This window comes from Watersipora subatra, chromosome 7, assembly GCF_963576615.1.
Source record: "Watersipora subatra chromosome 7, tzWatSuba1.1, whole genome shotgun sequence".
Taxonomy (NCBI): domain Eukaryota; kingdom Metazoa; phylum Bryozoa; class Gymnolaemata; order Cheilostomatida; family Watersiporidae; genus Watersipora; species Watersipora subatra.
This window is the reverse complement of record NC_088714.1, coordinates 57,826,924-57,946,992: the sequence shown is the minus strand read 5'-3', so window position 1 is coordinate 57,946,992 and position 120,069 is coordinate 57,826,924. Positions and strand designations below refer to the sequence as shown.

Below are 120,069 nucleotides of genomic sequence, written 5' to 3'. Positions count from 1 at the left end.
AGCTCATTGAAGACGACATATAGTAGATACAGTATTCACTAAGAATATGTAGCCCGAGTTTATTTGAGTGGTTATTTATTTGCTTTTGTGCGTCGGCTGCACGCAAAATCGTAAAAACTATCATAGATATACTAAAATATATAATAGATATAATAAAAGTTATATATATATGAAAAAAATTGTTTTTTCACTTCTATTAACTTAAGTAGGGTAGTAATGTCTACTCAAACTCAGCTCTCCTATCCGAGACCTGAGAGTCTCAGCACTCTTTTCACGATCTTAGTCATTACCACTAGCGCACTTTTCTGTAACTGACTTGTGTTGGTCGTTGTTGATATTTGGGCAAGCAACATTTGATGTACAGATGTTATTGCCCTTTGTGCTCCAATGGCTACTGGAACTACTGTTGCTCCTACCTGTCAGCACATTTCAATTTCCTCTCTGAGTGAGAGATTTTGCATTTTCTTTGCTGGGTTTCTTGTGGTCATTTAGTACTAGTATATCTATTTTTATACTAGGTATGACAGAAGAAGAAGATGAGGAACCTGGTTGATTTTATTTCCAGGTTTTTATTATCGTGAAGTAACACTTTCACGTTAAGTGAAAGGACTTTCACTGTTGCAGTCTTATATATGGCGCACTTGGTACTCGAGTTGTTTGTTTGATACTTTATTTTTAGATAGGCTCTTTGAAAATGCTGTTTCCTTTGAGTGTCTTCTTACTTGTCTCATTACCTTTACCCCAAGCTGTTCAGGGTATGTATGCAATTTCAGTACACAATTGCTGTCATGTTATTAGGTAGAATACACGCCTATTACTTTCATAAGCAAGTAAAAATTTTGTAAAGCAGATTAGCGATTGTAAAAATTCAAACTTCTTTTTACATGATGAAATTTAGCCTGTCTTGACAAACTGTTGTTTTTGCGGAGTTGTCCTCGGCGAGCGGAGCGAGCAAAACAACAGCTTGTCACAATACACACTGTAACTGATGCATCAGCTGCGCTGAAAGGGAGTTGATCTCTTCCGTCTATGCGGCTTGGCTGCGATGTTATGTCAGTCGCTCCATTGGTAATCATAATGGATTTAGCCCAAAAATTCATGTAGAAAAAAATAAGATACAACCGTTTAACCAGAGAATAACTTCACAAAAACAACAGTTTGTCAAGATAAGCTAGACGAAATCATGACATGGTGAACTGGATTCATTCATCTGATTGGCGGCAACTACATGTAGTTTACTAACACAGTGGTAAAGTAAGTCTCATGAAATAGGTCAGCGTATCACTTGACTTTGTTTTGCTTAGATAAAGTTGGCTGTCAATTTGCCTTCTCAATCACCTAATGTAAATATTTCTAGAAATGTGCCATTGGTTGTTATTTGCCATTTTCAGCCTGTGTCAAATCTGTATTTAGTAGCCAAAGTTTTGGGTGCCGACTGTATACAGCTAGAACTCTTTGAGATGTTGTGCTATAAAGCTACTGAAGCCCTTGAGGCTGAAACTAGGGCTTGCATGGTATCTCATAATGTTGTGGAACCCAACATGCAACACCAAAGTTACTTTAGGAATTATGGCTATTTTGAATGAAAAGCTCGATATTGCTTGCTATCTTGCTTAAATGCATTCCGCTAAATGAAATTTATTCTATCTTTAGCAAACGATGCAGCAGCAGCTGGTGGTGTTTTCTTTTTTCTACTGTACATTCCCTATCTCCTCGCTATGGCACCTTCTGTCTGCAGACTGAGTTTGGTAGCGGCATTGATTTTACTTTTGCCATGCGCTATGGAGTTTCGCAGCTTTGCTCAGCGTATTTTTTCTTCTTTCATGCTGAACCAGGGCTTTCAACATTTCAAGAAAACTATGTCGGATGTCTGCGTAGTCTAAATGGAACTGACTTTCCCATTGCAATGAACTGGACAGAGAATCCTGAGACATGCTTCTACAAGTGCACTATGAGAGGTAAGTATGGTTCAATTGAGAAGATTGAAATTACAATTGTAAACATTTCAGTGTTTTAATAGAAGCGTGGATAGTTTTGCCTAAGCTGGCGTGTACGATGGCACATGACAACAGAATCGGTTAGATTCTGTTGCCAGTAGATAAATGCATGTGTGGCGATGCATCATCGAAACACATGGCCTAGACTTATATATTCATTCTTTTGTTTTTAAAGATGAACTTACACAAAGATCCAGTTATTTTGTAAGAAAGTATCAGTATTGTTCTGGCATTTGTCATTGTTTGAGTATCATATGGTAGCATCATAGTTATCATATGGGTCACATATCTCTGAAATGACATATAGAGGATAACTCCAAGATTAAAAATCTCTACTATAATAAGAGAGGTTTCTGTTCTTCTGTCTGTTCAACCATCTGTTCTTCCATCTGTCCTTACGTTTGTCTTTCCGTCTGTCCTTCTGTCTGTCCTTCTGTCTGTCCTTCCGTCTGCCCTTTCGTCTGTCCTTCCGTCTGTCCTTCCGGCTATCCTTCCGTCTGTGCTTCTGTCTGTCATTCCATCTGTCCTTCCGTTTGTCTTTCCGCCTGTCCTTCCGTCAGTCTTTCTGACTGTCCTTCTGTCTGTCCAAAGCCACTGTTACAAGTTGGAAAAAACTTTGCATCGTACAAGATTTGTACCCACTACATTTGGCTTACCAGAGAGACACTTTTAGACTTGGGATAATCGTATTTCACCGTTTCAGAAGAGTTGTGCACATTTTACTCTTTGTGCTTTATTAGCACACTTGATGAACACTGAGGCACCCAAGACTGTTAGAGTACTAGTGGACATAAAACTAAGTAAATGCTTATCTGATACTCAATTCCAACCAAAATTTGAATTTTAAATTTTGTCTCAGTAACCCTTTTTGGTCTGCATAAAAATTTTAGAATGACCTAATTGTTAAAAACAATCACCTGACTGAGCTTGTCATCACAATTACAGTACGTTGAAATGTGAGCAAACTGCCATCGTAAGATTATTTGTCCATTAGTCTGTGAGGTGAGATTTACAACTTACCTTTGTACATATACGGTACCTACACTAGAGCTTCGCTATATGGCAATTTAGCTGTTTGGTGGCAATTTTGAAGTTATATCGTTTGAAAATTGCCATCATTTACAGAAATATTGCTAATCGTATAAACGATATAATAATATAATGACGATTTATCTCGCAACTGACGATTTTTAGAGCGAGTGATACTGGAACTATAATGCATGGGTCTTCTAGTCTTATAATAAGCTCATTCCATGGCCATCCACACACACGAGCATTCATGAAATAAATATTTCTAATTATCACGAACATAAAGCAGCTTCTTCTTATGCCAAAATAGGTATACAAATTAATCTTAACAAAAATTTACAATTTTTTTCGCATAATAATAATATCGTGATATATCATAAACCGTATATCGCGATTCCATGTTGTAAATTTTTAATATTGAATTGTCTGGTGATATTTGGGAATCTCGAAGCTCTAACCTACACCCGAATAAAAAAAACTTTAAAGCTTTGCTCCTTTACAACTTATTGTGTTGCTAGGTGACTGTTACGCGTTCAGATAGCAAACCAACACATTTTGCTAACAGGTTACAGATACGCTGGATTGAACTCGGATGGAAAATGTTATTGCAGTTACGTGTACAACAACCAGTGGGTACATGGTCTGCCCTCAGCTTGCTCATTGACTGGCTATTGGAGTATATACGCTACATTTGACTTGCCAAAAAGGGAACAAGGTTTGTTTTCTACTACACAGCCTTTGTTTTGATAGTTTAATTTTATTAAACATAGAATACACATGTATATACGCTATGGGTGAAAGAAAAAATGTTTTCCTGATGTCATGACACTCAATCGGGCCCTTCATGTGACATGTGCTGACATGTGATGTGACATGTGACTAATGATGCCGTGTGATGTGACATAAGATGACATGTGTTGTGACATGTGATGTGACATGTGATGACATGTGATGGCATGTGATGTGACATGTGATGAAATGAGGTGACATGTGACAAATGATGAATAACATGTGACATAACCTTATGACGTAAGTGGTGAATAACCTTGTCACCTGGAAAGCGTAGTTGCTAAAAACAGATTCTCCGTAACTTTTAGCAAAGCATTTTTTTTCTAACCCATTTTATTATTTTACTCCATGAAAGTTCTGCTTTCAATGTAGAGTTTTTTTAGTTAATATTTTAGTAATACTAACTTTATGAGTTTATATTTATATGTATATATCCATATGCATATCTATGGTATGTATTTACATGTTTATCTATATATGCACGCATGCACACACTCACACATGCACACACGCACGCCTTTGAAGAAGTATATATATATTTATATATATATATATACATATATATATATACATATATATATATATATATACATATATATACATATATATACATATATATACATATATATACATACATATATATATACCTCTTCAAAGGCATGCGTGTGCGTTTATGTCACTTGTTCTTGAATATAGACCTGTAACATTTGGTAGATAATTATTATGTAACTTATAAACTTGCAGGCTTATAGCATATTATTTGATAGCATCATGGTTTTTTTTATCTAAACTCGGCTTACAGTGGATCGAGGCTCATAACTCCTTTTTTAATGCACATAAAAAGTCAGTTTTGGTTGCAAACTGTAGCAAACATTTCAATGAGTGCAATGAGCTTTTATGCAACTTTTATGCAAGCTTTTATGCTTTTATGTTAAATATAGCTATAAAATAAAAATTTGCTGTAAAAGTTAAAATAAAAAAAAAATTAAAAGCTCCAACAAATTGCAATGCAGGCTATAAGATCATCGTAGGTTAATTGCAAGCAATAGATATCAACTGATAGAGATATTTCTCAGTTTCTCGAGGCATTCTTATTTAGAGATCTAAAACAAGTTGGAGGTAAATGTGAGTTATAGTAGATTTACTGCACTCAAAAGAGTTAATGCTGAGTTAATGCTCTGCTCAAAGAAGAGGGCAAAATTTAAGTGACATTATCTTTACTTGTAAAAGGGATAGATTTAGTTTCCCAAAATTCTAGTGAGCTATTTGAAAATACAATGCCACCCTCCATTTGAACGTTACTTTTAATAAATTGCCACTACAGACAAAGGGTTGAAAAATAGAGAGCTATGGCGTTTAAATAAGTGCTTCACGGTATATCTATATACAGTATATATATGGTATACATACCATATATAGACTGTATATATACACCATATATTTGTATGTATGGTATATACACTGTATATTTGTATGTATGGTATATATATTTGTATGTATGATATATACACTGTATATTTGTATGTATGGTATATATATTTGTATGTAGGGTATATATATTTGTACGTATGGTATATACATTTGTATGTATGGTATATATATTTGTATGTATGGTATATATATTTGTATGTATGGTATATATATTAATACGTCATTCCGCTAACATGCTTTTTCTTTTACAGTTTGAATTATATCCATTACTTTTGTTTGTGATCAAACCCACTCCTTTATTTTCTTTTTACCTTTGTATAATTACTTTTAGCCTCTTCACCAAATGGTATGTCTTCTGGGAAAGAATTTGAGCTTAGTGACAGGTTTTTGGATGTTCCTGCCATAACCAATGCTCGAGTTATAAGAACGCACCCAACCAAAGAAGACAATTTTATCATACTAACACTTACACAGATGGTTGAGGTCAATAATGAAGGCTGCTTAGTTATTGCCGGAACGAACTCGCTTGATATGTGCGGTTATCAAGCTAACAACTTCAGCTTTGAACAAATGACCGACATGGCTGCCGTTGACATGAATCAAGCTCCAAATTGGGCAACACAATTTTTTTCGAAAACTGCAATTTTAGCCGTTGACCGAAACGGGAAATGCCTTTGGTTGATAGATATCAATGACATTAATGCAAGCTCCACAACTTGTGGGACTGATGACTTTTTTAATACAATTGGAGTTTTCACAGAGTTTGCATACCCTGAAAGACTGTTTCCATTTAACAGCCGCAACTATCGAAATATTGAAACCATAGTTTTTAGTGACTCCATAGTGCTTGCATTATCGAAAGCTTCTCATCTGTTCATCATGACACTACAGACTTTTGGGCTCTCTTCTATTCAGTATAAAGAACCCTTGCCATACATGTTTGTTCACCAGATATGGAGTGCGTATGGAGCGTTTCTTCACAATAGAATCCAAGCCGAGACCTGTCACTTAACAAAGATGGTAGACAACTCTGGTCAGTTTACCCAACCTGTTAGCTATTCCTGCAGGTTTGCTTTAGAAATAGAACCCATTATGTTTCAAGGAAGAACCTTGGTAGTAGAAGACGGACAACTGAATGAAATCGTTTGGCCAACACACCATTCTCTTCAGGCAGCCATCTTACCAGTACCAATAAATCACATAGAGAATGAGTTTCTTAGAGGCGCCATTGCAAATGAAAATGGCATTTGGCTGTTGTATCAATCTGGGAGATTTCAGTTCATTGAAACCAGTGAGAGAACAGAAAAGCGAAACCAAAGGCGAAATTGGCAGCGTTTTGTGAAGTTAGGTGAAGGCCTTTGCGATGGAGCAAACTCACATGGACCAGTATTTAATGGCACTCGAGAAGCATGCGCTAGGAAATGCTTAAAAGTAACGACGTGCTATTCATTTACGTACTTCATATCTCATGAAAAAAACCGCTGTCAGATGCAAGAGAAGACGACTGATATCCTAGTAGATGAGTCACAGTTAGCCGAGTGCTATAGTATTACATATACATAACAATGAAGTTAACTTGGAACAATCCAGTCGATACTGTAACTGCTGTCAAATCGAGGATGCACCATCTGTTAGTAGTAGTCAAATCTACCATCATAATAATTTAACCTATGACTTACTTGCTATAGAGTTTACCGGCTTACTAAAGATCTCTCTATAATGATCTTTCTTTGTGCCTTTCTTATTATTATAGAAATAAGTTGATTTTCTCAGCGTCAGCTGGTTTTTGTTGGCATCTCATTCAAGCCCCTAACCGAAGGTGTCCAACACCTTTTTCAGTATGGTGGCTTATTCTATTAAAACAGAGAGCTCGGCTGTCTACCTTCTTCTTGACGCCCAAGTATTCATCCAGTTTTGTTACAGCTCGTTGTGCTCCCACCACCACAGGTAATACTGTTGCAGACGTTTTCCAAGGATTTCTTTTAATGTTATTATTAAAGATTTTAAACTCCTTTGTACTGTGTCACCTCGATTTTTAACCAAATCTGTTTCAACAAATTGTTTGCAAAAACAAATGATTTGATTTCCGTAATGAATACTTCATTAAAATTATTTTTTAATGAAAAGTACTATGAAAAAATGAGAATATTATAGATTGAAACACTTGTAGCATATTTCCTGCCATAAACCAGATATTAAAAGAACAGAAAATATATAAGGTACACAATGTCTCTTGAACACTCTGTCATTAGAAATGGCAAAGCCCATGAATTTATTGCTGCATTCGCAGCAACCCATATCTCAGTCAAGTTTCATAAAATTAGGTGTAAACTTTATTAGTGTAATAACAGTTTGTGTATTTTATTATAATAGAATATAAAAAATAAAATAATGCATTTCTCTACTATGCAAAACACAAATCGCAGTCGGTTTCATCAACCCCAATGAATGTAACTGCAAACAAGAGTTGAATTTTACAAATAACAGAAAAGAGGGAGAGTAGGAGAGAAAGAGCTAGAGCAGAGAAAAGAGGGAGAGTAGGAGAGAAAGAGCTAGAGTGGAGAAAAGAGGGAGAGTAGGAGAGAAAGAGCTAGAGTGGAGAAAAGGAGGAAAAAATAAAAAGAGAGGAGGGGGGGGGTTGGGGGAGAGTGAGGAAGAATGGGAGAGAGAGAGAGAGAATAAAGGTGAGGGAGAGAGGAAAAAAAGGGAAACAAGGGGTGAAAAAGGAAATCAGAAAAAATGGAAAAGAAAAAAGAATTTCAGTTTCAACCGACACGCTCTGCGGATTTTTTCGGTTTAATTTGAACGGTGAACTTGTGTTAAGCACTTATATAAACAAAGCTTAGAATTTTTATTCCAACTACAATTTGTCTGAAATTGAAGACTTTCAGAACTTGAGGTTGCACTGTACTTCCAATATGTACTCCTATTAAAAACCTCAACAGCTATGAGGTTCTTTTCTTTTTCTTGTTTCGATGTTGTTTCTATAAAATAATAAAAAAATACCAACAATCCAAATTCCTTTTCAAAAGTATAGCCAACTTATCACTCCTTCTTTTGCACAAAGACTGAAGACCAGTTCTGGTATGTATTAGTTATGGAGTCTAAAGTAATAACTCTTTCAAAAATGGCTCTCATTTCTATAAATAGCTTACTATGTGCACCGAAGATATAGTGGAGAAATGTTCATGTTATATAATTCTAAAGTTATAAAATAAAAATCTAAAAATTCCTGGGTCAAAAGGTTTGTCCACCCCTGAACTATAACCCATTAAAATATTCAAAGTATCCACAATTTTGCCATTTCAACTAAAATTGTACTCTGGTGATTGTACTTGAAAATTATCTTATCATTGTAATATTGTGACGAAATGGCAAAAAATATTTGTTTGCCTAGTTTTTATGCTGTTATATTTATTCAATTTGCAAATGAGTGATAGTTAAACAGCAGAGACATTATAGACATGTTCAATGAACACTCAAGCTAAGCAGCCATAAGAGTATAATCATGAGTAGACACTTGGTGGGTTAAGCTACAAGTAGAACAAGCTACAGTAGAACATTTTGTAAGGAGTTATCTACCATTTTTCTGATGAATGGGGAAAATAAAAAGAAAAACAACTCTTAAGGCTATGCACTACAAAATAATTGTATTGAAGCTTGTGATATATTGAATTTTTTTACAAATTTGCAGCTTAAAAATTTAGATTCAAGAAAGAAAGACTAGAAGAAACGCTAAAATAAAGACATAAATTAATATAACTGTGATATAAAAGGGGATAAATCTAATCTTGTACTCATCTTAAATTTAGGTAAACAATTGTGTAATTACACAAGTGATAAAGGAATGTATAACTGCTTATGGCTGGTATTCAAAGAGAAAACACCTCATTGGCCAGATATAGTATATATGCTTTATTGGTTTCTTTTGGTTGAAGGTCATGTTTTTTCTATATAATACAGCATAAGTTTGTGTATATAATTGTAAATGCTATAATACATTGATACATATTGCAATCAACAAGTTATGATTTAACTATTCTTAGATATAAAAATCAGATATTATATTTAATTTTTTTAAATTTTGTTTAATTTTTGTGTACTATATTAATATATTATACATGATATAATATGCAAAACTTTGTATAATATTTATTATATACTAAAATATGTATTAGGGCTTATATGTTATTCATAAAATGTTAATTTAATATATTAATATCATATAGGCCCATCATATATATTAATATAATATTAATAATATAATTATTATATTATATAATACATGTTAAATATTATAAATCATAATCACGCGAAAAATGAATGTGGGCTGCTCTCCAAGGTATTCCTACACTGAATTTATGGAATATAATTGCTGCATCAAAGATGTTTTGAGCAAAATATATTATAATGAATTTGTATAAAAATTTTGCTCTTCAAAACACTTTGTTACTTTAATTATAACCTTATGAATTAGTCTATTATTAATAACTGCGTACAGCTCTGCTTTCTGTTAGCACAAGTCAGCATGACAATAAGTAGGTTATCAATGCTTTAATCACATAAGAATGAATTTCTGAGACAGCTGTAAACAAAACCTTGTAATGAATACTTTTGAACTAAAATGATAAATTTGTTTAGAATTTGTAAGCAAGATCATATCAAATAGTTCTAATTTTTGTTTTCCTATCAGATAATTCTTGATCTAGGTAATTGCTCTAAAGGTACTAATGTTTATTTTAGAACGATATATAGCTTTCATTACTATCGGTTCACTCAGTTAGATTGTTGGCCATAGCTACAAAGCATAAATTTCTGTAGGTAATCGATGGAAGAAGTGTAAGTTCAACCCTTACTCATGGTATTTATTTTTCATTGACCTAAGCAACTCCTCATGCTTGCAACTTTAGAGCACAGTTTGCAGAAGTTGTTTCTCCTATACTACCACTAGAAATTCCCCTGTCATACAGCCCACGACCAATGTGATATTGGAAAAAAGAAAGGGTACTGATGGTTGAGAAATGCAATTTTAGCAGTCAAATGGCACTGCAGTGCAATAGGATAACTGCAATGGTATGTACTGTAATGTACTGGGTGTGGGTGTTATTATGTACAACAAACAGCAATAATGAAAGGAAAAGATTATATGTTTATATCTTTCTCCCTGCAATAGGAGAAATGCAATATTAGAAGTAAAATGCACTGATATTATTAGAATATCCAATATTATTAATATAGTAAGACAGTAATAATAGAAAACCAATGCACAATTTTGTTTACATTTCAAAACGTCATAGCTAACAATATCAAGAAGTTGTGATATTTATATAGATTTAAAAAAAATCTATTTAAGAAAACTATTTAGAAAAAATAATAACAGTAACATATTGCCCAACATCGATCACTATATACTTCGATCTTGTAAATTCGAATGCTTATTCTTATAATTAAATCTTATAAAATTAAATAAATATTCTTATAATTAAATCTTATAAAATCGAATAATTATTCTTATAATTAAATATTGTAATAATGACATAAAAATCGTTAGAAAAAATATCATCGACATTTACTTTACTTTCACTGCTTTGGACATCAGTTAGAATACCAAAGTACTCACAAGTGTCCAAAATGTCTGTTACTTTGAAATCGGCAAAAATGAAGCGATTATGTTTCAGTATTTCTACGTTAATTACAGAAACCTTCGGCAATTCGACAATACTATAGACTGGTGAAATGTGCACGTTCTTTTTTCGTGAAATGCGCACGACTTAATGGTTCTATTCTCTGTCGCTCGGCGTTTCGTTCGCCAGTCCTAATTTTGATAAACATAGGGCTTGGTAAGTTTTAATAACGATTTAGGCCGAATTAATCTGTCTATTTATGTATAATCCGATCAGATGGGTAAGGTTTAGGATATTGTCTACACTTTTCAAAGACTTGGTAACATATTTAAATAGGTTTATATGTGTTTTGTATCGTTATTATACTTAAACGACTCCATTGAAAAATGGTTAAATTTGTTGATGAGAGTTTGGTACAAGGGTTTGCAACGTCCGTTTATGAATAATTTTTGTGAGTTGTGTGCACATGCATTTATCATTAAACTCCCAACCAATCGCTTTGCTCATGTTTGGTCGTGGGATTATCACATGTGACTTCTCAGATCAAACTAATTTTTTTGTTCAATAAAATTTGGAAATTCATCTTCTTTTGAACTAGGCAGCAGTGAGATTATATGCATCAATAAAAAACAACAACAACAACAACAGCGCCGATAGACAACAACAACAACAACAACAGCGCCGATAGACAACAACAACAACAACAACACTGATAAACAACAACAACAACAGCATGAAGATATTGTTTTCTGTATTTAGTCTCTTTTTGTCTGATAATTTTCTTCGAGTTAGTTACAAAATATTACGATGTTTTACTTTTACTACGCTTAATACGTGATAACTTGAGTTTGAAGGGATTTGAAGAAGACTTGCTCAATAACCGTTTCGTATACTCGTGTGAGTGAGAGATGCTAGCAGGGAGTATAATGTCTTCTACTTGACCCGCGTCTCTATAGTTGAATGTAATGACAGCGGAAGGGCAAGTGTCTAGCAAGCGTATGTATGCTCCGGACACCTGCAGAGAGCTGTCTGTGATATGCTCCTGCTCTGTCTCTACTTTGTGAATGATCAAGGCAAACTCGTTTCCTAAAAAACAAAATGACAATAACATTGCATCTTAACCTTTTTGGTGTTAATATCATATTTTTGCTCCTTCCAAATACGTGCAAACTTATGTAAATGTAAATTATGCACATATTTTTGATTTTATTTTCGAGTATACCCTATTAAGTTGGAAAACAGGAATGTACTTATTTCACTAGAAAAAGCTCATAACTTAAGCATTGCATTGACATATACTTTTGTTTGCATATAAAAGTATAAAGTAATAGACTTTACTAAAATATTCTGAAGCTGAGAATATTAGCGTTGGTTAATATTCTGTTATGTTGATCACTAGTTAGCATGTCCGTGTTTTGACAAATAAAATTGTTACCTATTTTAAATTTATTTAATGTAATCTAAAGAAACTGCATAGAAATACAATTCTGAAGAAATGGTCATGACACTTCTACTGATCTAATAAATAGATTCCAAAATGGTGAAATTTTACTTTCTTGTACATGTACAAAATTATGAAAATTTCACTTCGATATAATTTCTTTGTGTAAAACAATTGAAAAGTTGATTGACTTTTACAAATAATTTAAACTGTATTTAATCACTATAAGCTATTTATTTTTTAAACTAAATGATCTCAGGTTTCTAGCTATAGCTATAGCCTATAGCTATAGTCTATAGACTATAGCTATAGGCTATAGTCTATAGTCTATAGACTATAGCTATAGTCTATAGACTATAGCTATAGTCTATAGCTATAGTCTATAGCTAGGCAGACAAACTAAATGAAGCTATTTTCTATTACTAAATAATGATACAATAAATTTGTGCATTAAATAACACATGAAAACACTGCCTCATAATAGTTAACATAACATTCAGTTTACTTTACAAATGTGTACAACTGTTGTTCCAGTATTGCGTTTACCGGAGAGCTGGACGTGTTAACCTTTACTATCATTTCCAGGACTGTACTTTGGTTTTTCAGATAAAGTTGGCTGTCAGACAGGCTCACCTTCCTGTCGTCATATTATATACATTTATAACTATTTATCTATTTAATTCTATCTATTTATTTTTATTAATTTATCTTTATCTTTATTATTTACCATATAAATATAGATTATTAAAAACTTATTAATAAGAACTTAATCCTTACATAGCCGCTAAATCAAATTCAAGATGGCCGCTATGTTTTTTTCTTAAGAAGAGAGAAAAAACTCTCATGAACCTGAATATGATAAAACTTGGGAGCAGTAGGCAAATGAACGGCCAATAGATATTTTCAATTGTATTCTTGAACAGCTTACATTAGCCCAACAAGAGCAGAGCACATAACAGTTAATATTTTTAATATACTATCAGTATTATTAGTATATATTAGTAATTCATAATAAATGAATATGTTTATTGATGTAGTATGACATATTGAATTTAAATTCTTGGCACTCTCTTCATTCTATTTAAAATTAGAGTTCTATGAATTAGAAAGCTATACGATCTAATTGGTTCATATGGAAAATAAATGCATTAGTCTAGCCCAATTATCTTGCACTTTCTGCAGCTAACATGGTTATGCTAAAGTTAAAGGAGATTTTTTTTAGTTTTCTGAAAGTATTCACTTTTTTATAGCTCATTTTTAATTTTTCTATAAACTTGAGCAAAAACTTCTGCTTCTTATCGAATCAACTGTTTTTTGAAACTACTTCTTTGAAAAAGAAAACCTTCACTACAGGAAATATCCACAACATAGTACAATGCACTACCATTCACTCTGCCCAGCACATTTACTCTAACTGATGACTCACTTGACCTTTATCTAAACTCACCAATGATAGCCATGTTGTTGTGCTGGTCAAATAAAACTCTTTCGACTTTCATCTCTCGCATGCGCATCGGTCGACGACCGGTACGAACGTTGCGATGATGCTCATAAATTTGGAACTTGAGTTGCGATGGTTGGCCACCATCTCCCACTATGCTGACCTTTAGCAAAAGCTTTGTTATGCATTTTATGATGACATCATGCTCTACAAGAGATAAGCACATGTTTAACACTGCTTAGTAATTATTTTGACTTCTGTGGGTTACCTGAGTTTAGGATATCTATGCCTAGACATTCCTTTCCTTGTAAAAATGGGTTAAAAAGCAAATTTTACCTCACTGCAAAAATCTAAAAGATTCATTTAAAAGTAATCAGTTTTATGAAAACTTTTAACACTTTTGATATGAATTAAATAGTCCTGCTTTTGTCAACTGCTAAGATTAGTTACAAAGAGATGATAATTCCTATAAGAACTTATTTTTGACAATTCTAATCATAAGTATCGTGACACAAAAAACAGATTATATATAAAAAATTGAAAAATAACAAAGGTATGATGTTAAATAAAAATATTAATAATTTTTCAGATACGACTCACAGCATTAAAATACACTATCTGTATTAATAAATTTCACACTCTCATTGTGTCTGTCTGTTAGTTTAAGTAAATGCTATACATTTTCAATGTTTTTTATCAATTTGACACAAACCTCATGCACACAGGCTCCATGGCTTTAGCCAGGTCACTAAAAATATTTGGTGTCAAAACTTAATCTGGTTCCTGAGAACCAGCCATTTAAACATCTACCTGCTGCCTATCTGATTGAAAATAAAAGGAATCTCTGGCATCGCAGAGATTGTGGCTGGTTGTAGCAATACATATGCAGTTTGATCATGTATTTATTCTCCTTTAAAGTAGATGTATTATTCTTTTAAAACAGATCATATAAATGGAATCATTGTATTTAAAGTCTAGTACAAAAGGTTTATTACTCTTTTTTTAGCTACTGAGATTTTTCTCTTTGAATTCAAATTCTTAACTCACCCGGATAAAGTTCCTGCTTCAATTCAGAAATGGAGCTCTTTTTGTATTTCAAAATGAGTCGTAATGTTTTGTTGACATGGCAGTGGAGATTATTGGGCAGTTTTGGTGGACAGGGCATAGTCGCTTTGTCAGCCTTTATCATCAAGTACTCCTAAATTTAACAGATGTTACATAATTTTAAAATAAACAAATAAAACATTTTACATATGCATTCCTAATGTATTTTCCTATATATAGAAACAAATGTCATTTATTTTTTAGTTTTCATTTATCTATCATAGTATAATTTATCTTATTTGACTCAAAAATTTTCTATGAAACAAAAATTTAGTGCTAACATTGAAAGCAGAAAATTTACCTTTAAATTTAGCAAAAATCTTTCTCAATGCTTTCAGTACCTTTGTTACTACAAACGTAATTTCATTTTTAAATAAAATTTCATTGACAAAATTATGAGCTCAGCTAAACATACCATGACACGTATTTGTCAAATAGCTCATATATTGAGGTTTTCACTGTTATAGATAGTGGTATGATCAGTGCCCATAGACGTAACCATAAACTTAATGCCCATAGGCTTAACAATAACCTATTACAGGAATATTTAGCAAATTTGGTTTCAAAGGTTTGAAAATTTTATGAATTATTCATTTGAATGAATATAAAGTTCATTGTTTTCTATGTAGCACACATTATACAAGTACGTAAGTGTGCATTGGTCAAAAATACAGAAGTTGCTGGGCATAAATTATGTATAAAATTAACTTCTGTAGCACAAATTTTATGGAGGTTCCCCTCCCATCACCTCATTATGTAGTTCGTAATATTCTGATAACAAGTAATGAACAATACAGTTTGCTTTATGATTTATTCGAAGACTATTTTATGAATCATTCCTTCAAAATTAGAATGTCATTTTTCTATATATAAATATACAAAATTATAAATCTATTAATATATAGATATAGAAATATATACTATATATTTCTCAAAGTATGTGTGCATGTGGATCTGTGTCATTCCAGCTATAGCTATTATTAGAATAGCTGTAGCTGAACAATGCTGATGCAATGTCATGGAAGTACAGCCATTAGAAGTCTAGCGCTTATTAACTAGCTTAGTGGAATTTTCCATTTACAATATGCCAGGCTAATAGCAAGTGGCAGACAACTCTCATCACTTCTTATTGTTTATAAGTGATTTTTGGTACCCGGGCAGAGCCGGGAGGCACAGCTAATCTATATATATATATTTCTCAAAGTATGCGGATCTGTGGGTAATTACGGCTATAGCTATAGCTATAGATATAGCTATAGCTATAGCTATAGCTATAGCACAGGTTGATTATTTTATTGATGCGGCCACGCATTATGATGCCCCTGTTAAAATATTTTTTGTAAGGTTCAGTTACTATATCTGGAGTAAAGGCCAATTCTTCTCACACAGACAATTATATGGTCTCTGTTGGAAAAGCCTCTACATTATTTCTCCATTCGGTCAGAGAAATACAGTACGGTATCTCATTTTTACACTTGTACTAGTATAGAGAGGTACCAGTATCGTCGTATTCTAAGTTTTGATGGATAATTTCTGGTGGAACAGTAACTTTTTTTTATACACACCTCTTTCTATGCAAGAATTGTTATTATTAATTCTACAATACATATTCAGGATTTTTTTTTTATTTTCTCAGTTCGTGTTAATTGTGTATCATTACCGAATCATCTTTCATTGTAATCGTATCAAAACCCACTTAATTTAGCTATTACTCGCTAATTAGTTTACATTTACATCTAAAAAATTTATAGTCGTTTTATTTATTTAAATTTATTGGACCTGCACAAAACATTTTTCTCGTGGTATAAAGTTTGAAAGTTACAGTTGCTGACAGCATTTAAAAACCTTTACAGTTGTTTTTATTTTTTCTCCTGATTTATTTCAACTACACAAAACACTTTCTCATAATACGCAGTTTGAAATTTAGAACGGCAAACGTTGTTATATGTTAAATACAAATCAATTTTCTGTTCAAAGACTTTTTTATTACCCAGTCAACTCCGGGTAGCACAGCTAGTACATAAATATAAGCCAAGTCAGTTCTGCATTGCCTGAGGAAGAGATCATTGAATAAAGAGAAGTGATGCATAGTTAAATATAATCTGCATTTTTAATAAAGGACCATTAATATTAAGTAATTAATTTGATATAATTATACTAATGGTAACAATAGTTATAGACAATTACATAACTTTAAATAAAATAAATCATTTTTGGAGACATAAAACTAATAATGAGTTAGCTGCTTTTACAGAATCATAATAATTATATATATTTGAGTAAAATATATCCTTTTGGTGAGATCAAATCATTTTTTTATCACTCAAGCGATGTCATACAGTTAGTCTACATTCTTAAGATAATATTATATAATATATATATATATATATATATAATTTTATATATATATAATAATTTTATATTATTATAATAATATAAAATTATTATATATTCTATTTTATATAATATATAATAATTTTATATTGTATAATATATATATATATATACAATATAAAATTATTCCAAATCGAGTGAGAAATATTATTACAACTAATTACTGTTATAACTATCTTTCGATATTATTTTAGCTGGAGGCCAACTGCATAAACCCTGTAATTACAGAAGTGATTTTAACACGCTAGAATGACGAAATCTAAGCTCGCGTTCAATTGCATCTTTATTGGATAGCGCTAGATCTAGGTCAATTACAAGAGAGCATGTACTTATACTAATGTTGGTTCCAGTGAAGGATACAGCTCACATTATCATTGGTTAAATGGGAGAGACCGATCAGACATAACTAACTACACACATAACATATCTGTAAGGTTCTGCTTGTCTCTGTTAAATTTCTAATTTGATAGTGCACTTCACAATCTAGACACCCTATAGACCTATTGATTCACTGCTCCTGCCAAGAATGAATGCCAGTAGATCTGTTGATTTTTGGTGGTCTGTGGGTCTTGTGTGGTCTGTCTGACTTGCCATAGCGTTATACATTTGACTAGGTGTGCTTGAAGTCATTGTTCTGTTAGCCTTTGAGCCAACAACATACAGTTTTTCAGCTCTGTTTTTCAAAGCTGATACTGTATTTTGTTTGTATTAAGTTTCATCATTTTGTCAATGTCATATACATATATAAAGAAGAAATAACCAGAAGGGGAATCACATACTATTTAGCAATCTCCTGCATGTGTTATTAAGGTAAATATTATATCTTTCATTTGATGCGTTTTATTTGATATGTTACCAATGGTGTCGCAGATGACCAACTGTATAACTAACATACTTTCAATAACCTTTTATTGACTATAAAATTATTGTTTTGTTGTAGTTTCACGGTGTTGACAGAATAAATAACAAATTTGAATAGAATATACACTATTCCTCATCACCCGTTTGTGACAACATAACTACGAACCAGGGGATTCGCTGCAATATCATATTAACTGTTTTAATGAATTTATTATAACACTATATAAATATATATACGTTTATTCCATATTACGTTTCAATATGAAAAGTAAGAAGAAATACCTAATGAAACTTTAAAGTGTAAGATTAAATGCTAATTTAAATTCTACAAATGATTTATCACTATTAATATTTTATTTATGTCAGTTAGCTGAGTATACTACTATTGCAACGGTTTGTATTTTAATGTATAGTATTGCAGTTTCATTTCAAATGGAAATTTCGTATGAAAAAATCCGAGAAGTAATTTATGCTTGACAAAATGTTTAGATTATGTACCCAGTGTTATGCTGTGAGTTTTATTAAAAAGTTTTGTGAGCCAAATTACAAAGAAAGTGTCTTTTCGAAAACTTAGCAGAAGTTATTAAAATAATATACTTTATTAATACTAGATCAATAGTAGTTGTAAGACCTTATTGCAGTAAGCTTACAGCCGTATTAATTATGGTGTAATTTTTGGATTAGCTTTTACTTTTCTGTGTATAAAGTTCAACAAGCACAAAGTGATTTCAGAACCTTATAGTTTTAAATTTGTTTAAGAATCGAGGCTTTAAATAAAAGCACCTTTGCTTAGTAACTTGAACACAAAATAATTATTTATTTGGAATGAAAATAAAGCTTTACGATTTCTTTGTTGCGGGTACTCTCTCGCTTTAGTGCAGACTTGCTGATCCAGAACGGGTACTTGTCCACTTGTCCTTTGATGTCAAGCCTCAAGTGCCCAGCACTTGGGTTACTCTTTGTCAGCAGCTTTTTCACTTGCGACTGGAACTCTTGTCTCGCTGACTTGGCATCGAAAGTGCTTGCTGACTAATATCGGAGAAAAATAAATTATTTATTATTTGCTGTATTCAGTTCAAACTTTGGAAAGACTGCAAAGTATAGATTTCTGTTGCAAATAGAGAGTGAGATTGGAGTTCAAATCATATGCATGATATTTCTTTTTGAAGGCATAGGTAGTTATTTGCATTTTCTAACTTTGGTAAGATATCCTAATTATCGTACACGTGGAGCATTTAAACAACAGCAACTCATGAAAGACATGAAGAAGAAACTAATCAAGGATGTATCAGCTAACGTAACGCTCAAAGAAAATAACGAATATTAGTGATAAAACATCACAAACTTTTTTAACATCTACAAAAGGGAACAGCATCTGGTTGAAGTAGGACTTTTAACAACGATAAAAGGTTGTAGTCATAGATATATAAACCTAAATTGGCCCATAATAGCTATTCCTATCGGTTGCCTTGTCAGACTTGAATAGCATGACGTAACGTCATTGTATTGTACCTCACGCTTGACTGCACTGCTGGTAACAATGAAGCTTATAAGGAGAATTTGACAAAATCACATTTATTTTCACATAAAAACCTTCTTGGATACATAATCTAGTAAACTAATGCAATTATGTGATAATATCTGATAACCACCTTAGATTCAAACTATAAAAGGTATGAATTGTTGCACACAAATCATGAGCCATCAGGGCTTTATTTGCCACCCTCTCCTATCCCTATTCTCCCTTTTCCCCTTCTCCAAAGAAGAAGTGAGAAGGGGAAAAGAGAGAAGGGGGAAAGGAGAGGGGGGCAAATAGCCCACCCACTCAAAGAGCCAGACCCTGGCTAGGTAAATAGACTAAAATATTGCTGAACTAAACATGACTAAATATGGTGAGTATGCAAGTATGTCTTAAGTCAAAAATGAGACAGAATGATTATTTTACAGCTGGCTAGGTCACCAAAGCTGAAATGTAATGATTGCGTCACTAGCATCGAAGATGTTACCAACTATGATGTAAACCAAGCAACAAATTCCTTAATCACAGTTAAGAATTGTGGTGGCTTGACTTTGTCTTCGCCTGTGGTGATTGAGGTTTGCAACAACAGTGAGAAAGCGACGAGAGTGTTGCTTAGTAGTGCTGGATTGGTGAAAAACTTTCCCAGGCTAGCACTAAGTGCTACCATGGAGAAGTTGCTGAGGTTCAATATCATGCTATTGTTTAAAGGTTGACTTGCAATAAAATTCACATTACAGTTATTTGGTATCAAAAGATTCACCATGTCTTACTCTGTTGTGTTGTAGGTGCCAAATATGTGGAAATGTGATTACAAGCTCTTAAAAGTTAAAAAACGAACAGTTAATCGCAGCCACACGAGACCGCCGTAGTTTGGATTCGCTTTCCCAAACGGCTCAAATAGGACGTAGTTGTTACAGGATGGTTTCTGTTTACACTTTCATGCAACCTCATTCGTCAAAATATTTTCACAAATATACTTCACACATTCAATAAAACCATGTCTATTGTTCTTACGCGTCTGTTTTATCATCATTGTAATGCTGTCACTTTTAGCACTGATATCTTATAACTTACCGTACAAATTGTTAAACTTTTTAACCTTAGCTCGAAGGAGTACATATCATTGTCTGATAATCATGACGAGCCTGTTGGTCACCTGTGATAATCGAAAAATGCTGCAAAAATTATTTTCGAAATATTGGGTCACGCGATCAGATGACGTCTTGACAATTGAATAATGCCGAAACAAAACTGTAAAGTAGCGAGCATCTATATTTGATACGGGGTATTTGGTGAAACCCGAAGTGTTTGTCATAAACTAGTGCTACGATAAGTTTTATATTTAGCTTTTTATTGGCTTTTCAATTCACGTGAGAACATCACGTGACAAGACGATAACCAAACTGTAATGTCTACGTCATCGAAATAAAGAGATTCCAATCTATGGCGGCTTTTCGTTTTTGAGCTTTTAAATGCTTGTAATCATCTTTCCACATATTTGGTACCTACAACACAACAGAGTAAAACATGGTGAATATTTTGATACCAAATAACTGAAATGTGGATTTTGTTGCAAGTCAGCCTTTAAGCTACAAAGAACGGTACACCTCAATACTATTGAGGCATTTACAACGAGGGCATCCTGAGGAATTTAAAAGCGTGTCTAAGAACCTTCAATCCAGCAAATTTATTTTATTTTTAGTTTCTTTCACTAATACCAGAAGTTTTAGGGAAGTGATAGATTTTTGTTTTCCACTATGCTGGGTTATCTATTTCTATATTTGTAAAGTATTTCTTAACTAATCTCTTGTTGAATATAATAGAAGTTGAAAATAAAATCTGTAATAAAAACACTAGCCAAATCATGCCACTAATCTATCACCCATTGAATTGCATTGATCCACCAATATCTAGCCATAAATTGTAGATTGCATCTATAAACCAAGCTACAAAATATAATGATTGGTGTGATATGGGTTCCTTCTATCTCAGTTTGATGTAACAACATTAGGCTGTAATAGAACTATTTCTTAACCTTAAATGAATAAAAAGTCGTGCTGACCCGGTCCGACCCGATCTTGGCCCTCATTGCTGACCCCGAGTCTGGTCCGACCCTGCATTCCTTGGTCTCGTTCCAGCTCTAGCTAAGAAAGCCGTTGGTTCCATTTCCCTGATCAGATCAAAACTTCACAGGCTCATCATATTTCGTCATGTTTAGTTCAACATGATATTAGTCTATTCACCTAGCCAGGGTCTGGATCTTTGAGTGGGTGGGCTATTTGCCCCCCTCTCTTTTCTCCCTTCTCTCTTTTCCCCTTCTCACTTCTTCTTTGGAGAAGGGGAAAAGAGAGAATGGGGATAGGAGAGGGTGGCAAATAAAGCCCTGATGGCTCATGACTTGTTCACAACAATTCATAACTTTTATAGTTTTAATCTAAGGTGGTTATCAGATATTATTACATAAGTGCTTTAGTTTACTGGATTATGTATCCAAGAAGGTTTTTATGTGAAAATAAATGTGATTTTGTCAAATTCTCCTCATAAGCTTCATTGTTACCAGCAGTGCAGTCAAGCGTGAGGTACAATACAATGGCGTTACGTCATGCTATTTAAGTCTGACAGGCTTTTTCCCTATTGGCCAATCTAGGTATATATATCTATGGTTGTAGTAGAAATAAAGTAGTCCAACTCAAATTTTCCAGAAATGTTTACAAATCATAAGATGTAGAAGCAACTGAAGACCACAGGTAAATCATTAATACAGACAGTGTAGCATTATCTATGGGCTTTTTAAACAACATTTCACCAAGTAGAGATTGGTTGATTCATGAATATTTAAAAGAAAGATTGATACGATTTGACAAACAAGATCAAACGCGATCTTTGTCTGTCTGACATGAGTGCAGTACGTTTACTAAGTTACTAAATCAAGCAGCTAGATAAGTCCATGTAATTCATAGATGCATGAATATTACATAGGAAGTTTTGTTGGCAAATAGAGGGTAAAATTGGAGTTCAAATCCTATGCATGGTATTTATTTTTCAAAAGCGTAAGCAGCTCTTCCTGCTTGCTACATATAATAAGCATGTTGTTTACAGTGGTTCGTGATTTGATCTTAACGTTATGTGAGCAGCCAATGCCAATGGTTATCTCTCATATGTCATTATCACAGCTACAGCCAACTACTGGTTGTTATAGCAGTCACACTTTAGCACTTTTTATGTTTTGCTCTGACATATAGTAGCATCTCAAACATCCTAAGATGATCTCTACTTAAAGCACATCAATTACATAAGTACTTTTGTCATATATTTCAGTACTTCAGAGTCTTGGCTTTCGAATGAGCCTATATTCAATACACAAAGAATAATAGAACTATGAAAAACAGGGTGTCAAAAGTATGTCCTGCAATAAAAAACCACTTGGTTGTGGTTTCCACAATGTGTTGTCATAATTATCACTTAGCCTTAGGTCGCCGATGCCTTTCGCTGCCATCGAGGCTGCGCTTTTCTGTGACAATCGGTGCTTTTAAACCCAAAGAGCTCTAATAGTAAATTAACATTCTAAATAATCAACAATGCTCGGAGATTGTGCTAACGCCCGACCAATACAAACACATGTCCTGGGTTAATAGATTTCGGGTGATTGTTAGAGTTTGCTTTTTTCATCCTTTCATTCATTTTAAACATTTTATAGTAATTATTATCACATCGTTTTATATGATGGCATTGTTTGTCCCATACAGAAATGATTAATAACTTGATTAATAAATAACTTGATTAAAAAAAATTAAAATATTTATATTATATTCGAATAAATTACAGTGTATGGAAAATAGAAAACAGGTGTATTGGACAGTTAAATTAATCACTTTGTGTATGATACTAGGTTATAGGCAGATTAAGTTATTTACTGTAGGCTTGTCTACTTTGAACAATCACAGAGTGCAGTGAGTCAACCCCAACGGTTGATTTAATTCAATTGACTTCTACAACAAAATTAAACAAAAAAAGAAATGACTACTAACAACGTATCTGGTTGTTAACTACCCATTGTGGTAAAGGTAATGAAATAACATCGATTAAATTGTGACCTGCAGTGGCGTGGCTCTAGGACTATATGCAGATTGCACTCTTGCGAGATCATGCAATTCGCACAATGCTTGAAATTAATTAGCCTCAGTTGTGCCCCTCAACACCACAATAAAAAGAGATGGCTGGTGCAAAATATGATCGGGAAAATATAGTATGGTGCTTGGAATCTGAGTTATTTATCGTAAAAATAATCTGTACATGGAGAGCTAATGACACTGACTCCTTTGTCATCTTCATTGGTTCTCTGGAGTTGTCCTACCTTCACCTGCCACTAGCGTCATTATCGTAATTGATAAATATAAGCGGTAAGCGATAAAAATAAGCAGTAAGAGCACATAACAACAAATATGAAAATTGTGACGTCACAATTTCCGCGCCCACACCATTGAACATTTCTGCGGTAGAGCTCCGGGAAAATCCTATAAACGCCAACCAATGTCTGTCTCACCATTTTAAACAATGGCTTATTTGAAGGCCAAGATATTGAAGAACCTGAATAAGCTGAAACAGTACTTATGTAATTGGTATGCTTTAATTCGTTTTACAATTAGTTATATTATCCAGATTTGTATTCTCTTATTAAATCCAAGGAAGACAACTCTCATTTTCAACAACTTGTTTTTTTTTCAGGAAGATGGATATGACAGGCGAGAACCTTTTTTTAGCATTCAAGAAATTAAATTAACCTATTTGTACAACTAGTTTGAATTCTGGTAAGACTTTTCAACAACTTTTCGTTAAGGTAGCGACAAAATACATTCTGGTTTCTGCAATATATTTATGTAGCATTACGCAAATATTATCATACATGAATGCAAAAGCAGTGGTTACAACAAGGAATATTTTATAATAACGCTGAGATGTACATGTACATGTACATATCCTATTATTTTATTAAAAAAACACAAATAGAAATACTTTAATGTGAACGATTTAGTTACTTTAGTACTGGTAGATTAGCTGGAACAAATATAAGACAATAGTGTGGTAGAATCCGCCTTGTTTAGAGTTTTTGCTTCTGACAGAGCTTTGAAATTTTCTTGGAAATATCTAGTTGGGGACCATAACTCGGTCATTGAAATCAGATATTAGCTAAAAGGCCTCAACCTCAATCAGCTAACCACTGCTTGTTTGTTTACTATTCATGTAGTCTGATATTCCTTTAATTATCTCTCTATGTTGGTTTTTAGCTTTAGTCGAGCACCTCTCAAAGCTGGACTGGGTCGTCGACAAGTTCTAAACGTATGACCGCAAATTTTAAACTTTTCTGTTGCATTAAAATTTGCAAACTATTCACTAAGTTTTTGGTTCAAACTACAAATTACTTACACTTCATTTGGTCTCATGCATCATCAAAACCTTTAATGACAACTGCTCAAACTTATTACTTTCTGTGTATCTACATCAACGCACTTAAATAGCAAAACAACTTAAACAATAAAATAACATAATTTTTTCTTTTTTGATCATAAGTTTTACAAATTGTTAATACAGTATCTTCTGCTGACAAATTGTACAGCTGGCTGAGTATGGAAATAAGCTTTAGTGAGCAATAATTTCTTCTTATCGCAATTAGCAATTTCCCTAAGGTCTAGCATTTAGAAATCTTGTTAGTTGATTGTATTCTCACATCATAATGTATTGAAACAGAGTCACCCCTTAGATGCTAGCTATGTATTGTATATTCTTTACCTTGTTGGCATTTTCAGTGTCACGGCTTGGTGCAGAGCTGCGATGACTAATACGTGAACCCATTGCGGCCTCAGCTGTCTTTAAATATTTTAAAATCACAAGATAGTTTTCATACTGCACCAAGCATACTTTCCTGAAACCAGCACTGGGTCGACCTAAATATAATTGCTTTTAGTTGGTGTTCCAATCGCACAGTAAAATTTTAGAAATTTCATTTATTTAACAATGCTGATTACTTTTATTACAAATTAAGTTCTTCATAAACTCAATTTGTTTACCGCAAAATTTTGTTTATGTTAGCAGTTTTTCATTTTATACCAAATATTTTATGTATTTAAACTTTTCATGAACTACTTAGAGTATGTTTGCCACCATCAGATTGTTGAAGGAAAGCATAAGGACAGGCTTGACCTTTAAATAAATTCAACTGATTGACTGACTGGGGATTTAATTTTGCAAAAATTTCTTGTTAAAATTTGTAGTGCAAAAAGTAAAAAAGAGGAAATTGGAAGTTTTTTTAAAAAGTTTTGAAAGATTTATTAAGTGATGTGAGTTTATAACACCTGACTACCTGTCAACATTGTAGCGTATCAGTTATCAACATGTATAGAAGTTCCTGTTGGTAATTTTAGCACAGGATAAAATACGTTTACATTTTTGATGAAATACTATTGAAGTTATATATAAAAATAAACAAATATCTTCATTTATAAATTAGATAGTAAATAAATGTTGATTTTCTGTGCAAAAACTACTAATTACTAAAATTACTAAAAGATTATTTTTAAATTCTTTTCTGGGTCTTCAAAATGCCAATTTAAAACTTGCGGAAACCAATAACCTAGCTTATAGCAGCCCTGATGAAGGATAACATTATCATATGTTCCTTACTTTGTCAACTCTCAAACAGCTTACAATGTGATAAGAATTTTATCAAAAAATGAAACAATCTATAAACTCAGTCTGTTACAACACTTCAAGCCTAGTGTTGCAAAATTACTAAAATTGGTTGTTTAAAACCCTGTTGCTAAATTTGCTCAAACTCATGTTGCTCATTTGCCAAACTAAAACATTACAGAAATTGAATGTACCCTGAAGCTTTTAAGCATAATACTTAAAGGTTGCTAAGTAATCTTGGTTTGTGGTGCAGATAACTATCATCTAGGTAAATTAACTAAAATTAAAGGATTGCTTTTCAAATAAATTTTTATTTGTTATATATAAATGTTACTTCTAGTTAGTTAATAAATAATAATACTAAAATAATTTTTATTGGTTAACTTTACAGAAGAAACTACGATGAAGGTGAGTTTTTTTTTCTATAATTCAAACAAACTTGATGGATATAATTGAACCGTTTAGAGTTATCTTCTCATGAGTGTTCACGCCTTTAAGTTGTGCTTCAAGTAAAGTCTTATGGCCAAAATTTTTTGTTTACCTTTGGTGTAGGACTCCAAAATCACTGAAAGTATGTTATTAGCTATGACAAAATGAGAGGACAACTCTTGCAGTTATTGCTAGCCAGCTCCATGACTGTTTAAATGCCGATTATAGGTGACGTTTTTAATACTCCAAGCTTATGAAAGAGCTTGATCCACTATTCCATATAGTTCACAGCAATAGATCTATTTATTTGAACCACTTTTACATAAGATGGGTGTAGCCGTGGCTCAGTGGTTAGTGCGCAGGCATATGATCAGTAGGTCAGCGGTTCGAACCGCAGAGTGACCAATGGTGTTGTTATCAAGTCCATCCAGTCGCAATCGCTCCTGTGCAAAATCCAAAGCACAGATGGTCACATTTTATTGAGTTCCAAGGATAAATATAAGTTCGGAATAAAGTTCTGTACATGCAGCAAAGAGGGAATAAATCTTGATAATTAAACTAAATTAAACTAAAAACATTTTAGCAAAAAGTTGAACCACGGAAAGATTATGCTAATGAAGTATGATTAAAATGACTTCTTGTGTCACTAAAACTGTTATTTGCTGCTAAACTAGTTGTCAGTAAAGTTTATTTGCATTTGTTTCTATTAGCAATCTCCAAAAAGATACCCATAGTACACATTACTAAAAATGTATATTTTTTACAACTTTTAGGAAATTTTGTTTTAGAAATTTTGAGATCTTTTAACAGTTTTTGAGTTTTTGTCAAAGAAATATGTAAAATGTTGGATGAATTGTGAGCAAGTGGTCCATCGCATCCAAGTCGGCTACAGTTTCCCAAAAGGCTGCTGCTGATGACAAAATGGACATCCAATCTTAAATTACTTTTTGGCTTAATCAATTCAGGTAGATCAATCTGCACTCAATGGAGTTTTGTGAGTGAACAGTACCGTAGTTGAGAAATGCTATGAACAAACGTACTAAAAAATAACCATATTGGTTAACATTATATATGCACAATCCTACTTTGCAACCTCTCAAATTTCAGATATAATCTTGACTAGCAGTCGTTAATGTATTCTCAGATGGCTTGCGAGTCCGATATGAGATCAATTTTCTCACATAGAGGATGGTGGTTGCTCCGTATTTTAGTGCCAGAGGAGTTATCACTTGCTTGCATATGCACAATACAGTAGACGCTCCTACAACATATACCTACTATAACATATACCTTCTATAACGTATACCTCCTATAACGTATACCTCCTATAACGTATACCTCCTATAACGTATACCTCCTATAACGTATACCTCCTATAACGTATACCTCCTATAACGTATACCTCCTATAACGTATACCTCCTATAACGTATACCGCCTATAACGTATACCTCCTATAACGTATACCTCCTATAACGTATACCTTCTATAACATATACCTCCTTTCACGTAAATTTCGCATAGCGAAAAGAGTCTATGTAAAGTTTTTGCTTTGTATTATATTCACAAATAATAAATTTATATAAATTTGTATTACATAATAAATTATAAAGAATGTAAAAGTGCAAGTTCTCAAATTTAATTGGAATAACGAGAGCCCCATAATTTGCCATAAAACTATCATTTTCTCTTTATGTGCACTTTTTAGAGAAAGTGATGTATGTACTGCCATTCCAGAGACAACCTGTGTTATTTTTTTAAGACTATAACAAACCTCTATGTTGTTTGCAAAAAACTTTTTAGCTGCTTTTTGCAAATAGACCCAACAAATAAAATGTATTGACTTATTCTGAAAGCAGTATTTGCTTTAACACTAACTTTTAACATCTATAAAGTCATGTTTTGCTCTCTTCCTTTACCCTACTATTTTCTTATCTTATCTGGTTGTATATTATTTGCGTTTTTCAGGTATCTCTTTGACAGAAGTATCCAGTACTGGCTGTCTGCCTAGTAATTACACGTGCTACAGGCCTATCTCATTACGCTGCTGCATAGCAGACTGGCAGATCCTTCTCAACCCGAGACTACTGAGGAGCTGACGCAAAATTAGACTCATTAACCAATTAGGAAAAAGTAGGCCGTCATCGCTAATGTCCGTTGATACAATACACGGCTGTGTCTTTTTCACCAATTATCAGCCAGTTGATAAATTACTATTGACATCGACTATGTATTTCAACTCTTTCTGATAAGAAACTATGTGCGGAACAAACATTGCGCATTCTCAAACACTTATTTCGTAAATCATGAGCTAGTCATTGGGTTATTTGGTTTACAAGTTAAAAGAAACTTTGTGTTATAGCGTGACACATAAGTATGTCTGCTGTAGAGCTTTCCACAAACCGTCACAACTTTTGGGGTCATTCACAATTGCTGTAACGCTTGAGAGAGTCTGGAGCACGACGCTCGCTATTATGTGAGAATGCTCCTAATCGGTTACTATGGCAACATCTCTTTGATTGGCAAGCGTAAGTAGGTATTCAAAACCGTTGAATGCTTATTGGCTGAAGCTCTGCACAGCTAAAAAGGCGAATCCTGTACAATAATGATATATATGCTATAGGAAAGACTATGCACTCTGTCCGGAGGCATATAGTGTTCAAGCATCTCAAATGTAGCTAATAAACAAAACATAATAAGCACAATCATTCTTTTGACATATCTTACCGTTTGCTCTCTTCTGCGCAGCTTTGGATTTGCGTAGAAGGGACATCACGTTTGGATTAACAACCGCCATTGACAACTAACTACTGCCTTTTTCTGATTACGCCTGTCCAAAAGAAAGGTAAAGCGAGAGATATGGACAACCATCAGCAGGTTAGTTTTTCTACAGCGGGTTCAGTAAGTAAAACTGACCTCCTGATAGCTAGCGCCATCTATCAAATGAATCTTTTATAGAGCATAGAGATAAATTAATTAAAGACTTACGGTTATAAACACGTCGATTAGGTGGCATATATGTCATATTGCATATTTTTCCAAGCTGTCATATATCTCCAACCTGTCATATCTTGTTGACATCCCATGTCATTAAGTGTTAGAGTAAACATGACAGCCATGTTTGATGATTGCAATGCTAGCCATCCAACTTGACAAGCCATGAGTAGTGCCCACACCATCATAGCTCCTCTGTGTGGTCATGATTTAGACAGCTAGTGATGCTTTCATCTCACTTGTTCTCACTAGTCAGTCTGACTGGTTGAACCTGTCTGCTTCGTCCACTTGGCTAGCATGTCAAGCTCCATTTCGATGGAATGGCAGCTCTTAGCAGGTAGGTAAAATGACTTCTACTGGGAAAATTGCAAAAATAATAAAACTTTTGTGGCTGTTTAATTATTTTTATGGCGTGTTTACTCATTTGCTACGAATTGGTTACGAAGCATTGCACTTACTAGAAATGACAAGCTAGATTATTACAATAATAGCAAGATCACTGTTGCGTGAAAACCCATCTCGAGCTCTTCAACAAAAATTTGGTGAATCAAATAATTTCAAGACATTACCGAGAGGTTTAATGTACATTACGAAATCTTCATTATGCGAGCCTCCAAAAATAGTCAAACAAGGCATGAACTTAATATGTACTTGTTGACTATATACAGTTTTTATATTAAAAAACCATGACAAATGCATTCCATACAATAGCTTACATACAATATATTCCATACAATAGCTTACATACAATATATTCTATACAATAGCTTACATACAATATATTCCATACAATATATTCCATACAATAGCTTACATACGTAAAAAAGTCTCTTGTTCGATGCTGACACAGTTTTACAGGCATCCATCTGGCTGCCAAATAATGTTCTACCATCAGTGTAACAAATTATGTCTTAGTTGATTCACCAGTTTGTGTCATGAAAATACGATTTAGCAAGGAACTTCTCAACCACTGCCAAATCTATATCTCATGGAGAGAGCTGATAAACACTTAGAGACTCTGGGATACGCATCAGTATTATCTAAGGGACATGAATTGTATGCACGGCTCTAAATAATGATTGCGTTTTGTGGCATTTTCCGACCTCAATAATACATGCTTTCAATCAACTGGTCTAGGAATGGCAAGTTCCTGCTCGACCATAATTGAGTGTTAGATGTATAGCAATTAGCGAATCTGAGCTTAAATTTAATTTTTATACAAGTAATATCAAAGATGGCCACACAGCAACCGCAAGTCCAATTTTATGCACAGATATGTAAACATGTGAATAGAGATTGGCGACGCCCGAGTTATGAAGCAGGCATCTCCCACACTGAGACCAATTAGTCAGCAGCCATAACCTCCCCCCAGTGTCTATCTAGCCCATCTGGCAGTATGTTCTGTGCCGCAACACAAATTAATTTTGGAGTGAACTATATTGTTTCTACAGACCCATCTATAGAAAAGACGAAGTTGTTTATGTTTGACTCTAGAACAAGCACTGCACATAACTTGTCAATAGGCCGACATGATTAAAACTTTTATGAAATTTACAATTTATATCACATCTTAATTTTTACGAGTTTAAATTATAAAAGTACTCTATTTAAATGCATAAAAATAAAGTAGTGCCTTGTTCTACCGAGTTTAAAATATAAAGGTACTCCAGTTAAACGCATAGAAATAAAGTAGTGCCTTGTTCTACCTTGAAATCACAGGTTTGCATCATTTTTAAATTTTTAAGATAGGTTTATTCTATGTTTAATAATTTTGTAATGAATGCAGCGAGTTAAAACACATTAACTTTGAAACATTCCCCCTACAAGTATATTCGCTGCTTCAATAAGCTGAATCCCGCTCAAAATTGTGCTATGGGACGATGCTGAAACGAACTAAACCAGCTTAGTTTAGATAAAAATAACTCTCTGATATGAACCAGTTTATTTTCCATAGAACATAATCAATCAATAGAGCTATCCCATTGACAAAAGCATGAATTAGTAATCTGAATCTCTGTAATACTGAAATGTCTGTTGCAGTATGGAGCTGAGGCAGCATACCAACATTACGGAGGCCCAGCCCCTACCACCCAACCTTCTCTCGACTCTTCTGTCATCCAGGGAACTAGCAGACAAACTTACCACGAACTTTCACGTTCATTCAACCCTCCAAATCTGTCTAGTCCTGACAGCATACAGCAGGTAGAGTTTTATAAACATGTCACAGTTAAGACTCTGTTTTGCTACGGTGCATAGTTCTAGTGCATGCTAATGATGCTTGTAATTTTTAATACCTAACAACTTCTGTACCTGCATAAAGTATTGAACATAACGATTCTTTGAAATCACAGACAGCAAAAAATTCTATCAAATCATAAACCTATTATTTTTCAAACTGATTTTTTAAAAATTGTCTTGATTTAAGATGAGTTTAAATGGTTTTGCCTAAACTTTTATTTGAAGCTTTCAGCCTGCGACTAAAGGTTCACAGGTTGATGCAATCATATCTGAGCACAGATTAATACAATTTTCAAGTTCTGCGTTCTTTTGACAAGCCCATATATGCAATTCCTTTTAGACTCAAAATCAAATTCTCAGACAGTTTGAACTGAAACATAAGCAAGCTGTTGGGACAGAAAGTCTAATCTTTTCCATCAAACCTTTCCTTTTTTCCTACTGATTTACAAACTTAGATATTTTGTTCAACTAGCTATAGAAACTGCTAGTTATTACTAGTGATCACTACAATTGCCATTAACATAGCTCTGCCATTAACATAGCTCTGCCATTTTTAAATTTGAGCAGATTAACTGTCAACAATATTTCAACATTTCTGATTTATCTCTCGATATCAAATCAAATATTTCTAAGCATAAACACGCTCTCTTGCACAAATGGAAGATACCCAATGTCATTTGTATGTCATTTATCACAATAGAAAAACTAGCGACGATAAATCAGTGGCATTTGTCTATCGATAGGTAATATATCTTCATCGTCTTTCTCATAGCTTGACACATTCCGAGTCCTTTGCCTATATCCTGCTTCGATTTCGACTTATTTCTGTGTGACATCACGGACTGTTTTTTGCTTAATATGCAAGCTTTAGGAAAACATGTATTATTCACAAAGACTAGCTACTACCACCGCTAGCGGGATTGGCCGATGAAATCACTAAGCAGTTTTCATCAAGCAGTTGACTCGACTGAGAGTAGGATGAAAATATCAAGTGTATTAAATAACATTAGAGTACTAAAGTTCATCAAATATGTCTCGTAGATTGGTTCAGCATTTGGTTCTAGTGGCATTTAAAATGTACTGACTTGTTCACTCAGTGATACAGATTTTGTTTATAAGTTTTGATTGTAGTTAAAAAGTTCTTGCTATTAGCTTTCATCAAAATATATGTGGTTTATAGCAGGGAGCAGCCATGGTGTAGTGGTATGCACTTGAGACCTCTTAGCAGTGGGGTAGTAGTTCAATCCTTGCTGCAGGATAGTAAAGGATGTTTAGCCTTCAATGGTAATTCAGTTTTTTTATATGCTAGTTGTGTTGTCAATGCCACCACCGCACTAAAAACTATTCTCCAAGCGTGTAATGATCATACTGCATTAGTCTCACAGGCATTCAAAGTTCATCGACAATAATTGTCATTCCATATTCATTAGACAAGGGGTAGCTAACAAAGTTTTAACAAAAATTGCTTTAAGCAAATATTTTGCTATTTGAAAAACTTTTTTTTAATTCACTTTGTAATATTTGAAATTCAAACTTGCACCTTTACGATCTGAAGGAATTCATTGAGTTGCATGCCATTATATACCATATACATTGTTGTTATGGGAATATCCAGACAACAACCAACTAGTTGGCTCCAGCGCAAGGCATCAATAAGGTGAGCTGTACATAAGTATGGTGCGCTATAATTGACATAGAGATGTTCTCTGTAGAAATATCAAACATTGCGGGTCTCTATAGGTTAGCTTGTTATCTATATAAATGGAATAAGATCACCATTTTATTAAACAAAAACCTGTCTTTTCAGCTGTGACCATTGCCAGAAGTTCTTTTCAATCCAATAAGTCAAAGTGTGTGTGTCTTTTTTTCTTTCCATGTTATTTCTGGCTCGTCGCACTCGTTCTGGCACAAACTAGATCGCTAGGTGTGCATTGTGTCGCAGAGATGAGCTCGCACCAGTAAATGGGATGTTTTCATACAAATACACAAGGAAGTGTTTCCGAGCTTTTTATAAATTGGCTTTTTGTCTCGCTTTTCTTTCAAGAACATTGCCTTGAATCATTGATGAGGATTACATGGGCCGCTATAGGATATCTGCCTCAACAGAATTACCTGTATATGTTCTATTATAAAACGAAACCAATGGTTCCTTGAGAAGAGCTTTTGTGTTGGTCCTGTAACTTTGCTGCTAGCATATAACAATTGACTTGAACCACTCTACACATGCTATTTTGCTTCTGACCTAAACTGGATCAGATGACATTTAGTTTTAGTTTAGAAAAAGTTTTAAAAATAAAAAAACTGATTAAATCTTTGGTCAGTATTTGATAGCAATAGCTATAACAATTCTTATAACCTGGTTGCAAATAACTTATGCAATCCTGTCACTATCATTTGTAGGATGTCACTTCTTCTCAATAGATAACTCTAAGCAAACCTGTCACTATCATTTGTAGGATGTCCCTTCTTCTCAATAGATAACTCTATGCAATCCTGTCACTATCATTTGTAGGATGTCACTTCTTCTCAATAGATAACTCTATGCAATCCTGTCACTATCATTTGTAGGATGTCACTTCTTCTCAATAGATAACTCTATGCAAACCTGTCACTATCATTTGTAGGATGTCACTTCTTCTCAATAGATAACTCTATGCAATCCTGTCACTATCATTTGTAGGATGTCACTTCTTCTCAATAGATAACTCTATGCAAACCTGTCACTATCATTTGTAGGATGTCCCTTCTTCTCAATAGATAACTCTATGCAATCCTGTCACTATCATTTGTAGGATGTCACTTCTTCTCAATAGATAACTCTATGCAATCCTGTCACTATCATTTGTAGGATGTCACTTCTTCTCAATAGATAACTCTATGCAAACCTGTCACTATCATTTGTAGGATGTCCCTTCTTCTCAATAGATAACTCTATGCAATCCTGTCACTATCATTTGTAGGATGTCACTTCTTCTCAATAGATAACTCTATGCAATCCTGTCACTATCATTTGTAGGATGTCACTTCTTCTCAATAGATATCTCTATAAAATCATTTGATTATTTTACAGGAAATGATGAGCTATGCGAATGCTGTCAGAGCAGCACCCACTGGTCCACCACCAGAAGTCAGCGAGCAACAAATAGAACTCGATAAAAAACAAATATACAGGTAAAATAATTACTATGTTTCCCTGCTCTCAGGTTATGTATGCCTGGGAACCTAGGTTAGGCCTATGTTATGACAGTCACCCGTGTTTGTAGTCGCTAATATTTGGAATCATGAATTAGTCAAGGATGAGCTGCAAAACAGACTTTTAGAACATTTTATCAACATAACTTTTGGTTGAGTTTCTTACCAAAAGTGTAAGAGTTGAGCGTAAAAGTGTGAGTGGTTTGAGAACAACACGCAAAGTGTTGTTCTCAAATCAGCTTTGCATTAAATTTTTCACTAGGTTTGAAGATTACACTAGAGTAGAGATTCGATAGTTAAGAGAAAGTCTATCTGAAGAAAAGAAACATGGCTTAGTTTACTCATGCTTCAAGAGCAGGCCAATATTCACTTAGCAGAGATGGCAATATCTAATCAAATAGCAGACTGCTCTAAAATATATGACACTAAAAAGCAGGTCCCTCAAATATGTGACATGATATAGCAGGTCTCAAAAGTATGCTCTCTCCATGCTATTTACCAGTAGTTGCATGACATTGGATATCACAGCTGATTGCCTGTTTATAAACAGCAACTGCAGTGATGCTGGTAACAGTTGCTCACCTTAATCTGCTCAACTCGGAGTACAATACGCTCTGCTCATAGTACCTGCTTGCAGTTTGAAAATTACGTGTGGGTGTAAGCCATGTGCAGTGTGGTGTGTGCAGTATAGCATGGTCTATGCCATACAGTGTAATTTGTGTAGTGCAGTGTGGCGTGTGCGGTACAGTGTGGTGTGTATTACAGTGTGGTGTGTACCACAGTGTGTTATGCGCCATACAGTGTAGTATGTGCTATGCAGTGCAATGTGTGCAGTACAGTGTGGTGTGTGCAGTACAGTGTGGTGTGTGCAGTACAGTGTGGTGTGTGCAGTACAGTGTGGTGTGTGCAGTACAGTGTAGAGCTGGTGGTTAGATATGAAACAACATCTAAAAGATTCTTAAGTAGTTTATCTTTTCCTACTAGCAAATCTAAATATTTAAAACTGGTTTTCTGGTTGAACAGTATTGTCTACAGATGTCTATTCAACACCATGCTGAAAGCTGTTAATAATCTTTATCGCATTAACTGTAGATGAAAACTAAAAGGACATTGTCTGCACAGATAACTGAGTTAGCTTGCAAAAAACACATCTCCTGGAAAAGATATGTTTTTGCAAAACATATCTTTTCCGGACATTCTTGAAAAAATATGTTTTCATCATACCTTTTCTAGAGTTTTTCTAGCGGATGATGAGGTATTCTCTTTGTTTTACAGTGTTGCTAGTGGTTTATTCGTTTTAGCAGCTGTTAAATTTCACCTTCAAAATTTTTAAACCGCCATTTTATGCAGCAGAATTTCAAAGTTACTGCATATCTTTCCGTCAAAAATTACTATTTAAAATGAAGCTGCTACCTCTTACCGTTAAAATATATGAGTTCGAATCTCATACAAAGCAATCATTTTTTCACAACCATCTGCCCGTGACTTCAGAAAGCCGCACAGACATGACTCTTACCATAGTAAATATTGGGTTAAGTCTAACAGTTTGCTTGAAGTAATAGAGAACAGATAGGAATGCCATCAAATAGTGGATGAAAAGAACGGAAACTTCAAAAATCGATGAACCGTAGCAAAAATGCTTCACTTTAACAAAGTTACGGTGCGACTATCAACACGAGTTTATGCAAGTTTAAGAAAGTGTTGTAAGTTTGCCTCATCATTGTCTAGAGTTTTATGACAAGCTGCTGTCTGCTAATTGCCGTCTCCATACATGCTAACACAGCTTTGTTAGTTCTATGTTTAGATTACAGCGAAATTTGTTATTATTTTCGAAGAGTTTATTGCTGCCAGCTCTTCTTTTGCCACATGTTTCCAGTCAGCACTCGATGTATCTCTTTTTCCGCTGACTTCAACAAATTGCTTTCTCACAAAGTGCTTTTAGGATACTCTTGGCATAATGTAAAAAAGTGGAATACGGTACGCGAAAAGTATTCCTTAATTTGAAGTTATCTTATATGTGCCACTTTCATCAATATGTTCCAGCATAGTAATTACTCTATCAATGATTCGTAAATGAATCTAGCAAACAGTTTTAGAATACACTAAATGTATGTGTTTTTAGCCTGAAAACCTTCACAATATCTATAAAGACCGGGAATCATGCCTTTTGCGGATGCATCACCAATTTGCGTTTCTCTTCTGCCAATGAACCCATTTGTCTACCATGGTGTAGACAAACGATAAAACTAAAGCTATTATATTTCTCTTAAAATTGTGAGGTGTATGTCTGATGTGAACCCAGTTGCGTACCCCGTATGTGTAGCAAACTAAAATCACGCTAGAGTTCAACTCACACAACTTTTCAGACCAGGGATATTTCTACCAGCACACGTTGCGTGCCGATGCTATCTTCTCTTACAGCTGAATTTAGCCAAAGTTAAAAAGCTTTTGGAATGACTTAATTGTCTTGAACACAACAAAGTATCGGCCTCATTGAATTGCGGAACATTATTGCTATCAAAGGCTAATCTCTAGAAGTCCTGAGTCTAGTGAAATAGACCGAGTGTTCCCTGCTTATCTCTTGCTATCATATTGCCTTGATTTGATGTGAAGAAGCTTAACTTAAAACGCCGCCACGAAATAAATACTGATAGAGTTGCATTGCTCGTTCACCTGCGATAACCTTTCACCTTTGTACTGAACAACCCATAGGCATTGACTGAAAGCCTTTTTATTGGCTAGCAAGAAAACCTTAAAAAAAGACATGCACAAACATAGTTGTGCATATTGTTTATAAATGGTAAATATATGGTCTCATCAGCCTCGGGTACGCGTATATTTATACAGCATGTACAGGAAAACAATGGGACAAATTCTAACCAACCTATTTTTAAATCATGTGAAAATCAAACTTTTGCTATCGATTTTTGTCGCTATTAATCTTGAAACATCCTGGCAGTCAGAGCACCTAAAACAGCAAACAAATTTCAAATGATAAAAAATATCTTTACTTCCTAATAGAATCTTTCAAGATTAGATGTGAGTGATCTTTTAAATATGTGACTACAAGAATTGTCATCTAGTAACTTTAATGTGCCACTGAGACTATTCGTAGAGTTGAACAAAACCAGAAAACTTCAAAAACATTTTCATTTAATAAATTTAATATTTATGGCTTGAAGTCTTCGATATACCTTTATCTACCCGATAGTAAAACATTGTTGAGAAAATAAAAACCTTACTTGCATTTGCCAATCCCTTTGAGCTGTAAACCGAATGGCATGACTTCTACCTCTGACAGAGAGATAAAAGAAAGATTAATAGGTCTAGGTAGTGTAAGGCCATTTGACAGTGCTCCCTTTTGGTTGTATAATAGCTTCCAGTAGGCTTACCACACGCCTGTAAGCGGATAGAGGGAGAGATAACCACACTGATTCACCGTTACCATGACCTAACTACTACTAGCTCATCTGAATGTCTCCGTTTCTTTTCATGTCGTCTTATCAAGTTCCTCAAGCTTAATCTAAAACAAAAAATCCATTTGCAACGATCGGCGATTTTCATTACTCACAGCATTATTTTACGAAGGAGGAACTTTGAGTTGCCAATTCATCGTTTTTTTGACGTCATCAAGTCGTTTGCGCATGGACACGTTCATGAAAAAACCACCATTTTTGTAGAAAACGATCGTTTTTCTTTGCTTTATTTGTACTTTTAAATGTTGTTTTGATACTATAATAAAAAATTGCAAACAAAAACATCGTTTTCAAATTATCATTGCAAAAGCTTCATGTTTCTAACGAAAAAATTGTCTATAAAGATGGCCGACAACGATAAAATGATGTCACGAAAAAACGAAGGATTGTGAAATTCCATTGTACGTAGTCTGTTTAGTCATTGACATTAAGTTGCTAAATGCTAATTGCTAATTGCTAATTGTCTATTAGCATTGTAAAGTGTTTGTTTATGCCATTCTTTTTCTTCACTATTCATACTAATATTCAGAAAATACGCAATTGCAAATTGTCGATTACAGTTGCCATTGCCAATTATTTTTTTGTAGTCATCCTCTTTTCTCACTACTTACAATAATACTTAATAAATGCGAAATTGCGACTTCGACGAGTCGGGATTCAAGCAATAAAAACGATGTCTGCTCTTCGGAATCTTTCAATGAGGATATTGCTGACTATGCCAAGCAGGTGAGAAGAATAATAATAATAAGAATAATAGTCTATCAACTTCAAATGCAAACAAATATTGATATTTGAAGTTTTGTAATCAGAAGGCTGTAGAGTACAGTAAATATAGAAAAGAGTCTAGCAATTGTTCCTTTGCAGGCTCAAACTATCAAGTATGTTTTGATTTTAGGATAAAAGTAGTTCTTCTAGCTCATTAAATAAGATGTCTAAAAAATATTTGGTAGTATCAATTCAGACCCAAAACTTTCATGATGGATAATTCTTGTAACCAAATGACACCCACAACCGGTAACACTTTGGCAGCATCTGGCAGCGTCACTTTTTAGCAACATTTTCTTTGTTTTGTTAAATGAAGTATTGGTCACATTTTCAACAATTTAAATATCCATGTTTAGAGACGTTTTTAGGTCTTTCTACAAGCGCTGACAACATTGATAGATTCTAATACTGGAAGCCTGTAGAAGTGATCAAGTGCAGGGTCACATGACTTAAAAAGATAGCATTGTTCTTAGTCACGCAAGACAATAATTTAATGGTCAATGACAAGACTACTTGAGAATTCCTTGAATGACCTCAAAACAGAGAAATAGCTCAGCTTGGATAATTTTATTTTTGTAATAATTAGGTCAGGTTTTAGGCAAATGACTCCACAAGTTAACGTCAAAAAGTTTTAAGACTTTTAACTTAACGTATAAAACATTTAGCAACGCCTTGTATGCGCCACAGATATTTTGCTTGCTTTAGTAACCTAGTAGTCTAGTGATCTAAAAGGCTGTACCTGCAAGCAATGGGCTGGGGTTCAACTTCCAAAAGGGCACCATTAGTCACAGGAATGACAACTCCTGTGACCAATTTCTGTTAAATGGCTCTTTGCAACTGGGCATGTCTCTAGTCACCGAGGTTCCTTGACACTAAACTCATATATGTCCAGCTAAGAGCACAGAGATATTGTTTGTACAACAACAGCTCTTAAAACACACACAGCCTCTGCTCAGCAGACATTATACTCCATATTCTAGGGATTGCTCACGTACATGTACATGTATATAAAACTGAATTAAATGTAGGAAATTGTGTGTCGTCAGCTCATTCACATTTAAATTGCAGACATTTATATGTATCATTTATAAAAGTATTATCAGTTGAGGCAAAATTTTGCGGTGGTAATCTGCAGTGTTGATCGAAAGCAGTCTAAGAATACTGTTTATAGAAAAAACTTTGACACACTCTCAAGTGTATAGATATCATTAGACATGGGTCTTAAATCTAGCTATAAATATTAATTTTTTTGTTCATTTTTAGATAAAAACATGAAACTTGACCAAACATGAAACAAATATAAAGCTTGACCATTTGATCTTCACATACATGTAGTACTGAGAAAAACTGATGAAATAATTCCAATTTATTGTCAGATGTAACACTTGAAAGCTGTTTTTTTTCTGAAGGATACTTTTAAATGAGTATAAGGGTTACCATATCCGCAACGAAATCAAATTTGAATTGTGAAAAAGAATGGCCACCCTTGTCTACTGTTGTATTCACAATAGTAGACAATAATGAATGGTCAGATAATCTTTTGCAAAAACTCATCACTAAAGAACCTATTGTTCCTTTCTGTTTTAGGCAAGGTCAGACAAGCCATACTTCACTGCTAATCATATGATAGACACCTTGGTGAGTGGAACATTGTTTTAGTTTTTAATCCTTTACCAGTCTATGACCTCCCGAAGTTAATAGCAACGTTACATCAACCAGTTAAGCCTCTCCATATTTTAATATAGAATTTATTGAAGCTACTGAACATCCTTTTGTAACTTCTAGCTTCAATGTAATTATCTCTTCCATTACGGAGGTCTTTTGTCAAATCTTGACAGTGCTGTAGTTTTTTTGTCATGCATCACTTTTTTTAACATGACGGCCATGATGGATAGTTCTTATACCCAAGAAGAGTAACACTTTGGCAGCATTTAGCAATACTACGCTCTAGCAACACTTTCTTTAGTTTTTTAAACCAAGGGATAACTATGTTTTCAACAGTTTCTTTCTGGAAGTGTTGATGAACAGTATACTAATTTTGATCAACTCAGCAAATTACTGGTTGAGTCTTTGTTGAAATATGACTAATTATTTCAAAAAACCTCCAATATGTTTAGCAAAATGCACCAGAAAGCGCATGGTCAAGCAACACACTAACACCAATCCTCACAAGTTAGTTTTGAGTCAGACAGTTAGCCGCGCTCATGAGAAAACAAGCTAAAAACATTTTCAAAAGACAATCTTTCAACATGTAAAAATCCAAAACATAAAATCTTTTTTGTAAAAAGAGCATTAGAATACATTGTTATGGTAGTCTAATGTTTACATGTATAATAAACTTTAGGTTACCGCACGAGCATCTCTTGTACCGAAGTCTTGTCAACTTTTTACTTACTCCTTTCAATTTTCAAATGGTTTCTAACGCTATCAGAACTTATAATAACAATTCATAAGAAAACAAACTGTACTGATAGCTTTTATATTTTAGTAGCGTATATCTTGAGTTCCGGTACAGAAACATAAACATGAACTTAAGTAAGCTATACCCTTGCTTAAACATACTGCTGCTTATACCTATACTCACAGTATATTGTTCATATTGCTGATATGGCCAGGACTGAATGCATAATGAGGCATTGCATATTTATAAGCGTTGAGCATGCAGGGCTAATAATCAATTTATAGCATTTATGTTTTTAATGTTTCTAGATGTTGACCTTCATAAATTGCTAGAAATATACAGTTTTACAATTTTAGGAAATACCACTGTGGTGTAAAACTGTTCTAGACTGATTTGGTGTCTTTTAAACTGAATGTCACAAACCCTGTCTATAGAAGCACGCTCTTGAAGAATTGTAACAACCTTGGAGAGTAGCATCAGCCCAGAATATCAAACTAAAACTAAAATATGTGCAATATAACGAATGTGTAGACAGTTTGACGAAGGTGAAATTACTTGATGGAGGGTGCACCGATATCTCATAGAGTTAGCAATAAAGAAGATGCCATTTACCAGGACAGATTTAAAGATGACAGCTTCTTTGTTTTTAATGACAACTGTTCGTAACCATGGCAACATATAATACCCTCTTAATGATATTAGCTAACATTATTATTTAGTGCATTTTAGCATTTTTGCTGCAATTAACGCTTATTTTAAGTAGTTATAGAAGGAAAATTACAGCTAATCCATCAAGTCATAAAACCAAAAGGTCTGTTTCTTGTTGAATCACTTGAAATAAATAATAAAGTTTACATGAAGCCAACTCGTGAAACTTAAAGATGAACTTAAAATTTTAATAGACTTTATCAGAAAATACCGATATTGTTCTATTATTTGCGATTGTTGTTGATGTTAGAGGTGATCCGACTGCCAGGATGTTTAAAAAATAAAGTCGATAAAAATTGATGACGGTTAAACGGTCGGATCAAATGGAACTGTGATTATGACAACTATAGTTGCAAAAAAATCGACAGAATAGAGAATAGAACAACTTGATTGGGTTAAAACACTCAGAAGTAAAACACGTGTGAAATGCTGTCACTACTAGTTATAGTTGATATCAGCTGTTGTGTTAGATTTGCAGCGTTACGTGACTCTATTCTGTCACTTTGCAGCTATAAACCCCATAATCGCACTTTCACTTGATCTGAGCGTTTCAACGGAAATCGAGTTTTGTTGATTTTAATCTTGAAATATCCTCGCACTTAAACTTATCTCAAACTTCAAAAACAATTTCACATGATAGAAAAATGCCGATACTTTCTCATAAAATTTACTAAAAAATTGTGCAATTTCATCTCTAAGCACTTCAATTATCAACCTGAACTTTTGTATTTTCAAAGCCGGAAGCTGATTTTTAGTTATTGGCATGGGTTAAAAACTAGGGCCAATTATCTGGCAGCCGTTTTCCAAGCTATCTTCTCCCCTCTCACAGCTCTTATCAGATGCCTGCCGACCAAACATATGTATAGTTTTTCAAAACTAATTAGACAAAGGTAAGGTTGCTAAAAATACAATTGATTTTTATTATAAATGATTGAGTGTAGTTGTAATGAAAACAAATTAGAACAAAACCAAAACAAAAGATTAGATTGTGGCTTTACATAAATACAAATACATTGCAAAGCTGAGTTGTTGTGACATGTGCTCCTCTATTATGTGTCTTAGAAGCTGCATCTAGTATTTAAAACTTGGTTACAGGTATTGTGACATATCTCTGTCAGGTCAAATCTTGATAATCATTCTCACCAACTTGCGATGAGGACTAGCTTTTTGTCTATTGATTTCCGGAGAAATTAGAACAGAAAAAATTGACACCTTTATTTGTAATAAATAAGAGACTTCACTTAGTTCATTAGCTTCATTAATATATAGGGAAATACATGTACTTGAAATTTGACAGACATTTGAAATCAGTATACAATAAAAGATTATGGCTGAAACATTTTAACAGCAAAACTTCTAATAATATAATACAGTATAATAAGAAATAATATTATATAACATACTATAATATATATATTTATATGTATTATAAAAGATTAGTATTAGTATGTTAGCATAATTTTTTATTATGTTATAATATATTATAATATAATTTAAGTATAATATGATATGATACAATAGAATGTAGTATAATATATTTAATACAATTATAGATGGTTCAAGCAATACAAGTCCTCCGACTTCACTTGCTGGAAATCGAAAAGGTAAGCCACTACTTCATCAACATAATAAATATCGTCAAAACCGGAAGTTTTTTTGAACGAGTAAATTTGATTTCATTTATATATTTTGCAAAAGGACACCTTATTCACTACATAACCTTTGTTGTTCACTAAAAGTAACCGGCTGCACTTGCGACATGTAGCAGATCTGATTAGCCAATAGCAAACAACATACTTAATCTCAAAATTGTCCGGTGGTTTAAACAGGTCATCTAAATTTCAATGTGTTTTAGCTCATCGGCTAAAAATATGTCCGGTGTAACTGAGCCTTAGCAGATCTCTCAGAGTAATACAGTCAGTTGGAATGTATATGATTTATAGAAGATACAGTATCATAACTCTACTACTGGTCCTGTTGTTACAACAGAGAAAGAATAATTATTCTGTAATGAGTGGAAGTAAGATAATTAGCAAGTAATTGGATTAGCAATGGCCGCCAACCGAACAATCAGACATCAAAAGATCTCTGATTGAGCCACTCACAGCAGCTCTTCCTGAAATATTTAAGCGATTGCTAAACTACTTGGCTCCAAAGTTTATTAGCTATTGTAGGCAAGCGGGTTAAAAGTCAAAGGTGAAAAATGTCATTTTGATATACTCTACCTATCATTTACCTATTTTTAAAGATGAAAATTTTTGACCCTTATTTTTCTTCTGTGCGCTTCAACTGCAATCAAGGTTTATTGATTTTAATCTTAAAATACTCTGGCAGTCAGATCACCTCAAACATAAAAAAAATCGCAAATGATAGAAAAATACAGATACTTTTTGATAGAATCTACTAGAGTTTTGTGTAAGTTTACCTTTAAATAAACCCCATTAGCTATGCTTCAACCAAAATCAAACATGTTTATCAGCATAAGGTTTATGTTATAAAATTTTTTTGTTCTTGGAATATTTAGTTTTGCAAGTAGGACCTGTATTTAAAAGATGTCAAGTAATGTTTGATAAATGAAATCCGAAAAGTGACAATATGTCACATTTTTAACAGATATATTTGCATAACATGATACATCTATTAAAAGCACCGATAAAAGGGAAAAAAATCAAAATATAAAAATCCAAGCATGCTAAAAATGACAAAAAGAATATTTTTAATAATACAGTACATGTAATGCATACTTTATAAAGTCATTAACCAAATGCCTGGTATTGCACAGGTGATAGAATAATTACTTAATGAATTTGAGTAACTTTCCTTGGGAAGCTAGTTCTTTACTAAAATCTTTACGAGAACAATACCCTAGTTCTGGCCAGCTTAACAACCATTATGCGTAACGGTCAACAGTGTTAGCTATTAACCTAAAACAAGTGCTTAATGCGTGAGTATCTTAACCAATGTAATGACTATTTGCCCGTTGAAACTATAGTCTTCTGTGTAAATTAATGGTTAAGTTTGCTGCTTCTAGATCTGGAGGTTTCAAGATCAAATCCTGTGCCGAGTAGACTTTTTATTGCTAAAATTTACTTGCTATAACTGTACACATGGTTTAACAAAAAAAAAACAAACACTGAAATCTCTATATACAGATACGTTTATTGAGAATACAATTTTTCTGTAACTCATTAAAGTTAAGCTCTTATATTTTAGTTTATTCTTATCTGTCTAGTGTTTCCTCAAATCTATCAACTCAGCAGACAACATACAAAAATCAATATTTTGCAAACACGGGTCTTTACTATAAATGGAGCCAATTATTTATATTACGATCCTTTTCCTAAGCAAACTGATCACTGCCCCATGCAACAGAGAAGTTTAACACTGATATTGATGAAACCCAGAATAATATATCATGGAAATGTTTGTCGTTGCTAAATGTTATGCTGCTAATTCCATTTTCGGTAATTTCATGCTTATACTTTTATATTTAGCTGACATGAAATATTTGTGCTAAATTTAATTAAATATCTCTCTGAATCACCTTCATAGCCTACTAATGCAGATGGACTGTGTTACACGAGTTCGAAACCTGTACGGTGCAATCTTTTTTCCAACTCTGACCGTGAATTCAGATGGACACAGCTCTTATTACAGTAAAAACTAGTAACCAGGCAGCCTTGTATACTGGGAAAGATCGTCGGACGAGCCGATAAAGACGCAGAGAATCAAAAGTTTCACAATTACTCGGCTTATTTCAAGGTGGTTGGTATAGGTGATTAAAGTATCCCACTTTACCAGCTTTGCCGTCGGTGAAGTTAGGAATGTTACCAATTGGAGTAGTTAATAAAGCGTTAGTCTACTAAGACGAAAGTTGGAATCGTGAATTGTTTTGTAGTAAAAATAGTAATTCAATCTATCTTTTTTCCTAATGCTCCAACTGTGGCTTTGGACAAACGGACAGACAAACGAACAGACAGACAAATGCACGGATGTACAGACAGACAGATGAACGCATTTCTTATTATGTCAGAGATTACCCTACTCAAACAAAATTTTTTGCTGATGTTAAAGTAAACCATCTGGCCTCGTGAACTGCAGGCAGTGATGATATATAGAAAATAGATTTAACAATGCTAGAATGCGAGAAATAACTAAGAGTCATTTCTGTGGTATCTGTTTGCGGTATTTTTTCTCTTAGTTTAGATTAGCTTTCTCCAACAGGATTTGAAACTTATTACGAAGTTGACAGTTATGGCCAATATTTCATCTGACACGGCCATAGAATTGCCTTATATTACCTTTATATTAGAGTCATCCAACCCTACTAGGGTGGTACAATGCAAACTCAGTTTTGATGTTTTGTCTGTAAAAATTTTCAAAAACTTAAACTTTAGATCAAATGAACATGAAATATCAGTACTTTTCTAGCAATCACGCAATAGAGGCTGCTTGTTCAAGCAGGCACTCAATAGAGACGATGTACAGCAGCTGCTGAAAACTCCTTGCATAAGGGCTTTCAGTTAGACACAAAAGTTTTATATTGCTTCTCCATAACTGTCCCAGGCAAACTTTAGAAAATCAAAAATACTTTATTCTGACTGATTATTATAGATGATGAAATGGTAATATTTTATTAACAGGCCAACCATGAATGTTATATCTGCTTTCAGTAAGGCACTTGTCATTGGTGTTGGTTCTGGCTCCCTGCTCACAAAGAGTTTGGGCCTTTCAAAGCTCTTACAAACAATTTTTGATAAGGTTGTTACATGATTGTAGGCTTGTGGGTGTATGTTTAGGTTTTCTTAACATAGTGGTGTAAGCAAAAAGAAAAAAATGATTTAGACATTTAGAATACAAAATGGTAATCATAGTTGACAGCCGATCAAGCGCCAAATGCAATCAGTTTTAAAACATTCGGCAAATCAGAAGAGTTGAGCCCAAGTTGTATTCAAATAAAAAATGTTTTATTTTTATCTGAATACAACAAAGATGTGAATCTTTGCTGTATTCAGATAAAATGTGAATGTGCTAAGGATCGTAGAAAACTCATGCAATAAACTGTTCTCTGTGCACCCCACCAATTTAAGCTATAGTTTTTTATTTATGCGCTTTAAAAATGGTGGTTGTGGAATATTACCAAACAAATCATGACTTTGTGTCAACCGAACTCTGGCTATCAGTCTGATGAGGTAGATATAACTTCTCTCATAATAAAAAAAGTAAGTGATAAACTTGCCTAAGCAATATGCTACCTGTATTCCAAGTAACGCTGCCAGGTCTGTCAGAGAACTGCGATTATCACTATTACCATTATTAGTACTATTTTCAATTTTGAAATTATTATAGTATTTAGTTAACGTATAATTCAGTTATCTGTTTTTGAAACAACAAATTTCGACGATGCTGGAATATTTGCAGCCATTTTGGATTGCATGATTAGCTTAATTGGAAGCTGCCATTGTAAGCAGAATATAAAGAAATTCCACCTGCCATAACTGTAAACGCCAGCGTTTCAACCAAATTGCAAAACCACCGCTAATAGATTCACCTAAAGGAAAATCCAAAACATTAAACAACGAATTAATAATAATGTATAAACGTTTAAGTCTTTGGCACATTGACGTGTCTCTGACACTTCTGTGACACCTTCGTGTCATGAGATGGAAAAGTTGCTTTCTGATATGCAAGAGCCAGAGCTATAACAACGGTCAGATTAGATAAGTAATTTATGCAAATTCCAAACCACAGCAAGGTAGAGCGGGTTCCTGGCACTGGCTGTCAGATTCTGACGAGGCCTTCATCTCATCTCACGCATTTTCTATTACTTAACTTTAAACATTCAATTTACTCTGTCTCGCGTTTCTCATCATCCTGCTCTACTCAAGACAATTCTACGGGCAACTAATTACAACAGTCAGATGGTTCTTGGCTCTCCCTCGACTGATTTGTATCGGCCCGGAATCCCATAATTAATAATTGGCAGGAGAAGGCGACCGTGGGGTTTATGTAAAGGATAGTATTGTGTTTAGAGATGATTATAGGTAAAATATCAAATTTGACAGCTCCTGACAAGAAAGATGTAATCAGACAAACTACGGCGCAGCTACAAATATACATGACAAGACCGTATCGTGCCTGCAAGGCTAGCGGTTGTTAGATTATGCAGCACAATACATTCAGTGTACTCTGATTAGAGTCTTGGCCTGCGTGATAATAAAGAATTCTCGTAAATACTCTCACGCAAATAAAAATAAAGAACAGAACTAAACTAACTCTAAACTAACTAACTCTAAACTTACCCGTCTAGAATCAAAGACATTTTTAACAAATAGAAAAATGAATATGAAATGTTTACTATGCTTTTATTGTGCAATTCGAGAATTGCACAATTAGTAACAATTACTATTTGAGAAATATAATGAAAAAAAAGGAAATTAGCCTCATTAAAATAGGTTTTGCCATAAGATAGTGAGGTGTTATTTAGATAAATTCTTAAAACAGCATCAAGACAAGGTCAGGTACATGTTTTATAAAACCAACGATATTTTATTTTTGCTTTTATTAAAAAAGGTTTATCAGTATGCCCCTGAACCGGTCACCTAATGCTTGGTACAATAATAATAGTAATAATATTAATAATAATAATAATAATAAACATGCATTATTCTTATATTATTATTAGTATTAATACTAATGCTAGTATTATTATTACTACTGTGTTTATTCCAATGCTGCCAGGACAAACACCTCGTAGCAGATTCTTGACCATACCATTTCTTATAGAATTTTATATTGCTGGAGGCCACTATTAAATTTTAACTGAGATGCATTGATGTCTTAAAGCTATAGTTGCTAAAGATTTGGACATTGTGTTCTGGTATGCCTTATCTTGTTTTTTTTATTACAATTTTTTTTTATAATTTCTTTTGATTGCGAAAACCTGAAGTTTTAATAGTGATTACCATCAAAACTGTCATGGTATCATCGATTAGGTTCTCTTAGGACTGTTACTAAAGTTTAACGGCGTCGATAACTACTTTTTGACAAGCAGTGAGTCACTTGTGATGCGCCCTTCTGATGACCTTCAGAAAATCGAAGAGCTTCAAAAGCCTTCTGAAAAAAAATTATCCCAAGGTGTGCTCAATAGTTCATAGTTCCTAGTTCATATTTCATAGTTGATACCCACTTGACAGTTCTAAGCGGTTCATGTACTAGCAATGAACAGTTGTTATTCTTTGTGCATTTAACTGTTCAGTTATAATTGAAATATGAGCAAAAATTGGAAAGTTGCATGTAGCTCGTAAGTAAAAAAAGATTTTTATGTGAGCACACTCATGCATTGCAGTCACACAAATATGTTACATCAGCAAAAGGAGAAACAAAGTAACCTTTCAAGTACATAGGAACTTTGTGACATATTTATGAAAGGTTAGCTTTTTTCTATTGCATCTAAATCTTTGGATTAACTACCTAACTAGTTTGCTTTTGAGTAGATGAACGCTGAACGTTACCTAATAAGAGCGAATTAAAGTTTTTGCTGTAGTAAGTCTGCTTTAAAATGCAACTTGGCTCCTGTTAAGCTCAAAATAGCTTGATAGGAATTCCATTTACGGAGGCTCTGGCAAAAGAACCTCTTTGGCATCTGAAACACGACAGCGTTGCATCTAGAAATCTTTTGTTCCTTTGTCCCACGAGGTGCCTCAACAACGCTGTAACAAGAAGGCAGCTAATGCTGTCTAAAAGAACTAGACACAGAATTAGGTATTTTAGACTACCAAACATGAATCTGAGAGCCGGAGACACAAATAACATTTTTAGTTTGTGCACCTCTACTTGTTAAGCAATTTATCTATGTCGAGTCTTTTTATAGGTTCACGAACTATGCGACAATTTCTGTGCCAAATATATTGGATGTTTAAAAGGCAAGATGCCAATAGACATAATGATGGAAGAGCAAGATTCTGAGGGTGGAGATGGTCGACGCCCGAGTACAGCTTCAATAGAATCATTGCTAGAACCTAGGAGTCCTCACATTGACCCGGTAAAATATAGCGTCTTTATTAATATGCAAATAAATATATAATTCTATGTTTTTCTATGCAGATCATGAGTTGAGCCAATTATAGGTATTTATCAATTATAGGTATGTATCAATTATAGGTATTTATCAAGCACGTAATGATCACATATGCAAAAACAAATTGTACCGTGTATCTATTTTAATATATATATATATATATATATATATATATATATATATATATATATATATATATATATATATATATATATATATATATATATGTTTCTGCAGTGGTCAAAAAATTTTTTCAAAACAAAAGAACACTAAAGGCTAAAGCAGAAAATATAAACAATAAGATGCAACATATTGTATATATGTTGCATCATATTATTGTAATATTATATAATGTGAGATAATTTAATACAATATTATATATTGTAAGATAATAATATAAATTAATATAGCATTATATATTGTGAGATAATATAATTTGATATAATTATAAAATAGTTATAATATGATAATACTGTATAATGTAGTACAATATTATGTAATAATGTAAATAATGAAAAAATATGAAATATATTTAAAAAGAGACATAACAAGCAATAGACAAGAAGACAAGATAAACCCAGCAGTATGGAGCTATAATTGTAAAAGGTAGAAGATGATTATACAATGCCACCATTTGCTGATGATCTGATAACATTGTAGTCTATGCCACCTGGCTAGCTGGTGTGAGTGGTACTACTATTTATCCCCTGAAAGTACAGCTTTATATCGCACCAAGTCTAATAATTTAGTTTGGGTAACAGATATAAATTGCATGCTTTTATCATAGAATGACAAATAGTTCATCAATAACCCATCATTAACCACAGAGAGCATCCTGTTCTGGTGCTATATTATAGAGGCAGTTGCCACCAAAACTAGCCTGTCATAACTGCACATATTGGAAGTTATGGTACGGTAAGCCGTTGTTTAGTTTGCACTATTGGAATTACTGCAAAGATAAAAGAATTCTTTCTTTACCTAAAAAATAATCTTGGTGAGGCGCTAACCATTAATATTTCATATCACGGTGATTGACTCTGGCAATTTTGATGAGACAAGAATGATGAGGTGGTTGATACATTCAATACCAACTCAGGTATTTGTATTGATTGATGAAATTATGTAGTGTCAGAGAATTCTTTGGAAAAATGTAACTCGCTGAAACTCTAAACAACTTTGAACAAGATTGTTAAAAAAATTAAATAAAAATATAGAGCGCTGTAAATTCAAGATGAATTATAAAAAAATGTAAAACTTGGTATGTGTGGGAAGAAAACACAACAGTTGTGAATATATATTTCCATAAGGAGAGAAAAGAGCCCATACCAATTATGACAAGCAAGGCAGGTTGTCAAGATACAGCATAGCTTTCTGTCAGGTCATTGACAGAATTAATGCTAATATTGACACGTACACGTATAATTTTTCTAACTGATTTATTCGTCACTTTTTTAAAATTCGCCGGCAAATTCCTAAGATGTTTAATTTAGATTCAAATCAATGAATGTATTGCTGCATAACTTGGATATGAAGAGGATATAACCTTTCTCAAAATGTTTTTAAATCATTGCGATAGGTTGTGATATGTTGTTCACCGGTATTAAATGTAATTATTTGCTCAGGTGCTAGCTTATAGAGCTTCGCAGTGTCTGACATGGGGGTTTATTACATAACCATAATTATTTAATTGAGCAGGTTCAAAGCTTAATGTGGAATTGATGAGAGAGGGTTCCTTCGAATTTCTTTCGTAAAACCAAATCTTTTGTGAGGAGAAATAAGCTAAATTAATGTCATTTTATTAAGGCATGAGATCACGCATGTTCTCATGCTCCTTCTACATTTTCCCTGATGAGATGTAAAGATGTTTTGGAAATTGTGCAAATTATGCCTAAACATTCCTCAGATTAGCAAATCATAACAATGCTAAAGAGCGAGGCTGGAGTTGTTCTTGATAAGCCGTTAGTTGCCTAAACATTGTTGTGACAGCCCGTAGCCTCTAATGGCGGGCTGACACGCTAGGTTGGTCATATTTTCAGCCGTTCGAATGATAATAGAAAATGAGGTGTTTTAAAGTAGCATAGAGGTATGTCACCCAGTTTGAGTACTTTTCTACCTTAGAGATGAACTTGCGAAGTTTCAGTAGCTTTATCAGCACTTTGCGATCAATTGTTTTCGATGCTTGAAGGGACCTGACTGCTAAGATATTTCAAGTTTACAAGTGACAAAACTTAATCGTGTTTAAAATGCTCCCAAGAAAAATACTTGAAAAATAATTATTCTAGATGCTATCCTTGCTATAGTTAATACAAGCTATTGACATTTTCACAACTATAGATGTCAAAATCATATTTTCACTTGATCTGAGCGTTTTAATCGCGATGAAGTTTTGTTGATTTTAATCTATGAATATTCTGGTAATCAGGTTACCTCAAAAATTAAAAGCAATTTGCAAATGATAGAAAACTACGAATACTTTCTGTTAATTTGTACTAAAATTCTGTGCAAGTCCATCATTAACCAATATTCTTGCAGCTGGTTTGATTTTATGGCGTGACTTTGATTACTGTGTAACGCAATTCAGTTTAGAAATTGTAACTAAATAGCTACTTTTGTTAAATATTCATAAAAATTTTAATTAAATGCCTTTTCTGGTAATAGATACTGGCGTATTTTAGCCTTAAGAACTTTTTTATTAAATTTGAGTTTTGTTAAAGAATAAAGCAAACCTTTTAGCTAACAGAAAGCGATATGCTCTAGTGTAAGGGTGTGCAAGCCAGAGTGAGGTGTGAATCAAATTTGGAGCATAGAACTTGCAGAGAAGTCTTGGCAATGGCCACTATCTCCTTCATCAGATACCAAACCCAGCTTTTAATCTTTGCCTTTGTTGGCAACAAAAAGGCAAGGGCTTAGATACATTCCTTTAATCCAGTTTTTGAAAAATTTGGGTCAAAATCACAGATAAAAATATGATTCATCTTTGAGTGAAACATCTTCTAAGCTATGTTGAGTTCAAATAATCACTGATGGCTTTAAGCCGGCGCATAGAGAAGTAACTTTAAGTTACTTTGGTTCCAGGTTCGACCACCATCATTACACAGTGGTCTTTCCCAGTATCAACCACCGTCTCACACAGCCACCTCACCTACGACAATGATGCCATCAGTAGGCCAACAGAACAAAATGCTTGGCGGCCGAGTCGAAGACCTAACTCCTACACAACAACCTTCACAGAACCTCCATGAGATGCCCACACGACCTCCCGGTTCAACTCCATTGCACCATCCTGACAGCGTTGAAGAGGAGGAAAGTGAAACAGGTAGGATGTTCCCCTTTGTATCAGTCTAACTAGTAGGCTGTACTACGAAAGCCTTGAATCCACATAATGTCTATTTGGAGGTATTGTTTGCCAGCCAGTTGCCATAGTTTCAACAAGTTCATTTTTTTGAGTATAATTAGAAAGGATCCGTTCTAGTACAGACAATCGCTAATACGAGAAATATATTCATTAAGATGTTCTCTTTGCCACTCATCTTCGAGATTCAAGGCTTTATCTCTGCCAAGGTCATTGACAACATCCGCTTCTACGAAACTCCTCAGGCAATGGTGGAATACTTAGCAAGAAGCCAATATTAAAATTTAATTTGGATAGTTGGCTGACCGGGTGGTCTCTATTAACAGCTCAGTGAGCTGTATGGCCAGTCTGTTTATTGGACCACCCGCAAACACAAGAATCATAGATGCCATTCTAAATTACATCCTCCAATTATGACCATCTCTCCTTTAAAAAAATTATTGCGTGATGGAATTTCATACCGAAAGTAGTTGACCACCTGATCAGCTGCACGATCAACTACAGAACTGACCAATTAAATTGATTGTTTAGTAGAATACAAGCAGCAAACATTGATAAGCTATGTAAGAAGATTTTCAACAAGAGCCTCTAGTTTTAACAAAGTTTATGAAGACCAGTGGCTACCAATTCAGCAACATTTTCCATTTATAGTTTGCTTAAATAACATTAGATCCACAGCAATACCTACCATAAAAGAAGTATGTCTTTCAAACCTCTAAGTGAGCTCACTCTTTATACACTTAGGGAGTTGTTTGTGCAAAGTCTTTGTAACGTGTCACACAAAGTGACAAATCTCCTTATATGTTGACAGCTCAGTTCTTGTAGCAAACCCATCTTAACCAAGCAGCTTTAAATTTATTTAGGTTTTCATCGAGCAGCGCATGAACATCTAAAAATAGACGAATATTGAGTTTTATGCAGACGTATATCAACAAAAGCGTTGTGTATTCCAATACAGCTAAAACGATAACGATATGTTTTCGTAAACACATATAAAAACTGGTGTAGTCAATCACAGAGACAGCAAGCAAATCGCTGCCAATGGTGGTGTTATGACTATTCTACCTTTGCAAGACTAAACTGAAAATGCTAAAATGTAGATTAGAAACCAAATGATTACCGTTCTATTTAACGAATATATCTGCATACCTAATGTGTGACTAGCATTTTTATGAATGTTTATATTGGTTAAAGTGTTATATTTGAGTTTCTTGCCTTACAAATGAAAGATATTATATATAATATGTAATATATTATATATAATATGAAATATATTATATATAATATGTAATATATTATATATAATATGGAATATATTATATATAATATGTAATATATTATATATAATATGTAATATATTATATATAATATGTAATATATTATATATAATATGTAATATATTATATATAATATGAAATATATTATATTCAATAGTCTTTTTCTTTTGGCTCAAACTAAAATAGCTTATTTTCAAGCCAGAGTTAAGAACATGGGCATAATAAAAACCGCTTTAATAAAATTGGACATTGTTTTTTTTATTTATGATGCTTGAGCTGTATGGTTTCTGAAACCTAAATTACTTTACCAATATTTCACATAAATTCTATATAATATGCACTCAAAACTGATAGTATCGACTGCTCGTTGTTTAGCAATTAAAATAATTATAATTACTCATGACTGTATCTTGTACTTGTAACAGTCTGAACTATTTCCTGTTAAGTTGAGTGAGCGATACTAGATGATGAGGAAAATTTCAGATGACTGAACTTATGTACCTTTTTCTGTCAAACATCTGGCAGTGATGTCACCAGTGTCACAGAGCTTTGGCAGGCCATCAAATGAGTTATTGAATATTAATGTAAACGTTATTTATGCGTATTCTATTTAATTTAAGAAACTCCTAAATATTAGTGTCTGGACGGGCTCAGTGTTCAACCATCATGTTACGGTATAAAAATATCTGAGTGTAAAGACGACATCCATAGAAATAGAAACGTGTCACTTCCATTGCCAATTCAATGAATGTATTTGGTGTCTGCGAAAGAGCGATGAAATGCATTCTTTCTTCCCTAGCTTTTTCTTTAAACTTCACCAGAAATAAGGGCTAGTAAACTGTCTGTAATAACTCCTCTACTAGTTGGTACACTAGTATGAAACCTACATTTTTCATTCTTTGAAGTTAGGAGACAATTTAACAAAATAAAGCATCATATTAACTGACATTTTTGGTATCAAGCCTAAACAAATTTATTGCAGTTGCTGACAGTAAATTGTCTATAATTAACTGTTTTTTAAAGTTGAAAATACTTATTCTGCTGCTTATTACAAAACTTAATTTTTATAGAGCTACTAGTAAATTCAAAACTTGAAGTTTGCCGACTTTGGTGATTTGTAGCTATTATCATTATGTTCAAACTTTTACTTTGGGCTGCTGACCGGTGAGCGAGTATACTTTGTATTCTGAGAAGAGTGCTTCATATTTGCTGCCCATCTGTCTTTTGGTTCTTTAAGTTTATGTTAACTTTTGAACAATAATAATAATAGAATAATTATTTGAATAATTCCAACTTATTAGGATATGTTGAAGATGTAGCTGTGGGAGATTAAAAGGTTGTATTAATATAGTGACTAACAGATTGTAACTGCGGTTAAATGAGACAAACTAAACCACTCAGAGAATTAAATTCTTTCCGTATTTTATACACTCTATTTGTGTCGAGCTCCTGATCAACCTGTCAACAAAAGGCTTTTCCAATCTAAATAGGGCATAATATATGTCTATCGCTCGGGGCAATCCCTGTCAACCTTTCAAGCTAACTTGACAGCACATTTATAACGATATTGTAAATGGAGTGTTAATAAAGCTTTATCAAAACTTGAGTTATTTTAACAACCTGCTCGATATTTGTTTGAGTCAATTGATTTGACACATACGCTACTTGGCACAAACCGCACAAATGATTCATTCAATGAACGAGAACTTCAGAATCTCAACAGATCTCAGCCTCGACCAAAGGCTCTTGGTCATCAGCCAACCTGACAGGCCGTGTAGATAGGCTGTCACTTTGCTGTGTCATCACTTCTTTATATCCATAAATGGATTGCATACGCTCAACATTGTTAGTTGTCATTTTCATCTGTCAATACTTCACAACTAGCGAGTAATTCCTTCCAGACTCGAGTTTGTCATAAAGTTGAAGAATGTGACTAAAATAACTAAAAGTTTGTGCCGGCTATAGGGAGAAGAGCTCTTTAAAATAAACTGGTGGCGGTTCCACAGGCTAAGTCGCCGCATCTGGCCAGGAAATCAAGGTTGAAAAGTCTTAAAAATATTTTGCTCACCGCAAATCTTCTCTTGCGACCGAGGAAAACCTGTTTATGACACGTGATTAGCATATTCAAAGCTGCTAGTTATGTGGGAATTAAAGCTGAATATGAAACTGCCTAAGCTCTGTTGCCATGGCAACCGATGGCATTATTGTTGTATTATTATACGGTTTTATTCATCAACCCAATCTATTTCTAGTTCTCCTGTCTGCTTCCAAAGGATTACATTGTTAGAATATTTTTCTAATACTCGGCGAGTGTTTTCAAATATTAACCTGGTGTTGCAAATCACCTGAATATGCTTCTGCCTTTCATCCAGTTTTTCATGTGAGGTTTGCTATGAACAAAAAACTATTCTGCCAATTATTCTGTTTTACATCTGGCTGATCTAAACTCCGTGTTTCTATGGCAACGAGATAGTTTATGTATTTCCACCCCAATCGTTTGGTCATTTGGGTGTTGCAAAAGCTCTTTTATCCTTCAATGGAAATATTATGCACAAAGTTGTGGTTTTCATTAAATGCTAAACTAAGAACAATTGCAGCTCCAAAGACCTGACCTGAATAATGGTCCAACCATGCTTATAGGCACTAGATTTGCATAACTTGGCGTCTGCATGTGATTCCTCACGGTGAACTGTCCTATAGAAGCTGTCTGAGGCTAACACAAGTCTAGGATTGATTGCCGACTCACCAGCCAGAAGCAATTTGTTTGCCAGCTTCAAAATTTACCTGCAGCGACAATAAATACACTGCACTCGTGATATGAATTTACCATAAAAAGATTTTATCAAAAGTATCGATATCTTTTTATCATTAGTATTTGTTTTTGATGTTTGAGGTGATCTGATCGCCGGATGCTTCAAGATTGATATCGACAAAACTTGATCGCGATTAAAACGCTCAGATCAAGTGAAAGTGCCATTATGGCGTCGATAGTTGCAAAGAGACCAACAGAATAGAGACTCGTAACACTGCAACACGCAATAGTCGATTTCAGCTATAGCAACGATAGCAACTAGTGATGTCGCTTCGCACATTTTTTCTTCTTAGTATTTTACCCGGGGTCCAGTTTTGGTAATTTAACTTTTTTTTAAAGAACAATTGCAAATGATAGAAAAATACCGATACTTTCTGACAAAATCTACAAAAGTTGCACGAGTCCATTTTTGACAGATAGACCGTATGGCCGTCTCTATTGAAACTAGAGTACTAATGCTAGTGGAAAGTTAAGCAGCCAAACCTTTTACAAACGATTTTACTAAAGCTTCAAGCGGTGTGGCTGCTATTTTTGGTTTTACACTCCTACGCTACGTATACATCGCGCGGAGTTATGTGTATTTGAAGTTGTGCTCATGTTGAGTTACAGTGCGACAAGTGTTTCATTGAACCTTCGCATGCTGCGGATTAATGCTGGTGCTTTGCTAAAAAAGATGAGGATTTCTATACCAGAGATCATAGTAACGCATCTTGTCTCGTAGAACTACCCAACTCGATTCAGGAATGACTGAAGCGAAGAAAATGTTAGAAGCAGAGGCATCATTTGTAAATGCCGTTTCTAGTTTTTGCAAGATGAAACAATCGATAAAAATTAGTGATTTTCAAACTTCGCCTAACTGTCGGGTTTTTTCTATTTCTGTTTTGCAGATGCCACGAAACTCACATTTAGTCGATAATCTACAATTAATTCCGTTAAACTTCCCTCCTAGTGCTACTTGAGTTCGAACAAGCTGATAGTTGAAAAATAAATGCATCGTAGACTAAATGTAAAATGGAAAAGTTACTGACTAACTAAATTTATGTGACTTTTGTTTCCACCTTCTCACACCATCTGTGTCAGTGGTGATTCAACTGAGCAGTGTAATATTTGAAATTCTGAAGTTGACAAATAATTTTGAAATTGAAGTCTGACTAACGTGTAACCTGATACTGGATGACAATAACTTGTAACAGGTTGTCAATTAGTGCTAAGAGAGAGGATGCGCAAGCAATCATCAAATTACTAACCATTACGTAAAATATTATTGGTGAATTTTCTTACCAGTCTCTTCTCAAACTTTACTTGCTCAATGAGAATTTTGGTGTTAGGTATCTGCTTTTCTGACAATAGTATTGTTTGTCCGCAAGCATGTTAAAGTTATACAAGTGCGCTGATAGAAACAAAATCTTTGGTTAATTTGAAGACTTCTTATTTTCAGCAGTTAAACTACATTGTTAAAACCATTGCCCCGGATTTCAGTTTGATAAACAAATAACCATAGTTGAAATTAAAATGTAGAAATATAATCACCAACTGATAGTGTAGTTGCAAAGATCTGTAAGAATTGATACAACTTTAAAAACTTTCTCATAGAAGGAAGTTTGTCTAAATATTGCCAAAATTTATTCCCATCGTCGTGAGGCATAAATAATGATCGAGAATCCTGATTATAAAAATAATAAAATAAATACCAAACCGCCTGTTTGCAGCATTCTAAAATCAATGCCACCGACCTTGACCCAACTACAGCAAGGCCGCTAAAGTAATAACTTTAGCATTGTTATGAAGCCAAATATGACAAAACTATTTTATGACATACCATAGATAAACCGACAAGTGTGGCCATTTACCTTTTAGCATGAAAGCTCTTACACTTTTATCAGGAAGAGTGTCAAGATCTACTAAAATTATGGTGGTATGAAAGGGTTTTTAGGTTTCTAAAAGATAATTAAAATAATAAAACTGGTAAAAATTTTTATTTCTGGAATTAAGAAAACGCTCTCACACATTTTGCAGTAGTTTGTAAGTATCATGAGTATCCTAAATCGATTCCAGTCAATGATGTTTTTCTTAAACAGTAATGACACTTTCATATAGAATCTTTGCCTCATTGCATTTAGTATTTGCAGGCAGACTATTTTTTATAGTACCATTTAGTAAGTTTTAATTTATGTAAAGGCTTCTGTTTATGGGAGGTTCACTTTACATCCCTTAAACAGTGTAAATGAACATAAGGCTAGCAAAACTTTTTTTATAAAATTTTTTATTGGTTTCCTATATAACCTCATTATCAAGCTTACACGGACTACTGTATTTAATTGCTACACAGTTGCAGTAGCCCTGCCATGTGCCAGTTCCCCAAAGATTTTTGGACACTTCACTGCTTTTTCGTTTCAGGAGGCCATATACCTATCTCACATCTCATATACTTTGGAAACATTTTTTGGCTTGAATATCAATCAGTTGTGCCAAAAATAATGTTATCAATTTCTACATCGTGCATAATTTTATTCTAAGCATTGCATCTGTTCTAAGCTAATCTCTCTAGTATTAGATTAAGTGGTAGGTTACAGCTTTAAGGGTAAATTTATTGAGTACAAAGCTATGGCTATAGCAAAAATACACCCACAAAATATCTGATGAAAACAATAGCATTTGTTTGTCTTTAATATGCCTTTTGAAAGCCAAAATTTCGCATTTCAGCTCCAATTCTGTTTACCTAAAATATATTATGTGTTAAAATTGATAATTGAATTTTTTTAATGGTGTATGCTACCAAATAATTTTAACAAATTTTAACTACAATAAAAAATCACTTTGTTGTAACCTTTTAATGCTTTAATGTTTTAAAAGGAGGCTGAAATTTTAAGAAAGGTTGTATACTTGTCTCGTGCTTAAAGATTAGCAGCTAAATGTATATACATGTATATATATATATATATACTTTACTGTAGTATGAGCTGTGTCTGTCTGACTTTTTATTTGTCTGTCTGTTTGTCTTTTTATCTTTTTGAAATCAGGGTTGGAGATTGGAAAAAGATTGCATCGTACGGGGTTTGAACTTGAACATATAAAGACATTCATCAACGAAACTTGCAGGCAAAATACTACTTCTGAATTAAACAATGCTTTCATATTGTACAATAAAAACACCGCTCTGCCATCCGTGTTAGGCTCGGCCATTGCAATATTAGCAACTATTCCGGTGTAGCTAATATTAGAGGGCTTATTGGGAGCAATTGAGAGGAGTACAAATGCCTGATTGTCATTTCTGGGTCAAGGCAATCCAAATACATTAAACTTGGAGCTCCCTGTTGACAGATTAAAAAAAATCTTTTACACTACTATGATGAATTGTTTTTAGTAAAAAAGGAAAACTTCACACATTATGGAAAAGACGGCCTTCTAGAATTGGTGAATCAATTAAACCTATGGACAATAATCATTCGGCGCATGGCTTCAGCTGGTTTAATAGATCAAATCATACAAAACAGTCAAAGCAATGGGAGTGTTTTCTAACAACAGCCAATAAAGCGAGTTTATTTACTTCCATTCGTAACAAACATGCGTTTACGAAAAAATCTTGGACTTATTCTGATTGCAACCTTAGTTCATTCGATGCTGAAAGCTAGTCTCTATAATGCTAAATTGCTAATGGTTTGGCTATCACTACATCGACCAAAAGCAATAAATCGCCAATGAGCTATTGCTTCCGATTGGCTGACAAAAAGTTCAAGTAGCTAGGTAAGCTATGAATGATGTCAGCTACAATGACATAGATACTTGTCGCTTCCTTCAAAGAAAAATTGACAAAATATCAAGGGAGCTGCTGTAACTAGCAACAACTGGTGTGTCTTGTGAAACCACTACTGACCAACCCTCCATTACACTCCTAGTTGTCACTCAACAAGGAAATCTGCTTTTGCTCTTGCTACAAGTGTCATTTGTAGGCTGGTATCACTGCTCCTCTGAAATCGCCCACTTGCTAATGAAAATGGTGAAAGTACTTCCACTTATTTCACTTATTATTTTTCATGCTAATCATCAATTGCGAGTAATAACACTAACAAAGTAGTCATATGGTGTAGTCTCTCAACAACTGAAGAAGTATGTACATCTCAAAGTAGATTAAGATAATAAGTAAGTAACGCCATATGCGTTTGAGAGAATAATATAACCAAACTAACAATAAAAAGATCTAAATTCAAATTATCGAGAATTCAAAAATGAACTTGTTTCAACCGTGGAAACGCTCATTAAAATTTTCGCGATGAACTAGTGTAATGGTGGTTATCGCTGTGGATCCCCAAGTGGCTGGTCAGTGGGCCAAGCCACAACACAGGATGTCAGGAAAGACATCTGGTCTTAAATTAAACCTGAGCCTCAACATAACACGGAATTGGAGTCCCCATATTTGTCCCTCTCATCATTAAAATTAGCTATTCTGCTCAAAAGGTTGTGTTACAGGTATTTATTGACATATATTTTATTCTGTATTTGCTCATGATTGTTGGAGTAAAACTTCAAGTATAGCCTCAGATACATCGCTATAAATGTATCAAATGATTTAAAGATTGGTTGGTTAGAATTGGTCCCATTGTGTTCCTCTAAATGCTGTGTAGACGTATAGGTACCCAACGCTGATGCCATACATTTATCCATTATAAATGATATGGCGGATTATAGACATCATTTTGGAGAAAGTCTGAGCAGGTTCTTTTCCTCCGAATGTTTAACTGCGTTAAAGTGTTTTAATTCTGAAACATCTAGACAGTCAGAGTACCTAAAACAGACCGAATTTCAAATGATAGACAAAGATCTATACTTTCTGATACTTTCCAACTTGTTTGAAATCATGACATGTAGGTTTTCATCTAAAATGAAAATCACTTTTCTGCTGATAAACATGCAAAATACATGTAGTTCATATTTGCAGTGAACTTGTCACCTTTTTATATCTACTGCCTGTGGTTTAAAGTTAGTTTGAACTAAAATTCTAGTAGGAGAATGCTTTGCGCAGTGCGTAACTTAGCCTGTTTAAGGTGGCCTGGATATGACAGACTCCCAGATGTTGTTGCGCAACCGCTTTAGTAGTCCGTTAGTGGTGATACAGTTATAGAATGTAGAAAAAACTACTGCGCAGTCAAAAAGCTAGAGCTCTCATAAATAACTTACCAAACAAATTGGTTCTCCAAATTTTAAACCTCTACAATGTTGGCTGCGTGTTAGCAATGATATGCTGCCATATGTGAATAGGCTTTACTGTAAAAGACTTATTGTAAACTGAGCTGTTAAACGACCTTTGGTTTCGCAGGTGTCAACTCGCTGAGTAGAATGGAATAAACGGCTGAGGCAAAGATATGTCACTAATTTTATGCAAACAGTTGAATAATTTATGGTTAAAGGCAAAAAATAAAGTCGGCATTCAAGTTGAATATCTAACGAGCTATGTACCAAAAGGTTTACAGAAACTGATGTGCTCGATGTAGCGCTATTGGTATATAAACACAAGCAACCCTTTACAAAACTTGAATTCACAACAAAAAACTAAAAATGCTATCATAGCTATTATGACGGCACGCGGATCATTGATTATGCAGTTTATGCGTTTTAGTTAAAACTTGTCAGACTCGTTCTGGTAATTAATGTGAGGAGAGGAGACTTTGCAGAACTATTAGCGGTAAAACATAATCACTAACAGCCTCAGTGGCTAATTAAACTTAGCCAACGGCGTATATAATCTATACTCTAATTCTTTCACATGACATCGCGACATCGGCAGCACAACACTATCAGTTTCCAGCTGGTGATTCAAATTACAGACCGTGTTAAGATAAGCATACTTGTTCCTTCTGGAAATTCCTTTGACAATGCTGAACGTCTCCCATTTGCTGCTTCTCATGTTAGTTTACTAGCTACTATGACAGTGGATTATGTATATGAATCACCATAGCAAGAAAGATAGCTTGAAATTTGCTTTAATTGGATCAGTTTTTTAACCAATAGCGTCATATTACATGATTAATTTTCTGTGCAACAAAACTCATAGCAAGACATGCTCTGTTAATTTGAAGCCACAAAACTTCCTGCTGACGTATATATAACTACATGTTGGTTTTGAAGTGTGAACGACTTCTTTATAGCTAAGTTGATGGTAGTTTAAATACTGTTATTTAGGAGATTAGAGGATATTTTTAAAACAACTCTCGCTATAATTTTAAATATGGTGTCTTGAATTATTTTTGGAAGTCTAGTTTTTTGGTTGTATTTCTTGCTTGTATCAACTCTTCACAACAATTGAACAAATTCAGCACCAGATACAGTGCTGTGAATGCTATTTTGGAAGCTGTATAGATAGATTCCTTTTTGCCATTATGTTAAAATTAAACAAACAGTAAGCATATTTCTTTAACACTATAGTAACTTTTCTCACACCACAGCCGGTAACTTTAACCCACTGGTAATTAGTTACTTGCTCAGTTGAAAATCAAGTATGATGTGTGCTTATCTCACTGTAAGCATAGGCTGTGCATGTTTTTAAGACCATTGATGTACAAACAATGTCTCTGTGATCTTGGCTGGACATATTTGAGTCCAGTGGCAATGGAACCTCGATGACTAGAGACATGCCCAGTTGCAGAAAGCAATTTAAGGTGGGATGCCATTCCTGTGACCACCAGTGACCTTTTTGAGAAATTGACCCACCCTTGCTGTTTGCAGTTCAGGGATTCTAGACCACTACGGCTAATAAAAAACAGCACACACTGTTTAGATAGTTGACTCACACAGACAGAAAATACTACTTTGATGAAAAACTGCTAAAATAAATATTAATTAGTTTTAGCTCACCTTCTAGCAGGGAGTTAATCAAATGCAAAAGAGCTTTATCAACACCCTAAACCAATTGCGCTAGCTTTTCATATTTTTACCTTCATTTCAGGTGGTAGCCATGTGACCTTGCCGTAACTTCTTTAGCCAGACAGTTTAATATATACTATTGGTTTGTGTAATCCAGTCACCCAAGTCGAAACTATTCCATTGTATAAATATTTGAGTGTATTGAAGGGCCATTTGTTGTTCTTATGTTCCCTGCATGACGCGCCAGGCCACGGATGTAACTTTTTAGCCCTCAGTGTTCTAGCTTACTGATATTTCGGCTACCTCTCATCAATCATGGCTGTCATCTTGTGGGTTTGACTCGTTGCTGCGGTGGTACAGGATCCTGTATTATGACTAATAATAGAGAGATTTTGGGTTTTGAATAGATGTGTCCGCTAGACTGATCATCAAGCATGAAAGACAGTGTTGGGATGACTTCATGATTTAAAGATATTGAAATGATTCTAAAGAAAGAAAGAGAAAAAAGGAGAAGAGAGAATGATTAATCTGCCATATTGACTTCTCTGAAGATGTCCTTGTTATTCATTGAAAAAATACTTAAAAGCTCATTTTACACAATTTGAGGAAATTGTACATTACATTTATGCACCTCAAATTTCTTAAGACAGATGTGATTGCTTTCCTAATTTGACATGCAGTTCAGGATGAAATACCTGCTGAGCACATACTACTTTTTTGTTGAAATCTGCAACAATTAACACTTTTATTGTTATGTAATATTGATCAGTTGTTATTATTTCATTTCTAAATTAGATTTATGTTAGATTTATGATGAATTCTATTATAATAAATCGATACGAGCGTCTGTTACAACAAGTACCAAATGTGGTTTTGAATGCAAATTTTTAACAAACTGAATACTCTAGTATTCTACATTCAATTTTTAATGGTTTTTCCTTGAAGACCGTTCATATATAAAAAGTTTCTTTAAAGATTTGAATATTTAAGTTTGCATAGTCTCTTCATATGAATACTGCAAAAGCCGATTTACGAAGTATAGTTTCTATGTTTAATTTATGCAGATTCAATCAATTTTATTTGCATTAAAACTTTAACCAAGTTGTGGCTTCAAAGTTTTGCAGAAACCATTTACTAGGGATTTTGCAAGTCAAAAGTCTGCTTTTTCACTTTTAGTGGCACAGATTGTAAATTGTGTAACGAAAACTGGGTTACTCTGTCATGTTTTTCTGGTAAAGATATATTACTTCTGTCAAAATTTTTACCAGACATTTAGCTTTACTAGTTGTAAGTACTTGTTAGATGGTTTAGAGACTCAAGTGATAGTTCAAATACAAGCAATTCGAGTAGTCCCAATTAATCTTTCAATAAACCAAAGATTTGTAGAGCAAAAATGATACTAAACATTATCATACACCCGTAGAGATCCTTTAATAATGCTACAGCATGTACATAACTCTCATTGGTGCAGTTTATTTATATCTGCTAGCAAATTTTATTTACTATAATAAGAGCCGTGTCTGTCAGTCTGCTCGAGGCCTCGGTTGGAGGCTAGAAAAAAAGATCATAATTTATGGTATGGAATTCAAACTTAAGTCTCTCAGATTCATGATGCTTGTGACAATTGACCCTTGCGCAGCCTTTCATGCGGATAGTTATCCTCTATACTTTATCAGCACACCTGACAATCTCTCACAGCACACTAAACAGAGTACTGAATAATATAATAGAAAGACTAGAAAAAAACCTAGTCAATATTTTGTAGCATCTACAGCAGGTTTTCAAACTTCTTTCATAGCATTCTTATAAGATGTTTCTTTAGTATATCAAGTTACTAAAAAGAACATTTATCAACCTCCATTTCTCGTCAGCTCTGTTTCATGAATTCACCATAGGAAAAAACTTCCAAAAAAGCAACTTTTATGACAAAGTTAATCTCTATTTATAATAAGAATGTATGTTTGATAGTCTGATCAACATACCTGTATAGCATCAAGTACGGACTCTGAGTACATCAAGTACTGACTCTGAGTACATCAAGTACTGACTCTGATTACATCAAGTACTAACTCGTAAATGTTACTTTTTAGCAATTTTATTTCACATTGCTTTTAGTTTACTGGTATTTTTGACAAAAAGAAAACTTTCTTGGAATTTTGAAAGTTCAGTGGAAAAAGCAATCAAATCAAAATTCTTGGTTGCTTGACATTTTGAATTCAGGTTTTTTCTTATATTTCTATGAAATCTGGTTGTTGCGGCTAATAAATGACAGTTGTGTTATTAATTGTTTTGATGTGTTGCACTGAGCAATATATAAAAGGTAAAAGTTTTATTTGAAACACCATTTTTGAGATAGTAAAGAGGCAGCAAATAAAAACTTCTATATCTATAACTTGTGTTTCTAGTTCTTTTGCTGTTTACAGCTTTACAAATGAAGAAACCAAGTGGAGGACAATGAACCAACAAAGCTGTTTTATAATATTTATTGAAAAACTACCCGCACAACTTTGTCACTTTAAATGCATGTTGTTTAGGCTACAGTAGTTAGCAGTAAAAGCTATGATCAGATCATACCACTCGATGAGGCAAGAAGGTTGAGATAACAGAAAGCCTTAAGCGAAGTAGGCAGATAGCAGGATTGTGACAGATTGTGACAAGTTCCTTATTGTTCACAGCTAGCAATACAATTAACCATCAAACAAACCATGGAATCAATAAAGCATTTTTTATTTTCTCCACATCCTGGTTTGGCACTATTGTAATCACGGTCTTCCATAGAGGCGACATTCTAGCCAATATGTAGAGTCTGGAGGGGTAATGAACAACTGTTCCAGAAAATAATATGAAATCTATTGAAAGTTGTATTGATTCATAAAGTTATTGGTGCATTTTAGGAGATGGTATTGACAACAGCATAGGATCTGGAGACGGAACAAATGACGAAGATGGGGATGATAGAAATTCTGGAAAACAACGACAAAAGAAAAGAGGAATATTTCCAAAACAGGCAACTACAGCTATGCGCCATTGGCTCTTTCAACACCTCAATGTAGGTCAATTCCCAATTTTTTTTTTAAATTTACAATAACCGCTAAAATATTTTCTTTTTTTACCATTTACAAAAGTTCAAAAGTTTAAAAAGATTTCACAATAGCCAGAGTAAAGCTCACGATATTTGACAAAAAGAATTGTTTATAACCTCATGGGAAATGTCCAATTCAGACCCCAATTACTATTTCCTTACAAGTAGACTGCGGTATTAATAGCTGACTCCATGAATGATTGTAAATAAAACCAATAGTTTAAATAAAGGTACGGCGAGCAGCAGTAGATATTGTTTAAAATAGCATTTGGGTTATTACTGAAGAGGCAGCAGTGTTTCATATTGCTGCCGATAATTAAGCAGACAAGCAGACAGGTTAGCTAGCTGACAGCAGTGCGCAGCTGTTCAAATCAACTGTCATTTAGCATTTTGCCAACTGTCTGTGTTATCCAATAGTTTTAGCTAATTGAAAGCAATGTTTATGCATTTCAAAGTGCACTGAAGGTAGCATATGTCTTCTCGCAGGCTCGCATTACCTAGCTCTACTCCATCTGCTCACTGAGCGATCCAGCATGAAACCTTCCTGTTTTTAACGCTTTCCCTAACAACAGTATGTAGTTGAAGAAGTTTGCACTCCACAAAAATGTGCTTAATGTATTTGGAAATATAAATATTTGCTGAAACTTTATGTAACGTTTTAAAAAATTTGCATGACAGGGGTATCATAAATAGGGGTTGGAATGTTTAGGTTGCAATGAGTATATAATTTATATAATATTCACATATATCTATATACTGTGTAATATTTTATCACTTCGATATAAATACCAAAATAGTGTCAAACAGCTTTGATACTAAAAGTGTATATAAATTATATATATGCACCAACATGCAAAAGTCTTAGTTTGTGTTGAATTCTCATTAATGGAAGTAAAGCAAAAATCACCTGTTCAGGTTGGTCACAAAGCCTACAGCTTTAGGCTTTAAAGATAAGCAGCTGAATGATTTGATGGGTAAAGATCTGCCAATCAAAATATGTTACAGTTTTCAATTTTTTAAATATGATAATAAAGATAACAGAATTTATTTGACGGAGTCAAATAAATCAATAAATAAATCAATATATCAATCTGCTGGAAACTCTTAGAGTAGTCAATTTGAGTAAAATGGAATGTCAAAGAAATAGTCTAGTTATTTATTTAGCTTTCTAATTTCAGTTTATTTAAAATTTATTTTTTTCTTTTGACTGCATTTATTTTCTATACTTTTATGAAAAAAATCATACTAAAGCAAAGTTTTTAAAATCAACATTTTGTAAAAAATACCTCTAGAAATAACTAATCAAAAATGTTTTTGTGATAACCATTGACATAGACATAAGCATGGACATAGGCACCTGTACATGCTTAAACAAGCATAGGCATCGGTGTAAACATGGTTACATCTCCTGCAATGAGAAAGCGGAGCAGTTCATAGAGTGTATGAAATGAAAGAGGCCGTGAGTCTCAGCTGCTGTAGTTTTGACAAAGAACTGTCTCTCAAAAAAGCTAAAGTAAAAGGTTGCCTGAATTCATGGGCATCCTTATTTAGCACAAGCAATATTGTGGGCAAAATTACTTTTTCGCTGCACCGACAGAACACGATTAATCAATAAACCGCTTTGCTCTTCACTATTGTATGAAACCTGTTCAATCTTACCATCACAATGGTAAGTGGTGCCTTCAAGCATGACATCACTGCGTTGTTACAGCGGTACACAGCTATGCTACTGCTTAGCCACATCATTATGCCAATTTATTATTATTATTATTGTTAATAGCATCCATACCCTTCGGAGGAGCAAAAGAAGACCCTATCAGACAGCACAGGACTGACTATACTTCAAGTAAACAACTGGTAAGACACCCGCTGCCTCTTACCTAGTCCTTTTTACTAATTTTCCAACTGATAGCTGGTGTCACTCTACACCCAAATACAAACTACTTGAAACTAATATTTTATGCCAAGCAGAACGATATGGTTAAGTATATTCAATCTACTTAAAGACAAGATCACTGTGCTGATATTTGAGACACCGTGAAAAGCTGCGTTTTGATTATAATCAGTTTACTACTTGATATTTTTCAAGAGATCACTAACTTGAACGTACACCTTATACACATATAGAGGGACCTTGCTAATGATCACGAAATAAAATGTAGCCATATTAAATGAGGTCACTACTAACCATGAAACCAAAATACTGACAATGAAACTATTTTGACAAATATAAGAATTCTACTAAAAATTCTGTTTCTTAAAGAAATGCAAAAACACCTGAAATGCTCTCTGAAATGACTCGGATCGCAAACAGCTTGTTAGATCTGTGCTATCATCCAGCAGTGCTGCACAGATCGGCGTAACAAATTCCTAGGTTCAATTGCATTCTGACTGATTGAAGCCTTATGAATGATCATTAACACAATGATCTGATTGTGAAGGATATGTATATAGCGCTCAAAATTCATGTGAGACAAATTGTCCTTTTTTAATATTTTTGTAGACATTGGAAGTCCAATTTATAGATTAGAATTTTTAAACTTTCTGGCATTAATTCTCTCTTCTGAACGTTTAGCATTAATTTTAACAGAAAGTTTTTAATAATTTGTTTGTTTTACTAAGTATAATTTATAGCTGATAGTCATTTTGGGTGAAAACTGAAACTTTTTACTATGGAAATACACAGAGGTTATAGCTAGACATATAATGGAACTGTTGACAGCTCCACTCCCTTAGCTCCTTTGCTCCATGCGCGGTTCCCATATTGGCTGCGAGAACCCGGCGGTAATCTCGCTCAGCAAAACACTTGCGACGCTAGACTCGGCGGCTTATGTTCACATAAAACTGCGTGGCTGATTATCGCATTGTTATGGCCACTCGTCGGGCGATTTCGAAAGTGCTGACCTTCACCTGTACAGTGCATTTCAGAAAGGTTTTGCCTGCGGCTCCTTACAAAAGTTGAATAACGCTGAACTCTTGACTTGCACGCCGGCCACTACTGGTGCCACTCGGCTGGTAGGTTCCCATTTCACCACCAATAGCTCTGTGATCTTGCCACCGGTGCTTGGGGCATATTTGAGAAGTAGACTAACTAGAGTGTCTTGCTGTAGGCAGGTCCTCCATGTCATAATCTTCTTCAACTGTTTGGATTAAACGCTGCACGAGTTTTTATTTGGAGGGTACTGAGGTGGTTTCCTGTTGCCTTCCTCAGGTCTTCTGTGAGGGTTGTCTCCCTTGATGCGAGGGCAGTTTAAGTCCATATGTCCATTTTGATGTCCCGGAGCTTGGCTCAAATCACTGGCTGGTTTTTTGCGGCTGGAGTGCTAACACTCCACAAACAATTACAGTGAATGTTATTGGCCATACTTGACTTGAGTGTATGACTTCATACACTCGACGTTACAATAGACCATTTATCAATAGGGTATCTAGTCATAGGACATTATAGTAGAGAGTTCTTCACTAGACTGACTCATTTACAATTGACGTTGAACTGAGCCTTTGTCTCATAAAAAACACAGTGAACCAAAAAGAACTCACTGATTGTGAAACTGTAGTTGAAATTTCCCAAATTCCTAGAAAACAGCACTCAAGCGAAGTGCATTGTTTTATGTTGCCCCTATAAATAAAACCTCTATAGCGTTTTATATAGTTTTTGTTCATGAGAATATTATAATATAATTTTTTTTTCACGAATGACAACTTTTATTCAACTTCAGCTTACTTTTTATTCCAAACTACAGAAAGGAAGAGATTAAAATGCCACCATATTGTGAAAACTCTAATCTTGGTCAGTAAGCTAAAATACTGAATTAAACATGCAATAAAGGATATTTTTTTAAATCATACATTATCTTTCAACTGCTATTATAAGTAAATGTATTCCGTTGTTTCATTCCAATGGTACTAATTAACAGATGCTAAAATGTAAAAAAAGAGTTTTCACAAAGAAGGTTGATTAGCATGAACAGCAGGATTAGCATAAGAGTGATGAGAATGACAACTTCTGTCTCTGCTCGGCAGACCTTGTGAAAAGGATGAACTGTAGTATTAAAATATGCAAATTAACTCACGTTAAAATAACTACTGTATATCCTTGTTAATAAGCTGGCATTCCTTGTATATTAGTATAGCATGCCATTCATTTGCTGCCCAAGGTCTAGTATACTGTTCTAGGAGTTTGCTCCTCTAAAAATAACTTTTATTTATCTATTTTGCATCACACTAACAGGTATGCATAGCCTTTTGCATGTTGCAATTAATTAGCGTTTCTGTGCAGTTTATATTGATTTGGTTGTTGTAACGGAGAGCATGTCTTAGCATCGGTGAATACTAAAGGGTAAAATATTGTAATCATTTCTGATGCATTAGACTAAAGAGATCTCTCTCTTGCCAATACACATTTTCAAAATGGTGACAAAATATTAGAAATAAAAAATAACAAAGGCAGTAGCACTACACGAATATATATTTCTATATACATATACTGTATTTATACATAATTATTCAGAAATATATATATATATAAATATTTCTGTCTACATATATTTATCTATATATAAATATATATATAGATATATAATATTATATTTAAAAAAAAAATATATAGATATATACTCTTGCCACAGACAATACTGTTTCGACTATGAAAGCCTCATCAGTGCAGCTCAGAGCAGGCAAGGGAGACAAATCCCATTGCCAATGAGAGTTGATACATATATCTAACTTTATCTATTTCTTTAACCTTTTAAGCTGTGAAATTATTTTTTATGTTAAACTTCTTAGGCCTGAAAAGCAGATGCACGCTACAAAAGTATTTCAATTTTTCTAGCTATTTTTCTCCTAGTCATTACAACTTTTAATAAGCGATCGCGATGCCATCAAGAGAACTCTTCAACTCACTTCCAAAGACTTGAAACAATTCACCCATTCGTTACAAAGCTCTTCAGTAGCTATTCTGCGATACACTATATAAATTTGCTAGGGGCAGGAGCACTTGATCTCCGCCTTTAACTCCAACTGACAATTGCAGCAGGTACTTGCGTATAAACCCCAGAAGCTAATAGCTTAAGTTTCTTTGAAAGAGTTAGGAGAAAAGTCACAAGTTCCCTATTGATTTAAGTTTAGCAGAGCACAGATTTTTGTTCTAGTAAGAGATCAGACTGATGGAGCCAAAATCGATTTCATTTGCCGTGGGAATGGCTGGGGACAAAGTTAAAGTGTGGAGGAGTAACCGATGTTACTTGTTGGTTAATTGGAAAGCTAATTGTGTTAACACTAGCGTGATGTTCACTCGGGACGCTTGATTGGGTCTAGAGAAAAACAAAATCATCATAATATGTGTTCCACCAGCACTGTTATAGTCTAGTTATCAAATAACATGCCTGATGTTGAGAATTCAAACTGGAAATGTCATTTGAGTTCAAATAGAGTTCATGAAAAAAGATAAAATGGTGCCCATAACTAATAATAGCTATGATCATTTTGAAAGATAGTAGACTGTAAGGGATGGTGACAGACCATCCCTTCAACTTTTGAAACTGGTTTATAAGCTACTTTTTTGTCCCACATAAACCGTACACAAATAAGCTATTTTATAAGCCCATGTAACCTTGTTTCTAGAATCAATCACAACTTTTAAGGCTGGTAGTAGGTAAGAACCAACCCAGTAGGAGGTCAACCGAAAGCTTGAAACTGTTAACATACGAGTTGTGAAGCAAACATAACAATTTGGTAAAGTTTGGTTTTAACAAAAGGTTTAATTCGTAAAATAACTGTTGAAATGCAACATTGACAATGATTGCTTGTGAAATGGTAGTACTCTGGGCTGTCAAACGAGCAGAGGTTCCGGTTTTAAATGGTTCCTGTGCCAAAGGCGACAACCCTGACAATAATCTGAAGTAGGCCACACAAAACCGCCTCAACACCATATCCAAAAATCTCATTTATGTCTAATCCAAATAGTAGGAGGTCTGTGATGATACAGGAGTGATAAAGAATTGGCCGTGATCCCTCCTTGTCACCTCTGTTGATTTGTTGCTCTCTATCTACCTAGCCTTGACCATGAATGCCACATCGAGCTAGAATTGACTCAGTGTATCGAATAAAAGAGTCAAATGACTTAAAGAATAGAACCCTGGATACAATCCCTTAGTCATCGAGAGAAAATTGAAGTTTATAAACCTTCGTGCATTATCATAATTCATGAGGCATGGAATACTTTCTTTGTAATGAGAATAGGCTAATAGTTGGCTCGCTTAATGAACAAATTCATTTCGCAATATCTTACAGATTAAAGCTAGCGGTTATACGGGTGATTGAGACTCCACCAAAATATGGCATTACTGTAAGTCAAGTGAAGGGCAGGGCGTGTTTCATAATTACCTTATTGTTGTGATCAGTTGGTTTTATCCTTCATAACACGCCATAATACCCTAGCCAACTATAAAGCAAAGGCTTTAAAACTAACAGAGAAAATCTTTCTAGAAAAAGAATAACTGAAAACTTTGCGAGAGGCATAACTTAGCGTTAGCTCCTAGGTAAAACAGATGTTCAGGTTTCTTACTATTTGAGTTTATTTGTATAGCGATCTTTTCAATGCATATAACTTTGTTTTCTCTAAAGTCATTTTCTATAAAATGTTGAAAGTGTGCCTGCTGTCATGATATTCAGGAAAACAATGTGAGAGCAATGAATAAACATTAAGAATAGACATAGCTATTGGCATGCCTAAAGTGCATTAACTAGGAGTTGTCTCTACAGTACCAGAGCAGGCATAATAAGCGACGTGATAAAACAGTTTTATATATATTATAAGAAGGTCATGTTTATGTAGTTGGATGTGTCCTTTCGGATACAGGAGTAGACAACTTGAGAGTAAAGTGGTGTTCTCTTTTATAATTCTGTCCATTTACTGACTAGAAATCAATTCTGGTCATACATTTAGGCCAAGCAATTTTATTTAGCCTTCTTTTAGCAGTATTTCATAAATAGATTTTCAAACTGAAAATTTTCAAACTGAAAATTTTCAAACTGAAAATCTTTCATAGCACAATAATTATTTAGCTATCATTAAAACAATCATAATTGATTAAGAAAACAAGAATCAATAACCATCGATATTTTACTTACTTACTGCTTGCAACCAACGTGACTGATCTGACAATCGCTGTCTTTTGTTACTGCGGTCTTTGCTTCTGTTGAAAAAATAACGGCAGAGTAGAGTACATTAAAATCTGTGCGTAATTCCTAAATATTGCATTGCAGTCAGCCTTCAGCAATAAAAACTCTTCACTTCTATTTAAGTAAAAAACACTTTCAACAAGGCTAGACCTCATAAACTTCATATGCAAATTCTAAGAAAGTAGATAGCGCTTGTTGCTAGTAAAGAGATAGCAACTCCCGATGACCTGAAATATTGCATATTGCAGTTTATGATAAATATATTAAATTATATAATGCAGGTTCATAAATGCAAGGAGACGAATTGTTCAGCCAATGATAGACAAGAGTAATAGAGATAACAGAAGCCATGAGACATATATGCCTGACCCGAGTCGTCTCCCCAATTACATGCATAACCCTGCAGCTCCTACTTCGGGTCTCCCAATGTCAGGTAAAGGTTTTTACAACTATCCGCTAGATTGATATAATTAAAGTTTAGTGTGAAAACACAGTGGAAAACGGAATTATTTGGTGGTATGAGCTGCACTCAGAATTAGGAATTGTCTTTCATCATTGATATCTCTTTAATAGAGGTACATTATTGAGTTTACATAACTCTTTCTAGTTTTAAATATTTTTATGCTTTCGCACCAACTTTAATTTTTTATACAACTAATACATTGAAATGGACAAAAAACCAGCTCATCTCTGTTCAGTGATCAAAAGTTATGAAAGTGGATAAGGGGTGAGGGGGGGGGTGGGGAGAAAGACTTATAAAACAGATACCCTCTAAAACTAGAGATTAAATCTTCAAGCAATATTAAAGCTACATTTTTGTACACATGGGCTTTACATGATGTGATTTTTGTTTTTTATGTGATGTCAATGTGAAAACAACAAAAATAATGAAGCTATAATTATAAGTTTACTGATATAGAATAAACAGAAAACTTGGAGTTGCTTTCTATTTTCTAGGTCCCTATTCTCCTCAGGCACCACACATGCCAGCCCCATATGGAGCATTGGGTCCTGCCGGGCATATGCAACAGATGTTGTTGCCACCTCATCATGCTGTCATGGATGGATACGGCAATATGGCAGCCATGCATGGCTCCGGCATTCAGGATATTCATGCTGGTTAGCTGCATGCAGCAAGCAGACAATGCAGCAAATTTATGCGAGTTATCTGTCCTTTCAGATGATCTGAGTCATTGGGATACTTTAATGGATTCTACGCTTAATCTAATAAGGGTCCATTAATGAGTTGTCAAAGACCGTATCTCTACTAAAATCTGTGTTTTTCACGTGCACCAGAAAAAACATTTATTTAGTAACATCCAGGTGGTTTAAGCACATTGTTGTTTCAACTCAGTAGGCCTATGTATCAGAGACAAATGTGGTGATGTTATTTTGCTCAAGTAGAAATATTTCAGAGAATCTGTAGCAGCGGATAAAAACCAACCCTTATAAAAAGTTTCAAATGGCTCAATAGCTTTTGAATCGTTGATAAAAATGTTTAAAACATAGAATATATTTTTAAAGCAGAAGCCAATTGAAATAAGTTACAGCATCGTTGTGAAAACTTCAAGTGTTGGTAGGTCTGCAAAAGACAAACTCCTCACGCTGCCCTTGTCATCAATCAAGAAGAAATCCAATATATTGCCGTAGCTGACACAACACTATACACCTGCTGGTATATAATGTTATTATATAATATTAGATAATGCAAAGCACCAAATATTTTTTTGTATTTCTAACACTAAACAGGAAGTTGGATTTGTTCTTGCTGTTAACATCTGTTGCAGTGGTTGTTTTAGTTACTGGCTTTAGCACATTGTAAATACAGCGGCATAACACAGTCATAGCCATCTTGCTTAGGTAATATTGTTAGATTCACACGCACTAGAAGTCAGTTATTGAGTTTTATGAGATTCTATCTAGCAATCATAGAAGTTTGGTTATATTTTCATTTGTTCACTTTTCAGCTATATAATGGAATACAATTTAGAAGGTAAAAAATATCCAGTCTTGTCATCTGTCATACAAATATTCCTTTAAAAATTTAACAATTAATGTTGTTGATGACCATCTTGGATGTCGGGACTAACTGGTGCTCTTACTACCTGCGAACATGCCTCTTTCTACCGTTTTTGGTCATTGGGGTTTGAACCGTCATAATAAAAGTTGCCTGTGAATACCTATAGTTTTTACTCACAACTATATTTTTGGTAAAAGGCCACTACTGCCTCTAAAGTCAAATTATCTAGACTCTAAGCCATATAAAACCATTTAAATTGCTAGAACGTTGTAAATTGCTAGAACGTTGTAAAGTGTTCATTTCCAATTGTGATTGGATTTTAGGCTAAATGTCTATGAATTTGAAATGTCTTCAAGTAGAAACAGGCTTGTAAATGCCCTTCACTTTAGATGAAAGTTTTCAGAAACTGTAAAGAAAGTCAACCTACTGACAGAAGAAATGTCACACAACAATTATCTTACGAAACCTATTAAAATTTTCATTGACTCACTGACATTTAAATGACTCAAAATGGAAGAATTATATGGCGAACAAATGAGCAGACGACTCCAAAAAGATAACACTGGTATCCTTCCACACTAAAGAGTTTAACAATAGCATTACTTTTCTTTAGAACTTATCTTTTTGCAATGGAGTAACTAGAGCTCAACAAAAATAAATCCGCTCACAAACCTGAATACCCCTCAAACCATGACAATCATTTGCTTGGCAGAGTTGAAAGATGGTCTAAGTGTACATGTACACTGTGTATGCTGTACAATGTAAGTTGTACAGCATACACAGTGTACATGTACACTGTGTATGCTGTACAATGTAAATTGTAAAACTAAGGAAGCCTGGATGTCTACAAAGAAGCAGAAGTTTGAAACCAATTCCAATATTGCTAGTTTATGCATTAGATCCAACATTTATTAAGGCTTAGTAAATAAGTGACTTTTTTGCAACCACTTCATGAGGTCTGAATCACATAAAAACTGATAAATCTACAAAATTTCCTTGACGTGTCTTCAAATTGTTAAAGCAATGTGAGATGTCAACTTGCACAAGACTGGAAACTAGCTTCACTGCGGTTTACATCACATAAGCGTTCATAATTGTTCTTGGATATACATGTAATACTTCAACATACAATGTAATTCCAACACAGAATTTACTGAGCTGATGCGCTTATGTTAACGTCAATATTTTCATTGTTTTTACTACAAATGCAGCTGTAAAATAAGATGGAGGAATTTCGAGAAAAAGTATGTCAGTTTTAAGTCATTTTGAAAACGATTCTTATGTGTGAAGGTATTTCCGATTAAATTTTATGATTACTAAATCAATTTGCAGTATTGACTAAGGAATGTTATAGTTTTTTAGGTGATACGGTGATGATATTCTTATATAAATATTTGCTCCACCTTACCATGATTTCACCATACAAGTGTGAAACAGATATCAAAATAAATCGAATAGTATGTAGATATTTGACTTTCCTGTGCCTCACTAGGTCTTGGCTTTGGAAAGCAGCTGGTCAACCTGACCTGAGAGTGCCACTGGTAAACCTGACCTTAAGGTAGAACTGGTAAAACAGACCTCTGCGCAGAACTGATCAACCCAACCTCAGGGCAAAACTGGTAAAACAAACCTCAGGGCAGAACTGATCAACCAGACCCTGGGGCAGAACTGCTCAAGCTATTAGATAAGCAATTTTAAAATTATATTCACAAACTTTTTGCTGGATAGTCTGCATTTCATCTTTACTTTAGATAACAAGCACCTGCTCCAACTGAACTTCAACAATTTAAGGCATAATCAGATTTATTTTTAGTCATTAGTACCCCTGCAGAGATGCTAAATAAACATAACATTTGTTGCCTGGTCACTATGCCATAACAGCCTGCCTTAGAGAGTAACATTTTGGACCAATGTAAAAACCACAGCAATATAAGGTTAATGTGGCTAACTTACAACCTTTCAGTCAAAACTTGAGTTTTAAATGCTTTGTAGAATTTAAAAAAATTGAATAATTTAAAAGAGACAACATCAACAAAATAAACATTTTATATTATCCATGAAACTACCTCAGTACAGGGCCTACTGTAGACTTCCAGTCTAAATTGATAACAATAATGATTGCCTATGAGCTCTAGAGTCAATGCTCTGCTGTGATGGATGACCAGTAGCTGTCCTGCAAGTAAACTTCATTACTGACAGGGTTGTCATGACGACTGCGAGTCGATAGCCAACCTTCATTGTGCGTCATTTCTTGCGTGTCCGGGGCATCCTCCCACTCCTTTCGCACCAAATGAAACAGCTTCATTGTGTGAATTGCATCTTCCACTGAACAGTGGCTACCCTGCTGTATCAGGGAACCTGGAAGAGACCAGGACAACTACACAACTGACAAAAAGCAGAGGATAAAATAAGGTGACAGGAAATGACTACAAATAGAGGTAATAACATTCTGGGCATTTTGTACAGATTTATTACAAGGACAATTCCATGACCTGGATACTATTATTTTTTGTTTAGCATTGAGGGAGGGGATGAAGGTCATCCTCTCCGGGACAAAAATTGCAGCTTTCGGGTCACACTGAAGCTCCTAGCTTGGCTACACGAGAAATGAATTACTAAGTTTATTGGAAATGCACATATTGGGCAGCAATTTCACTGTACTCACCCTTAAACACACATTTAAGGCAGGCAGTTCATTTTTTTTCCTCAATTATTCAGATAATTGTCTAGTATCAAAGCTCATTGAGCCAGTTAGGTAACGATTGAGTGACAACCCTACCTAGAAGTACACCAGAGAGTTTCTTTAGTCCGATACGTGTCAGCCCCGGGCCTCGCAATTTTGTTTTCTCCAAGTACATGTTCCTCAACCTGCGAGACTTGACAATGTCCCTGCAGAGTGCTGAAGGATGGAAGTAGTTGATGGCATCAAAGTCACTCACCAGTGTATGTCCCACGACTATCTTGCCCTGCATGTATTCCACAACTGGTTACAGCCTGAAGCCAACCAAACATGAAAAACATAGCCAGACATCACAACTAGCTTAATGTTGTTGATGACCATCCAAGGTGGTCATCAACGACATTAATTATTAATTTTTTTAAGGCATATTTGTATGATAGATGACAAGACTGGATGTCTTTACCTTCTAAAAATGAGCAAATAAAAAACAGGCCTTTGCGACGAGGAGTTGTTCATCATGTCAAGTGAGGAGTAGACAAATTCAAACAAAGAGCTTAATCATTAATAACTCTTCCAATATCTCCATATCAGAGACTGCGAACCATAATAATAACATTATATTATAAATATTATTAACACATATTGTTATTAACACATATTACTATTAACACCTATTGTAAAACAACTTATCATTTATTAATAATAAAAAGCAATAAACGATTCAACAAACAACATTTATAGTTCCAAATCACTGCATGAATAACACAATTACATGTAAGCGAAGACAGCAGTTTATTTTACATGTCCAATGATGAACTGACCCCTGACTAGAGACTGTCATCTAGCTATAGTAAGACTGCTTCCAGCTAATTAGCTCATACACACTCTCTGACATGAAAATTACTTTTTTAGATAGCTAACAGACAGATAGTTTTTTGCATGACTAGAACCCTTCATACCAAACAGATGAAAAGAGGCTACATTGTTGAGCCTTAGTTCTACCTAATTCTCACTGCAAAAGACGCTCTATCTACTCAGCGCTGCATCACCTACCTCTAACACATTGATGATCATCTTCCTAGCCTCATCGAAGGACACTGCATGTTTCATATCGGCCTTAGTAATACCGCTGAAGCGTGTCCGGTAGTCAGCTATTGGTTGATCAGGTTTTACGTATATGTCTAAGAGCACATTGCACGAGGCATCAACTATACTACACCGAGCTGCAAACACAGAAAGAAGATTAATAGTAGAACATTTCAAAAACATGACACATGTGTCATGTCCAATGACTATAATCGTTGTTGATAGATTATTAATAGATTTGATATACTGTAAAACCTTTATTTGAATGCCACAGCACTCTATTTCTTAAATTTCCTTTATAGTGAAACTTTATTAAAGGTACGTTCGAATAAAGAGTGGCGTTGTATTTTTTAAACACCTTGTCAGAATTTTGGAAAGATAAATTAAAAATTTCAACAGGTGAAATGAATGTCGCCGATTTTGCACTCGCTTTCGGGCAGAATGACATCCGGCCTTTTGGGTGCAAGAAGTTTGCTAACTTACCTCCAACTGGTAGATCTCTAAATAAATATTCACAAGGAAGTTGATATATGTCTCTACCAGTTGATAGCTATGCTTACAATCAACCTACGATGATCTTATAGTCTGTATTGCAATTTGTTGGAACTTTCAATCTTTATTTCATTTTAAATTTGACGACATATTTTTATTTTAGATCTATATTTAACAATGCTGCATAAAATTCTTTTGGCTGTTCAATATCTTCAACAGTGTCTTCTGATCTCAACTCCTCTTTTGCACAGCTGAGCTAGTTGATATTAGCATCCGAACAATTTTTTGGCAGGGTAAAACCTTCATGCGATGCAATTTAATGTATAAAATTGTCGTCAATAAAGAGAAACTGCGTGTAATTAAAATAATCTCAATATTTTAGCCTCAAAATACGTATTAGCACAGACTCTATTGTAAAAGTAAAACTTTTTTCACATACAACGAAGTAACCAGATCGTGGGAAACAAGGAACTACTATTAGCCTGATACAGTTACTAATTATTTCTATGGTGTTGCATTGAAAGTCTTAACAAAAACTGTAAAGACCTGGAGTTGGAAAATGAACTTCGATACAAACAGAAACAACAAACAAAACAATTGGCATGAATGTAATCGAGTAATTATTAGCACTATTATGGGTTTGTAAAAATGAAGTATCATCAGATAGTAATGGTCAAATAAAAGCGGCGATCAAATAGAAGTGGCTTTCAAATAACTATGAGCATCGCTTTCAATGAATCGATGCTCATAGTTCAAATAGAAGTGGCGCTCTGTTTTTCAAACCTTTTCCATAGTGATGCTAAAATAGAGGTGGTGTTCAAATAAAGGTATCGTTCAAATAAAGGTATCGTTCAATAAAGGTATCGTTCAAATAAAGGTATCGTTCAAATAAAGGTATCGTTCAAATACAGATTTTACGGTAATTGATAAAACTCCCATCTGCAGGGTTTGACATACTTGTCTTATTTTCTAGTGACTAGGTTATTTACTAATAATAATAATCCCACGAACAAACGAGTGGAAACGAAGTATGAGTTTTTATGATAAATGCATGTGCACACAACTTACGAAAATTAATCATCAACAATGAGACGAACCCTTGTCTAGAAATTTCATCAACAAATTTCACCATCGTTTTGTAGAGTTGTTAAAGTATAATAACGATACAAAACGCATTTAAGCCTATTTAAATATGATACCAAGGCTTTGTAAACCATCGGCATTATCTTAAAACTTACCCATCTGATCGGATTATACACAAATAGACAGATTAATTTGGACGAAAATTGCCACAAAATGCTTGAAAAGCTTGGTTTAATAAAAGTTAAGACCGGAAATTGAAACGCCGAGCGACAGAAAATAGAACGATAAAGTCGTGCGCATTTCACGAAAAAATAACGTGCACATTTCACCAGTCTACAGCATTGTCGAAAGTTTCTGTAATTAACGTAGGAGTACTGAAATCGTTTCATTTTTGCCGATTTCAAAGTAACTGACATTTTAGACTTTCGAGTACTTCGGTAATATAACTGATGTACAACGCAGCGTAAGTAAAGGAAATGACGATGATATTTTTTTCTAACGATTCTTATGAGATTTTAAGATTATACTTATGAGATTATAAAAACTATGACGTTTTTAAATGTAAACAAAATTGCACAGTGATCTTATATTATTACTATATTAATAATATTGGTTATTCTAATAATATCAGTGCATTTTACTTCTAATATTGGCCAATATTGCATTTCTCCTATTGCAGGGGGAGAGATATAAACATATAATCTTTTCCTTTCATTATTGCTATTTGTTGTATATAATAACACTCACACCCAGTACATTACAGCTACCATTGCAGTTATCCTATTGCACTGCAGTGCAATATTGCTAATATTGCATTTCTCAACCATCAGTACCCTTTCTTTTTTTCCAATATCTCTTTGGTCGTGGGCTGTATGACAGTGGAAATTCTAGTAATAGCAATAATGGGGAAGTCTTATTGACAGATATTGTTAAAATGTTAAATGTCACCTATTAGCGCGAAGATGTATCTAGTGAATTAAACTTTTCAAAAACAGGATTGGAGTTGTCTCACAATGAGAGGAGAGACAACTTAAAAATGGCTACAAAAACATAAATGTACTTGTGTTTTAACATCTCCTGTTTATGATAGGTTCAAACTACATAAAACAGCCAAGTATAGGAACAGCAAAGAGAAGTGTTTATACATTACGTTTCGTGATCCTGCACATTTTCGTGCACATAATAGCCAGACGCCACTGATAAATTTAATGACTATGGGTTTAATGCTGGACTAATAGCTGTAAACAGTTGATAATTTTTGAGCAACAGTCATCTGTGCGATGTTAGTACTACCCTAAAAGAACTCAATACAATTTTTAAATTGTTCACCACACAATGGCACCTAGCTTTTAATTTCGATGTCTATGTATTAGCTTGCAGTAGCTAACAGGGAACTTGGTGATGCCTGGGATTTGTTTAATTTACAGATGTCAGCAGGTGGGTGTTTAAGAGGCTGGTTCTAAAGAACAAGATGGAGTTTTGAAACCAGATACTTTTAGTGGCCTGAGAGAAGGCAGGAGCATATATGGGTGAGGTTTGAATGAAATTGGGTAAAAATGTGCAAATGCACAGCGTTTATGGGGACTAACAGATGTGGACTAACAGACAGAAACCACTGTGACCAAGTGGGATTTATTAATATAAATAACTAGGTGAATGCCCTGCATTGCTCGGGTATTAAAAAACAGCGGCAGGTAATGTAGTTGCCTGCCACTTGCGATTAGCCTGACGCATCGCACAATTTGAGTAAGCTACTATCTGCATTGCTTAATTTACTAATAAAAGCAAGCTTTCGTGACGCTGAATAACCCGGAGTGCTATGCGTATTTTAACAGACATAATGACTCATATCGCCTAATGAATCCATCGCATCTCGCGTAGCTTAATTGACTAGATTATCGCCTAGTGAATGGGAGGTTCTGAGATCAAATCAAGCACAAAGCAGATCTTTCATTACTAGGTTTTAATAGCAATAGCTAGACACACCCAATGATAGACTATGAGAAATATATACCATAAAACCTCTATTTGAACGCCACCTCCAATTATCCGCCACCCTGAGGGAAGGGTTGAAAAATATACCGCCACTTTCCAATTGAACGCCACCTCCATTTGACCGCTACTTTGACCTTTGACATTATTTGATCGTTACGAGCTCATAATATCCACCGATCCGCAGAAAAAGTGTCCATAAACACGCAAATGTATTCATAATGAATCGGTTATATCAACGACAATTCTTTCGTTGTCCAATTCCAAAACTTTTCATTTTTTGGTCAAAACTTTGAAAGCGACACCATAGAAATAATCAATAGCGGTCTAAGGCTAGTAGTAGTTTTCTGCTTAACGCAGTATTTCTACTTCGAAGTAGCCTACAGGTATAAGAAAAATGGCTTAAATTTACAATGGTAGATAAACTTTCAAAGCAACGCTATAGAAATAGTTACTATCTCAGGCTGAAAGTGGTTCCTTGTTTAACGCGGTCTTAATATTTCGAAGTACATGTACATACATGTATATGAAAAAACGGTTTAAATTTACGATGGTAGATAAACTTTCAAAGCAATGCCATAGAGCTAAACTACTAACTGTCTCATACTAATAGTACTTTCTTCTTTAACGCTGTCTTGATACTTCGAATGGCATGCGTAGAAAAACCGGTTTGCAAGTTTAGGACCAAAGGTTACGTTTATTAAGCAAACTTTTACGCGTTGCATTAGTGCTAAATGCAGCGTGTGAAAGTTTTGCTCCGCTAAAAATTTGTTTGGACACTAATATCGACTAGTTCAGACGTGCAAAAGAAGAGTTGAGGCCAGTAAAGATTGTAGAAGGTATTGGACAACTTGAAAATGTTCGGTCTATCGAAAGCAACAATCATAACACAGCTATCCAAACAAATGATGGAAAGATTTGTTTTAAAAACGTTAATTTTTGTTTCTGCATGTAATATAAGTATGATTCGTTTATGTCACTTGTTCAAAAATATATATTTGTATCATTTGATAGATTATTATTGTATAACTTATAAATATGCAGATTTACAGCATGTTATTTAATAGCATCCTTGCGGCTATCTTAACACGGCTTACAATGGATCGATCCTCATAACTCCACCTATATTGTACATAAAAAGCTAGTTCTGGCTGCAAACTGTAGCGAACATATCAAAAAATGCTATGAGTTTTTATTCAACATTGTTAAATGTAGATATAAAATAAAAATATGTTTTGAAATTTAGAATGAAATAAAAATGCCAACAAATTGCGAAGAAGGACACAGGCTATAATATTATTGCAGGTCAATTGCAACCAATAGATATCAACTGATAGAGATATTTCTCGGTTTCTCGATGCACATTTATCAAGAGATCTTAGACAAGTTAGAGGTAAGTTAGCAGACTTATTGCATCCAAAAGGGTGTCGCTCCACCGAAGAGAGAGAGCAACATATAGGCAACATTTGTTTTGCCCGTAATAGGGCTAACTTTATCTTCCGAAAATTCTGACGAGCCATTTGAAAAGTAGACCGCCAGCCTATATTTGCATGCCGCCTCGAATTGACCGCCACTATAGAAGAGAGGTTGAAAAATAGAGTGCCATGGCGTTCAATTAGAGGTTTTACGGTATATATAGATAGATTACTAGCGTCTATCAGCAACATGAATGAGTTGAACAACCAAGATATGGCAAAAACTCAGAGATGTGGTTTAGTGCATCATTGCTGAGCAGATTATGTTAGCGAGTGAAAGCAAGAGATAGGACAACTCTTAGTGAGCAAATAAATGAAGTTTCTTACCTAAAGCACTAACCATCTTTGGCCGTCCCTTAGCATTCACTTTTTGATAATCCATAACTCCAACCATCTCACAGTCTATGGCCACATATCTCTTTAGAGCAGCAGGAACATGGGTGGTGGAGTCATGCCCCTGACTAAAGCTAATATCGGTCAGAGGATCTTTGTCTATTAAACTTGGATACACTTTCTTAGAAAAAATCTACAAAATTATGAATTGAAACCTGTCTAACAAAAGACGCATTGAACAGTGGATGGCCAATCAAATACATCTATGAAAAAGTTAGACAAATACTTGAATAACAAAAATACTTTTTATAATGCACTTGGGCAGGAAGTGAAACACGCTGCCAAAAACATAATGATACACAGAAATGAAATAAAAACAAGTAAAATGATGCTCTGAGTAATTAAGATGACAATAATAGCAATTATAATAATAACAATAATAAACATGATGGAAAAGTTGTACCAAAGTAGCCCTGTTAGTTTAACACCACATAGCAGCATCTAAGACAACTGTCAGTCATATTTTCTACTGACATACAAGACCTAAACAGCTCTACATACATTGACAGAAAGGACGAAATGAGGATGTCTAATAGCTATGTGGCGACAAACCAGAGGATAAAAAACACACCTGCCAATGTCTACCTAAAACAACATTAAAATGTTTCTACTAATAAAAAAGCCAGATTATAACAAGAAGTGGCATGAGTTAATTTCCTTCGTTGAAAATTTATGAGATTAAATTGATTGGGTAACTTTGTGATTTGTTTAACATTTCAAACAAATCGCAAAATAGCAAAAATTGAAAGCTAATAGCAGCTTCTAAGGTCATCTCTGTATGTATGACACAAAAGGAAACCGAAGTTGAACCTAAACTCACAACAACCAGTCGGTGAGTTTACTAACCCGCTCTACATGAGCAGCCATGTCCTGACAACTCCCACAACCCATACTAGATAAGTAGGCACAATCACAGGTTGTTGGATATTTCACTTGACTCTTTATTTCTTCACCTGAACCCAGACCCCACTTTGCATCTACAAGAGAACACAATTCTTAAATAACGTGCTTGTTAGAGGATTTAATATTGCTTGCGTTATTGTTGGCTGAATCGGAGAGTCGGGCGAAATGACCAAAGAAATCTTGGTGAGGTGTGATCACACAGATGGAACTAGTTTTGTTTCGAACTGGGTTCTGTTGAAGATTGGTCTCGTGTGAACAAGATAACTGGAAAATCATTGCAATTTTTAGTACAATTTTAATTAACTATTTTTAACCAAAAGCAAGTGAAAATAATAATGCCAAAAATTACTTTATTCCATCTATGTTCATAATTTTAACTCTTGGGCAACTTCACCCCAGTTGAACATCATGTTCTACAAGTAGTAAGAGTTAGGCTGCCATTAATAATTAAAATGTATGGAGGAGATGATGACATCTTGCATAAAAATCAAGATTTAAAGCCAATAGTAGGGCTGGAGAGCACTCATTCAAGTCACTGGCATTCTTTTAGGAGGAAAGAAAATGAGCTACTTACAAGTGGTGACAAAAACTCCCATCTTGACCGAAAAGGCAGCGCAGGTCGGACAGCTGTCAGAGCTGACCTCAAGACAGTCACACGATTCATCTGCCAAAACAAGCATTCCGTCCTCTTGCCCTGACTCAGGCTTGTTTTGTCTCTCCGCTTCTGTCAGGGCCAGCCTCTTCCCGAACAGCCTGCCAGTGAAAGGGCAAATAATCCCATTTATTATGAAAATGTGCTTTGACCGAGAGTCCGAGTGTTCAACAGGGAACAAAAGAGTGGCAGTACACGTCAGATTTAAATAATGAACTAATTTATACAGTACATGCTCCAACAACTTAGACATTCTTTTCCGAGAGCAGTTATATTATAGGGATTTTACATTAAATTACAAGCGTAAAAACCATGTAAGCAGCCTAATCCATACCAAGATCTTCCCAAACCCATCCCATTACCCCTTCCAAATAAAAATACTAAAAATTAACATTATCATTTAAACACTGTACAGTAACTGTGGTATTATTGGTTTTTACTGACAACTTCTACCTCTATCTTTTATCACCTACCTATTAGCTTAGGGTCCTTGATTACGGTAATTTTACGTTAAGTTAAAGGGAGTGGGGAGTGCATACCTTCAATGTCAATCTAAATCAATTTTGCTCCCTTTCCACAGCAAAGTGTATGCGGCGCAAAAAAAAAGAAATAATATATACAAATCTAAACTAAAGTAAAAAAAATAGTTACCCCTATATGTCATTTTCTCTCGCAATTACGTGGCATAGAACCTCTTATGTAACGCGATGCAAAATTCTTTAGGCTCAGTGGAATTTACGTAAAAGGAGGTTTACGTTATAAGAGCGTGTGCGGCATCTGTAAATCCTTAGTTGAAGAGCAAGAATGAGATAAGCAGTCAGTACACATATTAATTTAGAATGCTTTTCCAGCATACTTTTTTGTTGACTAGTTCTGTGTCCACTGACCACAGTTGCCAAATTTCAGAGCATCCAAATGTGATGCCATGAAGCAAATCTTTATTAAAAAAAATCCACTTTTTCATTGTGTCTGTCTGTGTGTCCTCATTGTGTCTGTCTGTTAGTCTGCATAAATGCTATGCGTTTCCACATTCTTTACTTGATTTCGTCCAAACGTCACACGCATATGCTCTATGCCCTCCGCAAGGTCACCGAAAATATTTGATTTCAAAACTCCATCTGGTTCCTAAAAAGCAGACTCTAAAACACCTACCAGCAGACTATCTGATTGAAAATCAAATAAATCTAGGGCACGACCAGGCTTACTACTAGTTTACAACACAAGAGGTCGAGCAGGTACCCATTAAAAGATCTGAAAGAAAAACAAGATAGAGAAATCAATAAAATTATTATATTGTTTAACTTTCAACAAAAAGGAAATTAACTACCAGAGCTAATATTAACAAGCTTTTAACACACTCATTTCTTTCAATAAAGAAGAGATTTTTATTCAGCCAACAAACAACCATTTTAGTTTGATAGAGATAACGCAAATCCGTTCATTGCACAAAAATCAATGCGGTGCGTAACTCTACAAACCTTTTTACAATTTCATCTTACCATTGTCTGCAGATATTAAGATACCGCAGTATAAAACAAGCAAAATGACTATGTGACAGTATTCAAGCGCTAAGAAGTAAATATTGAGTATGTTTGCGAATCTGGGCAGAGTTTGTTGTTATTATATAATTGTTGGCTGGCATTTGTACAGCTATGTTATCTCACCTAAAATTAAAAACAGTTTGTTTTTTCTGTTTATGATTGACACATATACGCGTGCAAATATTCGATTGGCTTACATACATTCTACGGGTTGTCTAAAATAATTATTAACATTCCCCAAGTAATGACGGTTAAAAATATAATAAGCTTTGTACTTTTCGCATCCGCTTCATTAAAAAAAGTAGCATTAATTTAGAAATGCTTATCAATTATTTAATTACGTGTATATAACAAAAAGTAACAAAAATATACCAAATTTCAAAATTAAAGTTTTTTGGCACATGACAAATGTAACAATTTCAGGTAAAATATAAAATTAAGTTACTAGACCTGTAGACTTTGCGAGCAATCTTAGCACAGACATCACAGCTGCCCAGTGAAATGTAGGGGCAGTCGCAGTGGTATCGCCGTGACCTCTTCGTTGTAGCATCTCCAGCATCACATGATGACCTTTTGAGGCGACGCCTTTTGGTCTCCACAAGCATGACTAAACTGGAAAAATGCTAAGACACTATAATATGACATCAATAGACAAAATAATATGATACTAGCATACACTATAATACGATACCGATAGAAACTGTAATATGATACCAATAGATACTATAATATGATACCAATAGACATTATAATATGATACCGACATACACTGTAATTTGATATGAATAAACACTATAATATGATACCAATAGACACTATACTATGATACCAATAGATACTATAATATGATACCAATAAACACTGTAATACGATACCAATAGATACTATAATATGATACCAATAGACACTATAATATGATACCAATAGACACTATAATATGATAGCAATAGATACTATAATATGATACCAATAGATACTATAATATGATACCAATAGACACTATAATATGATACCAATAGACACTATAATACGATACCAATAGATACTATAATATGATACCAATAGACACTATAATATGATACCAATAGACAAAACACCTTGAAACTTTGAACAGTAAAACTGATACACAGTCATACCAATAATGAAAATAAACAACATCACTGTTCATCATAGTAACAAACCACACCTAATAACTCCGCAACAATGGGCTTCATTTACCCATTTTATACGTATCTACAAAAATCTTAACGACCCTGCGCTAAAGCAATCATTGAACAAATTGTGAAAGAAGGCAAGTCCTGCAAATCATGAAGCCAAAAGGTTGCTATAACTAAAATGTAGTTATAATTTTGGGTATATGTAAAGGATAACTAAAAATTGTCAAACTCTCTGGTGACATCTATATAAACGCCTCCACATTTGAAGAGTTGTCAGAATTGCTGCTGTCCTAAAAGGTTAACAACTACGGATAAAATGTTGCATGTTATAGCAAAGATAACATGTATATTGAAACTGAAATATGACACACTACATGATCACTGATGTATGCACTTGTTGCTGTTTTTAAAAGGTAAAAATGGAAGTTGCACAATTTTCTATAGCAGTTAAACTGAGAGTCAAATTTTAGTCTGTTGAATTGGCAGACTAAAATTGGACAAAGATTTTGCTCAAATTGAGCAAAAGATAACAAATATGACATAGATAAAAGCCAAACGCATACCATCAGATCTATTGACATTTTTGACCGCATGTATCTATATAAGGTTGGAAATATTGACTTTTATTACAAAAGAAGTATTTATTCAATATAAATTTTACGGTAAACTAATAGTTATAGCAAGAAGCTGTACCTCCAGTACAGCTTCCTACTATAACAGTAGAATAACCTTATAGCTGCTATTTTGCAACATTTCCTTTGTATCTTCTCAAATTACTGCTACCAGTGAACTCAAATTTGTACTCAAACCAAATTAGGATCATTTCTACTTCTTGTTTAGAACATTACCATACAAAAACGTAAATAATTTATTAGGTTTCCACTACTTATCAGTGTAGGGGTAAAGAGGGTTGCTAACTTATGTTTGCATGCATTTTTCATCAACTCTCAAAGTTCGGCCATTGCATGATCTACATAGAGGTTATCTTTGCCATGTAGCCAATCAAATAGTAATAAATTCACTTCATATAGCCTTCAAAACACCAAAATCGGTGTCCATGACTGCTTCTCCAAAACATGCTCACCATTTTGAAAGTGTAAAATAATTTGAATTAAAACTGAAAAGTTATCAATTCCCATATAACCAAATTTTAGTACTAACACGACTTTTATGAATAAGCTCATTTAATAAACAAAAATAAAATGCGGACGCCAAATTTGTCCTTGCTAAGTTCTTCAAATAGTATTTTCTTCAATTTGAATTGTTATTTGACGCACTTATAAATAAACACCACTTGATAATTTTACCATTTTGCACACTATTTACTCAATGCCAGAATATCATAGACAGAGTTTACAATCGTAAAAATGCCTATGTCTCAGCAGCTATTTCATTTCCACCCAAGATCCTGCTAAAAAGAAAAATATAATTTGTGGACAATAATATAAAAACATATCCTAAACCAACAAAAACCACTAACATTAAATAAGTCATAGGCCTACTTAACAAACATTAAGTTTTCCTCAGGTCGAGGAAAACTGGTCTATTGATTAAAAACCAGTTGACCTGTATTTGTGAAGGAAATTAGTAATTTGATCAGTAATCAAGAATCTCTAACTAAAACAAAGTCAACTGCAATACTTACAATATAAGTTTTAAACCGTTCGGTAGTCTCAGATGTCGCAGTCGCACCTTAAAACGTGGTTCAAAAATTGTTCCCAAAGCCTACCTCGGCTGACTCGTGTCGATTCGCGTAATCGTGAACAAGTGTCTAAAAACTAGACACGCTATATTGCCGTCGAACCTAAAAGCTAGTAGAGTGTGAAAGGTTTACACTTTGAATTATACAATTTATTTTTATGTTCACGTTTATGGGTTGTGCTTGTCAGTAAATTTTCTATGTTAAAATATAGCTACTTTACTAGTTTACATGTACATGTAACAAATGCTACGTATTACAAAAAACGTAAACGTATCAAAAATACTTTTGCATATGAAACTTCCAGAGTAGACTAAATTTATAAAACATAGGCTCTGATAGCTATTTCACTTGTACTATTTTCGCCTTTTCATCTTTTGCGCCACAAGGTTAAGTAATACAATATTAGAAGAAATAGCATATTTATCGTTACATTTACATGTAGTCTTTTCGGCGTCAAAGTTTAAAAAAATGAGTGTCATATCATTAAATACTAGGACGTGACCTATAATTGGACAACAGTGTGCACATACATGTGGGTTGTTTGTCGTGCACTTTTTAAATGTAGTAATGTCAAGGGAGAAATGTTTTAATACTAATTAATATATAAATATCTCTTTGTTGTGGTGAAAGAAGGGAGTCATGACATACAGCTTGCGCTTGTAGCGGGGCATTGTTACATAGTTGTTGTTTGCCTTTGGAATGTGTTCGTTACTGGCAGTAAGCCTTACTCTTATGTCATTGGCTGTGCCCTTTTGTCTATCTTGTGTTGTTTGAGATTATGGTATGAGTAGGCACTCTCTTCTCACTTGCAGTGGTACAATAAAGTCATATAGTGTACAGCACATTTCAGCACAAGCTATTTCGGCATTATGACAGTGAAGCTTTCAGATTTAGTACAGCGTTATGAAGATAAAACTAGTGGGGACTTTGGAGAGTGGTGCGACAAACTCGAGTTGATAGCAAAGCTTCAAAAAGTAGAGGATTTGGTATCATTCTTGCCGTTATTCCTTTCCGGGCCAGCATTTGCTGTCTATAAACAGCTAGATGACAGTACTAAAGGCAATTATACGAAGCTAAAAGAAGAGCTACTCCAAGCATTCAATGATAATAGTTTTAGTGCATACGAACAGTTACGAACACGGACATTGGTCGATGGGGAAACTGTGGATGTGTACTTGGCCGATTTACGAAGGTTAGCGGGTTGTGCGAAATGATAGTGAGGCGTAGGTTGGGGCTATTTGCACAGCTGATTGATGAGTATGAGGTGGAGTTAACTATCAAATTGGTTAACACATCCAGCAACAAAGCTGACGTGTTAACCAGGGTGAGGCAGAAATGGTTAGTGAATACTACTAAAGTGGCCAATGTAGCAATAGTGGATAATGCCGCTAGTTATGACGATGTGAGGAAAACCCATGACCTGCACCATTTTGGGATCGACAGAACCTTGTACATTGCTGAGCAAAGGTTAGGTAAACGGGTGAGCAGGAAGGCTGTAAAAAGCATTGTTGAAAATTGCCCGGCATGTCAAAGGTTGGATCCTGCCCCCATGCGATGGACTAAGGGAAATTTGGAGGTAGAAGGAGTTTGGGAATGGCTTGCTACAGATATATGTCACTACAGGAATGTACCATACCTAATTATTATAGATTGTGGTCCAAGCAGATTTTCAATATGGGTAAGACTACAAAATGAGACAGCAGATGCAGTGTCACTACAGCTAGCTCGCGTGTTTAGAGAAAGAGGGCCTCCTGTCGAAGTGCTTTCAGACAACGGACCCTGTTTTCGTGGCAATCGTTTTGAGTCATTGTTGCAAACATGGGGAGTAGAACACATATATAGTTGTGCATATCGTGCATCTGGTAACAGAATAGTTGAAAGAATCCACAGGACAATCAAGCGTATGGCTGCACGCTCGGGTGGTAGTATCAGTGACATGGTATTCTACTACAACAATTCACCTAATGCTGAAGGAGTGGTGCCGGCAAAGAAGTTGTATGCGTATGAGCCTAGGCTGCATAGATTAGTCGGAGAGGGAGATGGTATGCGACGACAGCGAGACGTGACCTGTAACCCATTTAGAGTAGGTGATCAGGTATATGTCAAGCCAGCAAATGTAAAGTGCACATCCGTATGGAAGTTAGGTACAGTGACTGCACTAGTATCAAACACTGCTGTGGAAGTTGACAAGATGACTCGTCATGTTGCAGATCTGCGTCACGCTTGCAGAGAAAGTGAGGACGACGATAGCAGGGAGATTGAGATTATCCAGAATGATGAATGTATAGAAGCAGATTTGGCAAATGTTGAAAGGCATAGTGATTTGGCCGTACGCAGTAATAGTCACCCGCCAGTATCGGTGGTAGATAACACAGTTACCAGTAGAAGTGAAACACGAGATCGTAGGCCGCCAAAGTGGCTAGCAGATTTTTACGTAGGGTAAAAGGAAAAAAGGGTTTTGTGATCTATAGGATCAGGGGGAGCTGTGGTGAAAGAAGAGAGTCATGACATACAGCTTGCGCTTGTAGCGGGGCATTGTTACATAGTTGTGGTTTGCCTTTGGAATGTGTTCGTTACTGGCAGTAAGCCTTACTCTTATGTCATTGGCTGTGCCCTTTTGTCTATCTTGTGTTGTTTGAGATTATGGTATGAGTAGGCACTCTCTTCTCACTTGCAGTGGTACAATAAAGTCATATAGTGTACAGCACATTTCAGCACATTTGTCAACAGAGAAACATTATTTTATTTTTTGTTGTTATAATGATTGTTTGATGTTTAAATAATAATATAAAATGTATTGTTTCGGTCAGTTTTTTTGGAATGAAATACTGCAAAGGTTCTACGTGTAATGGTTAGCCTCTGGACCTTGAGTGCAATTTCTTCCAAGACAAATTTTGACCGCAGACAAAGTGGCGCTTTTGCCCCAAAAAATCAGACAGTTACTGTAAAGCAAAATTGAGCCAACAAATCAATCATTATGGAGATGGGTACTACTATAATTTTCCTTGAACTTGCTTTGACAGTACCGCAGTGTTGCCAATAATGAGCCTAAGTATCAATGCTTACAACAAGTAGTGTTAGGGTTGTGATGTCTACAGTTGTCTGCAGTTAATTATCTTATAATCGACAATAACATCCTAGTGGTTTGTTTCCAAGTGTCTGTGAATTCCATTTTCTTCAAAAGGTCAAAATAGCAACTATTCTGTCAAGACTCACTAGCTCAAGCAAAAATAGCAATATGCTTGTATACCTAGCCTTATTTTTTATGGGCTTTCTAGGTTCAATGAGTACATACATGTCTATTAGGTGTGTAGCGGTAGCTCTTTCTGTTAGCAGAGGTGGTTGGATAAACTCTTTTTCTCTCAGGGCTTTATCGCTTCTTGGCTTGCTACCTTTTTGGATGAATTGTGTTTGATGCGCATTTCCTTCTAGATGAGTCGATCCTCGGCAAGCTATTTGCTGCCGGCTCCTTGGCTATCTTGAGCTTCTGTTAGTCTTCTCCTGTCTTGGCTTCTCTCTCTGCGCCTCCCCTCCGCTATCTGACTCGGTGCCAGCTTCTCCTGTCTTAGCTTCTCTCTCTGCGCCTCCCTCTGCGCTTGTCTCGCTGCCTGGCTCACTGCCAGTTCCTCCTGTTGGTCAATAATATGATTTAGTAACAATTTGATGCTGTTTTGCATTCATAAGCTCTTCATTTTAATGGTCAGACAACTTCCATTCCAATTGATGTCCCATATATTCACATTGCATCAGCTGTGATGGTTGGACAACTACCATGCTTGATATTTCCAGCAGCATAGCAACTGCCCTAGATTTTCGTGTTTGCTTGTTGATGTATCGCAGTGCTTGCTGCACTGTTTGCCAGCAGTTGCGGTATTACGTGATCCCACAATTTATTATTTTTTTGGATTATTGGTCATCTATCGTTTCAAATTCTGACCGTAGCTAATTTGTGCACTTAATTTGCCAGTCTACCTGCTCGAGATTAAATAAGATGATACAAGCAACACAACTAATAGAGCAATTTAAATCCTTATTCAAATTAGACTCATCTAAATATTGCGTACTCATATAAATATTTCCCTCTGGTTTTTTATCTCAGAAATAGTTAGGTTTATAATTGGTTGCTTATATTTTTACGGAACCTACCTATATTGGTAGTTGAAAGCTGTTGCCTTTTCTCTCTCAGTCATTGTCAGTATTAGTTTTTGAGCAAATACCCCACAGACCACCTGTTAATTGGTCAGCTCTAGTGTTCTTCATCTGTAATTGGAGCTTAAAATTTTTTGTCATATAAATAAACATCCACCTACTGGTAATAATCGTTATCAGTATAATAATAATAAATAGTAATAGTAATAAACAGTAATAAATAATATTTGCTATAATATTATTATGGCAGTAATGATCGAATGCAAGCTTTTCTAGAGAGCATACTTGGCTACACATCCTGAAGTAGCCAGACAAACCTTCTAATCAAATGTTAAACACCCACTACTACTCAAAAAAGCTTGACAGCTGGAGTTTACAGTTTTTAGAGAAATCTTGGTTTTTATGGACATCTACAAAAGTGTACAAATATTGCCTCAGCATTCCAGTATCTTTTAAAAAGTCAACCACCTAACAGTAAATATGATATATCATGATTTATAATCGATTTTATATAGTACTACCGAATGCCTGGCGTTGCCCGGGGTAATAAAAAAGTCTTTGCACCGAAAATTTGTTTTTATTTAACATATAACAGCAGTTATCATTCTAACTTTCAAACTTCATCTCATGAGAAATGTTTTGTGCAGTTCAAAAGAATTTAGAGACAAAATTGAACAACTGCAAAGTTGCTTAAATGTAAATGTGGAATAATTAGCAAGTAATGGCTAAATAAAGTCTGTTTTGCTACGATTACATTGAAGAATTGTTTGGCATGATTTATTTATGAATTATATGATTTTAATTCATTTCAGTGTTGGCTTAGTAAGGCGAAAATATCGTACAGAGTTGTACAGAAACTATTGAAGTTATCTAATGCAAACACCTAGTAAGAATCATCAAAATTTTATAAATGTACTTTAATATTAAAGATTACTAACAAAACAATATGTTAGCCTTAGTAACTATAATTATCTACAGTAACTTTAGTGTATTTAGGGGTAATGATCTGCAAGAAAATGTAACATTACAATGTACAACATGCAGTACTTACCGTGGAGAGTTCTTACTTTCGAGACAGATGTATATTATGAATGTTGAATCTAACTTAAATGAACTTAAATGAACTCAACACATACTTAAAGGAAGTTTAGTATGTATTTTACTAAACTTCAACTTTTAAACTGAAACTATCACTTATCTGATCGAATTCGCTTTTAACAAATAACGCTGAGCTGAAATAGCAAGCAATTTACATCTCTTTCAGGTGTTGTGGGAGGGATTTTGGCGAATAGCATATCAACATTTTTTTATTTTGTCATAATCAGCACACCAACTGCCAAATTTTAATTTTGAGAGAAATATTTGTTGATATCGTATAGTGAAAAACAAATTTGCACTAGTATGGCGAGGAAGGAAAAAGAATCATGTTTCACAGAGGAAGATGAACAAAATCTTATAACAGGGCGTCGTCACCTATGGGCGCACTTTATTAATTAATAATTTATCGTGTGCAATCGTGAAACGGTTACAGTATATGGTAAGAGCGTGGAAATGGTAAGTACGGTGTTGCCTTGTCTACAAACTCGTGGTTGCCATCTTTGTGAGTTCAAATCCAGTAAAAAGTGCACTTTTCTTTCCTAGTTTTTAATCGCCGTAGCTAGACAGACAAACGACAACCATTGAGATTTATATCTATATCGTAAAACCTCTAATTGAATGTCATGGCGCTCTATTTTTCAACCCTTCCTCTTAATGCCGGTCAATTGGAGACGGCGTTCAAATTGAGGCTGGCGGTGTATTTTTCAAATGGCTCGTCAGAATTTGCGGGAGATAAATTTAGCTCTAATACGGGCGAAGCAAATGTTGCCTATATTTTGCTCTCGTTTTCCAGTGGAGCGATGCTAAACTTTTTGGAAGCAATAAATCTGCTAACTTACCTCCAACTTGTCAAAGTTTTCTTAATAAATATGCATCGAAAAACCGAGAAATATCTCTACCAGTTGATATCTAATGCTTGCAATTGACCTGCAATGATATGATAGCCTGTGTCCTTTCCAATTTGTTGGCATTTTCAATCTTTATTTCATTTTAAATTTAAAAACCCATTTTTATTTTATATTTATATTTAACAATGTTGCATAAAAGCTCATCGCACTCATTGATATGTTTGCTACAGTTTACCGCCAAAACGAGCTTTTTATGTGCTATAAAAGTAGAGTTATGAGCATCAATCCATTGTAAGCCATATTAAGATAGCTGCAAGGATGCTATTAAATAACATGCTATAAATCTGCATCTTTATAGGTTATATTATATAATGATAATCTATCAAATGATACAAATATATATTCATGAACAAGCGACATAAATGAACCATACTTATATTACTAAAGAAACAAAAAACTTACCTTTTTAAAATGAAAATATTTGCATCGTTTGCTTGGATAGCTGTGTTTTGATGCTTTCGATGGATCGAACATCTTCTAGTTGTCCAATACCTTCCACAATATCTTCTGGCTTCAACTCTTCTTCTGCACTGCTGAACTAGTCAATATTAGCATCCATACAATTTTTTGGGAGAGCAAAACTTTTACGGGTTTCATTTAACACAAATGCAACATGTAATGGTTTGCTCGCTAAACGTAACCTTTGGCCCAAAACTTGCAAGCCCTTTTTATGTGCATGTTCTTCGAAGTATTAAGACCGCGTTAAACAAGGAACTACTACTAGCTTGAGACAGTAATTATTTTTATGACATTTCTTTCAAAGTTCATCTACCAACATAAATTTAAATCGTTTTTTTATATAAGTACATGCACTTGGAAGTATCAAGACTGCATTAAACAAGGAACTACTATTAGCCTGAGACCATAATTGATTATTTCTATGGTGTTGCTTTCAAAGTTTTAATGAAAAAAAGTGAAAAGCTTTCGAGTTGGACAACAAAAGAATTGATTGCTAGTAATGTAAATGATTCATTATTAATACGATTTTGTGGACACTTTTCTATTGATCACTTGATATTATGTGTTCATAAAGATCAGAGATAGTCAAAATGGCGCAAAGAAAGTCAAATGGATGTGGCATTCAAATAGAGGGTGGCGCTTTATTTTTCAGTCCTTTTCTCGTAGTGGCGGTCAAATACAGGTGGCGTTCAATTGGGGGTTTTACAGTAGATTCTGATTTATGATACATTAGCAACAAACATCTTCAAATGTAATAGAGTGTTGTAATTTTACTAAAACAATTAACCTTTCTCAAAGCATGAAATGATGCCCACACACTTTGGTAGGCCTACGTATTTTATATATGTTCATAAGCTTGATTTCACTATACAAGTAAAACAAAACAAATCCTGGCAATTGGCTGGTGTAGGTATTGACATTTGCCCAGTTCAACCAAACTGAATCAAATATAAATTTAGCTAAGAATCTGATTGGTTAATTTGAAAGTTAATAAGATAACTCCTAAAAATTTTGAATACAAGGGCTAAACTGTAGGGTTCCAGATGTAATCACAAATGCCTGCTGGCTATGTACTAAATGATAGGATTCTTTTGTACTCACCATAGCATGCAAGCATAAGTATTCAACATGCCAACTAATCTCATCATGAGATTTGTTTACCTATCATGGGTGTACATTATATCAAAGTTCTAATTGTTACCTGATTGGTTTATCTCTGCTTTCATCATTAAAAGTATGTTGCTGCTAGACTCATCTTTTATTGCTCCAGGAGTCTTTTCTGTAGAGAAGTGCATATCTTGTGGGCATCTACATTTGTTTCTGTAAAAGAAAGCGCTAGACAAAATTTTGCACGTTTTCTGGAGAATTACTACAATTTATTTACAGACTCTAGCAGTAAAGTGCGGGAAAAGAGAGGTGCTATAAAATGCTAGGTCACCTGCTATAAAATGTCAAAAATATAATAACTTGAAACATAGAATAAAAAACTAGTATGTACAGAGTGACCCAAAAGTGATCGCATGAAGTCCGAATCTCATCTGAACTTCATTTTGATTATTTGAATGAAATCAAATCAGTTTTATGCGGAATGAGTTAATCCTATCTGTCTCATTCTTTTTTAGTTGCTAGAAATCCAACCTGAGTAAAACTTTCATCTCGAATGAAAGGTATTGTGCTACTTCATGCAGGTATTTCATTCATTTCTACACCTGACTTTAAATAAAATTGATTTTGCAGTTTGGTGATACTCATGATATAATCTGTTAAATTTCGGCCATTCTGGTTTCTCTTGATAGAAATATAAACACACGATTTAGTAAATAAAAGTGTGAGAGAGTTTGAAAAACTATTTTTGTTTTTACACAACTATTTAGTATATTGTATTTAAAAGTGTTATTCAGGCTGGAAATAGTTTATAGCTGTTATATATTATAACAAATAGCTATAAAGGTGCCTCTTGAAGGGTTACTCATGACAAATAAAAAAGAATTATCAAAATCTATAAATATTTTTCTATCATTTGAAATTTGATTGTTATTTTAGACGATTTGACTAACCAACCTATCTTAAAATCATTTGAAGCATCTATAGCAATGTATCTGAGGCTATATTTGAAGTTTTATTTTAACAATCGTTCTAACATAAAATGAAATATATGTCAATAGAGACATGTAACTCTGCAACTTGAACAGAATGGCTGATGTCTTAACGAGAAAGACAAAACAGGAAGCGTGATTACTGACACCATTTTGGGAGAAGTATTTTTCACCGGAGTGTTTAAACTGTGATCAAGTTTTTTCGATTTCAATTTTGAAACATCCTGGTTGTCAGGTCACCTCAAACATTCAAAATAATCGAAGAAATAAAAAGATATGGAAACTTTCTGATAAAATCTTTTTATGGTAAATATATATCATGAGTGTAGCATATTTATGGTTGCTGCAGGTAATTTTTGAAGCTGGCAAACAAAACTTCTGGCTGGAGGGTCGGTAATCAATCCTAGATTTGTTTTAGGCTCAGACAGCTTCTATAGGACAGTTCACGATGAGAGATGATAGCTAACGGTTGAAAAATATCTGCAATTTCTGATATCATCTTTTCAAGGTTTTTAATGAGTAACCCTTGAATGAATGCTTTTGATATTTAGCTGTAGACTCAAGTAAAGTAATACATAGGAGTGTTCACCGAGTCTTCTACTTATTGCGATAACTGCATCTCGCAGAATCAGTAACTTGATCTTAAAGGTTGACTTGCAACAAAATTCACATTACAGTTAATTGGTATCAAAAGATTCACCATGTCTTACTCTGCTGTGTTGTAGATTCAAAATATGTGGAAATGTGATTACAAGCTCATAAAAGCTCAAAAACAAAACGCTGCCGTAGATTGGAATCTCTTTATTTCGATGACGTAGCCATGAAATTTGGCTATTGTCTTGTCACGTGATGTTCTCACGTGAATTGAAAGGCCAGTAAAAAGTTCAATATAAAACTTATCGTAGCACTAGTTTATGACAAACACTTCGGGTTTTACCGAAGACCCCGTATCAAATATAGATGCTCGCTACTTCACAGTTTTGGTTCGGTTTGGTCTAATCGGCAAGTCGTAATCTGATCATGTGACCCAATGCTTCGCAAATAATTTCTGCAGCACTTTTCGATTATCACAAATGACCAACAGGCTCGTCATGATTATCAGACAATGATATGTACTCCTTCAAGATACAGCTAAAAAATTAAACGAATTTTTACAGTAAGTTATAGGATATCACTGCTAAAAGTGACAGAATTGCGATGGCGATAAAGCAGACGTGTAAGAACAATAGACATGGTTTTATTGAATGCGTGAAGTATATTTGTGAAAATATTTTGATGAATAAGGTTGCATGAAAGTGTAAACGGAAACCATCTCTCACAACTACGTCACATTTGAGCCATTTTGGAAAGAGAATCCAAACTACGGCGGTCTTGCGTGGCTGCAATTAACTGTTCGTTTTTTAGCTTTTAAGAGCTTGTAATCACCTTTCCACATATTTTGCACCTACAACACAACAGAGTAAAACATGGTGAATCTTTTCATATTAAATAACTGTAATGTGAATTTTATTGCAAGTCAACCTTTAAGAAAACTGGTGTAGTTGGGCCAGTACCCTAATCTTAAGTTACTGGCCCAATTACACCAGGAATTGCGCCAGTTACTATCCTGCTCTACATGAGCAGTCATGTTCTGATAACTCCCACAACTCATGCTAGATAAATAGGCGCTATCACAGTCTGTTGGATATTTCATTAGGCTCTTTATTTCTACATCTGAACCCAGGCTGGATGAGACTCAAGCCAGCAATTTTTTACTTAGAATAAACTCGGAATCCACTGTCGTCTTAAGCTGGTTTGTAAAGAATTACTGTCGAAGCATTCTGATACAAAGACAACCGAAATCTTCATAAAGAAAACATATATTTGTGACTTTGTTTCTATGATTAGCCTGCTAACAGATGATTTTATAAGTAACAACGAACAAATATGTGGAATATTAAGTGTTGTCATTGACCAATCACAATATCTCAATCGGCGTCTGTCATTGCTGGCAGTTGCATCTTCATGTTATCAGGTTTACATGACATTCCTTGTACAAAAAGCATATGTTCTAGGTGCTGGATACCATTCTCTTTCTAAGGAGGGACTATATGGCGAGCTATGTGACAAAGCCTGCCGAAGGGTAAAAATGTGCAATATTTTTTGTAAAGTTTTTTTTTCAGATTGTAGGAAGGATTGATGATTTAATACTCAAATTCTTTTTTGATTACAAAACACTGATTTGATATACACGTTAATTTGTAGCTGCATGAGCAGTACGAATAGCTGCATTAGGATTTGCAGCAATTAACTAAAACTTGTAACATGACATCGAAAATACAAGTGACAGTCTTTTAAGTAGGGCAAGAGTGTGCTAGAAGATGGTGGCAGTGCGCAATCAGCTGTCGTGGAAGTGATGAAGGTGCTAGAGGATTCATCTCTCACAAATGCTGGTATTTACTTCTATTATAACTCATCTAACTTGTTTTATCACTTTGGTGATATGCAGAGACGTAGTTGACTTCATAATAAGCAGCTTTCAGTTGAAGTTCATAACTGTGCTTTCATGCTTCGAATGGGTTCGGAGTTGCTCCCACTCAGAATTATACAAAATTGCAACATCTGAACGCTTTCGATGCCATCTCGCTTTGTTAAAATTGTATAAAGGCGTTTACATCGACATTGCAGAAATACTCACTGCTGATGCATCGTAATCGATAATATTCGCCTAAGCTCTCCCCAGTGGAGGAAAAAAATTTCAGCACACTTCTGTGCACAACCAGTTGGGTCTCTGCTACGAAAACATTCTACATCTACTCACTGCTGTTTCTGCTAACTTTTTGCTTCTACATTAACATGCCAAGGATGGGTTGCTTGTAGAGATACGACGAAACGACAACGTTTTAGTGCAACTAGTGCAACTAGTTGACTGCATGAATTGAAAAGTGACCTTGACCCGAAAGCTAGTCTACTTTAACAAGTTTTGATGGATTACATCTCAAATCTTAGAAAGATCTATACCTATAATGCAACTCCGAATTGTTGACACGTTGAGAGTAAGAATTCGTTGACAGCGGGCAACTCCGAACCCATTTGAAGCATGGGAACACAGTGATTATTACTTCATTGCGTTACTCAAAGAGAGATGCAAAATTTGAGATGAAAATATGGTGTCATATGCATTGGATTGACAGGGTTTGGTTCCAGTTTGTCTATAGACGGTGAGGTAGAGTGTGATGCCTCTCTGATGACCAGTGACGGGTACTATGGCTCTGTAGCTGCCCTTCGGTCAGTTCAACATCCAATAGCGGTGGCCTCAAAGCTTCTTGAAAAACAGCTTGATCCACCAGCTGACGGCAGAATCCCTCCAAGGTGACCAATTTTTATACTCCTGACAAATGTTTATTTATTTGAAAAGCTCCAGAGCGCCTGATCTTGTGCTCCGATGGGGATATATTTGTGTCTGTAATATTATATACATTGTATATACACACTACAAATTGTTATTATAAAGATACATATGGCATTTGTTATCCCACGACCAAACGAGCGGAGCGAATGTTTGAGAGTTTTATGATAAATGCATGTGCACAAAACTCACGAAAATTATTCATCAACAGCGTCGCAAAAACTTGTACTGAAATCTCATCAACAAATTTAACCATTTTTGTGTAGACTCGTTTAAGTATAATAACGATACAAAACACATAAAAACATATTTACATATGTTACCAAGTCTTTAAAAATTGTCGACATATTCCTAAACCTTACCCATCTGATCGGATTATACACAAATAGACAGATTAATTTGGCCGAAAATCGTTATTAAAATTTGCCAAGCCTTGCTTTTATCAAAAGTAAGACCGGCAAACGAACCGCCGAGTGACAGAGAATAGAACCATTAAGTTGTGCGCATTTCACGAAAAAATAACGTGCACATTTCACTAGTCTATAGCATTGGCGAATTGCCGAAGGTTTCTGTAATTAACGTAGAAGTACTGAAATCGTTTCGTTTTTGCCGATTTCAAAGTAACTGACATTCTGGAAACTTTTGAGTACTTTGGTATTCTAACTGATGTCCAAAGCAGTGAAAGTAAAGGAAATGACGATGATATTTTTTTCTAACGATTATGAGATTATTACAATATTTAATTATATGTTTGGATGAATATTGAAGTCTTATAGTCACACTAACAACATCGACGATGGGCAATATGTTACTGTTATTATTTTTTCTAAATAATTTTGTTAAGTAGATTTTCTAAAAATCTATATAAATATCACAACTTCTTGATATTGTTAGCTATGACGTTTTGAAATGTAAACAAAATTGTGCATTGGTTTTCTATTATTACTGTATTACTACCCTAGGACACTTATGTATTCGCGGCATCTAACTTTTGCGTTTTCGCGGTGTCATCCTCTCGCGAAAGTTTCATGTGCGAAACTAAACTATCATAACAAACGAGCGAAAAAGCGAAACTAAATAGCTTTGTTCATTGATACTGTAGAATGGAATTTTATAACGACATTTATTTTAACGTTTTTAACGACCACTATAGCATTGTTAAAATATAAACCAACAAAATAATTTGACTGTCAAAATTTATTACGTTATTATTTTGCAATTAATTATGATTATTTTGCCATTAAGAATGGTTTATAATGATAGGAATTTGATGTCAATGCACACGCGTTAGTAGCGTTTGCTGGATACATCAATCAATGCAGTGAGCACCGTGTGTTGAAAGAAAATAATACACATGCACTGACACTCGCAGTACTACACAAGCAGCATGGCTCTGGAAAGGTTTGGATTCACCACTGACACCTCTTCAATAACTTGCAATTTTTTGAGATTTGTTTTGTTTTAAGTGATGTGACAGACGAGACGTTTTTAAATTAAAATAGGCAAAACATGACCGCAGTTAAAACGCTCAGAAAAAAGGCACCTTTTTCTTTTGAGCGTTTTAACAAAGATCAATTTTGCGGATTTTATTTTAAGTTCATTCGGAGGCTTTTACGCTTTCGATGGGACATGGCCAAGCGGGTGTTTGATGAAACTTAATCTTCTGCAAATCTTTATAAAAGTCGTTAACAAAAATATTTTGTCTCTGATGATGATAATAATGATGCCTAAGAACTACTAGAAGTTGATGTTTGTCTCTATGGCTTGGAATGACGTGATATTCTACAGCGATAAAAACCACGTCCATGGCCGTTGGGCAAATAACTTTTCGAATAAATGATGTTGAGGTCGAGTTATCTGAAGGAATTTATCATTGCGTTGGAACTGACAAAACAAATCCGTTTGAGTTGACCTTGTGTTTGAGATGAAATGTTACATTTTATCTGAGGGCGAGTTATCCGAGTTGGACTGTACTTACCGTAAAAAATTCCCAAAAAGTTGGGGCGGCTGAGCCGGCCAGCTGCCCCAGTGAATACGGGACTGTTGATAGTCCAAGAAACAAATGGCAGCAAGCGATCAAATTGCATTATCGACCTTGCCCACACCATTCTACCTGCGGTTCACAATTACAAACTAGTCGCAAATTGAAATTTTTTTTATCGGTGAACTGAACCTGAGGAATCTAATTATGTTTGTTCCACTGCATTTATTTTCACATCACTATCTTTTCGCACTCATCAGAGCTGTAAAATTAAGTTGCTTCGAAATTTTACTCTGTGAGCTACTCACGAAACTAAATACTAGCGAAATATAAGTGTCCTAGGGTATATTAATAATATTGGTTATTCTAATAATATCAGTGCATTTTACTTCTAATATTGCATTTCTCCTATTGAAGGAGGAGAGATATAAACATATAATCTTTTCTTTTCATTATTGCTGTTTGTTGTATATAATAACACCCACACCCAGTACATTACAGCTACCATTGCAGCTACCATTGCAGTTATCCTGTTGCACTGCAGTGCCATTTGACTGCTAATATTGCATTTCTCAACCATCAGTATCCTTTCTTTTTTCCAATATCACTTTGTTCATGGGCTGTATGATGGGAATTTCTAGTATATTATGTCTGAAAAAATTGCCTTCAACTCATGTGCATGGTAAACCAGCTTGAATTTTATCCTTCGTGATGTCAGTTCGGTCAAACCATCCGTATGTCATTCTGAAACATGACAACCAAATCCTGGTGAATAATCAAACAAACCATGCCGTATTCACATCAATGTGTTGGCTGACTGTTTTATATATGTCAGCATTGGCTATTGCTTCTTTGTTAACAACCATGGTTGTTTGGTTTGTACTTTCAGTTGTCTAGCTGGGGAGGGAGCCGAGTTGTTTGCAAGAGAACACAATATTCCACTGGTAGACCCATCAGCACTCATCTCAGGTGCAGTATTATACCTGGTTATTATATACATACTAAGCCATTGCAGTCACTCTGTGATGTCACAGAAGAGAAAAATTATGAAACTGATCAAAGTCCCTAGTAGGAATCATCAAGCAATGGCGGGTGCCGGGTACAAATGCGACCGTCTGCATAAGAAAAATGACTACTGACAACCATGCATAGATGATCATTTTCTTTCTTTACTTTTGCCAACGTGTGTCAGCTTATGTTGGATGTTGAATTGGAATCTATTTGTTGCATCAACAGGTATTATTAACAATGTGAAGGAATGTGCAAGTGGAATTAGCAGAACAGTTAAATTTGTTGCCTCTTAAAAGCAAGAGCTTATAGTGTGTTTACTGCTAGGAACATTGTGGCTGCCTTAGTTATGTATTCAGAGTTATTTGGTTTCAGCAACCGTTGATTTTATTTTACGTAGAAGATTCAAGATTTAAAAGGAATCAAAGATGCAGTTTCTAAAAACATTAATTTGGTAGTCAGACTTCTAATTTTCTAACCTGTGCATTCAGAGGCTGCCCAGTCAAGCTATGAGAAATACTTGAGCATTATCGAAAAGTACAATCCAAGGAAGAGACGTGCGGAATCTTCTGGAAACTCTGATGCTCCAAGCAGTAAAAGCACTTGTCTTGATACTGGCGTAAGTAGTTTTACTTCATATCGATCTGTTTGGAGAAGTTTCAACTGCTGAGTGCTCATTTTTATGGTAAGGTTAGCAATGCTGCCAATTTTTATGAAATGTAAGGGCTGACAGTGAGTTGGGTAGAACATAGCTCTTCTTTAGTAGTTCAAAGTTGCAGACTACCATTCAGTAGAAGTATTTTCTCTCACTCTCAACAGTGTTGGTGGTCCTTCGCTATCAAGTTTCTGACATTCATCAGTGAGTGGTGGACATTTAGGACATCTGAGACATCTGTTCAAATGTATAGGAGTGCACAAAAATAAGCTTTTGGATGTTTAACTCGGAGAGGATAGAAATATACATAATGTAACGATTGTTAGAGAAGGAAATCCGTGATTGTGATGTCAACAATTTTTAGTTAACTGCGTTCAAAAAGTTTTATGTGTGTAAATATGCATTTTTCTCATCCTGGCAGCCGGAAGGCAAGAGAAGTACCTGCTATAACAATAGTGACAACGGCAATCACTTTCAATTTCTTTTTGTAAAGTTGTTTATCAAACTTTACATATCACAAATTCTGAGGATTTACCATCAAACAGATAATGTGGTTTCCTTGTTGTTTGGAACATTCTAGTTATGTATTTCATTTTCATCTACCATCTGTTTGTCTGTCTTTCAGGAAACAGATAAAGTTTTAGACACAGTTGGAGCCATTTGTGTGGACAGCTCAGGTTTTATAGCCTGTGCTCTTTCAAGTGGAGGCATAGCTCTGAAGCATCAGGGGAGGGTGGGTCAGGTACGTATCACGTTTGCAAAGATTATCAGTCGTAACAAAATAAATAGTGATAATCAGTTACTACCGTTTTAAAATTTGAAGTTATCTTCTCTTATATCTTCCCTGTCGGAAAAGGTCATTGTAGAAATGGGTCTCATGTTGGCCTTTTTCAATTTGTATAAGAATTAAAACTGTATGTGTCATTTGTAATGCATTTGCTGAATTAAATTTGTCTATTTTATAACTCAACAAACGGGGACATAGCATAAGTTCCCCACGATGCATTTGTTTCACAATTCTTGGTTTTTATATTCAGAGTTGTGTTCTTTTGCGTAATTCATTGATCATAAGTAGTTTTGAATCACTGAGTCATATCAAAGAGTAGGTATGTTAGAATTCTGTTTTAGATTATAGAGTAGATGACTCAGTGTTTTGTGTAGTATTATTTAGACCATGTAATACCTGTGTAAGTATGTATGTTAGCCTATGATGTCATTAAACTTGGTTAAATTTGTCTAAATATGTGCTTCAAGTCAGGGAACGTTTAATTAATAGCTTTCATTCATCAAATTATTTTTTGGATGCCTCTTGGGATTCCCTGGTCATGTGATTAGGGTACTCGTGAGGTATTTGAATTCCAATTGCGGTACGCAACTGTATCAGAATTATGGTAGTTTTTGCTTTGATTGGGTACATTATTGTACACGATAACCATACATGACTGTACATGATAACCGTACATGACTGTACATGATAACCGTACATGACTGTACATGATAACCGTACATGACTACATGATAACCGTACATGACTGTACATGATAACTGTACATGATAACTGTACATGATAACCATACATGATGACTGTACATGATAACAGTACATGATAACCGTACATGACTGTACATGATAACTGTACAAGATAACTGTACATGACAGTACATGATAACCATACATAGTAACCGTACATGATAACCGTACATGATAACTGTACAAGATAACTGTACATGACAGTGCATGATAACCGTACATGGTAACCGTACATGATAACTGTACATGACAGCACATGATAACAGTACATGACTGTACATGATAACTGTACATAATAACTGTACATGGCTGCACATGATAACCAAGTCAGGCAGGATCTGTTGACGGTAGAAGAGCACACGCATTTCGATGCATCCACCAAAAGCAGTTGCCTAAAATCTTTCTGCTGAGTTTTGTGTTTGTAGACAATGATACAAATAGCCGCATTTCGAGGACAGCTCCAATTTTATCGATATTATGGAAATTAAATAAAGGTTTATCGCATATCCTATTCTAGGATAAGTTTCTTTTTGATATTTAGTCCCACGTTCCCTTCTAGGGAATCGTATCTAGAAGGGGCTTGAGGCACCTTGAAGCACCTTGAGGCAGTTCAAATTCGGTTGTAACCATGTCCTATGTCAGCTGGCACAAGTGCATGAGGGAAAAACAGCATCTTGCGTAATAACAAATTTATGATAAAAATGTTATATTAGTCATTGGCTGTTCAGAGATAGAGTTCACTTATCATTGAAAGCCACATGGAGAAGATAACTCCAAGTGTATAGATAAGTGTGAGACTAAATGAAAGTGTAGGGAATACTGCTCATGGAATTCCTAATTCCATAAGAAGTATACAAAGTTGGTTATGCTATATTTATGTTCAAAAGTAATTCTATGATTAAACATAAATAAGATAAAGTAAAATTCAAAGACACAGAGAACTCTAGACCAATAGTAATAAGTGGAGTGATTCGAACAAAGACTTCTGATAGACGACACGAAAAAAAAGGTTTGCTCTTCGTAGTAAAGATAAATTCGACTTTCTAGATAAGTTTTAGTCTAATTTCATGATAGAAATTTTTTAATATTTCACATCAAGTTTATTACATTTTACTTGGCTATATTGTCTGTAGTCTGTGTAGCGGGAAGACGAAAGTATCATAAAGTTAGTTAATGACTTAAAGAGGTTTATCTGGCTTCTACCATCAGATATGCAAACAGAACTTTTTGTGTACTGAATAATGTGTTAGCATTGATGGCCGGCCTTTTGTTGTCCAGAGTATATTTCTATTGTTTCATCACCTTTTTAGTTTAAGGCAGTGCTTTGCTATTAGATACCTTTACTGTCGCCAATCTACATGCTGAGACTGTTGAAAGTCTGAGAAAATTACCCAAGACCTGTTGTAAGCAATCATTGCTCTATCTGTAATATCCCATTTGCACAGGCAGCGATGGTCGGGTCAGGCTGCTGGGTGAATGAACACGCTGCTGTCGCTACTACAGGCAAGTAAGGCTCAGTTACTAACATGCAGGTTATTCCACTAGTAGCTTTTATACTGAACACACTTCTCCTGTTGAGTTAAACAGTAAATATTTAGTGAGACTGAGGAATTGAATGTATTTGCTCAAACAATGATAATCGGAAACAAAATTTTTTGCTCAAACAATGCTAATCGGAATCGAATGTATTTGCTCAAACAAGTTAACTACCATAATCATTGACTAAGGAGCACTTGCATTTTCTGTAGTCTGAATAAATTTATAGAATTATTTCCCCTGTTCACTGACATACTCAATATTACAATAGGCAGAGTAGAACCCCTCTTGGCAAAATAAGAACCTAATCGGTTGTCATGTGGGTTTCTGGTCTTAAAGTATCCTTCGCAGCAGATCCACTATGAACACGTGACCAAACTATTCACAACTTTCATAAACTTAAAGAATTTATTATAAATGTAGTCAGAGTGGTGGTACTGTCAGTTTTCCTGAAAAAATCATCTCTAAACCTAAACAAGGTGTTTCTATATCTAAACAACCCATTTCTATATCCAAACAAGCCATCTCCATATCTAGACAAACCGTCTCTAAATCTAGACAAACCATCTCTAAATCTAAACAAACCATCTCTATGTCTAAGCAATCCTCTATATCTTAACAGTGATTTTGTTCCCCATGAAGCCAATTTTTGTCAGGTGGCAGCTGGCAGCAGCAAACCTAATTATCCATCTCAACATTCTTTACCCTAATAGCTCTTCATAAACATTTTATTCATTCTAGGTTCCGTAACTGCTTTACTTGGCCATCTTGGTCACATGTCACCACTTCTGCTTGCTATACTTAGCAGTTATACCAATAAAACATGTCAAACATTGCTGAGTTTATGTAACATGTTGAGTTCTCATTCTCTGAACTCTTTTCTACCAAATATTGGTAAGACGGGTTACCGTACCGTTAACATAACAAATTTAAGAACTGAACTGCCTCGCACACAGATGGTTAATGCCTTTCTCATATGATTCTTTTCAGCTTTGTTTCACATGTAAATTATTGTTTAAATTAAATTTGTTTCACAGTTAAATAATTTAGATTATTTAAATGTGAAAATTTAAATAATTTAAATTATTATTTAAATTTTCACATTTGTTTTTACATTTATACCTTTTCGCGTATCTTTACATTTATGTGCAGATTTCAAACTGCTGCATCTTTTCCACTTCTATATTTCAGTTTTAGTCAGCATTTGTTATCCTATGCTCTGGTCTCTGACTGCTCAGGTTGTGGGGAGCAGCTAATGAGGACCATGTTAGCCAAGACACTGGCTGACAGACTGCAGACTGCTACAGGAGACTCGGATGAGGAGCTGAACCTCGTAAAGGTTGAACGAACCTTCAAACAAGACTTCATTGGTGAGGGTCAAACTCATTTTGTAAAACTAAATTTTGTCTTTAGGATTGAACAGATTTTTGCATCAAAGAGAAAATGCTATGGCGCGTTCTTGTATTTAAAAGCAGTATGACAGTCACAAGGTCTCTTGGTTTTGCTAAAAGTCTATTGGTACAGACAAATTCATTTTAAAGCACATAAATTACATAATTTTTTTATTGTATATTTCAATACATCAGTCTTGGCTTTCGAATGAGCCACAATTTGAGTACCTGAACCAAGTGTTTTTTTTGCAGGACGTACTTTGGACACCCCGTTTTCATAGTTCTATTATTTTTTGTGTATTGAATATAGGCTCATTTGAAAGCCAAGATTCTGATGTATTGAAATATATAATAAACAAAATTATGTAATTTATGTGCTTTAACATGAATTCGCTTTCTCATGGAAGAAGGGAGCAGCTGTGGTTCAGTGGTTAGTGCCCTGGCATACAATCGATAGGTCAGCGGTTCTAATCCCAGAAGGACCAGGGAAAGGGCATCTAGCCACAATTCCTCATGCCCAAAATATCATGAACAAATGGTCATAATATATTCTGCACCAAGATATGGCATTTGCAGTAGTGACCTTTTAATGGGAAAAGCTGTAAGTAGTTTCATAATGGATTAATTTTTAGTTATTAATAAGCACAAGTGGTCAGTTATTGCTGTGTAACTGACGGTCAACTGGTCTTGTTGAATTACTTTATATCACAAGAGATGAATTTTAACTGAATTCTAGCTGTAATCCCGGTGCTGCCTGCGATTTATTTCATTTTCAGTCAGATAGGCAGCAGGTGGGTGTTTAATATGCTGGTTCTCAGGAACCAGCATATTAAACACCCACTTTGGGTGTTTAACCCTTTCGCAGGCAAGTTTTTTTTGGGCTATTTGAGACCCCCTGGGCAGATTAATTTTTCACAAATTGATTTAAAAAAATCATTGATACACTTTTATTTATGATATTGTATACGCGTATTATGTTTTTATTGTACAGGTAAATACAAATAAACATTTATAAGTCAAATTCTTATATAGGTGTTTCTCTAGCTATAGTAATTTTGGAAGCATTTGCCCTTGCAGAGGCCTACACCACAGTCTTGACATCATGCGCTTATTATTGTTCCACTATAGCTTTGCCTATAGCCTTTGGAGGACGCCATGACAGTAAAAGAAAGTTGTTGCACTCTGGGAAAGTATTCAGAAAGTAGTAACGGAAGAATAAACAAGCTACAAACAAAATTCTCCATGTCATTCAATACGTTTTTATTTCGGATTTTTCGTTCGTTTAGTATTACAAAAACGATCATTTTTTTTCTCAAAACGGCTGATTTTTTAGTTGCTAACAGAGACCATTATATTGTAGTTTTCCATTAGTAAAAAAATTAAATAAAAAAAGGCAATAAGCTAACCAGAAATCATTTTATAAAAAACGTTCGCCCGTTGACATAATAGTCGCTCTGCCCATTGGCGTCAGTATCGCGAAACGACAATAATGTCGCTATGCCTGCAAAAGGGTTAACATGCTGGTGCCCACCACACCATTGGGTTTCAATCTGTCTGAAGCCAGGGTTGGAGATTGGGATAAGAAATTGCTTTCAATAGGACTCCAACTCATGACATTCAGTTTGGTAGGCCAACACTAACACCTTCACCGATCGGGTAACCTTTAGGTATTTCTGAATAATTGTGCAGCTAATATTTTGTGCTTTATTGTGACACCTGATGGTCTCTCATGATACACTAGACTCCCAAGTGTTGCAAAAGAGAAAATATTTTAAAGGTCAACTTTGGGACTCGTTATTCAAACCAAATTTGAGAACTTGCACTGATTTGACACTTTACGCTATATAGAAGTTCTGGCTCAATACGAAGCAAAAATTTACAATAAGTTCGTTAGTGGAATTTACGTAAAAGGAGGTTTACATCATAGGAGCATTTACCATATATATAGTAATTCTCTGACCAAATGCTTGGCGTTGCTCAGGTATTAAAGCAGCTTATAAACAGTTGCAGGTAATGTAGTTGCCTGCCACTTGCCATTAGTCTGACACATTGCCAATTAATCAATAATTTGAGTAAGCTAGTATCCCTATTGCTAAACTTACTAATAAGAGCCGTGAGAGCAAGCTTAAGTGACGTTGCGTAAAGCAGAGTGCTATGCATATTTTCACCCGGATAGCGATTCATGTATCGCCCTGGAATGATTCCATCAATCTCTCGTAGCCTAATGGGCTAGCATATCACCTGGGGAATGGGAGGTTCTGAGATCAAATGTTCTGCGATATGGATTCTTAATTTCACGATTTTAATAGCTATAGCTGGACAGACGGAATCACAGACACTGAGATTTATATTATATATATAGTTAGATAGAAAATGCATCTCCAATCAGTTTTTAGACAATCTTTGACTTTTATTGTAACACTTTTTAGAAAGTCGCACTCTACAGAATGATAGGGATAAGTTTGGAGGTGCTATTATTGTACTACTGGACACACCCAATACTCAAGGTATGCTACTGCTTGATACTTCTTCTTGCTTCATGGCCAAGTTTAGTTGCTATCTGCTGTCTTAGCATTAGACTATCATAGACTTCTTACCATATCATCAGTCGGCCTGTCTCTGTGACACCAAAATTCTCAAAGGTCAATTGACTGGCAGTTCGGTTTTATATTGACAGCTATCACTGGCATGTGTTTATTATTGCGTGTTTGGATTGACGAAGGTATGACAGTGGCAAAGTCTACGTACACCTCTATGAAAATGGATACTGAGCAAACAACTTCACTTTAGTCGAAAGTTGATTACCTTGTCTAAAAATTTATGATATCTGAACTTCTGTGTACAGTAATAAAGGTCAAGGAGAAATACAGTCATATGGTTGTGTAACCGACTACCCATTCAACGAACTGACGAATTTAATGCTCTATGCATTGCATTATTGCGCCATTGTTTCCTGTTGCTTGAGTTTTTTGAAGAATAGTTTATGATAGCCTAATTTTCGTCATGAAAACAAATCTTATGGCTACTTTACTTGCTTTCTTTCAACCGTTGTTCCGATGTGTAATTTTTAGAGGAATTTATTATTCTATTGCGTGCGACTGTCTGCAATATGGGTACCAGTACTGCTATTGCTAACATCTGATAAGTTTAATATTAGTTGAATAGTTGCTTTAGCTGCACCAAATATGGTAAAGCAACCCAATGTTCTGTTACATGCGCATTCATGAAGTGTTACGTAGACAGCAATTAAAATAGGTAGATGTTAGCGTTTTAGCATCTTATCGCACTAAAGAGTTGTCATCCCTTGAAATTACCAAGGGTGACAACTCTATAAATGGTTTTTAGCATAAATCCAAGTTATTACTGCATAAATTTGTTAAAATTCTCTTTTCATACCTCATGAATTTAACACTATTCATTGTTTTTTATTCTCTGACTTTAAGAGATAATTTGCAAATGGCTTACCATTTAAATGTTATTAATTGTAGTTGCTGCTATCCAAAACTAAAATAGGTAAACTGAATAACCGTAAAACACAGTTTACATCATTTCTAGAATGTTTTTGTTTGCTAATTTAATTAATAACATTAACATATTGTTTAGGTTATATATTTTTAAAAATTGGGGTGTGATGAGTATATTATATTTACTTCTTTGCTTTAAATTAAAATTGAGATAAATCAAATTTATTTGTTAAATCAAACCAATGCTGATAGGCACAGAAGAAATCGTAACATAAACCAAATATTGCTCATGACAGTTGACATCTTCCAAGTTGACCAATGCTATATGTCAGTAAATCCTTCGTTGTGACTCCTTCCAAGAAAAAAATTATGGTAAAACTTTTATATTCTCATAAGGGTCTAACCTGCGTAGTTATACATGTCTCTAGGTATAGAAGGCTACTACAGAAAACAAATTTTTAAAGAATGTTTTTTTTCTGAAGGCACTTTTGAGAGTGTTTTTGGCTGAAATGGCGTTAGGATGGGATAATTTTAACAAGGCTGTTGTTGAGAATGCTGATTATGTTTATCAGCATTTATCATGTTTATTCTAATTCTGTTTTTCCATGTTTTGTATTTTCAAACTTGGAGACCTCAGATGAAACCTCAATATATGTTGCAGTGGAACTGTTATGGGCTCACACTACGAAGAGCATGTGCGTTTCTTATATGTCCACCACAAGTGACCAACCTACAGTCCTTATTTCCAGACTACCTCCTAAAAAAGTGTCTCAAACAAGTGCTTGCTCAGGTGTCACGATCAACCTTGGTGACAAACGCTGACAGGTGTTTGACACACTATTTTCACATAATTCTTTAAATTTCCACCTTTTTATGAACCTTTTTTCACATGAGGGAATGCTTTTTAAGCGTAGGTGTTGGTACAAAGGCTAAATGTATAAGTTTATAACAAACCAGTTTTGACAGAAAATTTTAGTCAGCAGACAATCATATCTACTATTCGATTCTTATTTGACTGGCTAACAAGCTCTGCCTAATTCACAGACCACTGAAAGGAATTTATGCAGAATATTTCTCTGGAAATAATAGATGTGGAGTAAAAAATTCAGATATGGTTTAGTTTCTTAGCAGTTTCACCATCTAATTGGTTTATAGTTGCAATTTGGTTAGTGCCAGAAGCAAAGGCCAGAATTAATGAAATTATACATGAAAATAACACATTAGAAATAAGCAATCTGGGCCTACTTAAAATAACCAGTTGTACCCTGACAGTCCAGTGTGTTGTAAGATATCATCCGGTGTAATAACTATACATACAATTATTCGGGATTGCTAAGAGGTGGTTGAGTGGTGCAGATGTTAAAGTTGGTCTATCATGCCCAAGGTTATGCGTTTGAATCTTGAACGATGCAGTTTTTTCCCAACCACCAACAGTAGCTTTGGCCAGACATGGCTCTTATAGGAATGTGCCAACCAAGCCAAAGCTTTCCATGATAGCATCTGTGACTAATGCATTTCTGTTGCCTACAAAAGTAACCATTTGCTGACTATCAGTTGATTTATCAACTTGAATATAGATGCTAACAAAGATTTATCTTTGAAAATCCAAATATCAAATAGTGTGATATTAATTGAATCTACATTATATATTGGATGATAGATCTAATTATTATATGATTAATTAATTATTCTATAATTAATTCTCTGTCTCTATATTATATTAATCATCTATAATTAATTAATATAATATATTAATACATATATTATATGTATTAGATTTTAAAGACTGGTCTGTGAAAGAAGTGAAGCACATCTGAGCAATTTTAGCAAAACTAAAATGTTATTTAAAAATTGTCTGTCTTCATTTTTTTTCTTGAACCTAAACACACATGCGTGCATACTTATACGCATACTTATACGCATACACAACTATACACATGCACATACATATGCACATGCATACACATGAACATGCATACACCTACAAAGGCACACAAGCCATACATGCATGCGTATACATGCCTACATAAACAGGCCACATATTTGCACGTACACTCTAATCAAGGCATGGATGTTAATGTTTTGCCAATGAAAGTGCTAAGCCTGCGAGGTACCCAATTTCACAGCGAGAGAGAGAGAAGGTAACTATCATAAAATGTATTAAAGAGCACATATGTAAGAAGGTATAATACCTTTTTAACATTTCTTGTGAATCACGATGTCGCTCATGATGCTCTGCACTAATTGCTAATCAGGCTAACATAATAGTTGAACTTGTTCATAGGGAGTTTATGCTGCTAATTATGTTTTTTTTTTTTCAAAGCTGATTATCGGATTACATAGAAATACTTTGGTTGATGGCTTATGTGTGCCTATGTTGGTAAACATTACTGCAGCGAGCAAAACCATAATTTTTAACATGATCTTCATTGTTATATTTACAAAATTGAAAAGAATTTATTGTAAGTTTTTTCAAGCAGCCACATCAGATCTCCAGGCATTTCAGTTCGCTATGCAGTAGCACAACACTAAGCTGTTTAAATGTTTTAGTTCAGAGTTTAATGTTAGATAAATATGAACCGTATTATCACAGGTCAATGTCGTTCAAAGCAAACTAGACCATGAACATATTAGACCACGACTAAAAATAATGGTAAAGTAAAACTATAAGAAAAAGCTTTTTGCATAAGGCTGTTCTATAACGTAGATTGGCAAGGTGTTGGTGTCTAGTATAAAGTGTAATATGTTTATTGGTCTCAGTGTTCGCTCTCGGGCTTATCGCTTCGCTTTATAAAAATTACTGGACTTGAACTTGAAGTTCAGGAAATATCCAATTAAAAAATATCTAACACAAATTTTAAAAATTGCATACATGACAAAAACCTAATAATTAAAATTAAAAGTTATTATTTTGACATATTAAAGCAAAATATGAAGTGCTGTACGTTTATAAACTTTATTACAATTTCAAATAGATTAAAAGTTTTTAAAATAAGCTAAAATTATTTTTTGAACTTCTTGTCACAAACCTTTGTAGAGGAATCACTAAGTGAATAAACCCGATACTAGTTTTATCATGACAATTATCGTGACACCAAATTGCTGCTACATTATGCTTTATTTCTAACCCTGAATCCAATAGTCCGCAGTCATCTGTAGTCAGCAATACTCTGCTACCAGCAGCTATCTGTGGTCAGCAACCATCTGCTTTCAGCGATCATCTATAATCATCATTCATCTGTTGTCAGCAATCCTTTGTAGTCAGCAACCATCTTTTGTCAGCAATTATCTGCTGTCAGCAACCATCCGAGAGTAAAATGCGATCATTGGAGTTGTTCTATCCTGGTAGATGAGTTTAAATAAGCCAGTAGTTGTCTTTCATGCCACTCACTACTACCCACTCACAGGTTCTGTCACATCCTTATGTCCCTGTTCTCTGTTGCTATATTCCTTTAATCACCATGAATTTTTTCTGCTGCCTGGGAAATGATGGATAATAGCATATTATTATTGTTATTATGTTATGGGTAATAATTCTAATAGCAATGGTAGAATTATGGAAATATACTTAGTTCAAATACAATAGTAAAAACAATTTTGTCTTCAATAATTGATGCAATTCAAATCAAATATGTTTCTTATCATAAAATTTCTGCATTTATGGCACTATATGCCAGTGGCTGAATAGCTCTGTGCGTAACAATAGCCTTTGAACTTTAAAATCAGTTTATTCTTTAATAATTTGCGATTGAGACAAACTGACACTGCTTGCCTCCAAACGGTATGTTTATATTGTGGTAATTATTGACTCAACCAGCCGATGTGAGTTGATTTAAAAAAATTGTTCAATTTCAGTTTCATATTCAAATATCTCATCTCAACTCTTGTTCAAATTTTTGTGTGGAATCAAGTCACTTTTCTCATCAGCGAATATTTTCAATATTTATCTTGTCAGCAAATTTTTTAATGTTGTTTGTTTAATATTGGTAGCCTACATGTAAGTATTATGAGGCTTTGAGCACTTTGGAAATAAAAATCTTCCATATAATGACAATGAATATCAAATATCTA

The 120,069-nt window shown here is 34.6% G+C and overlaps 5 protein-coding genes across 7 annotated transcripts; 3 read left to right on the top strand and 2 right to left on the bottom strand.

Annotated features, from left to right (window-relative positions):
* Positions 1–11,596: 11,596 nt before the first annotated feature.
* Positions 11,597–25,528, bottom strand: LOC137401108 (uncharacterized). Its single transcript, XM_068087471.1, has 5 exons — positions 25,418–25,528; positions 18,955–19,140; positions 14,800–14,950; positions 13,759–13,959; positions 11,597–11,956 (listed from the first exon to the last, which is right to left on the bottom strand). The coding sequence occupies exons 1-5, from the start codon at positions 25,478–25,480 to the stop codon at positions 11,673–11,675; spliced, it is 885 nt and encodes a 294-aa protein (XP_067943572.1). The 5' UTR covers positions 25,481–25,528; the 3' UTR covers positions 11,597–11,672.
* A 3,852-nt stretch (positions 25,529–29,380) lies between these two features.
* On the top strand, positions 29,381–77,003 carry LOC137401107 (homeobox protein Meis3-like). The gene is made up of 12 exons (XM_068087470.1): positions 29,381–29,619; positions 31,777–31,938; positions 35,045–35,145; positions 39,230–39,368; positions 40,995–41,045; positions 44,070–44,120; positions 50,390–50,560; positions 53,672–53,912; positions 67,790–67,944; positions 69,758–69,834; positions 75,441–75,592; positions 76,117–77,003. The coding sequence occupies exons 1-12, from the start codon at positions 29,602–29,604 to the stop codon at positions 76,281–76,283; spliced, it is 1,485 nt and encodes a 494-aa protein (XP_067943571.1). The 5' UTR covers positions 29,381–29,601; the 3' UTR covers positions 76,284–77,003.
* A 1,972-nt stretch (positions 77,004–78,975) lies between these two features.
* LOC137399433 (uncharacterized) lies at positions 78,976–92,393 on the bottom strand. The gene is made up of 8 exons (XM_068085536.1): positions 92,279–92,393; positions 89,927–90,088; positions 87,858–88,036; positions 87,227–87,357; positions 86,315–86,513; positions 80,913–81,082; positions 79,959–80,145; positions 78,976–79,537 (listed from the first exon to the last, which is right to left on the bottom strand). Exons 2-8 carry the CDS (start codon positions 90,079–90,081, stop codon positions 79,317–79,319), a joined length of 1,242 nt encoding a protein of 413 aa, XP_067941637.1. The 5' UTR covers positions 90,082–90,088; positions 92,279–92,393; the 3' UTR covers positions 78,976–79,316.
* A 318-nt stretch (positions 92,394–92,711) lies between these two features.
* Positions 92,712–117,095, top strand: LOC137399434 (threonine aspartase 1-like). Of its 3 annotated transcripts, none has more exons than XM_068085538.1 (12): positions 92,712–92,721; positions 100,572–100,637; positions 103,100–103,167; positions 103,387–103,477; positions 104,219–104,396; positions 107,304–107,383; positions 107,914–108,041; positions 108,703–108,819; positions 111,053–111,110; positions 112,382–112,513; positions 114,964–115,041; positions 116,660–117,095. In XM_068085538.1, the coding sequence occupies exons 2-12, from the start codon at positions 100,610–100,612 to the stop codon at positions 116,818–116,820; spliced, it is 1,119 nt and encodes a 372-aa protein (XP_067941639.1). In that variant the 5' UTR covers positions 92,712–92,721; positions 100,572–100,609; the 3' UTR covers positions 116,821–117,095. The 3 variants fall into 3 exon arrangements, with proteins under 3 accessions (XP_067941639.1, XP_067941638.1, XP_067941640.1); XM_068085537.1 differs by lacking the exon at positions 92,712–92,721 and adding an exon at positions 95,612–95,641; XM_068085539.1 differs by lacking the exon at positions 92,712–92,721 and having other exon boundaries at positions 100,571–100,616.
* On the top strand, positions 93,546–94,778 carry LOC137400920 (uncharacterized). The gene has a single exon (XM_068087260.1). It carries the CDS (start codon positions 93,546–93,548, stop codon positions 94,776–94,778), a length of 1,233 nt encoding a protein of 410 aa, XP_067943361.1.
* Positions 117,096–120,069: the final 2,974 nt, after the last annotated feature.

Bases quoted from the DNA above. Each gene is read 5' to 3' on its own strand.
- LOC137399433 (XM_068085536.1), bottom strand. From the start codon at position 90,081: ATGCTTGTGGAGACCAAAAGGCGTCGCCTCAAAAGGTCATCATGTGAT. The intron at 88,037-89,926 runs GTCTAGTAACTT...TTTCACTGGCAG, and splicing joins ATTGCTCGCAAAGTCTACAG to GCTGTTCGGGAAGAGGCTGG. The intron at 86,514-87,226 runs GTTAGTAAACTC...ATAATTTTGTAG, and splicing joins TGGCTGCTCATGTAGAGCGG to ATTTTTTCTAAGAAAGTGTA.
- LOC137400920 (XM_068087260.1), top strand. From the start codon at position 93,546: ATGATAGTGAGGCGTAGGTTGGGGCTATTTGCACAGCTGATTGATGAG.
- LOC137401108 (XM_068087471.1), bottom strand. From the start codon at position 25,480: ATGGGTTCACGTATTAGTCATCGCAGCTCTGCACCAAGCCGTGACACT. The intron at 19,141-25,417 runs GTAAAGAATATA...CTCCGATATTAG, and splicing joins ACACTGAAAATGCCAACAAG to TCAGCAAGCACTTTCGATGC. The intron at 13,960-14,799 runs GTGAGTTAAGAA...TATCTCTTGTAG, and splicing joins GAAGCAGGAACTTTATCCGG to AGCATGATGTCATCATAAAA.
- LOC137401107 (XM_068087470.1), top strand. The intron at 35,146-39,229 runs GTAAAATAATTA...ATTTTTTTGTAG, and splicing joins GATAAAAAACAAATATACAG to TCATCCTCTTTTCTCACTAC. The intron at 75,593-76,116 runs GTAAAGGTTTTT...TCTATTTTCTAG, and splicing joins TTCGGGTCTCCCAATGTCAG to GTCCCTATTCTCCTCAGGCA.
- LOC137399434 (XM_068085538.1), top strand. From the start codon at position 100,610: ATGAAAGGTATTGTGCTACTTCATGCAG. The intron at 100,638-103,099 runs GTATTTCATTCA...CATATGTTCTAG, and splicing joins TATTGTGCTACTTCATGCAG to GTGCTGGATACCATTCTCTT. The intron at 104,397-107,303 runs GTGACCAATTTT...TTGTACTTTCAG, and splicing joins GACGGCAGAATCCCTCCAAG to TTGTCTAGCTGGGGAGGGAG.